The sequence below is a fragment of the Phaseolus vulgaris genome, chromosome 1 (assembly GCF_051622355.1).
Source record: "Phaseolus vulgaris cultivar YP4 chromosome 1, ASM5162235v1, whole genome shotgun sequence".
Lineage (NCBI taxonomy): Eukaryota > Viridiplantae > Streptophyta > Magnoliopsida > Fabales > Fabaceae > Phaseolus > Phaseolus vulgaris.
In genome coordinates this window covers 3935262-4079440 of record NC_143498.1, presented here as the reverse complement: position 1 = coordinate 4079440, position 144179 = coordinate 3935262, and the positions used below count along the sequence as shown (strand labels likewise).

At 31.2% G+C, this 144179-nt stretch overlaps 11 protein-coding genes and 1 long non-coding RNA gene across 18 annotated transcripts; 6 read left to right on the top strand and 6 right to left on the bottom strand.

Moving 5' to 3' along the window:
• Positions 1-5741: 5741 nt before the first annotated feature.
• Positions 5742-8317, bottom strand: LOC137816586 (uncharacterized). The gene is made up of 5 exons (XM_068619784.1): positions 7913-8317; positions 7692-7819; positions 7495-7607; positions 6491-6676; positions 5742-5960 (listed from the first exon to the last, which is right to left on the bottom strand). The coding sequence occupies exons 1-5, from the start codon at positions 8203-8205 to the stop codon at positions 5931-5933; spliced, it is 750 nt and encodes a 249-aa protein (XP_068475885.1). The 5' UTR covers positions 8206-8317; the 3' UTR covers positions 5742-5930.
• Positions 8318-34776: 26459 nt separating this feature from the next.
• Positions 34777-39836, top strand: LOC137816585 (growth-regulating factor 1). The gene is made up of 4 exons (XM_068619783.1): positions 34777-35948; positions 36659-36877; positions 37548-37899; positions 38609-39836. Exons 1-4 carry the CDS (start codon positions 35549-35551, stop codon positions 39462-39464), a joined length of 1827 nt encoding a protein of 608 aa, XP_068475884.1. The 5' UTR covers positions 34777-35548; the 3' UTR covers positions 39465-39836.
• Positions 39837-45710: 5874 nt separating this feature from the next.
• On the bottom strand, positions 45711-95864 carry LOC137816584 (uncharacterized). 4 transcript variants are annotated; one of them, XR_016518469.1, is made up of 3 exons: positions 95628-95767; positions 95426-95477; positions 45711-45729 (listed from the first exon to the last, which is right to left on the bottom strand). It is a non-coding gene; the product is annotated as an uncharacterized LOC137816584 (long non-coding RNA). The 4 variants fall into 4 exon arrangements; XR_016518468.1 differs by lacking the exon at positions 45711-45729 and adding an exon at positions 86937-87461; XR_011081828.1 differs by lacking the exon at positions 45711-45729 and adding an exon at positions 95082-95296 and having other exon boundaries at positions 95628-95864.
• Positions 52714-53528, top strand: LOC137816583 (uncharacterized). Its single transcript, XM_068619782.1, has one exon. It carries the CDS (start codon positions 52803-52805, stop codon positions 53259-53261), a length of 459 nt encoding a protein of 152 aa, XP_068475883.1. The 5' UTR covers positions 52714-52802; the 3' UTR covers positions 53262-53528.
• Positions 60390-63984, bottom strand: LOC137816578 (protein BUD31 homolog 2). Its single transcript, XM_068619776.1, has 4 exons — positions 63758-63984; positions 63127-63228; positions 62851-63038; positions 60390-60871 (listed from the first exon to the last, which is right to left on the bottom strand). Exons 2-4 carry the CDS (start codon positions 63218-63220, stop codon positions 60716-60718), a joined length of 438 nt encoding a protein of 145 aa, XP_068475877.1. The 5' UTR covers positions 63221-63228; positions 63758-63984; the 3' UTR covers positions 60390-60715.
• LOC137816582 (uncharacterized) lies at positions 66112-70623 on the bottom strand. The gene is made up of 3 exons (XM_068619781.1): positions 70059-70623; positions 69419-69478; positions 66112-66677 (listed from the first exon to the last, which is right to left on the bottom strand). The coding sequence occupies exons 1-3, from the start codon at positions 70302-70304 to the stop codon at positions 66366-66368; spliced, it is 618 nt and encodes a 205-aa protein (XP_068475882.1). The 5' UTR covers positions 70305-70623; the 3' UTR covers positions 66112-66365.
• On the top strand, positions 82339-90877 carry LOC137816581 (calcium uniporter protein 3, mitochondrial). Of its 2 annotated transcripts, none has more exons than XM_068619779.2 (3): positions 82339-82677; positions 83268-83639; positions 84021-84283. In XM_068619779.2, exons 1-3 carry the CDS (start codon positions 82402-82404, stop codon positions 84165-84167), a joined length of 795 nt encoding a protein of 264 aa, XP_068475880.1. In that variant the 5' UTR covers positions 82339-82401; the 3' UTR covers positions 84168-84283. The 2 variants fall into 2 exon arrangements, with proteins under 2 accessions (XP_068475880.1, XP_090154432.1); XM_090298306.1 differs by lacking the exon at positions 84021-84283 and adding an exon at positions 90673-90877 and having other exon boundaries at positions 82355-82677.
• A 6750-nt stretch (positions 95865-102614) lies between the features above and the next one.
• Positions 102615-106393, bottom strand: LOC137816576 (proteasome subunit beta type-7-B). Its single transcript, XM_068619773.1, has 9 exons — positions 106232-106393; positions 105926-106086; positions 104687-104828; positions 104473-104569; positions 104323-104392; positions 104130-104234; positions 103624-103722; positions 103445-103532; positions 102615-102843 (listed from the first exon to the last, which is right to left on the bottom strand). The coding sequence occupies exons 2-9, from the start codon at positions 106064-106066 to the stop codon at positions 102770-102772; spliced, it is 816 nt and encodes a 271-aa protein (XP_068475874.1). The 5' UTR covers positions 106067-106086; positions 106232-106393; the 3' UTR covers positions 102615-102769.
• Positions 106394-108679: 2286 nt separating this feature from the next.
• On the top strand, positions 108680-115243 carry LOC137816579 (GC-rich sequence DNA-binding factor-like protein). The gene is made up of 6 exons (XM_068619777.2): positions 108680-109834; positions 111123-111290; positions 112485-113152; positions 113824-114112; positions 114334-114623; positions 114755-115243. The coding sequence occupies exons 1-6, from the start codon at positions 108785-108787 to the stop codon at positions 114936-114938; spliced, it is 2649 nt and encodes an 882-aa protein (XP_068475878.1). The 5' UTR covers positions 108680-108784; the 3' UTR covers positions 114939-115243.
• Positions 115244-116120: 877 nt separating this feature from the next.
• On the top strand, positions 116121-121988 carry LOC137816580 (aspartate--tRNA ligase 2, cytoplasmic). The gene is made up of 10 exons (XM_068619778.2): positions 116121-116876; positions 118608-118718; positions 118863-118976; positions 119106-119396; positions 119486-119596; positions 119720-119773; positions 121066-121145; positions 121224-121339; positions 121456-121570; positions 121655-121988. The coding sequence occupies exons 1-10, from the start codon at positions 116370-116372 to the stop codon at positions 121779-121781; spliced, it is 1626 nt and encodes a 541-aa protein (XP_068475879.1). The 5' UTR covers positions 116121-116369; the 3' UTR covers positions 121782-121988.
• A 2919-nt stretch (positions 121989-124907) lies between these two features.
• PRP40A (pre-mRNA-processing protein 40A) lies at positions 124908-139472 on the top strand. 2 transcript variants are annotated; one of them, XM_068619770.1, is made up of 28 exons: positions 124908-125087; positions 126014-126062; positions 126438-126773; positions 126880-127065; positions 129064-129131; positions 129293-129362; positions 130202-130254; positions 130352-130409; positions 130511-130875; positions 130976-131039; positions 132846-132944; positions 133047-133115; positions 133198-133275; positions 133404-133490; positions 133602-133636; positions 133738-133843; positions 135191-135271; positions 135367-135459; positions 135521-135574; positions 135654-135770; positions 135842-135940; positions 137123-137170; positions 137269-137361; positions 137921-138028; positions 138117-138181; positions 138294-138396; positions 138641-138940; positions 139030-139472. In XM_068619770.1, exons 2-28 carry the CDS (start codon positions 126030-126032, stop codon positions 139162-139164), a joined length of 3003 nt encoding a protein of 1000 aa, XP_068475871.1. In that variant the 5' UTR covers positions 124908-125087; positions 126014-126029; the 3' UTR covers positions 139165-139472. The 2 variants fall into 2 exon arrangements, with proteins under 2 accessions (XP_068475871.1, XP_068475870.1); XM_068619769.1 differs by having other exon boundaries at positions 138294-138417.
• A 311-nt stretch (positions 139473-139783) lies between these two features.
• Positions 139784-141404, bottom strand: LOC137816575 (uncharacterized). Of its 2 annotated transcripts, none has more exons than XM_068619771.2 (3): positions 140796-141404; positions 140629-140708; positions 139784-140396 (listed from the first exon to the last, which is right to left on the bottom strand). In XM_068619771.2, the coding sequence occupies exons 1-3, from the start codon at positions 141272-141274 to the stop codon at positions 139867-139869; spliced, it is 1089 nt and encodes a 362-aa protein (XP_068475872.1). In that variant the 5' UTR covers positions 141275-141404; the 3' UTR covers positions 139784-139866. The 2 variants fall into 2 exon arrangements, with proteins under 2 accessions (XP_068475872.1, XP_068475873.1); XM_068619772.2 differs by having other exon boundaries at positions 140629-140702.
• Between the last annotated feature and the right edge of the window lie 2775 nt (positions 141405-144179).

The following is a 144179-nucleotide window of genomic DNA, read 5'->3' as shown; positions in this document are numbered from 1 at the left end:
GTTTTCAAAAGATTCGTTCTATTTAACTAATCTTAAAAAAACTTAACCTATCTTACAATAAGGATTATTCATTAAAATGTGGATTATTCCATAAAATAGATGTTTTAAAATATTTATGACACTAATAGAAATATATTTTGCACAAAGTAGTACATATATGTACAAAAATTATTTATTAAAGTGTAAACTAATTAAATATATTATAAAAATAATCAATTATATATTTTTTTTATCAGAACAATAATAATAATAATAAGTAAAAGATATTAGAACTAATTATAAATATTAATAATACAATGATATTTATATATAGATTTTACTTTATTTTTTACATTTTTTTCATCTACATATTTTTTTTATTTTCCTATCAAACACTATGATAAAATATCTGAATTATTAATTTAAGATACTTGAAATATGAATTTAAACTATCTGAAATTTTTTTATAGCAATTAAACATGTTAAATTTTAAAAAAAATGAATAGTTATTAGAAGAGATATGCTAGTGCATTATAGTACTACTAGCTAGCTGCCATATATACCTATCTTAAATATTACTGGATGCATAAGAAAAGCATCTTATCTTAAATATCTATCCATATAAGGCATGTGACAGTCGCAACCACAAACTCCTCTTTATGGTAACGTGAACTTGAAGGTCAACCATTGCTCAATATTAATATGACAGAAGAAATATTCAGAACAAAAATAAAAAAGCAAAATTATTTCTTAAAAACTATTATAAATTAGTAAAATGTGTATGAAAAAATTGTTGATAGATGGGAACGGCATGCAAATTTGAACATTATGTGAAGTGTTGTGTTGGGGATGATTTGACACAGCATGCATGCATTACAGTGAACGAAACAAACAACCTTTAACAACTAGCAGCGGCAGCGTGTAGAGCACAGAGAATACGCAGCCTAATATAGTATAGTACCTAAGAAAAGAAAAACCCTACGCCTATTGTTGTCTATGTTCTATGTCTATGCCTAGGAACCTATTTTCATGGCTATATGTTTTCTTTCTGTCACACTATCACGTCACTTCTATTCTTTCTTATACTTTACACTTTTTTTTGTTGGGCTTTACATCTTCTTCCCTTTTTCGTTTGATAAAAAAAAATGTGTAAGTCTAGGTTATTTTTATTAAAGTGTTTGTTTAAATGTAAGTTTAGTATTTATGCAAATTTAAAGAGATGTATATTAAATATAAGAAGTGTTATAAGATAGGATTTGTAGTTTAAGCAAACACTTGAAACAAAAGAGACTAAGATAATCATTTCTCTTCTAGAACATATAATGTTCAAACAACAACATGATCGCTCATGAATCCTTGATTGTGATGGATGAATTTTGTAACATATATGAGATTATTTAATTACATGTTGCAGGGAACCTTTTCTTCAAATAACTTGTTGTAGGAGATATAATAAGTGAATCACTCAAACATTACAAGAGCTATTAGATATGGAGTGAATATTTAAGTGACAGGAAGACAAAACTAATTCTATATATTATCTAGTATTAGAGCAAAGTCCAACATCCCTAGTTTTGATTATTTGATTTTAACAACAAAGTATAAAATATGAACATGCTTCATCAATAAGATGATATGTTTTACAAATGAGCAGATAATATAAAATGTAAGTGCTTCGTCTAACATATGATATAACACCTTGTAGTCTTTGCTTCGTTTGATAAGTGAAATCTTCATTAAATGATAAGCACATAGTCTTAAACTTAAGGAAAGTATTCTTCAAGCTTTTCTTTGTTGTAAGGAATGTTTTCATCTTCTCGCTACCATTAAGATTCACTAAAGAACACCTAAACATAAAGATCCCTTGATATACGAGTTAAAATTGTTTTGCACCAACAGCTATAAGACACTAGCATATTAGCATATGTCAAATTTGGTTCAACTATCTACCACGTACGATTTCTACTTTTACTTTGATTTGAGTAAATAGTTATCTGTCCTAGATAAACTGTTAGCTACATCTTGCTTGAAGAGAATGTTGGCATTTAATTTGGCATGGAACACATTTATGCACATCTAGCTTTCAGACGCATAAAGATGGCTATTTGAGTTTGAAGTTCCTAATGGTCAGAAAAATGATTTACAATGGTTCTTTCTTTTATGTTCTATATAAACCTACGTTTTTTGTTTTTTAGAACAAGACAAGAGAACAAATTGCAAAGTTTGGAACGTTGTTCAAATCCTTCTATGCTCATGAAAGTTATGTAAGAACATTGTTATATTCATTTACCAATATGAAAGAGTGTTTATCTTTGTATATGTTGAAAGACTTTGATCCTCACTTTAGTGAGCAAACCCTTGATCATTTACATCACATCTCTTTTACAAACCCTGTTTGTTTAGTTAAGAGTGATTGTCTTTCAAATATTACTCTCGATTATTTAGTAAAGAGTGACTATGTTCCAAAAAAATATTGAGGTTATTAAACACTAGTAGTTGAGTTCCAAATAAATAATTTGGTTAGTTTTAATCAAGAGTGATTGAGTTCCAAATAATACTTGTGTTGTAACTTGCAACGATAGTCTATTTAGCAAAATTCAATTGATTGAGAATTAGAAATAATTTTATTTATCATATGAACCAACACAAAATTTCTACCGTAAATATTTGTTTCTTTATCTTGTGTTCATTACATGTTATCACATTGTACTAACGAATGAGAGTTATACGAACTACGTTTAGAATTTTTTTTGACAAATTGTGTGTCATATCAAATTGTCTGAATTTGCAACATAGGAATATATATTATGAAACTTTCAAAAAAATTAAATACACAATCCAACCCTCCCTTTTTATATATTTGGTCAGTTTTTACAATTATATAACTTTAAGTTATGTGATATAGCAAGTGAGAAAATCTTTCTTAATTGCAAGTTGTTCAAACAAGAGAAACACCGTTCAAACAATACTTGAACAATAATATAGTGATGACTTTTATACTCAGTTAGTTCGGCTTATAAGATTCTAAGAGGTGGTCGAGGAGAGGAATGGTCTGGGTTGTTTAATTTCTTTTGCAAGATTAAGGCTTTGTCCTCGGCCCAGTTGACCGCGTGGAGAGTGCTAGGAAATAAGATTGCAACCAAGGTTAATTTAATCAGGCACGGGGTTGCTGTTAGAAACGGTTTTTGCAGTTTTTGCTGGGAAATGGAGGAGGATTGTTTTCATTTGTTTTTTTTACTGTAGATTATCTTGGTTGACTTGGAACATTTGTTTTGCGAGGTTAGGTATTACGACGGTTGTTCCTTTTCATGCTCTTTCACATTTTCCGCAGTTCAGGTTGAGTAATGCTCCGGAGTCGGTAAATCTTGGCTTTGGTAATATTTGGATTGCAATGGTGAATGAGATATGGTGTCATAGAAATAAGATAGTTTTTAACGAGGGAGTTCTAAACTTGTCTGAAATCTTTTATTTGGCTCAGTTGAAGGTTTGGGATTGGCTCACTTCCAAATTTCCCTCGGCTAGTTTTTTGTTTTCTGATTGGTGTCTTGCTCCTTTGGTTTGTTTGTATTCGCTTTAGTGGGATTTTAGATAGTTCAAAGGTGTTTTGCATGTAGGCTGCTCATACCTTTTTGTATAAGGGTTGAATCACCCCTAAGTGGTTCTTGTGTATATATTTTCTTAATTGCTGATAAAAAAAATATGGTTATAAGTAATATGTATACATTGCATTAATTGTATATTGTGATATCTCTTGTACTTTTTAAAAAATCTATATAAAAATATTTTACAAATTATTACATATATATAAATTAATTTTAACTTATATTTTTTGCTGTTATTTTTTTCTTAAAAAATCTTATAAAAAATCCTACAAACATACATGTAACAAATACACACAACAGTAAGGTAAATGTACCAAAATACATAATCTTACCAAAACAAGCCTCAGTTTCCTTAGCAGACTATAAGTGGCCCATAAAAAAAAACAGAGAGGTCTATTTAGAATGTCTCTTACTTTAAAAATGAAATACATTATTAAATTGTTATCTTGGGAATAATGAGTAAACTATTAAAAACAATGATTTTTCCATTTCTTCATTCTAAAGTGATTAAATTATTTTTTATTACAAATCATTGAGTTGTGTAAACTAAGTTAAATCCTTTTGAATAAGGTCCAAGTTAAAAATTATCATTAAAAAATAATTATTTTTAATTATTAAGAAGTATTCTTTCAAGATGTGATAAAATAATGAATACATAGATTTTTTTTTATTCCAACTTAAGGATACCAAATCATGTTGGAACCTATCAACTCCACTTATATAGTTGTAAGTTGAATAGGTTTGAGTTAAATTTTCAATGTATAAAGTTTCACAGCACCCATGTTATTGTCAAAAGTTAGGAATCAAATCTCAACCACTTTGATTAAATAATACATAGATCATTTATTTTATTGTCAATCCAATTATGATTAAATAAAATGGATCATTTATTGCTAATGACAATCCAAGTTGGTTAGAAAATTGAGCTTAAAAGAAAATATTGTTACTACAATTTTCATTGCTTTCAATAAAGAGTGATTGATACTTAATTGCTCATAAAAGTTATATTTGATCCAAGTAAATTTATGTTCATAAGATCTCAATATAAAAGCATAAGGTAACATTTAATTATGGACATGATCTCTTAAAATAATTAGAAACTGCAAAAACCTCTTTATAATAGAGTTATTACAAATAGTTTCTTGTAAAATCAATTACTTCTAAATTACTTAAAAAATAACCACTAAATATTTAATAATAGAGACCTTTTTCTAATCTTAAAAAAAATAACTTATATTTAAATTAAAAAAAATCACTCCGATTCCTACATTATAATCAAAGTAGCATTTGTCACCCTTGGAGATAAAACTGAATAGTCATCTCATTGGAATCCAATCAACATGCAACATCTTAATCAACATTGTTTAAGATACAAAAAAAAAATAACTTTAAACCTATTACAATTTAACAAAACCAACTTATAACAATTTATAAGATAAAATTTAGATAAACTTATATACTATGAATGATTTTATCTTATCTCTAGTTAACTCTAGTTGTTGATGTGAGATCTAATATAATACATTGATAATATAAGAAGTCTAAAATTTTACCTTCAAAATTCAGAAAGGCTAGTAAGAAAACCTTAAATTCTCAATCTGTAACCTTATTAAACATCATTAAGAAAACATTAAGTTCTCAATCATGATAGCTACTGCTAAGTGAAAGGAAAACTTCTAACCTTAAGTCTTAAAGTCAGAATTTAAATAAACAAGAGGGACTAAATTTAATATTTGAATTTAATTTTAAAATTGACTTTAATTCTAAAAGGACTAGTAAACATAAATAGTGCAATAAGTTCTTCATCAGTATCACCCAAGGTAAAGCAGTAAAAAAGCTGTCACAAATCCATGTGGATTAAGATTTTAGATCTAAAGTATTGTCATAATCTCTCATATATGAATTATAACTTATTGATAAGTTATTAGTATATGAATTATAACTTATTGATAAGTTATTAGTATATGAATTATAACTTATTGATAACTTATTAGTGTCGAATCTTCGCAATATATCTGTCTCCAAAGATCCAACATTAACAATACAACCAATTTATTCACACCTCCAACAGTCTCTATTAACATGAATGGTAAACTAATTAGGAAAATCTGGAAGTTCTCAGAATATAGTGCAAATGGGATTATGGGACCAGACCAGAGATGGTTCAAATTACTTAATAGTTAATAATGCCCTTTAAATTGATCAAATGTGTAACAATAGTATACACATTTAGTATGATAAAAATCAACTGTAGTAAATCCACTCTTACTTGCTTCACAAGGAGATTACCCATGGAAACTAATGTTCTGATGTGTACACATTATGGTGCCTTGAACATACAACCCATTGCTACCACCGCCGTACTAAAGATGTGAGCAGCTACAAAAGTAAAGAACAAATCTTGAATCAGAATATAGATGCTACAAAATTATTGTTACATGAAGATAAAGAAAGGACTGGTTTGACTTCAAATTTAAAATATTTGCACAATCAGTTCAAAGTATTTGGAAATTGTGCTGCTGAAGTAGACTCTAACAGAAGAAGTTATAGGCTGTGTAAATCTCAATTTTCATTGTAAAAGCCTTCATTGATAGTTTTGGCAACCACCAGCTAATCTGGATTAGAATTGTTGTTGCTGTGCAGATCAAAAGTCACACTTCTATTTTGTTCTCAATTACAGCTTTTAATTCAACATTTTCCCATTAACTCAGTTTACTCTGTATGGTAACAAATACAAATTCATAGATACAGCAGATGTAGCAGAGATGTAATACAAGTTCAGGCTTATATAAATGCAATTCTATGGGAAGACTTTTAAGCAGTTTCCATGTAATTCTATGTAATTCCCTTTGAACTGGAATTACAACAATTATACCTGAAGATCTAACAAAGATGAAAAGCTTATGTACCTCGAAGAGTTCAAAGGGACTACCACGGCGGTAGTCATCACTCTTTTTGCTGTTGTCAACTGGAATAATAGTATACAGTAATGCTCTGAATGTAATAAGTAGAACAGCAGTGCTTCCCAGAGTCACAAATACAAAACTATAATTTGGTAGATGACCTGATCCTGCTGCCCTTATTGCTATTCCTATCTGCCAAGAAGTCAAAAAAAGATGAATGGTTTCTGTTTTGTGGAAGATAATTAACTATCACTAAAATAAAAGTTTCGCCTATAAATAACCTTTAATTATAGTTTTACTTCAAATGAGAGAGCTACAAACATCTATAGCTAACACTTTATTGACATTAGTTTACAGATTCAACTCGATTTACTTACATTACAAATCATTTTGTGCTTTGTAAATCTTTTCATTTCAATGGAATGCTCTCCAATTGGAAAAGTGTTCCAACAACACATTAAAGTTTCACCTATAAAAAGGACACTAAAACAAAAATGCCAATTATGAAGCTTGATACTGCCATTGCTCATACCAAGTCACAACTAGATTAATTTTGATTTATGAAAAATATTGATTATAAGAATTAATATTGTTATTTAGACTTATATCATTATATGTATTTGAACCTATGATGGTTTAGACTCTCACTTTAATGCCAAAATGAAGAAACAACTATGCATTTACAAAAATATCTCACATCACACAGTTGTGTTTACACAATTGGTGTGAAAATCCTAGCCACCTTACAAAGAATAATTTGCCCTCATTCTTTTTGTTAGTATGATTTAAATCAAGACTACAAATATTGAACCAAGGTTAATTCAAGATTGTGGACATAGATTCAAGCTTCCCTCCAAGTATACAAAACTTTCCTTATCAAATTTGTGTGATGTGAGCATGTTATATTAAGCATCTAAATGTAACAATCCAAAATTTACTTGCTAAGACTCTATTAAGATGGTTGCAAGTGAACCAACAAGCTTCACACAAGAACCAAACATTCAACTCACAGGGATCCCAACAGCCCATGACTTAGCAGTAGCAATGACACCCTTGGATAGACCATTCATCCCACGCCCATCTTCTCCGAAACCACCAAGAAAGTAAGCACCCAAAAACCACCCTGCAAAACATTGAAGCACCCAATATTTTCAAACCTCAAACTCTCCAAAAACACAAATTCCTCAATCACAAAAAAAAAACTCACCTGCTATGAAAGGGTCAGCAGTGCGCAGAGTCTCTAGGTCCAAAACAGAAAGTCCATGACTATATCTTCCAATTGTGGCAAATAAAAACAAAGCTAACACATCTGCACCAGCTAACAGAGCCACACGTCTGCAAGACATGCATGATGACCCACTTGAAATTTTTGCAACAAGATTTCAACTTTATGAAGAAAACCAATAACTTTGATGGAAAAAAAATTACCCCCATTTTTCAAACTGAGGAGAAGAGTTGGGTTTCTCGAACTGGATGACACCCTCCAATGGAACATCCTCACCAGTCAAGAAAACCGGTTGGTCATTGACAAAAGAGGAGGGAGAAGAAGAAGCTGGAGTAGAGGCTGAATCTGAGTCTTTGGCGAGTGTTAGATGCAAGGGTCTTGTTATGGAATTTCTTCTGGAGATGAATTTTGGTGCAGGATTTGAGAATTGTAGAGGGTTTGTTACAGTGATGATGAATTTGGATGGGGATGAGAGAGAAGAACACTTGGAAAACATGGTTACTTGCAAAGAGTTCGGATATGACTAACCAGAGTGTTTCTTCTTTCTCATCCACACAACATCATTTCATGGATTTCATTGTGCTGTAAATATAACATCAGTGCATTTTTGGACAAAAATTTGCAAATTTTGATCATTATTTATGCAAAATTTTGAAAAACTAAAAATTAAAATAAATGTTAAAATTTATTACAATAATATTCTGAGAATTTAGAATAAAAAATATGTATTATTGAACATAATAACTTCAATTAAACTGACACTAACCATCACCAAGAAATGCAGACCTGTAAAATGCTCCAAACCAACACATTGGCACTTAAACATTTATTTTCACAAGTGCAAAATGGTAGTTTAAAATTATATGGGAGTGGAGGTAGAAATTCTTGGAGGTGCAGAAGGCAAAACCCAAATAGAGTTAGAAAGGAATTATAGAAATTGGGCATTTTCAAATCCACTAATAAAAAAAAATACTATAAATTATAGGAATTATTTGAATTGGACCATTCAAATTGGAAGAAAATATGACTAGGCATACTGGATCCTTTCAACAGTACCTGTGTTATATGATACTGGTTTTGAAATTACTTTGTGTGAAAAAAAAATACATAGAGTAAGAGTGTGGAAGAAACAAAAATTAAGAAAATGATACATTAAATATTTTGAAACGAAAATTTAAGATCACCACCAAAATAAGTAATAAGAATAAATAAATGAAATAAAAAAAATTAAGAAAGTAAATAACTTAAGCTAATAATCACTTATAGTACTACAAACCAAAATTAAAAATAAAATAAAATTGGGTGGCCTAATGTAGCTTACTCGTGTTAAAAATATTTAATGTTAACATCTTATACAATGATTTATATATATATATATATATATATATATATATATATATATTCTAAGAAAATACATGTAATGACAACACAAATACCATAAAAATATTGAGAAAAACAATATTAGACAACCCATGTTGAATTTGAATTATGCAGAATAAAATACATTAAATTGAAATAAAACATATGCATATACATTTAACATCATCTGACATTGAAATAAAATAAAAACCCTAATAAGTATAAATACTAATTACTTTTATCTATCAATACTAATTACTTTTATCTATCTTAATTTTTATATTTTTTTCAACATCTTTAAAGAAAGATTCAACGAATTCTGTCAAGAAAAAAAAAACAAATATAACGAATACATATAATAAATTCATGCTCGTAATTGAAAATATCACTAAAGTAGTTGAATTTATTTCATCAATGACTCGTAATTTAATTTTATACTTGAAAATATAGAATTGTTAAGTAAGATTATTTGAATACATCCTTTACATAAACGAAAACAAAATACTTTCATCACATATTTATTTTATTTTTTTCACGAAAAAACATTGTGGGCACACTTTATCGCATATACAAGCAATTTACCAAATAAGTAGCACAATATAAAAATACAGATATATATTAAAGTTATTTATTATACCTATACAATTTTTTAGACCTTTTATAATTTTTATAAGTGTTACCTAAATTTACAACAAAGTTAACTTAATTGTAAAAGTGATTTCATACTGCCTGATTGTGTGGTTTTCAGCAATGAAATTGTATCATTGTAAATAACATTTAATATAATCATAAATTATAAAAACATTATATGATTTTGAAATAACCATTTTGTAAGTTGAAATATTTTTTTCAGCATTGTAAATCATTCGGTGTTTCTTCACATTTTTCATTGAGCTAGATTTGCATGAAAAGTTTTCCAAGAATTTCTAAATGTTTTTTATGGAGTTATTCTCTATAAACGTATTTTGGAACTTTGAACCCTAATTCATCATGGCATAGAAAATTACATTTTGTTTTTTTCTGCTATATCCAACTTCCATTTTATCTCTTGATTTTTAAAAGCTTGAAAATAGTTTCCACACGAATTGATGCTTTTAAACAAATGGATGTTTTATAATTTATGAGTTTTAGGAGCCCAAAACGATTATTTGGATTCAGAATATTGTCTCAAAATCAGCACATCAATTTTCCTTGGAACTTTGGAATCCAACATATTGTTAATGGCACAAATCTTGTTCAAATCTCTTGAATTAAAAAATGCATTTATAGAGTTGTGCATAGCAAGTAACTTTTATTCTAACGACAAATTTATATTTATTATGTTTCAACACAAAATTGAATACATTTTCAAGGATTCAAATAAAAAACCTACATATTTTACATAAACTACGATATCTTTCATTCATAATTTTATTATTATTATTATTAAAAAATATATTTGATGAGAAGCGGGTGTTGTTTTATATGCATCGGGCCTTATATTGTCTTTGACTCACTGGGCCTTATCTATGTAGCAAATTATTAATTTTTATAATGTATATTTATTCATAAATTATATCTAAATATTTTTAATTAATTAATATAAAAATATTTACCCTAACAATGTACCAAACTTAATAATCTCATAAAAAAAGCAAGCTTTAGTAACGTTTTTCTGAGTGTAATCATTGTTTGACATACCATTTTCCACAAACAGCAAGCCCAGTTAAAATTGGGCCAGGGATTCAATTTGAAGAAAAAAATAATGTATTTTTTTTTTAATCTTTTCCATGAATGAACATCTCTTTCTCTTCTTGATGTTTCAAACCAAAACACTATTACTTTGTGATTAACTTAACTAAGGGGATTGCTGAGTAACGTGGTTTAGAATAAAATATAATTGTTTGGCACGAGAAACAATTTTTAGGGTATAAAAAATATGAAAGAACTAAGATCCATTTGTTCTTGGTTTTAGCAATACTTTTGTTGAAGAAGATGCCTTCTCATTTTGTTCTTCCATAAACAATCCACGTACATAATACTCAGACCTCTGCTCCATCACCATAATCAAACATTTCCTCTGCCTAGGATGTTGTGTTCTTTAAAAAATATAATAAAAAAAAACATAGTTAATGGATGTGATGAGTAGAACTACAACTAGAACTTTATTTTTCTTCCCTGATGGATGGAAATGAAGGCACAGTGTTGAAGGTGGAATATTTGAAAAATGCTTTTGGATTTAAAAATAAAAGTTAGTTTGGAAAGCAAAAAAAAGGTAATTGAAAGTAGTGCAAGGGTTGTTGTTGTATCAAAACTTGAGCTGAATGTATGTAGTGGAATGTGACATGCATCCACATGCTTCTTCTTCATTCAATCATTTTGTAATCTTAGTAACAAGTTTTCACAAGAATAATAAGTGTGCCATTAACGAAGATATACTCTTACTTTCGGTGGAAAACTTTATATATATAATTTGTACAATATTTTCATAACATTTTTTTTAATTTTTTTCATAATTATTAGTACTCTTGTTATTGTGGGACAATCCATATTATTTTTCTAAAAAAATATTTATTTATATTTGATTAGGATAAAGTTTATTTCTCATCTCCATTAAATTATACTATGTTTGAACCTATTAAAATATTTATTAAATAACTTTTTTTTATAAAATATAAAAATTAAAAGAAAAGAAACATGTTTCAAAAATTTCTTTTTCAACCTTCAACATTCACTATTTTTCTATCAAAATGATCGATCGTGTTTTAATGTCTTATTTATCCTCTTAGTGAATATATGATTATACAATAATATCATTTTTGAAAATGATAACAAACTTGTCTAAAAGTGAATTAAAAATCGCGTTAAAGTGATTTATTAACATTATTAAATCATTTATCACATTGAAGGATATCGTTGTTGAAGATGGGAAACTTTGATGTGCCAAATCCAAGTGAAGCCTGAAGCTGTGTGATGTTTTAGGTTTAGGTTTTGGTTTGGGGTTTAGAATCTTTGCAAGATCAGTTTTGAATCTCAGACAAAGCTCATTTCAATCAGTTTTAAAGATTAAATTGTTTTTTCATGCAAAGAGAAAAACAACTGATTAAAATGTCGAGATAATCGGTTGTTTGTAACTTAGCTGGCAAAGAAGGTTTTAAAAATGTTTTATAACTGACAAGAGCATTCAACCGGTTAATTTGTGGTTTTAACCGATTAAATGTATGTGCTTGCAACAATTTTTTGAAAATATGTTTTTAACTGATTTGCTCCAACGTTAGCATTTCAAGTATTATAAATATGCTTAATTCAAACGTTTAACAATAGATTTTGATTTTGAAGTTGATTAACTAGAGAGTTGATGAAACAGAAACCTTTTGATACTCTGAGTTGAGATTGATTTGAGAGATTACCAAAACTAATTGTGAAAAGGTTTTTCATCAAGTTTTAGCAAGATTTGTAACTTAGCTGGCAAAGAAGGTTTTAAAAATGTTTTATAACTGACAAGAGCATTCAACCGGTTAATTTGTGGTTTTAACCGATTAAATGTATGTGCTTGCAACAGTTTTTTGAAAATATGTTTTTAACTGATTTGCTCCAACGTTAGCATTTCAAGTATTATAAATATGCTTAATTCAAACGTTTAACAATAGATTTTGATTTTGAAGTTGATTAACTAGAGAGTTGATGAAACAGAAACCTTTTGATACTCTGAGTTGAGATTGATTTGAGAGATTACCAAAACTAATTGTGAAAAGGTTTTTCATCAAGTTTTAGCAAGATTGTCTTGTGTTTTGTTGTCTTTCAAAGAATTGATCAATAGGGTGCTGGTGTATTGCGTTTTACCAAGTGTTTTCTAATCCTGTTCAAGTTCTTGTAATTGTTCATATAACATTTTGTATATCTGTGTAAAGTCCTGTAAAATCAGTGGGATTCTGGCTTGAGGTGGTTGTTGTGTGCAAGGAGGGTGAGTAGGCTTTGTGGGATTCAAAGTCACCTCTTTGTGTGTGGTGTTTGTGTAATCTGTGATTGATTGTATAGTGAAAACTCAGTGGTTTGACTGAGGACTGGATGTAGCTCTGTGATTGAGTGAACCAGTATAATCTCTGTGTGTAATTCTCGCTATCTCATCTCTTATTAAACTGTTTGTAATTTTGTTGTCATAAACAACCGGTTAAATCGCAACTTTAACCAATTGAATTTCTGATTCCATGTTCTGTTTGACTATTGAATTGGTTTTCTGAATTGATTTTCTGAGTTGTTTGTTAAAGCTTCATTCTAAGCAAAGTATTTGTGAAAATAGTTTGAAAAAATTCACCCCCCCTCTTATTGTAGTCATCAAACCTAACAATCGTCACATATTCATGATGGTCATATTTAGATTTGAAAGTCATTTTCTGAACAACTTCAACTTTCACCTAGATTTAATCGTATTTGAATTTTAGAGAATACTAATACTTTGTGCAATTGATCCCTCAGTTATCGATCCTAAACAACAAACACTTATTTTTTTATGTTGAGTTTTTTCAATTGTATGTAGTCCACACACAAGTTAGATCATTCATCCTTCTTTTTCACTAGCAACACTTGAACTCTCCAAGGTGAGACATTTGGTCCTATAAATTGTTTCTTCAACACTTCATCCACTTGCTTCTCAACTCCACTAACTTAGTTGAAGTGATCATGTATGAAGCATTAACATGACGTTGTTTAGTTGATCAACACAATACTCAATTTCCCACTTTAGAGGTAATTTCGATACATCATTAGAAAAATATTAATGTATTCCTACACCACTGGTATACTAATCAATTCACTTTCATTCTTGTCAATGACACTGAGAATTATAAAATAATTAACTTCATCTTTTACATTACTCAAAACAAATGGTGTTGAAACCACTTCTATCTTCCTTAGATCCAAAGGAATAAAGTTCTTTTTTCGACAATCTATAAGAGTGTGATTGATAGAGAACCAATTCATTCTTAAGATAACATCCAATTTTTTCAGAGACAAAGATGTCAGAAGCACATTGAATTTGAAACTACCCACTACAACTGAACATCCACAACAAACTGAATATACAACTACAAGGTTTGATGTTGGTGTTGAAACCAACAAGTTAAAAGATAACTCTTTTGTAGACAACTTCAAAACCTACACAAAATCACTTAACACAAAGGAGTATGTCGCTTTAAAATCAAATATAACATTGTCGTAAATAGAACACATATCTTAGACTATATTGTTAACTTCTTTCTCCGATTAGAACAAACACATTAAAACTCATTAGACCCTCTTGATCACTTCCTAATTATATTATACAATCTCTAGTCGTGTCTCTTGATTTCTTGAACAATAAAAAATGTTAATAAAAGATGGTTGTTGATAATCGCTAATTAATTGTGATTCACCACAATTAAAATACTAAATGAGCAATTGGTGATGAGGAGTAGATACATCACACATCTAATTTAGATCTAATATATGAATTTGTTTTCTTTAATTATTTCACTTTTTCATTTGAAGATCCTTCGTTTTGTTTCTGCACCATTCTATTATACCTTTACAAACTTCCCATTGTCTTTTGCTTTCTCAATAAACAAAGAACAATCTTTCACATACACATGATCTTGTATCTAAGGATGTTCTTAAACTTCTTATACATCCATATCTTTTATGTATACGACATAGTAAATATTCAAACATAATCACATATTTAAAAGAGTCAAAATCACCATAAACAATATTAAAAACTTTGACTCTATCAAACTTAGCACGAAAAGTAGTTCTCTATAAAACTCTCTTCCAAAATTCCCATTAAATATTTGATATTAAATAAAACAAGCAACTTAACATAATACATAATCACATATACAACATTGCAAACTCATCATGTCACATCTCTCTGACCGATTTATATCTCTATTTATTTATCTATATCTATATGTCCATGATTGCCTCAAATTTGGAATAAACTAAAAATGTAAAAAATGTGAAGATATGTCACAGTTTTTGCACATATAATGGAATCAATCAATATGAATATGATTGAATAATTTACTTTAAATTTAAATAAATAATTTCTCTTCTTCAAATTATTAAACAAACGAAATAAGAATTAAATGAGTAAAATTAAAAGTTGGAGAAGATAACAATTATTGAGGCAAATATCCTTATCCTGCAACAATTATTCAAACTTTTCTGTCGGGAAGGAGGGAGAAACTCTCTTCATTCGATTTATTTATAAAATCAGAAAAATAACATCTACTTAAAATCCATTAATATATATATATATATAAGAAAAAATACACATAAAAATTAAAAGGCTAAGATTACACAAAATGTAGATCTGCATTATCTATTATAGTTTATTTATATACAAAAATATAATATTCTCAAATTATACTACACAATTCATAATTTATAGATTATAGCTATCACATAATTCATATTTCATACATAATTCATCATCTACTGTTGATTTTATCTCTATAATTATTATTATATACTCTCTCATCTTATTTTAATTATTACGAATATTATTATTAGCACCCATATTAATTACGTAGGATTGTGTCTAAGAAATCTAGACTTCTCGACATTTTTAAATGGAGTATGGTTTAATATATATTTTTAATCTTCATTTTTAATTATTCCAATAATTTTAAAAAGGTATAATCAAAATTTTACATTCCAATCATTTTAGCGTTTTAATTTCTAGACACAATATGAGTAACTTGTTTAATGTATCTTACAATATAATTGATTGTGAATAAAATTTAAATTTGTGACGAGAAAAAAATTATTTAATTATATTTTAAAATGAATATATGTATTTATAAAATGAACAAACATTACAAGATAATTAACCTAAAAAATTCAGGCCTTCCAAAATTTAAAATCTTAGACCTAAAACTTTGACATTTTACATTACTAATTTTTTTTCTCTCGTTATTACAGCATTATCATTACTATTAAAGATGCTAAAAATATGTCTAAATATATCATTCACTCACTCATCCTTTCCATACCAAATTCCAAATACATTTGTTAAAAAAATAACTAAATAAAAATTAATTAATTATTATATTAACTAAATTAGATCATAATTAGATAACAATTTAAAAATTAATTTATTCTGTAAAATTGTATCAAAGTTAGTTACTATAATAATTAATTATCTTAAAATTGATTTCTATTTAATATTTTTTATAATAATTTAAAAATAAAGATAAATAAACTTATAATTCACATTCAGTTTAGAATTCACGTTTTTTTAAAGATGCGAAAGTAACTTTGAGAAGCAGAACAAAAAACCGAAATGAAATTAGTGAGTGAAAAGAGTGATGGATGTGGACTTACAGTTTTACCCTTTTGAGAAAGCAATTAATTTGTACTAATTTTTGGTTAAAAAGAGATAGAAAGAGAGGAAAATGGGAGAAGTGGTTGTGTTGTGTCTGGGGGAGTGAGGCAGAGAGAGAGAGAGAGTGGGGCCCACAGGCATTAAAGGGGTGTTAGATGTACGAAAAAGGGTGAGACGAATAGGACAACCATAAATTACAAGTGGGCCCCAGCCCAAACCTGTCGCCCGAGGGGAGGCGAACCTCTTCCTTCTCTTTAAGCCCAACACCACCTCACTCTCTCTTATCCATTTTTTTCCATTCTTTTTCTTTTCTTTTCTTTTCCCCATACCTCCCACTTTCCCTACCTTCTTCTTTTATACATATACAATGAAAATAATACAATTCTACTTATAAACAATATATCATATCATATCATATATTTACATCAATCATGCAAATTCAAAATCATTCTCAATAATTTAAATTCGTATTTGGATAAACACCCTCATGTTAGACCTATATATGTGGATAAGTTTTGGATAATTTTTAATATAAAAAATTTATATTTGTGGGTTAAACAAATTTTACTAGTTAATTTTGGTTATAATTTATATCATGAAGCTTAATTTAACTTTACAAAAATCGCTTTATTTTGCATTGTCTCTGCTTTAAGTAAATTAATTTCTCATGAATAAATGTTAAAAAAAGCAGTATATCTTTATCGATGACCGTCCATTTAATTCGCACGTTTTATAAGATGGATATGATTTATGAAAATTAAAATTTATTTACAATATAATAATACGAATTTAAAGAAATGCAAGTTTAAATTGACACACCCATCCATCCCCATATAATTTCTATATGCAATCCATTATTACCATTATTATAACTTATCTTGATATATCTTTCATTGTTTTTACTTTAATGATCATCTTTATTTTTTTATATAATATTTAGTGGAAGTGGAATTTAAGAAAAATATTAAATGATAGAATTGATTTTTCTTAATTATAAACTCTGAAATCAGTGTGATTTAATTATTTTTAGCTTGTATTCAATATTAGAGGGAGTAATTAGGGATTTCATATTATGTTGAAGGAAGTTAGGGTTATAGATAAATCTTAATAGTCTGGGAGATTACTTCTTAACATTCTACTTAAAATACCTGAAAAAAACTACACTATCTTGATTTTTTTTTACAATATAAATAAATAAAAAATTTAAAATTTTAAGCCTTTTTTTGCCACAAAAGTGCGTAAGGATATGCAAAAAAAAAAAAAAAAAAGTTGTTGGAGAAAAAAATTATTAACTCTATTATTATTGTTGTAATTATTATAAGAAGTAGAATTGATGAGAGAATACGTAAAAGTTAATTTAAAGAAGAGAAGAGGGTACATACATAGAAAAATGGGCTTATTACGTTTGAGGACACGTGGCGAAATAAGGACCGCAGTGACTGTGTTTGATGAAGCGTCAATGTCACTGTACCACACCCTCTCCATCCTCCATCCCTCTGTACCCAACTTCATCACGTTTTACCACAACCCCACATCATTATGCCCACAACTAAACAAACCTAATTATCAATACAAATTCCAACTTAACTTTTTATTTTTTAATTTATTTTAAACAAATCATTTAAATGGCTTATTTTTAAATTTGACAAAACAATTTTTACTTTAGATTAAAATGTTAAAATATTTAGTATTAATTTATTAATAAAGTAGATTTTATTTTATATGAAAAAAAATTATTATTATTTTTTTCTTAAAATAATTTTCGTTGGAGATCCCAAGTCGACTAGAGATCAGAGTATTTCATTGTGTATAAGTGAGTGCAAACCTCACCTCATGAATCGGTTTTATGGGAGTAAAGTTAGGCTTAAAGTCCACTTCTTAATATGATATCAGAGTCATTTAAAGTCTATCCTATCAAATGTTTGTTTGGAGATTCCACATCGACCTCACCTCATGAGTGGAAAGATTAAAAATGATTTAATTTAATTTATAATATAAAATAAATAAATTATAAAAAGAGCTACTAATTATTTATAAACTATCTTAAATACGTTTTTTTTTACTAACTTTTACACAATATATAAATTTTATTGTGATAAGAATTCAGAAGTTGCTGTTGTTGTTGTTTTGTTCTTGTAGCTTGATGTAACAAGAATCACTTTGTGAGTTGCAACCCTTTTTTCCAATAGAGAATCAATCATCACAGAGACTTGATTTCAGTGACTGCACGAGTGGTTCCAGTTCCAGCCTTAAGGAAACAGCAACCAAATGAGAGAAGAAGTTTCAGTTGAGTGATTACAGTCCCATGGAAATTGAAGTGTGTCTAAAGCTTAATGTGGATACATTGGGAAACAGATTCCTTTTTTACTCACATCAATTGTGGGGAGTACAAAATCTCCAATAATATATACCCTTTTTTTTCATTTCACTCAAAATAAATAATCATACCCTAATGTTTTCTTAAAACACACATATAATAAAATATATATTATCTTTTTCACAAAGTCTCTTTATTCACCCTGTCACAAATCTAACATGTTTCAAGAATTAGATAAATTACATTGAAATTATTTATGCTTTGTTATTATAGAAAAACTTTTTTCAAATTCATAATGTGGTAAAATATACTCTCCAATTTGTTGGAGATTTATTTATGTTGATATAAAAACACTGTACAAGGTGTAAATATTTGTTTAACATTTTTTATTTTTTATTATGACTAATTTAAAAGACATACATTTCCTCAATTCTACACATGGAAATTTAAAAAATAATTTACTTATTGTTCAAATTTTTAAGTAAACATATTGAGAAGAGTTGCAAATATAAATGAGAAGATTTAGATCTCATAAATCATGAGTTAACCCATACACAAAATTTCTCATTATCTTTAATTTAAAGTTTCAAGGATATATACTGTAATTTGATTAAAAAAACCTATGTTATAGTATTTTTTAAAAAATTTAAGACTTAATTTTATTTTATAAAGATCATGTTAAATATTGTTGGAGCTCCGCAGTATATTAGGACATTTCATAATATATGAATGAGTACAAATTTCATCTTATAAATTAGTTTTATGAAGTTGAGCTAAACTTAAAGTTCACTTCTTAATATGGTACGAGAGTCATTTTGAACCTATTCTAACAATTATTTATTAAATTTATTAGGTCATCCGCTATTAGACCGTTATCCGTTATCGGACCACTCATAATATATATCATTCACTATTTGACTGTTTATCGGACCATCCATAATATATGATGTTGAATTAGAGTTGAAGTTTATTTTTTAATAAATATAATTATGAAACTTCACATTTCAACTAAATTAATATTTTATAAATCTATTTTAGTGTAAAGAATTAAAGAATGAAATGTTGGTGGAATAATGGGTAGCCTTACAAGGAGATCCCCACAGAGCAATTGTTGAAACAGATTCCTTGCGTGGTGTCAGAAGGTTATCCTACACACACAGTGTGGCCCTTTGGATGAACGTTGTTGCATTGCATGCTCTCATTTAATGACAGAATTTTTTTCCCTTATTTCCCTTACATTCCACACCAGCCAGACCAAGTTGGTGATGGATGCCCAACATTTGCAGTGAGCCACAGAACAAAACAAACAAAGAAAAAAAAGAAATGTTGATGATCAAGTTCCCACAAACTCCAACCTTTCTTCATTTGCTTCATCAATTATTTGGTTTTCATGCCACCCCAATTCAAATTCCTACCTAATAATAAGAATGTCGCATAACAAACAACAAAACTAAAGATGCTCCTACCAACAGTACAGAAAGTGCAGATGCACAACTACTACTTTTTTTCACTATTTTTTTATATCAAGTGCAATATCAATGTCCATTATTTAGAATGAAAAACATTTTGAAAGAGAGCATATATATTAAGTTTAGAGTCTCTGATTCATTATGGAAATTTAAAGAAGTTTCAGTGTAAGGTAGATTATGGATTCATGTTTCATTTAGACATATCTACTAAAATAAATTCTTAGTTAGGTAAACCAAATATATAAAGAGGGTGTTCGAATTAGAGTTTTAAGAACACAATACACTACACTGTGTGTCTAAACTGCAATAATATATCTTGTTCCAGTGCCATGAAATAAATATAAAATTTTAATACGTGATCATAGTTCAATGTTTTTAATTTTGTTTAACCAATTTCAATGTTATAGAAGAACAACCAATTATTTTGGTGTAACTTAACATCATTACAAGGAGAGAAGAAATGAAATATATAAGGAGTCAATGTTTAGGACTAGAAGTGATTTAAATGAGACGAACTACCAATATTTTATTATTTAGGTTAAAAAAATTATAAATAGAAAATTAACTATTTAAATTTTATTTTACAAAAAATACAATTTTTTAAAAATATTTTTTGTTTACTTTCTCTCAAGAATTTTGAAGAATATGTTTGAGATATTAAAGAGTTTTTTATTGACAAATAATAAATAAAATAATATAGAATACTTGAGTGTGTATCAACCTATTACAAAGGGAAGGTCCAACCTCCAAACCTTAAAGAGCTAAAAGTGTTTGAGATAAAAAATTTATAGTTTGAATGGATAGATTTTAAATAAGTTGTGTTGTATATTTTAGTAGTGAAAAGTTATAATGTTTCAATTGAGTCAAATTGGTTTAAGTTATTGTTATTTTGGAAACAATATTTCATGCAAGGCGTAAGAAATGAAAAAGAAAAAACTTGGTTTGAACGTATTGAATCACCTATTATATTTTGCAGAACTTTTAAATTATGCAGCAAAATTTACTTAATTGAAAATCTTTGAGTTTTGGTCATTGGGCGAGTCGAATTCATTTGGGGCTCTTTGAATAAAAACTCATAGTGCTAGGGTCAGTAGGCAAATATCAGTTAATTGAAAACCTAAGAGTTTTTTGTTCTTTGGGGAAGTAAATTCTCACTTAGCGAGTTGTTTAAATGAAATTTCTAGTGGTTTAGTCGTTGGGTGAATAACATAGTTGGGAGATGAGAGTTTTCACTTGGCAACTAAGATTTGATGGACAAACTGATCCTTTGATTGGGTAAACAAAATGTTGGCTGAGAGAGTGAGAATGTTTTATAAACATTAAAAAATCATGTTTTTATAAATAAAATATAAATATAACTAAATCTATTGTATTGATAATCATTACAATTTTTTATTTTATTTAATTTATAATTTAAAAAATATTTTTTTCTTGTATTCAAAGAAGTATTTTTATAATTATTATTATCATTACCCGAGACTGTTTTCCATTAGTTTGGTTAAAGATGCAAATGTGGCTGAGTTTGAGAATTGGATTGATGGTGTTTGGGTGTGGCACTTTGTTTGGCGTAGATCCTTTTTCGAATGGGAGAAGCCTCTGGAGGAGCAGTTGGTTCAGTTGTTGCAAGGGGCGAAATTGGAACTGGGGAAGGAAGATTGTTGAATTTGGAAGGCTGGGGGGTTCCAAACTTTTACAGTTAACTCAACCTATGTTCAAGTTAGGAAGGATACAGTTGGGGAGGTCACTCCAGTTTACAGTAAGTTGTGGAGGTGCAAAGTCTTGCCTTCTGCTTTGTTTACAGTTTGGAAGGTGATAGAGAATAAGGTTGCTACTAGGGTAAATCTGGGAAGATGCGGGGTGGTGATTGAGAATCCCTTGTGTTGTCTGTGTGAGATGGTGGAAGAGTCGTCCAATCATTTGTGTTCCGTCTGTGACTTCGCTTGGCGTGTCTGGTGTCTTTGTTTTAAGTGGCTAAGTGTGTCCTTCGTTATTCATAAGGATCATTTGGCAAACTTTTTACAATTCAAGTTAAGTCAGGCTTCATTTTGATTAATGACGTTTGGGGTGTAAGTTGGATTGGAGTTGTGAGTGGTATTTGGAATCATAGAAACTGCGTGTCCTTCGATAGGGGGGTGGTAGATGCGCTCGAAGTATTCGCCTTAGTACAGGTAAATGTTTGGTCGTGGATTTACGCAAAATCCCGTTGTGCTTCCTTTTGGTACTCTAATTGGGTTTTGAACCCAGAGGATTGTATGAGGATGGTAATTTAATATTTTCCTATGGTTAGTTTGGTTGTTCCTTAGATAATCAGGTAGGTGTTTCGTGGTAAGAGTATGTTAAGGTGTTTTGCTCTTTATGTATAATGGTTGAACCACCCCTAAAGTGGTTCCCATTTATTTATTTATTTTATTACCGATAAAAAAAAATTATTACACAAATATAACCCTAACGAAGGATGATATTGTCACTATCTCTAATATTGTCATTATAAAAAATATATATCAGGTCAAATTTACTTTAAAATTGATCTTTGTGTTAATTATCTTTTTTATTTCAATTATTTTTTTTTTCTCAATCGTGTCCACGCATCTTGTTAAACACATACATATCTGAATAAGAAAAAAAATAGATTTTTTTTTTTATGTTTTCAAATTGCTTTAAATTTTTCCTTTTCTATTTGGTGTTAAGAAAAATAAAGAAAATAAAAAAAAGTATCATTTTTTTTTCTACATCCATATTCCCAAACACAAAAATCATGACACAAATAAGTAAAGAGTTTTTTTTTTTTAATATATAGATAGATAGATAAAGAATTTCATAATGGTAACACTTAAATAACTTCAAATAGGAATAAAAAAATATGTTATTATGTATTGGTTCTCTTCCCTCCATTCCCTCTCAAAGCTTGAGATTTTATTCAAAGTGAATAAATGCCAGCATTAATTCCAAAGAAACAGAATCCCATTTAAATGAGAAATTAAAAACAGAATAGAGAGGTACATAGTTAATATTTTTTAAACAAAAAATAATGAAAAAAAAATATAAAAATTATAGGTGAGGGTAGTAGGGGAGTATTGATTTTTAGTGTCGGAGTGGTTGAAAAATTTGTATGATCCCACTCATAACTCATCTCAGCACATTGAAAGAAGAATGAATAATAGGAAATATTATGCAGATAAGCATGTAAAAGGTAGCCACAGCTTCTAACCATGACCCACTGCTTAACTGTCTTTGTTGCTTTCTCCTATTTTGTTTTGAGTTTTGAAATTTAGTAGCATGCATCACAATCACATCACTCTCACATTTTTCTCTCACTTTTCTCTGTCGGTTCAAACACTACCAAATACTATGACATAATTGTCTTTTAAGGAAAGTAAGGTCTCTCTATTCTCACATGTACTAAAACCTAGTTCCCTTTCTCTAGACACACCAAGATTCATCATTACAATACCCTACACTTAATCCCTGTGTCTTAAACATGATTAGTTAATATCTCTAATGAGACCCTTTTCTTTGTTCTTCAATGCAAAAACATTCATTAGGTAAAGGGTGAGTTGAAAGGTACAAGTGATAGTTAATACTCCTAATCAAGACATGAACAATTTTCTCTCCAAGAAAAAAAGTAGATGATTATCATAATTGATTGCACCTAATGAGTAATGGTGGCTGGGCCTGTAAATGGGGTGGTGTGGTTGCTTTGGATGACAACATTGGCTAAAACCCCATCCCAAGGAGACAATGGTAGTACACACAAATTAATGGACCCTTTAAAAAGCACTTCAATGGTATATATGGCGTGTTCTTAGAGCCACCTACATTCACATTTTTGCTTAATTAAATACCAAGTAACAATGAGAATGCTCTCTCAAAAGTGACATTCACCTGTGTATGTACTCCACCCAACATTCCTATACACTACCTCTACCCTTTCCCACAATGTAACAACTCTAACTATATATACCTAATAATTACAATATCAATACTTTATTCTTATTCTACCATATACCCAATTAAATTATTCTTTCTCTACATTCAAACAGTAACTATTTTCTTCTTTATTTTTACTCCAAATCAATCATATTTGCATTAGATAAAAAAAAAACATATTGAAAGTGTGAGATTGTTTTAATAAATTTGTTTTGATTAGTGACACATTTATTGTTATTCTTTTTTTTTTATCAGCATTGTTATTCTTAATCTATGTGAAAAAGACTCTTGAACCAATATTTGAACAATGTAATAATTAAAAGAAAGCAATGTCATGGTAGTTATATTCAAAAGAAGAGACACGATAAGAATTAAAAAGTTGAGGTTTAAATTTACATCGATTAGATATTTCCTAATTGGTATGTCGCGGTCTTAAAGACTACCATTTTAAGAATTGGGAGAGTATTTTTGGCTTAACTGTAATTATTCCTTAATTAGCTATCACAAATGTTAGTTCATAGTTACAATTATTCAAATCGAGTAATCTTATTAAAAATTGGTTAGTTTTTTAAGAAATGATATTATGACTTGATATTAGTGTCTACCACATAATATTTTTCTTTCATTAACATTTTTCACCAATGTTTCACCTCAGATTAATCTGTTTTGACTGAAAAATAAAAAAAGCCTGGTTAATCATTATTATTCTTTTTCAAGATTAAATGTAAACAGTTACTAAAAAATCATTAAATAAAAACTAATTTTAAAAATAAAAAATAATTAATTATTATATTAATTAAATTAAATAATATTTTTAAAATTACAAAATTATTGATATTTAGAGTTGTTTCTATTAATAAAAAAATTAAAATTATTATCTAATTAGGTAACAAGTTTTAACTATTCCTTCACACGTATTCTAAAATTGAATTAATTAAATATTAGTTTAAAAATTAATTTATAAATTTTTTTAATAATAAAAATTACTCGATATATTAATATTTTTTTTAATTTATTAAATATCTAATTTAGTCAATATAATAATTAATTAAATATCTAATTTAGTCGATATAATAATTAATTATTTTTTATCTTTAGAATTAATTTTTAGTTAATAATTTTTTTGTCGTAATGAATGTCCATAAACAAGCCTTTGAATTTACAAATTAACCAGCAATATCCAACTTCTGGATTTGAAACTTCATATACGAAGGTGAGCAAATTAAAGCACATGATAGTATCACAATAATATCTAAAGAAGTTGAGATGGAGAAAAAAAGTGAAAATGGTATAAGGAAGGAAAAAATATTGTGAAAGGAAGTACATAAGAGAGTATTAATTTGAGGGCAAGCGTTGTGTGATTGTACAAAAGTATTTTCAACCCAATAGGTCCATGGCAATGAATGCGGATCTAATTTTGGGGTCTGAGAATCAAAGGAAATAAATCTGTGTTCCCTGCACATTTCAACAATGGACCATCGTGGGGTCTCACAGTCAAATGCCAAGAAGATTGGTCAGTATCAGAATGGTAGCTCTCTCTCTCTCTCTTTCCTTCACGTTAGGGAAAACATTCATGAATCATGGGAATGCCATGTTGCAGCAATGCTGGTAGCTACACACAGTTATTGTAAATTAGATACATATGCTATGTTCCTTCTGTCTTTCGAATCTCATATGAGAGAAATTAAAATGGCGTGTGAAACTCAACAAATGAATGAGTATTATGGTCAACTCCACACACTCTCTCTGCATCTTTCTTAATCTTAATTATTTTCATCTTTGATTGCTACGTAAAGTTTGTAAATGTGTTCCCTGTGTGTCAATAGATATGGTTGCAGTTTTATTATCTTCTTTAATTTCATCATTCCATGCTCATCACTTGGCTTTAGGGTTTAACCAAAGGTAACTATTGTTTCTGCAACAAGTTTGGTGTGTTTAGATAATCTCAGAACATTTTTTCTATTCACATAACAATTGTTACATTAGAAAATTATTAAATAAAAAGATAAAAAACAATTAGTTTATTCTTTTAAAAATTTAAAAATATTATTGATATTTAAATTAATTTTTATTATTTAGTTAGTTTAAATTAAATATTCTTTTAAAAATTTAAAATTATTATTAATATTTAAATTAATTTTTATTATTAATAAATAGTTTATAAATTTGGTATTTAACTTGTTTCTAAGATTTTAAGATTTCAGCATGTGGTAGCAAGTTAGATATTAATTGAGAAACTATTTATCAATCATAGAAATTAATTTAGATACTAATAATTTTTTTTAGTCTCTAAAATAGTATATAATCTAGTAATATAATAACTAGTTATTTTTTTTTCTATAAAATTAGTTTTTATTTAATAATTTTCTAGTAGTAGTATTATCTCATATTACCATAAAAAAATTAAAGTAAGCATTTGTTGTTTTAGTTTATTATAAAAAATTGTTTGACAATTTTCATTTATAATATTAATGTAAACTCATCACCACTACAAGAAAATCATGGAATAAAAACCAATTTTTAGAGACAAAAAATAATAAGTTGTTATAGTAACTAAATTATAAATCATTTTAGAGATTAAAAAAAAATTGGTTTCTAAATAAGTTTCTATTATTGTTAAATGGTTTCTAAATTAGTGTCTAATTAGCCACCAAGATTTTTGTTAGTTATTATTTAGATTCTCTAAAATGGTTTCTAATTTAGTCACTATAGCAACTAATTATTTTTTGTCTCTAAAAATGAGTTTCTATTTCATGATTTTCTTGTAGTGTACCATTGATGAGCTTGAATATAAAGTATATGCAACAAATAATATAACCAAGAGATAAAGAGAAAAAACAAATTGTGATGTTTTATATATAAAATGGGATGGGGAGAGAGCTAAAGATAAAAAAAAAATTGTTATATGATTATATAAATTGTTATATGAATAATAAAATTTTAACAGTAATGTTGTTATATAATTTAAATATTTGGTGAGGTACAATGCAACCCACAACTGACAGATTTAAGAAGTGCATCATGCATTGACATTATGTGGATGATTTGGAAGGTGTACAACAATGGTAGATATGATAACTCTATTTTGTTTGACTATTCTCTAGCTACTGTGAAAACTAAGGGATTATAGGAAACAACATTCGGGGAATTTGGTGCCTTAAAACATTTTAACATCAATATCTATCCCACAAAGGTAAATAAGGTCATAAATGTTAGTTGAAGACATCCACCATTGAGATGATCAAAAGTAACATTGATTGAGATGATCAAATGTAACATTGATGGAGAAATACATTGTGTGTTAGCTAGTATTTAGCATGGCAAGAGTGGGGAATACATTGGAGAATCCTTGTCATGAATAAGCTATCAATGTAGAGGTTGGTTTTATCTTTGGATTTAAACAACTCTACATTAGTCACTCAAACTTTTAAGCATCACAACATTGTGTCTTGAGATATTAGGAAAAATTATAGGGATACATCTTACGATTACACACATACACAAGGAAAGAAATAAATGTGCAAATAGATTGGTTGATATTAATGATAACATGGTCTCTTTTTTTTGAGTCATTTAGTTAGTATTGAAACCAAACCAGATTAACCTAGACCCATTATGCATTTTTTTAGGTTTCTTAGTCAGACAACAAAACATTTTTTCTTAGTCAGACAACAAAACATTTTTTCTTATATTTGACAGAATAAACATATGGATACATTTTTTGTTAACTAGGCTGAGATTGAACTATGAGTTTTGGGAATAAAAAGACTTTTGGTGTAACTACTATTTTTAGAGTCTAAGTACAGTACCATTTTTGTGAAAGGTGTTTAGCTTGTATAATTATTTTGAGAATATTATTAGTTTTTGTATAAAGCTTGAAACATTTCTTAAATATCATAAATAATTCATTTTTATTTGTTGAAAAAGAATACTCAAGTGGAGTTGAGTTTTTTTTTCCCTGTTTACCTCTTTGTGTGGAGTTGATTTTTGTAGAAATTAGTTTACTCGAGTTTAGATTTTCTTAAATTATTGTTGTTTGTGTTATGTGTTTATGGACTTTTAGTCCTCCCATGATTTTTTTTTTATCCAATTTATCATCATCTTCTAAGCATTAAGCTCAAAGATGAAATCTTAATAAAAAAATTATAAGAGATTAGTTAATTAAGAAAATAAAAATATCACTACTAGAAAATCATTAAATAGAAATCAATTTTAGAGAAAAAAAAATTAGTTAATATATGACTAAATTAGATATTATTTATAGACTAAACAATTTTTGGTATCTAAAGTAGTTTTTAACTTTATAAACTAGTTTCTAAATAGGTATCTAATTAGATACCAATTTATAAATTAATTTATAAATTTTATTAATAATAGAAAATACTTTAGATAACAATAATTTTTTTTATTCTCTAAAATAATATCTAATTTAGTCAATATAATATAATGATTAATTATTTTTTGTCTAAAATTAGTTTCTATTTAATGATTTTCTTGTAGTGTATTTATTATATTAATATGGGTATAACTATTTAATAAGGTTAACAAATTCTAGTTACAATATACTTTAAATGACTTTAATACCATATTAAGAGATAGACTTTAAGTTTAACTCAAACTTACAAAACTGACTCATAAGGTAATATTTGAGCCCACCTATATACTATGAAATGTCATTATCTCTAGCCGATACGAGATATCCAATACTAGTTGAAGTATACTTTTGGTTTTCAAGTAAATCTCGTTGATATTCCTAACACTTTAACTTTCCCACAATTAAGTAAAAGAATTTATAATTGAACTTCATGTGATATATAACTATTATGGTTCAAAGTTTAAAAGATTTCAAACTACAACATTATTTTTAGTTTTGTTTTTCATAGTAAGAGATTTACTTTATAAGCCCTAATTAGTTGTATGTTATCTTTTAAATCTTAACTAATATACTATCTAATATTTACAACTTGTATCTTTTTCAACTAATTTCAAATACCACAAATATATATCTCTTTGTTTTTTCTAAGATCTTGGATAATTTTATTTAATCTTAATCTTTTTGTTAGTGATTAATAACCCTATAATCAATTTTATAAAAGTTATATTACCTCTTAATAGGAAATCAAATTACTAATTAGTGATACACAATCTCCAACCTCAAGTTAATGAGGCGAAGAGGTTTATCCAACGAAAATTAATACAATGAAAGTATTTTACTTCTCACAAAATTTTGACATTGTCATTTTTGTTGAGAGCATTGATCTTGCAACATTTGACATACCATTTTCAAATAAAAGTTATCTCGTTCACTCTATTACTAACCTTAACTTTGAGATTTTTTTTGAAAAAAAACAAGAAAAGGAAAAAATAATTACAATTTTTAAAATCATATATAATTTAATATACTTAATTGTTAATCCTTAAAATATAGAAATACTTTTGTTTTAGAGATGAAATGTATGTTTGTTTTGATGTATTAGAAAACAAATTATTTAACTGTATCTATTTTTATTTAACATAAACAAAAGAATTATATACATTAATTTTTATTTTCTTCAAAACATGGTTTGTATTTTTTATTTTATATTTTTTTCCAACAATTTTTTTTTGCATGATGCAGGTGATTGGTATAACGATGCATTATATGTTAATTTCTAAAAAACTATTCTAGTTTAATGAATTAAACTTGTCCATTTACATAATATTTTTATAGAGTATTTAAGAGATTGTAAAATTAAATGATCACTCCTAAAATTTAGTCTATAAAAAATTCTATCTTAGATTTTATACTAGTTTTTAATAATTTAAACTTATGTTTTACATGATATTTTTATAAAGTATTTATGGTTTTATCAAAGTAGTAGGTACCAACACTTAAAAAAAATTAGGATCGACGAATTAATGAATACTACAAGATTTTAGTACAAAGTATTTTCCATATAAATATAAAAAATTAATCTAACAATATTTTTAAACTATTTTTTACTGTTATATAAAGAAATATATATCAATTTTATTCATAATCAATATATAGAAACACATCACTAATAATCTTTAAAATAAATTTTGTTTAAAATAAAATAATTTAAACAAATTTAAATATTAAATTTAAAAACAATAGAACTTAAAGACACAATTAAAACCCACTGTAATAAAAATAAAAACTATATAAAAAGTTGCATTTAATACTCTTCTTCACCTATATTTTATAGGTAGACAGATAGGTGCTATAACACTGATAAGATACGTGTTTGGTCAATTTGACTAAAAGTTAGTTGAAGAATTAGCATTTGCTTTTGAACAAAAAAAATTATATATGAAAAGATCTTACCAAATAAAAAAATGCAAGATGACAAAAACACTATATTTTCCATATAGGAGCATCATGTGCTTCTAAAATAAAAAATAATAAGGTAGCTTAGGATGTCATGTGCTCATTTTTTTTATTATTTCTATTGTTATTATTAATATGATGGTCATGTGCTTTTGATTTCCATTATATTAATATTCCTAAATCATACAACACATGCACTACTATCCTAAGTATATATATAATACATGTTACAAAAGTATACTTATACAATAAACATGTAAAGTTTACCAAGGGTGAGTGAAAGTCTCATGATCATCTCTCATCAATTTTATATTTTTTTAAATAATTATATTGTTAATATAAACATGGATTCACTTTGTTAATAACAAAAATATGTTAGAAAAACAATTCAATTGATTGATATAATGTTTAGACATTCCACAAAAAAATCTTAAACCACTCTCCTTGCTTATGTGTCTTATTAATTATACTTTTTTATTCACAAAATTTAAATAACAAGATATTATTTTAATCCAATGAGATGATGCATTAGTTAAATACTATGCGTGAGAATTCTTATTTAATATAAAATTTTGTATTAAATTTTTACCACGTAGAAAAAAAAATTAAACTAATAATAATTATCACATTAGAAAAAAAAAACCTAGTTTCATTTGTACCATAATTTTTTATAGGGTTAAATATATTTTTCTTTCTTATTCTATAATATGAATTTGTTTTTTTTTCAAATTTTAAACTATCCAATTATTTGTATTATGAAAATGATTGAAACATATTATTTTGTACGTGAAATTGACTACTAAGAATTTTATCAACTCATTAATAGTAGTTACAGTGAATAGCAGTCTCCAATTAAAACAACAATAAATTTTGGTAAAAAACTAACAATTATTTCATAATGATTTATTCTAACCATTTTTATACTACATGTATCTGTATAGTCTAAAGTTTAAACCAAAAACGAAAACAAATTTTGTGTTTAATATAATAATAAAAACATATTTAATCAATCCTTAATATAATAATTAATGTGAATGGAACTCAAGTGTGAATTTGACATCCTAAGCAATTAGGTAGCATAATCAAGTGGGTAATTAAAATAATTAAGCTGAGTTTAATAACAAAAAGTAACATTTTATTTAGTACCCTCTTTTTCCCTTGGGATGAAGTACCTTTATAATAAATATACAAGGTTTTAGCATTTTTCTCACTCACCCATTACATTTGACTATTTAGCAAAACCAATTGGCTTGACCAAAGTGGTGTTGTTGATTCATAATTATGATGTTGGGAATGCTTTAGGACAGATACAAACTGTAGCCCTTTAATAGGGTTAACACTTTGGGAGACTATCTTAATGGAAGGGGTTATTTACTGTGTTAAAGGAGAAGTTGATGGAGATGGCTTTCACTTATAAAACTCACCATAAATTCACATGAATACATATGTACTATGTATAAATTTTCTTATTCTTCAATCAATTTCGAACTTTTCTTTTGTACTAAATAAAACTATATCACTTTGGTTTCTTAAAAACATATGGATTTTATAAAATAAAAGGGGGAAAATTGTATTCAAGTTCCTAAATCTTACCTTTTTCACAAATATAGGTTTTAAAATTTAATATTATTCTATTGGTCCTTAATCTTTTCGAACACTACAAGAAAATCATCAAATAAAAATTAATTTTTTAGATAAAAAAATAATTAATTGTTATAGTGACTAAATTAGAAACCCTTTTAGAGACTAAAACAATTAGTAATTTCTAAATTAATTTTTATTATTGATAAATAGTTTTAAAATTAGTATCTAACTAGCTAACAAGATTTTTGCTATCAAATTTGGAATCTAAATAATGGGTAGTTAAAACCTTTGTAGCTAATTAGATATCAATTTAAAAATTATTTATCAATATTAGAAACTCATTTAGAAATTAATAATTTTTTAATATCTAAAATGGTCTCTAATTTAGTCAAATACAACAACTAATTATTTTTTGTCTCTAAAATTGGTTTCTATTTAATATTTTTTTTTGGAAGTACATAAATATTAAAATTTAATTTTGTTTCAATTAACCTTATCTTTTTTTATATTGTTTTTATGCATATTTTAATTATTTCTTAAAATTTCAATAGTTTAACAAATAATTATTTCTGTCAAACTAGAGTTAATTTACTGGTCTTAAATTTCATTCATGAATATTCTTCTTTCATTGTTACAATTCCATTTTAATCTTAAAGTATAAAAAAACAGAAAATGTATTAATTTATGTTCTTAATTATAAAATTATTACATTTCGATGTTTGGAAACGTGATTTGTAAACTCAAAACTAATGATTTGTTAGGATTTGAGAAAAAATAATAATTAAATTTCTTCTTTATAAGTTTAATCCCAATTTACTACAAGACTATTAAAAAAACAAAACCAAATTAAAGATGGTGTCTATTTATAAATAAAATAAAATTTTCAAATTTAATTATAATAAAATTAAAGTATAAACCATCTATCAATATAGAAGGTAAAGTTTAAGGCAGTTAAATACTTTAAAAAAAAAACACTCTGAATAAGTTTTAATGTTAATTACAAGAAATTTTAATTGAAAAAAGTATTCTTAAATGATTATATGATGTTACCTAATGACAAAAGGATGCAATAACTCTTGCAATAATGTTGATAAATCATACCACATATATTTTTTTTATACAGATCAGAAATCTGATTTACAAGAGATAAATATTGAATTAATGTAAACTGCAAAACCTTCTCTCTCAATGTTTATTAATTACATAACATATATATGTACATGTAATTAAAATTTGAAACCAAACAAAAATTTAGGTTTGTGAAGGAATAAAGATGAAACAACCATCTTTTGCTCTCCTTAAAAGCAGAACAAAACTGTGATCTATCACTGTATTATTATATAGCAATGTGGGAACACTAGCCAAGCATGTGTATACCTTTGCCCTCGAGTTATGTCATTACCCAATGAAGGACACCCCATAAAAGGAGATATATTCATAGATCTACTCTACATATGCACATCCTAGTATACCTATAACATTTATTTATTATTATTACTCATTATATTTTTATTTTTACAATAAACAAATTTAGTTGAAAATTGATTACAAATAAAATCTAATTATAATATGTAAATAAAATATATAAGTGGATGTTTTTGAAGATCTCTGATCGATCAGTGATGACATCAATTTACACGATACAAGTGATTGCAAACCTCATCTTATAAATCGGTATTGTAAGAATGAATTAGGTTAAAATTCACTTATTTAAAGTATATTGTTGGAGATCTCACATCGACTAGAGATTATGACATTTCATTGTATATAAGTGGGAGCAAACCTCAACCTCATAAGCTGATTTTATGAGTTGAGTTAGACTTAAAATTCACTTTGTAATATCTATATTTTTTTTTATAGTAAATGTAAAATTAAAGTTAAACTAGGATTAAAAGTTTAGTTTTGAATAAATTTTGGATGCATAGGAAGAGAAAGAATTTGAAGAAATATAGAAATGTGTGATGGTATATATGGACATGGGCAAAAGAAGTGAGTGAGGATTGGAAGGAGAATAAGACAGAGATGAGGTAGAATTTTTTGAGTGACGATTGTGTCACACTGTCACGTGCCAATGCATCTTTGTTCATGCAACCCACCACTTATTTGCTTTATTACCCTTTTAACTTAAAGAAAAGTGAAGCCAAACCAGAACCATAATTGTTGCTTATAAAAATAATAACTGCACTCTCTCTTTCTCTCTCTTCTTTTATGTCTATTCCCATCCAACATTAACTACTATTATCCTTTCATCTTATGGTAATAGCCCTATTGCTTTCAACATTTTTAGACTTCAACACGTTCACATTGAGTTGTTTTACTAGGTAATGGGGTATCCAAAACAAAACTTTGTAACAGCTGTTGTGCAAAGTTTATCATGAAAGAAGAACTTGGGGTTTAGATTAAACAACAACAAAGGTTGTGGAACCAAACATGTTCACATAAAAAGACACTCACATCCTTCTCAGTACAGCTACATCCCATGGTTTGCTGTGTAGGTTTCCATAAATGCCCTCTCCCAGGACAGTCTAGAGTAGAGTAGACCGTGACTCAAAACAAAACCAGTATACCATACTATAATAATAACATTAAATATTATCTTACTACAATATCAAAAATAATAAATATCACTCACTTATTTTGTCATCAAATTTGGTATATGGTACCATACAAATACACGTTGTTGGATTAGGATGTCCTTCACAAACTCCTTTTAAAATCCACAAAATCTTTAGTGACAAATACTCTAACAGAAGAACCAAGTAAGACAACTACACCAGTCAATTTTTTATGTATTAAATACAGTGTAAACTCGAGACTAAATTTTTTTAGTGTTGGATGTTTAAAATCTAAGCTTGAAAATACTTGAGGAATCCCGTGACATAAAGTTAAGAATAAGTTCGTGTGTAAGAATAAAGTTTGTGTTGTGTTTAGTATTTGGTATTTAGAGTGTTTGAAAGAAAATTTTGACAGTTTTGATAATGTTTTTGATTTGATTAAGATTGTTTTGAGAAGAAGATAAATGTGATTTTGTAAGAGAAAGAAAAAATGATGATATTTTGATAAACCATGTCGAGTCAGTTTCTTGCTCCCCACCAGTTCCTCTCTATCTCTCCAATTATTTTATCTTTGGCAAGACATCAACTCCCAAAAAAACAAAACCAGTGTGGTTTCCGGTTTCCAGATTCAGCTTAGCTTAGCTTTAAGGTGTCAAGCATATCTTCTATTTCTACTTCACCCCTCTTCCACAGTTACCTCTCTCTCTCTCTCTCTTTCTCACACATTTTCTCTCTCCACCCACATGAGATGTGCCTTACTTTTCCAAAGGGAGCAGCAACAACTTGTGTACTCTACTTCTTGTTGTTGTCCACAACCTCTCAGGAAGAGATGCCCCATGGCCAACACTTCCCTTGTTCCTTGAAGCCTAGTCTTGTTAATGCTATTATCAGTGTCTAGTTCTAGTTATCTGTGTGCTCTTTTATTGTATTTGTTTTTGGTTCCTTCTTTGTCTTGATGGATCTTGGGGTGGTGGGTTTGGAGGGGTTGGTGGGTTCAGACAGTAGTTGCGCCTTTGGTTCTTCTCTTGCTTCAGATCCTGAGACAAAACACAAGTGGTACGGATCTGGGGTGCTCAAGCAAGAGAGATCTGGCGCAGCAAGTGAAGATGAGTGGAGGACTTCAAAAGTGCCTAAAACTGATGACAACATGTCTGCTGCATCCAAAGCAATGCTCTTTCACCAGAGGAACTCTCTGCTGAGATCTAATGTCACGCTTTTCTCTGAGGGCCACAACCAACCACAAATGCTGAGCTTCTCTTCACCAAAATCAGAGCCTTTGCTGGTGGACAAGGCCTCCTTAAATGCCACATTGCCTTTTTCTTACCACCAATTGTCTAGTTACAGCAGAAATACAGGTACACCTTGGTCATGGGGGTTATCTCAGGAAAATAATAATCATTAATTGTTAATTAATAAAGGAGTGTTTTTTCTTTAAGGGTGTGTTTGGATTTGGATTTCGAATATGGGATCCCTTGTGGGGAGCCAAAATATTATGTGGGTTGTTACGGTCTGATTCTACAGTACCCGTGGAGGGTCTTTTCATGGAAATACATGAGTGGTCTCTGTTTGTGAGTCATGTCACAAGAAAGTAAAACAAAAATTCTTCCCTAGATGTGAAATCTTCCACTTCTTCCCGTTTTAGGAAGAGGGATTTTGGTAAAAAAAATTGCACGGTAAACTAGAGGGTACCAAATGAGAAAAACATATGAATAGCCTTATATAAAAAAAAAATAAAGTCCAAAATTTGATTGGTCGTGTTAATAGTATAGTCTCTTTCCCTAAAAAAATATCTCTGTTCCACTTTTCATGTCTTCCTCACACGAAAAATAAAGGTTGACTTGACTATTTTTTTTTTTTTTTTGAAATCAAAGGAGGTAAAGAAAATCAAATCATTGAACGTTTCACGCCATTGATTGAACTTCTGCCACCCCTCTTTTCGCCGTTTTCTTTTAAGCTAGGAAGTGACTTTTTTTTGTGTGTGTGTGTGTTCTGTTTTTTAAAGTGGTCAATTTTGTTAGTGTTTGCATGTTTTTTTGACCTTCTATGTGTTTATGTGTGTGCACAGGTTACAGTTCGGGAAGCATAAGCATGCATGGGGCTTTGTCTGGTATGAGAGGGCCATTCACGCCTTCACAGTGGATGGAACTTGAACACCAAGCTTTGATCTACAAGTACATCACAGCAAACGTCCCTGTACCAACTCATCTTCTCATACCCATCAGAAAAGCACTCGATTCTGCTGCCTTCTGCAACTTTTCAACCGGACTCCTCAGACCCAACACATGTATGTAATGTAACACTTTTATTACCCATCACAAAAAGAATCAGATAACCCTTTAGTCACAAGTGAGTTAATTAACTGTGGCCTTTAAAATAGCTCTATTTTAGTATAATTTAAAGGACTAATTTATATATTGTAGTTATGTTTGTGAAGATATTGTATAAAAGAATCACAAAACTTTATTTTTCTTTGAATGTTTTGGTGGTGGTTTTTAATCAAGGGTAGATTGTTAAATTGCATTTTCTATTCTAATTGGAGCAACAAAAGTAAGAATTGAGTCTAAGTTTTCTTCTTAAAACCAATATGAATGTGGTACAATTGAGAGGTGTCTGTGTCTCTTAAACATGTAGTAAAGAGATTCATTCCTGATCATATGTATGGAAGAACATTTGCCAGGAGATGAAACTCCAAGCAACACCTACTATGAATAAATTCGCGAGTTTAATAGCCATGAATCATGATAATGTAAAACAGTTTTATGCTCTTATCTGGGCACAATTCATCAATGTGAGTATAACTTTAAGTTAATTATTGTAAAAGTTACAGTTATCAGAGGTTTTTGTTGAATAACAGTATCAATTCATAGTCTTTCTCCTCACTAAAAGAAAAAAAAATGAGATTTATTTGTCTGGTGTGATGATGTTGATGATGATGTTGTTGTTTTGTGTGGCAGTGGGATGGGGAGGTTTCCATCTGGGATTCTCGAACAACACAGACCCTGAGCCAGGGAGGTGTAGGAGAACAGATGGGAAGAAATGGCGGTGCTCGAGAGATGCCGTAGTTGATCAGAAATATTGCGAGCGGCACATGAACAGAGGACGCCATCGTTCAAGAAAGCCTGTGGAAGGCCAATCAGGCCATGCCCTCACCACCACTACCACCACAACAACCACCACTACTCCTCCTAATGCTTCCTCAAACTCCATTGTGGTGCCCGGCAACAACAACAATAACAACACCTTTGCACACAACAATGTGCACCACCCTCTCCCATCTCATTCCTCTTCAGCCAACACCATCAACAGGTGAGTCACTCACAAACTTTGACTAATTACAATTCTTGTTATGTATGACTTTTAAGGTGTTTGTTGTAAAAGTTTAGAAATTTATCATGTGTGATTGAATAACAGTGTAAACATCCTTTACTCTATCAGTGCATTTAAATTAAATTCAAAGTTCAATTTGAGTGTGGTCCTACAAAATATTTTCAAATACTCTTCAAAGTTATGGGAACATATTGTGGAAGTATTGAAAGTTTGGTTGTAGTGTTGATATAAGTCACTTTAATACTTGAATTTATAGGATTCTAACTTTAGTCCCATGTTTTGTATAACTGTCATTCATTTTAGTGCTTTTCTACTGTGTTTTCCAACATGGGGGGTTATTATTTTCCTAAAGTTATGGGTAAAGTGAAGGAAGTTTTAAAGTTGGAACTTGGGGACTAAAGTAGGAGTTTCCTCGTTGTGGTTTGTTTAGGTAGTGTATGCAGATCTATGTGATAGACTTTTGCTTGGTGTAGGGATTTAGGACTTTGCACAAAATAGAATCAAAGAATCTAGCATTTCATCATCCTTTTGGGCAGAAAGGGACTGGTCAATGTAAATAGTGGTTGATTTAAGATTCGTGTCAGGGAGAGAAAAAAAGATGGTTCAAATTCTGTTACTTTATCTGTGTTTTAAAGATTGCTTTTGATTCTTTATGGAGTTTTTTTGGTGTGTTTTTGTTTGCACGCAGGATGTTTATGAGTAACAAAGAGAACAATAACAACGCTAGTGAGAGGATGCAGGATGGCCCTGCACTTCCCATGGTGCCTCCAACTCTTGAGCTGAAACCAAAGGACCCTTTCATGATTCATAAACACCAACTCCCATATGATGAATCATCCTCAAGGAACAACAATGAGTTTGGGCTTGTCACTTCTGATTCCTTGCTCAACCCTTCACAGAAGAGAAGCTTTGGTTCATCATCTTCACAAAAGGATGATTCTGAGTCCCAACAACAACATCATCCCCTCAGGCACTTCATTGACGACTCTCCCAAACCACAGTCTCATCATCACCATCATCGTTCTTCTGTGTGGCCTGAACTTGACAACATGCAGTCAGATAGGACTCAGTTATCAATCTCCATACCCATATCTTCCTCAGATTTCATGTCATTCGCTACCTCCTCACCCTCTAATGAGAAACTCACATTGTCACCACTAAGGCTTTCAAGGGAATTAGACCCCATTCAAATGGGGTTGGGAGTGGGAAGTGGTGCTCCCAATGAATCAAACACTAGGCAAGCCAATTGGATTCCAATCACTTGGGAGAGTTCTATGGGTGGTCCTCTTGGTGAGGTTTTGAACCTGAGTAGCAGTAATAACAACAGCAATGGAAGTGATCACTGTGGCAAGAACACTTCTGCTCTCAACCTCATGAAAGATGGGTGGGACAATAGTCCTCCCCTAGGCTCATCCCCTAACGGGGTGTTGCAAAAAACAGCATTTGGATCACTTTCCAATAGCAGTGCTGGAAGCAGTCCAAGGGCAGACAACAACAATAACAAAGAAAGTGCCAGTGCCACCACACTGTGCAATGCCTTGTGAAGTCCATTCCATACCAGAACAACAACAACTTTTATGACGGCATGATGGAAAGAAGAAGAAGGAGAAGGAGAAGAAAAGAACTTTGTTCTTTTGACTTTAATGATTAGTGAAGTTTATATATATTATAATATATAAATACATATGGTAATCTTAGAATTTGGAAATATGTGTTCTTGTTTATTAATACCTTGCCCTCATCATAATTTGGATATGTAGGTAGGTTTTTGGTTTGCTTGACTTTAATTTGTTTCTTCTTTTCATGCATTTTGGCAAAGTTTGTATTCTACTGTAAGTGATGTTGGTTGGAGTGTGTGGACTTGGTTGTTTTTTAAGGAGATGATGATGATGATGATGGACATGTTTTGGGGTCAAGTTGAGACCATGATTTTGCATGACTATAGTATATATATGTGTGTGTGAGTGAATGATATGACTAATTTGGTAGGGGTCACCACCCATGCACTTAGAAAAAGTTAATGCAAGTTTTGTCGTGGTCTTAAATGGAATAGAGATTTCTGATTCCTGGTTTTGGAGTTTGAAGTGGCTTTTGTTGTTCTTCTTCTTTAAGTTTGTTTGGGAATGGATTGGCGTTTGTGGAATGTGGACCACTCACTTGTGGTTCCCTTGCTTCTGTCCCTTTCACTCTAAGGTCTTTCAAAACCTTTTGGTTTCTACTACTCTGCATATTTTAGCATGAAACATAGGTATTTCTAGCGTGCTTAATTTAAATGGGTTAAGATTTTTACTAGAAATATATTCAAAAGAAAATAGAATTTAAACTCTTTTAAACTAATTTTATCTCATGAAAAATTCCTTTTTAATAGATTCTCGTGGATAAATTTCTTAAATATAAAGTCCAATAACTCGGCTATTTTTTTTACTATATGTCTTTTTATTATTGGGTTACAATAACACCATAATATTTAATAAAATTATATCATTAACAAAAAAAATAAATCCACAAAGGTCTATATTAAAATTCATTCAATATTGATGTCAACATACTCTAAACATCATAATTTATTTTTCTTATTATTTTCTCACAATAAGAACATCATTTTTAAGTAGATCCTATTTGATATTGTGGTATTAGATCATAAGACTTAATATAAGTATATCATTAATTAAATGATTTGACTATAGAAGTTTACACAACACACTCATTGTGAGAAAACTTATGTCTCAACTCCCTTTCTTTCTTAATATTCATAATTATTTTTTATTTTCTTTTATTTATTGACTTAACTTAATGTAATAATTAATAAATCTCTATTTAATATTGTGATATTTTTTTCATAGGAAAAAACTTACAAAAATAATGTAATTTTACATCAATATTATAAGAATGAACAATTTCAAAAAAATATAATAAATTTGAAAAAATTGTGTTCAAGCATCACAATTTCATTCCTCTAAAGTCATACTAAATCTATATAATTTTATTTCAAATTAAATTATGTAAAAGTTGTATTATGTTAATACCACTTTGATTTTATTATAAATTTAATGTTTAGGTAATGTTATTATAGGATATGACAATTTTAATATAAAAAAATACACAAAAGTCAACCTTAAACTCTATAATATTTTCTGAAATTGTCCATTTTTGTAACATTGGTGTAAAATTACACCATTTTTATATAAATTTTCCTTTCATACGTGTTAACTTCATTCGTTTTTATATTCACAGTTTCAATAATAATTCAATAGATCATATGTTTCCTCTCATTAAAGAAGTTGATCCAAGGACATTGAATCTGGTCTAAGAAAGATAACAATAATTAGAATTATAATGAAAATAATACAAAATGAAATGTAAAATTAAACTACAAAGTATTAGAGATGCCTGAAGCCTCTAGAAATCAATCTGGCATAAGTTGGGTGAAAATAGACACCAAAATTTTCTTCCTAAAGAGAACACTTTTTGCATATTGTCATTTTCGAACATTACAGCCACACCCTAAAATCCAAAGAAACACCATCATGTTCCAATGTTTAGTATAATATAATATCTTATGTTATGGGTTACTTGATATGTGTCCATACTCCATGTCCATTTTTTGTTTCTTTGTAGGGAGTAACTTGCCATTTGGTCACAGTTGAGCAAAAGTAAAATGAAGTGGAAATTGGGTACACAGAAACTGGACCATAAAACCTTTTCTTCTTCCCATCCCTCTGTCACTAAAACCATACATACTCTGCATTTGGATATAAAGAATTTTTATACAAACAGTTATCAGATAAGGAGCACACTGTTCTTATTCTTCTTTATCTTTAACATTTAAATTATCTCCTTGAATTCAAAGAGAGACAAGGAATCAAAGCCATGCATTTGTTCATATATTCTCAGATTAATTCCTTTCATTTCTTAAGTTTTCCATTCAAATTTCCTCTTACACTCTCAAATCTTTCAAATAATTTGTTTCTATCTAATATCCCTTGAAAAAGAAGATGTCTTTTCTAATTTATCTTATTTCAAGTTCTATATTGTAATTTTAATCAAGCTTAAGCTTTTTTATAATTTTACTTTTTTTTTATCTATCATCAATGATATTTTTTTACTTTAAATAACTAACCTATATGAAAGAGTTACTAACATATATAAAACTTCAGCAACTTGCAGTTGCATATTTGTTTTTTATATATTACATTTTCTAAAAAAGTTGTCTTTTAAGAAAAAAAACTTCTTCACTACTTTAAATTTTTAAAAACAGTAACTGCAAATTATTGTTTCTACTTATTAAATACATAAACTGATAAAAAAAAACCCTAATGAAATGCATGCGTTTCTAACATGCCATGGACAACAAACTAATCAATTTGACTTGCATTTGTTCCCTCTAACTTCTGATAAAAATTACAGATAGAAATTAGAATTACAATTCAATCTAACTTTTAAAGTTCATCAATTTCTGAAAAGAGAATGAAAAGGGGAAGGAAGAAAAAGAAAATAATGGTGATTTTGCAAGTAGCTCATAGCATGTTGTCTTCTATTGTTCTATGGTTTTGAAACCATGTTGTATCCGAGGGAACCAACAAGGAAAATGTCGGAATAGTTGTGTACTAAAAGTTATGTGTTTGGCATGTTTCTATGCAACAATCCTTTTTCAAAGTCATGTATCACAAAAAAGAAAGGTACTTCATTTTTCCATTTTTAGTACACTTTGAATGGTTTGGCCTTTTGTACTCAAATTGGCCACCATGTATAGATTACCCTGTGAATTCAATTATTGATTCATTGAGCTATTTAAAGTCAAAATTAATTGCTTTTATTGAGTGCTAGGGATTCATTTTTGTCAATGGTTTTTAGATTCAATAAATAAGTATATTTGGTTTTATTCAAATGCCTTGAAACTTTCTCTTATCATCTACACAAATTTCAAGTAGCATGTAAATAATTAGGAGGGATGGAAAATATTTTTTTTTTATCTTTCCATTGTTTCATTTATTTTATAAAATAGGAGGATAGAGGGTTTAATGTGGTGTTTATAGAAGAAAAAAGTCAACAAATTAAAGAAGAAGAAAAATAAGTTTTTCATTATAAAATAATTTAATTAACCTTGTTTTTTCATGTATCTCTTTCTTGCCATTGATATTTGTGTTTATATGCATGTTTTTCATTTTTTTTTTAAATAATTTTTTTTTGTCAAATAACTTTAGAAACATGTATTGTTTTTCTTTCCCTTATTTCTCTAGATCAAACGTACACATACACTAACTTTTTTTAGTGCGTATTTGCTGTTTGGTTCAACTTATTTTAAGAAATAATGATTTTCTAGTTTATACCAAAATTAGAAGAATGAGTATTTCTTTAAAAATAATCAAACCCAAATCAGCAAGATTTTTAAAATAGCGTGGATAATAACTTCTAAAATGTGTTAAAATATCAATTTAAAACTAATCAATTTCTAAAAATAGCAATTTGTTTGATTTTGATCTTTAGTTATATTTTTTACTTACATCAAGTATACGCCTTTAATTTAGTCATGTTCCTGCATGCAGATATTCGAATGGCCGCAAAACCCAAATAGCAGCTAAACAGGCTTCTTAATAGGCCATTGTTGTAGCCTTGGTCTTCAACTTGAGGCTTCTTCTTCCTGCACCCAACGTTTTTCTTTCTGCACCCCCACAATTTTAATATCCCAAAATTAACCTTGACCTATAATTTGAAAAGGGCACCGTGATAGACTTTCTTTGTCACTGTTCATCTTCATCATTGAATATCAATTGTTGGTGGAGGGTTTTTGTAATTGTTCAGAGCAAGATGGAGGAGTACGCAACGTTGCTAAAGTGTTGTTTGGGTTGTACAGGTAAGAGTTAAGTTTTTTTTTTAGGAGCATGGCGGTTATGGAAATTTTGGGGTTACCGGATATCAGGATCTGGTAATTTATTAAATTGTGTTTTCCAGAACCATAAATCTGGAACACTCCCGAATCCACGAATCCGAAACACTCCCAGAAGCATACATATGAAATTTTACCGGATTTCAAAAGTCGAAATTCTACCGGATCCTATGATATGGAATGTGAAAAAGGATTTACAGAAACAAAAATCCATAAAGAAAACTGATGTACAAATCCAAAAATATGAAGTTTTACTTATCTTTGTTAACAACACTCTAAATCACAAGAAAAATATCTGAAATTTGAAAGGAGGATGAGTTTTTGATTGAAAGTGTCGCGTCACTAGTGCCAAGAACCAAACGAAGACGTGCCTGCACGCACGACCGACACCCATCTACACTTTTTAAGGTTTTATTAGGTTAAGGGTAATTTTATCTTTGCATAAGAGTGTGGAGGTGCAGGAAAAAAACGTGGGGTGCAGGAAGAAACTGCTTCAACTTGATCCCAATACTCTATTCTCTTCATTCCACATGCATTTCTTCCTACACCGCTATATTTTTCTTTCTGCACCCTAAATTATTTCGAAATATCTAAATTATCCTTGACAATTTTAGGTGGCTCTAAATAGGAATGTTCCGTAAGCAAAAGGTGTTTTCATAATAGGAAATCTGAAATTTTTTTTTCTAGAATATCCTTTCCATAACACATTTTTTTTATTTTTAAAATGATAAATTCAGAATTCATAAAATGTGTTATGGAAAGAGTATTCCAAAATGATTACCCTTTTCCTTTTTGGGTACAGCTTAGAATTTATCCTTTTTATAATGTAATATGCATCCTGTGGATTTTTCATTTTCACAAATATTATGGATTACTAATTTCAAAAACAAAAAAATGTCCATTACTTTTTTATCTGACAAACAATGCTTCCAAAACCACAACAATATCACAAAAAAGCACACATATCACATATTTGTTTATGTTCATTAAGAGCGCAATAAAATCACAAAAACTAAAAATTTCCCAAAATACTCAGTGTCACTTTGCTCTGGAGTGACAATGAAAAGACTGTTTCTTCCTACACCTCCATGCTTTTTTCTCTCACCTCCATAAGTTTTCAAATTTTCAAAAATGTCCCTTTATAATATTTCAGATTACGTAATTCGGAAGTCATTTTTTAAATTTGTAATTAGCTATCAGATTACATAATCCAGAAGCCATTTTTCAGATGCATGATTATTCTCCGGATTACATAATCCGGAAATCTTATTTAACTTCCGAAGTATGTAATCCGGAAGTCTTTTTTTAAATGAGTTTCCGAATTAAATAATCTGGAAACTACTCTATGAGGGTGACACAAGAAGGACAAAAATATATTTTCATGTTGTGTATGGAGGTGGCAGAAGAAGATATGGAGGTGCAGGAAGAAACAGTCCAATGAAAATGTAACCTCTCAAAAGTTAATTTTGTCAATCCATTTTTCCGATGGGGGTGCAGGAAGCAAAGTGTAAATAGATGCAGTTTCAAATTATGCGGAAGTTGCCCAACACCCTTGAACAAAACTATAAGTGAGAACCTCAACGCCCTTTATTAACCACCTGACCTATCAAAAACTAAAAAGAAGGAAAAAACTATATTATTTGTTTTATAAAATTGGTTTAGATAAATAAATTTATTTAAAATATATAAAAATGTAGTCTAATTTTAATTTGAACATTAATCTATCTACACATGTATATATTTGTAAAAAAAAATCTTTTAGAGGGATTGAATACAAAATTATCTAGTAAATACATTTTTTTAGGAATCTATATTAAGCCTAGTTTTTCCTTTGCGAGTGGCTAGGAACTCATGAGCTTGCAAGCATCAATAATGGCGAAGAGATTCTTGACCTAAGCACCATGAAAACACCCTCTCAACATCTATAGCAATGATTTCAATGCCACCACAAGCATTCTCCTCCATTAACAAGGTTGCATTCAAAATTAATATCAGAATTCAAATAGTATTTTGTAGAAACTATTTATTTGTATGAATGATCCACATGCATGCCCTAGTTAGTGACCACTTTCCCCACCAGTGGGTAGAATATTATTATGTCATGTAGAAGACAAGCACACATGGTGGATTATTTACTGTTTCATCATAGCTTCTCTACCTAAATATTGCAATTCTGTCTCTGCACTATCTGATTAATTAGTCACATGCATCATTTCTCTTCATTTTGATTTTTAAAATTATTTAATAAGTATGAAAATGAAACTTGAATTTCATATCCTTCATATATTAACATGCTATGTCTGCAATATTATGGAGTTTTTAAAAAATATGGTATCTGTGAGGTCCAGAGATTTGATGTAGACCTAAGTCCATATACTTAGTTAAGAATAAATTTTATATTTAAATTATCATACAAGTTTATATGAATAAAATTGATTACTTTATTGTCTGTAAAATTTTATACCCTTACTAAAATTTTGAAGAACAAACATATCATTATTAAGAGAATCTAATGTGATATCCTAATTTAAATTATTAGTGAAACAAGAGAATCTTATTTTTTTTCTTTGTGATTCTTGTATCCAATACTACGATCATCATCATTTGATCTTGAACATAACATATTTCAATCACCATATTATTCAATTTTCTCAATAAATCATATTAGCCAAACAAATCAGTTCATAATTATTATCCTAGTTAGTAAGTTCCTAAATCTTAATATCTAATAAACATCTTACAGTTCATCATGCCCTATTTCCTATTCTTTATTAATCAAATAACTACATAGTAATGATGGACATGCAAGTAAGATAAAAAAAAAAAACTAGAAACATATGACAAGACAATGTTTTTACTCGATAGAAAAAGGTCTTTATTTTTCTTTATTTTCTATCTTTTAGAATTGTATTTCTTAGGATTTAATTTTTGTAAATAGTAAGTTTAAAATAGGTTTCAGTTGGCTCTTCTCAAGCCTAAATGGATGGAAGGAAATAAGGTGCATCATTCAAATTCAAATTGAAGCTACAAACTTTAAATAAGAGATGAGTTAAGAAAGACATGGAAACATGTTCATATGAAAAGCAAAGAAGAACGATTACAAGGAATATTTAAACTATTTTTAAAATTTAAATTTCCTCTAATTTTTTATTTGAGATATTTGGACATGTATTTGAATGGTTTTAGAATTAGAATTTACATTTTTAGTTGAAAATCATTCTAAAGTAATTAGGCTAACATTTTTGGATTATATATATATATAGTTATATGAGAATTTGATATTTTTAAAATTGATTTTCTACTTTGAAATCTTATATATTTGAACTTTTAGGATTCAAATAATGTTTCATTGTTGGAGGTTATCTTGGAGATGAAAATACTTTTTTAAACTCAAATGACACATCTATATATAGTCATCTCGTACATTTGATTTGATATATATGAGAATTTGATATTTAAGCCCTTTTTAAAATTGATTTTCTACTTTGGAATCTTATATTTGAACTTTTAGGATTCAAATAATGTTTTATTTTTGGAGGTTATCTTGAAGATGAAAATACTTTTTTAAACTCAAATGACATCTCTATATGTAGTCATCTAGTACATTTGAGATATATGAGAATTTGATATTTAAGTCATTTTTAAAATTGATTTTCTACTTTGGAATCTTATATTTGAACTTTTAGGATTCAAATAATGTTTCATTCTGGTAGGTTATCTTGAAAATTCAAATGACACATCTATATATAGTCATTTCGTACATTTGAGATATATCAGACTTTGATATTTAAGTCCTCCTTTTTAAAATTGATTTTCTACTTTGGAATTATATTTGAACTTTTAGGATTCAAATAACGTTTCATTCTTGGAGGTTATATTGAAGATGAAAATACTTTTTAAACTCAAATGACACATCTATATATAGTCATCTCGTACATTTGAGATATATGAGAATTTGATATTTAAGCACTTTTTAAAATTGATTGTCTACTTTGGAATCAACTTTTAGGATTCAAATAATGTTTCATTCTTATCTTGAAGATGAAAATACTTTTTTAAACTCAAATGACACATTTATATATAGTCATCTCGTACATTTGAGATATATGAGAATTTGATATTTAAATCCTTTTTAAAATTGATTTTCTACTTTGGAATCTTATATTTGAACTTTTAGTATTAAAATAATGTTTCATTCTTTGAGGTTATGTTGAGGATGAAAATACTTTTTTAAACTCAAATGAGACATCTATATATAGTCATCTCGTACATTTGAAATATATGAGAATTTGATATTTAAGTCCTTTTTAAAATTGATTTTTTACTTTGGAATCTTATATTCGAACTTTTAGGATTCAAGTAATGTTTCATCCGTTATCTTGAAGATGAAAATACTTTTTTAAACTCAAATGATACACCACTTGATGAGTGTATAATTATTTGAGATCATCCCTATGCATACACTCATCATCATCTCACTTTCATCTAGTTAAGTTTTTTCCATTTTTTCTCTTTTAATTTTTGTCTTGAATCTTATTTTATCTTATTCATGTGTTGATTTGTCTATCTTTTTATTTCTTTTCGGTCATACAATGTTAAATTTCATTCCTAGCTTTTTATAATCGATTGTTATGTTCTTATTATTGTCTTGATATTTTCCATTGAATAAAATCTTTTATTCAAGCTTATTGTAACATTACTTTCACAATAAGAAGTGAAGGTCTGTACTAAAATTTTAGTATGATTATGCTTCTTGTATTTTAAGCTTAATGTATAATTGAACTCTATCATAACCACTTTAAGATTTGCATTTGAAATTAGGGTGAGTGAATCGATCTCATTTGATCAACTTATCTCCTATCTTGAGTACATCATCTCACTTGAGTAAACTTGTGTTGGTTGAGTAAGTAGAGCTTTAGTGAAGATATAATTGATCTAATCACTTCATTGCTTGAGCATCCATACAATATTTGAACATCCAAACAATTTTTGAGCGTCCAACATTCAATGGAAAAAGAGTCAACATTAACTTTTGTTGCTGAAGCGTTACACTGTTGATTTCTTGCATTAAACCATAACCTTGCAAAATTCACCTCAAGTTTTTGACTTTTTATCACTAGAACAACCAAGTATAGCTTGAGTTATAAGAGTTTTAGAGGTGAGAGAATTAATTTTCCATCTATCTTGCTTAAAATTAAAGTTATGACTTAAGGGAAAAATATTGTGTCACTTAAATGACAAATGTGGCTATTGAGCAATAGTACTTTATATATGTGCAATAATTATTATAGCTTGAGCAACTCTCAGATGAAAAAAAAAAATATCATAAACAGACAAGATTTATATCATCTAATAATTTTGATACAAAATAATAAATCTATTTTCAATTTTACTTGGGTAGAGAATACCTCATACTATGTTATTACTATTCAACGCCTATAATTAAGCCCATAGTATAAGTTGTAGCTCAATACAAGTTTAAATAGTAACACTTTGACAATTAGGGCATAACATAGGTGAGCTAGTTTTTATGAGCATTTATATAATACAAAGCCATAAAAGGAAAGTAAATTGAATTGAATTTAAAACCATTTTCACAATTTTCCTTGATGAAGCAAATTACCTACTACACATGCAACATAGCTTACTCCAAATTAATCAACATCTTTCAATCTCATTCAATTTGAAAATTACTTTTTAACCAACCTTGCACGCGTTTAAACAAAACTTACTATTAATTCAAGAAATTTTGCTCCTCCCCATTTGCGTCTATTAGTTAAAATAATACTATACATAACTAGGGTTTCAATTTAATCTAATACAATTATTTTATAATGTTAAATTAAGTTTAAATATAAAAGTTAAGAGCAAATTTACTTTTTTTTTTATCAATTTTATCAAAATCCAAATTAAACAACTTGATGATAATGATTATTACTTATTAATTGACCTTTAATTTCAAGTTCGAACGTACTATTCTGCTTTTCTTCGACACAAGTAATATTAGTGCACTTGATTATTTATTCTTTTGGTACCCCAAAGGAAAACAACAATTTTGGTACCCATTGGAGAAATTCAGAATCTAATCATTTTGGAATCCATTGAACGTGATATATTTTCGAAGTGTTCATGGTACTTCTGCTATTGATAGTTTGCATCGTAACGAAGCAAAACAAGGAGAGAAAAAACAGAGAAGATCCTAGATAATGATTACATATCCACAGCATAATATATAGATGCAAATGTTGGAGCAACCAAGAAAATAAAATCTATTGAATTATGATTTTAGTGTCATTTTATTTTTTAATCAGAATTTTTAACTTTTCCGAAGTTAAAAGATTATAATTTTATTCAATTTTTTATTTTATGTTCGTTTTGTTTTATTTTATTTTAATTCCATTGAACTTATATCTAACATTCATTTAAGATAATATCAAGAAATAATTTAATTAATTATACATATTTGCTAAAATTTGAAAATACAATTTAAAAAACAAATAATAATAAAATAATCGAAAGGGCAGACAAAAACATCAAAAAATTATAATTTACTCTATGAAATATAATAGAAGAGATCCTAAGTAGAAAATATAGTTTTATATTCTCTTATAAAGTGTTTCTAACATTATGTTATTAAAAGAATCAAATAAAAACACATCAGTAAAATACAATATAAAAAATAAGTTTAAAAATAGATAAAATGGATAACACATTCACAGTGTATAAATGCTATCCTAAAATCATACTTTGTAGTATGTTTGTAATTTTTTAGGATAATAACTACCTTTAAACTTATATTAAAAGTGAATTTTGATTAATTCTTTTAAATATTTTTTAAAAAAAGTCATGATTTTTTTTAAAATCTTATAAATTTAAATTAAAGAATCTTAAGAATAAGGTTCCTTAAAAAAATTTGATACATCACAACATTCCCACTTGATTTTGAAAAGTCCATAACACTAAATAGTCTTTTTCAGAATTCCAATCCATTTCACTGGGAAGTGGGTGGTAAATTTAGAATTATTGTTGACGAAAACGAAGTGTTTTTTGGGGTATGATTTTTGAAACCAAAATCTGAAAATGTGACACATAATGGTCACGGTTAATTAACAAGAAAACTCTTTTTCTACGCTTCCTAGTTCCAAGTTCCAATCATGATTCATGACGGGAACCTGTGCTGTGTGAAGTGCATACTGAATCTTTTGTCTTCTCTCTGTAGATTAATCTACAAGCTATAACCCCTCTTCACCAGAATTTAGATTAGCCCTTATTATTAATCACAAATCACGTGATATAGCAACATAGCATAGCCCCTTTATTAATTAAGATCCTACATAGAGTACTACTACTTCTACATTGCAACCTAAACAACTCCATCATCATCATCAATTCATCACCATGAAACAACACACCGATTACAACAGCAGCAGCAGCTATGGTTGCAATGATGAAGAGAACATGGTAAATGTTCCTTTCTCTTGGGAACACAAGCCTGGTCTCTCTAAAGTCACTACTCATGGCCTCAATGGCTCTAGCTTGGTGCTCCAGCCTCCTCCCTGTTCATCATCAGATCATAGACACAAAGTGGAGGAATCTCAGATTCTGTGTGCAGTGCAGACCTCCCTCAGAATCAGCTCTTTTAGGATGGAGACTCAGAAGGAAGAAGACCCTTTTGTTGAAGCTTACAAGAAATGCACTCAAAGCCCCTTTATACATCAACAGAGCAGTAGGGTCCAAAAGAACATTAGATCTTGGCCTACCATAAGGAAGTATGTGAACATTCTTTCTTGCAAGCACTCCAATGATGTTTTGTAGTCACAAGGCTGTCTATACAATGATGTTTACAAAGCTTTATCATACCTAGTCAGACAAGATCGGCTACATGAATCACATGATGTCAGGAATGTTATATGCTATGATATCTCTCTGACAGAACTTTCTCCAAAGTCTTTCTTGATGCCATTTAGGCTTTTATTGTTTTGTTTATTGTAATTTTTTTTTTCTGGAGGAGGGGGGTCTTTTTGTAAGTATCATATATGACAATTGGAAGTGTCCTAGTTTTTTTGTATAGAAAAGGATTGCTGGAAATGAAACAAGGAAGCAAGAGCATAGTCCCTTATTAGTTTATAATTTTCTGCAACCTGATTCACACGACACGACTCAAAACAGATTGTCTTTGTCAACCGTGGCCTGCTATGAGCATTTTTATGCATTTGATTCCAACAGAGCGTGCACATATTAGTGGCTGAGTTCTTGTAAACGGTCCAAACCAAAGTCATTAGCCACTGTAGATTTAGAAATTCCACTGTAGCTCTTATTACCCCCAACATGTGATCTTACAGAAATATAATAAAACTATCTCGGTTCAGTGTTGCCTTTTACAACTTTTTGAAGTCTGAAACCATGTATATAGTTTATGGAGACAATTCTGTTCTAGTTAGATAAGCTTGTGTTGTGAGTGATGCAACTCTATAACCACGATTTGAATTTAAAATCATTGATTAATTGGTTCAGCTTTGCGTCTGCTAATCTACACACTCATTGGTCTAGTAGTCTTGTGCAATTTGATGCCTTTTGAAAACAATGTTTTGAGCTAGTCTAGTACATAACAAGTGAGGGATGAGGACAGAGGAGGAACAAGTCAACCATCATGAGTTTGTCTTATACTCTTCTATCTTCTTGCTATTGTCTTCTTCTGAGTGATGTAAAACCCGTGTGAACTTGGTCTTCTTTGCCCAACTCATGTGTCATTATTTTCCAAGTTAATTTCAAACCACAAAACTAAAATTGTCTATGCTTACGTTTTATGTGCTTGTCCATTGTCCATTGAGACTGTGCCATTAGACACTATGTAATGGAAGTGGACCAAAAAAATCTATATATAAATTATGATGGCCTCATCATAGGATAACACTTCCCCTCCACCTCAGGTCCTCAAGCCACATACAAATATATAAGGGTCTTGTCATTATTCCATTAACAAAAAACTGAGAGAATGAGTCAACCAAAGGATCATTCAGCAAGAAAGGTAACCTTCTCATGGGAAAAGAAGCCTGGTGTGTCCAAAGTAACAAGTAAACCTCCTTGTGAAACTCTCATCCCAAAAGAGCAAGAGATTTTGGCCAAGTTGCCACCCCCTCCTTGTACACCAGAAGAAGCCACTCACAAAAACCATGTTCTTAATTTCCAAATTCCACTTCCTCCATGTGCTTTTCAGCCTCCTTACTATAGAACTTCCTCCAAGAGGGGTCTCTGGGTTCAGGACAAAGACCCTTTCCTTGCAGCTTTCAAAGAGTGCACCAAGAATCAGAAAAGTGCCAAGGTGAACAAAAAGTTGATCAAAGATGGAATTGAGTCTAGGGTAAGGAAGAGCATGTCCTTTTTCTCATGTACCCGATCTTGCACTGTTCATGACACCAATTTGCTCAGGATCTCTCATCTAGATGATGATTGATATGTTATAACATCTTTATTTGGTGTTATATCGGGGTGATTCCTGCACAACTTACAAGTCAAAGTATAGTATAATAGATGTGTGAAGAATAATCAAAGTAAGAATATTTCTGCTGCTGTTATGTATGTTTTCTGTTTATGATATGGAGTGTATGATGGTCTGCTGAATCTTGTGCTATTGATAGCCATTGTTGACTAGAAAATCAAAGGAAGTAAATGTATGACTTTGCAAAAAGGCTAGTTATTTTTAAATACTATGTTGTAGGCATACCTTATTTTAAAAATTTATTTAAGAAACTTGTATAGGTGTATTTAATAACCTGCTATGGTTGATTTCACAATTCATATAATTTTGCTTCCGTCTACATAGGAATTGAACAAGTTAGAGAACTTCATTAAAATTGAGGGCTAATCGCTAATCTTAATTACTTCGGAAAAGGTTAGAGAACGTCATAGTGGGCTAATTTTATTTTATGAGAGATATTTCGTTAATTCACTAATAGGTTATTTCTTAAAAGTGGGATAGAACTAAAAATATATAAAGGCATGGTAGAATAACACTTGGCACTAGTAACATGAGTTGATTCTTGAGTGACCAGCATTGTAGATAAACTAAGATTATTGATATATTGATCAAAAGAAGTTATTGGAATGAAAGACCAATTCAGGATAAGAAAAGAAATGTAAAAATTCAAATCATAATTTTTTTTTATAAGTTAGTAACATGAGTTGATTCTTGGAAAGTATTGTAGATGAAGTACAATTACTTATATATTGACCTAAGGAAGTTATTGAAATGAATGAGAAAAACACATGCTAATTCAATGAAAGATCCAAAACTTAACCTATTAGCACAAGTTCTTCTGCAACGTTTTCTGCAACTTCTTCAGCCTCTGCAACATATACTTTCGCGTTCGATTTACAACAATGAATAGACAGAGTTTGAAATTAGGATTGGAAATGAGTGAGGAAGTGTGGTTTGTAGAGAGGGGGTGCGATAAGGAAAAATGGAATGGGTTGCAGGGGTACGTGAAATAAGAACAGGTGGGAAAAGAAAGACAGTGAGATGGGCCGTAAGGATAAAAGAAAAAATGGGCATGTAAAAAGGTGTGTTTGTGCAAAAAAGTATTAGAGAATTATTATGTTTTATTTTTTTTTTCTTTTTCTTTTTTCATACTAAATAATCTTTTTGACTTAATGAACAAATTTGAAGGAATATTTATTTTTTATTTTTCATTTATTATTTTTATTTTTTCACTAAAGTCAGATTTTAAATACTTCTAGAAAATTGGATATTGAGAAGTATCCTTTCCCACTTGGAGAAAGAAGTATCATACATTCAGTTCAGATCAGAAAATTAGAGAAAAATAATGCTAATTTATTATAAAAATTAATAATAAAAAATATTGTAGATAAATTACAATTTAAGCTATTCTAATTTGCTAGACCATATGAAGTTGTTTGAGTCATTCCATATATTGCAATACTATTATAATTCCTTTTACTTTTTAGTCTCATTTTATTTTTTAATCAGAATTTTGAATTTTTCGGAAGGTAAAAAATTCTAATTTTATTCAATTTTTTATTTATTTTATGTTTGTTTTATTTTATTTTATTTTAATTCCATTGAGATCTAACATGTAATATCAAGATAAATTTAATTAGTTAACATTTAAAAATAATACATATTTGCTATTTAAAAATAATACTACACAATTTTTTAGGTTAAAAGATTCTAATTGAACTTATATCTAACCGATAATATCAAAAAATAATTTAGTTAATTAATGTATAAAAATAATACACGAGCATAGAAAATAATATGCTTTGCCTATATATACATTAAAATGAGATTTCTAATAGTGTCTGATTTTCTTCTTCACGTTTTGAAAAGAAAGATGGTGCGTATCTTATTTAGGGTTATAAGTATCTCTATTTTGATGGTTGTTGATTTTTGTGGACGGGTGGATTGGTATTTGGGTTGGTGGATAATGGCGGTTTTTCTTTTTACTACTTGTTGTGGTTGCAGAAAGACGGTAATGAATTGTTTTGAGTTTATACGGGTTTGTACGGGTTAGTTTTGAGTTTGTACGAGTTTGTACGGGTTGTATGGGTTTTTTAGTGGTAGATTTTTTTGTCTCTTTCATTTTATTGATTTGAAAAACTAGATAAATTGATTCATATTATTTAGCTATATATAAGGATTGATAAAAAAAAATAACAACACAGATAAAAAATGAGTTTTCTTTTTTCCTTCGTTTCCTTGCCAATGGCGTTGCAGTTTGAATTTACAATAACTAAGTTTTAATAATTTAGATTTGGTTAATAAAGATTCTATACGGTTTAAAGTAAACCTGCGAATAATTCGTTACATTATTTTTTATAATTTTAATGTTTTTAGATTAAAATTTGAATAATGATATTAATAATTAATAATAATTTATAATTTATTTATTTTATGGGTAAGTTTTATTAAAAATTCATTTTGTCATTGTCTCTCAAAATAGTAATTATGGATAAGGAATGAATTAATGAGTTTATTTAAGTTACTTAAACTTTAATTGTATGAAGCTGAAACATTTTAAATTGTTGTAATAAGTGAGAGAGAGACATTTTCTACTTAGTACATCATGACCCTTTATGTTTTTAAAAAATGTGGGGTCAAAATATTACTATAAAGTATAAAATCTAAAAATATTTGTAGTGTTTAAAAAATTAAATTAAATTTTAAATTTTAGACAAATATTCAACAAAATACAATTATATTTATTTATATAAAACTAATATTTATCTAGTCGAACCTAGAAGCTAAACTACAGGTTAAAAGGTTAAAGTAGGTTACAATAAAAAAAAGTAATTCTAGTATATAAAACAATTTCAGGTTAATACTCCACATTAAATTTAACGACAAAGAATTCATAGCATAATAAAAACTTAATTTAGAAACATTTTTTATTGTAATGAAAAAATAGATACAAAATTATAGAAAATATATACTCTCCAAATTACAATATAAATAGGAAGGGATTCACTAATAATAAATTCTATCATTATTAAATTAATTGCATATAATTGCGTACAATATCATACAATAATTGCGTATAATTTAATTTAATAATTATTATTTCCTTAATAATAGTAACGAACGTGCAGTTTTCTATTCCTATTTTTTTCACAAATGCATTTAAATTTGTAAGAATTAAGAATTAAGAAGAAGGAACAAATCTAGCTAAAATGTTGAAAGAGTCGACAAATGTGATGGTTCTTGGTAAGAGTTTCTATTTGAAGATTTGAAGGAGCAACATGATTTTAATTTTTAATTATATTTCATTGGTATGTCTTTTTGTTAAGATTTAATATATATTCTTTCTCCGTGTATCCAAACCTCTCTTTCTAGGTCCTATACTGTTTCTTTCGGATGCATTTACCTCTCTCCTTGGTTATTCTTTCTTGCTTATTGTCGGGAAAAACCCTCCATGCACAACTTGCGTCTTTACAAATTGGTGATTAAGATGGATCAACTTATGAAGAAGTACAATTTTGATAAGAATAGATTTCAAGAATTGAAGGAGCAACATTTAATTTTTAATTATATTTCATCTGTATGTCTTTTTGGTAAGATTTAATATATATTCTTCCTTCGTGTATCGAAAATTATAGACACTTTCACTCTCCAAATTGCGTACAATATCGTACAATAATTGCATAAAATAATTGTGTATAATTTGATAATTATTATTTCTTAATACTCCCCTCAAGGAATAGATTTCAAGGATGGAAGGAGCAACATGATTTTAATTTTTAATTATATTTCATCTGTATGTCTTTTTGGTAAGATTTAATATATATTCTTCCTCCGTGTATCGAAAATTATAGACACTTTCGCTCTCCAAATTACAGGTAAAGATCCACTTATCATTATTAAATTAATTGCATATAATTTTCTCCGTGTATCGAAAATTATAGACATTTTCACTCTCCAAATTACAGGTAAGGATCCACTAATCATGGATTCTATCATTATTAAATTGACATGGGAACTTTAGCTCTGTAATTATCTTTTTTTATTCTAAATCCTTATATATTCTTAGTTCCCTGCTGTTAGTTGGCGTTGAAGGATTTGTTTTGATCTTCGTGGTTCCTTAAACTTAGAAAGTTGTTGAAGGATTTGTTTTGATCTTTGTGGTTCCTGTCAAGGCACCGGGTATGATTTTAGTATGAAAAAAATGAGTTTGTGGCTTTTATTCATGCAACTGGAAATTTAAGTTAGGAAGTTATATTGTATTTATAGAGTTAGGCTGGATTATATCATTATTAAATTAATTGCATATAATTATTATTTTCTTAATAATAGTGACGAACATGCAGTTTCCTATTCACATTTTTTGGGGAAATGCAGAGAAATTTGTAACACCTCGAAGGAACACATTTAGCCAAAATGTTAGAAGAGTGGAGAAAGGTGATAATTCTTGGTAATAAAGTTTCTTTCTCTACTAAATGAGACTTAATCAAGTGTAGCATTTATTTTCTAGTAATGTATAATGTTGTTGCTTTGTTTTTTATTTATAGGTGATAAGAGCAATTTAAGCAATAGTAAACTCAGTTTCCATACCAAGGATCCTGTTTTTTTATTTATACGTGATAAGAGCAATTTAAGCCATAGTAAATTCAGCCATCAGTTTCCATACAAAAGACCCTAAAATGATGGAATGGTCCCTAAAGATGGAGGAGTTTAAGAAGATGATATAACAAATAAATAAAGCAAAGTCCCATATCCAAAATGGGATGCGTTTTATACTAAATTTTTTGCTAGTGTAGCAAATAATAGTGACGAACATTATAATATTAAACCATTTTACAGGATAGAATAAAATATACTTAAGTTAAGAGATTCATAAAAGAAAAAATTATAGAAAATATGTATAGATAAGATCCACTAATCTATGTATTCTATCTTTATTAAATTAATTGCATATAATTGCGTATAATATCGTAAATATTATATAATAATTACGTATAATAATTACATATAATTTAAATATCAATTTCAAACTTAATCCTATCAAATTTATATTTCTTCATTCACTTGGTAAAGAAGAATTTGAGAAAAAGGAATACATTTAGCTAAAATATTGGAAGAGTCAGGAAAGGTGATCCGTAAAATATGCGTATTTGAAATATGTTAAGGATAAAGGTCAAAAAAAACAAAAGTAAAAAAAAGACATATAATATTAAGTTATTTAATAGGATAGGATGAAATATATTTCAGATTTCTCATTATCATTTTCTCTCTGATTCATTTTTGGTTCACTCTTCGTTCATTGTAATAATGTTTTGTTTTTATGTTTGATAACAATATATTCTTCAGTGTTTGGGTGTATGACAATGAATTTCATATTGCTTTCTCTACGCATCAGGTTTGGTATTTTTTTTTCCCTTGGTTTTTTTTGCAGTTAAGACATGGAACCTCTGTAATTATCTTTTCTTTCCTTCTAAATCTTTATATATTCTTAGTTTCCTTGGTTAAACTTTGTGTTGAAGGATTTGTTTTTATCTTCGCGTCACCAGTCAGTAGGTCCTCCAGTCTCACTACTGCTTTTTTTTAAATATGATTTTAGTATGAAAAAAATAGTTTGCGGCTTTTATTCATGCAGCTGGAAATTTAAGTTAGGAAGTTATATTACATTTCTAAGGTTAGTACTCTGCCAGTTGAGAAGGCTAGTAGAGATGTTTGATAGGAAACACGGAGACCGGATCAAAAACAAATCCTTCAACATCAATATTACATTCGCGGCTGAGGGAGACAGAGAACTTCAACATCTGCGGCTCACCGTGTCGGCCAACGCCCCACTAGATACTGAACTTGCATCTTATGAAACTTCCTAAAAGAGGTTTACATTCCTTTCACAGAGAGCATTCCTTGTCACAAAACTACTATCCTCCCTCCCATCTACCACATAAGAAAAGAATATATAATAAACTCTCCACACTCTCTAATCATTCCCATTTCTATCAAATTGTTTACTAATAGTCCGAGTGATATTGTTCAATATATTAGGATAGTGGAGGAAGTGTGGAATGTGCGAATTTGAAATCAAGATTTATATGGTACATATTTAGCTAAAAAAGTGCATATTGTTGGTTTAACTGTCACATTGCATCTTCAAATGAGTTGGTCAATTCTTTATATGGTAGTGGTTTAATCTCGACATTCCAGCAAGAAAAAATTCTTTATATTAGTTATTGTATTTGTAAATGTTCACATGTGGTAAATTTGTAGTCTGCCTGTGGGTTTAAGGGAATTTAGGCAGAAGCATGGATGGTGATTGATGCAAGAGGCCCGTATCAACCCATCAGTGATTCCCATTGCTTTTCGGTGTATTTGAAGAGCTCTGAACAAACTTAGTCTTGAAGAAAGGGACCATCGAGTATGGAAGCGAGTTCAAGAGTGGCGTAATCTACAAGAGTGTGTAAAAAAGTTTTATGATAAGCCTATGTCTAATCTTCCTGATCTTAGATTAATAAGGTAGTCTTCACCAATAGATGATGCAGTTGCTTTTAGTGTTGACTGAAGTGTGGACATAGTGATCCTAAACAAGCTTGCTGTGGAACCAAGGAAATCTGTTATTTTATGGAATGGTGCACATATTATATATGTGAAATTGTTGCATTGTCCAGGGTGTGAAACTGTGTTGAGGAGCTTGTTAGAAACAACAGTGAAATTGGTAAATAATAGAGGAAAACTCATCATAATAGAGTAAAACTCTTCATTACTGTAATAAGATACAAGATTTTTATGGTTACTTTGTTTCCATAGGAAACAGACTAATTTTGTTCCTTTAATATCTTAGGTGCTTTAAATAAGAAAGAGTGTCACCAAACCTGTGCTAGAAAGTTACAAAAAAAATGTATAAAGAAACATATTGTTAATATTTTCTACTCTCAAATAGTTCAAATATATATCACCAATTTTTTTATCTATTAGATTTAAAGATTATATTATCCAATAAGTTGACCGTAGATGGATGGCAACAAAAACTATTTATCTCATGATAATGCTTCAACTTTGTGTTTTTTTCTCGCAAAATAGTTTACTTTGAAACAATAATAATAAAATAAGATTTTGGAGTTCGTACCGAGCAGTTTAAATCCAATATTACCACAAGAAACGGCATTAGATCCCACAGTATCAATACAATATTACCCTCTGTTCGATTCTTCTAAGCCAATCGTCTAAGTTGTGAAGTATCGAGCAAGAGTACACCATGCTAATCTAATAAAGATGAAGAGGTACAAAATTGAGTCAGACTTTGAACTAGACATGACTAATATTCCCAATACATAACATTCATGTGCCTGGAGAAATTGTCTCCCGTCTGAGGGTTTAGGACAACAGAAAATAAAGGCTCTACTAAGAAACCCTCCAATGACACAAATACAAGAATTGATGTCCAATCAGTCTCCACTTGCACAACCCTTGCATCCACAATGAACACACTCTATCACCTTTTCCTCCCTTAGTTGCTTGGGAACTCTACAAACACAAGTGGTGGCAAAATTGTGATCGCGTGGCTGCATGCACCTCAGGCAGCACAGACGTTCATAACCAGGCTGCAATGCGGATCAAAAACATAATGATTTAGGTACTCAACGTCCAACACAGATGAAATAAAATCTAAGTAACAGTAATACGATAATATTGTTTTTAACACTTTTGGCTGAGTATCAAATCCCTTAAAACAATTAACATCTTCAGGAAGGCACAAATTAGTACAACATTAACATATTTTCTCATTTCACAAGTACTCAATTTCAGACTCAAAATGAGTTCAAACTTAATTTTGGACAATCTTGACTTTATGAAGTTGATTTTGATTATAAACGAGTTAGTGTGATTTATGTCTAAATTTAACCCATCTGAACAAAAGCTGCATGTATCTTACATTAGAATCATGTTTAATCACAAATTTCAGTTTGAAACAGACACCAGATGTTTTTCAAAATAAGTTTACAAATGGTTAAAAGTTTGAGAGAAATGCAACCATGCAACCTAAAACAGTGTAGCAGTATGGTTGCTATGCCAGTGAATGTTATGCATACAAGATAAACTATTTCTACTATACAAATAAATGCAAAAAAAGCATAAAATTAAAGAGATGATTAAGCCTTCAATAACAATCAATGCCAGGGATATAATGAATCTAGGCATAGTAAACAAGTTCGTAAATATTGATTGGTTTTAGATCATAAGACAGCATGAAGAATGGTCATTGGTGTTTCTAATTTCACAATCAGAATCTTTTAAAAATGAGAATGGACATTACGAAAATCAGATATTTTATTGCAAGAAGAAATATCGCAGATTTTTTATTGCTTAAGAGGTGCTTAAGAGGTGTTTCACGATGCCAGAAAAATGAGGGAGTTTGGTTATCAAGATGGATTTGGATAGTTTAAGAAAGAGTAGGGCTAGACAAGGTTCTTGTATGAAAAGTTTCTGTATAGATGGAGAATATGGATTTGTAGATGCATCTCAATTGCTACTTAAGTTGTTGTAAATTTCGAGCCTAAATCACAGTTCAAAGAACAGTGGGGAGTCAACTGGGTAGTAGTGATCTCCAATCTTCAGTTTAACGACTGATTGTTTGGTTTTGCTAGCCTCCAAAGAGTTTCTTTGCATGGTAATCAATCAATTTTTTCTGTAGTCACTGGTTGAACTTGATTGTCCTTGTCCAGATCTGTTTGGCTACTTTCCCTTGCTATCTCTTGCTTAATCAAAACACAGTCAAAGTGACCCAAAGACACATTAAAGCAGGACGCATTTTCACAAGCAAGTGAGCAACACAGCTTGGTAAATGTTGGAACTGGAAATTTATTTTCCAGGAAATATTTATATTGTTTGGGTGAGGGTATCCTTATTAAAGTTTTGAGAGGAACTTGAGATAGGGAGTGCTCCTTTTTCAGAGGCTCTTGCATGTTTCATCTATCTGATTGCAAAGTTTTCCTAGTAGCCACTTCTAATCAAAATAAGAATATAAGATTACTATTTACAAAGGGACTTTAATTAACTATGGATAATATAGAGAACTACAATTCTGTTTCGTTTCACTATTACTTGATTCTATTTCTCCCTCAACCAAGTTAGATAGAAGAGTTTGAATAATATCTCCTCCAGTACTTTTCTCCTACAAAGCTTTCTTTCAATTTCATACTCACATACCTGACCTTCAAAAGTTTCTACCTAATAAATCCCTTTTAAATTCCAAACCTCTTAAAAAGGACAAGACCTTTCATAGAACAGTGGTTAACATGATTAGTGGTAAATTCATAGACCTTACACCCTTCTTTTGGCCCTATTTGAGTGCACTTAGTCTAATCTGTTTGGGAGAATTTATTTTTATTTTTAATCCTTGTGGACAACATTAATATTTTCCCAACAACATGCATTTGACAGAGTTACACCCATGATTTCTCTTCCTCCTTCTAGTTAAATTTCTTCTCTTTTCACTTAGATGAACTTTCTTCTCCTATGAAAAAAGAAATAGAAAAACAAAAGCTTTTTTCAAAATAGAATAAAAACATATTTTAGGTACCTTCTTCCATTTAGCAATTAGATTGCGGTCAGCATATCCTTGATCCAGACAGAATTCATACAGTTCTTTAGAAATTTCCTTCCTCCGATGGTAGAGGTCAAAGATGTAGCGGCTCTTCTGGTGTGCAATCTTAAAAATTGGCCATAATGTCTCACATTTTCTTTTGCCATCATGCGGATCATTCTCAGCTGCCACATAAATAAAGGATATAAAACTATTAATCTCATAGAACATAATAAAATCTTGTAAGGCAAGCATATGATGTAAATTTCTAACCTTCCCTCATCTTTGCTTGAAGTTCACGGAGTGTAGGCTCAATTAGCTCCCAACCCTCTGGGTATTTAACACGATTTGTCTTTACTTTTGGCATTTTTATATCTGTTTAAGGAAAACGTGGAACCAAAGAGTCAATTTCCATACATTCTACTGAGAAATATTCAGGATACACATTAATAAATAGATACAACTTATCAATTAAGCGTAGTTATAAATCTCGGATAGCATTGCATGGAGACTGAACCCTAATGGCGGTGTAGCATATAGCATATACAGAAAAGTATGGAAGGTGTGTTGCATAAATTATAATGTCTTTGTCTTTGTGATATATGGTAAGGAAACCTTGTGGACAACATTAATATTTTCCCAACAACATGCATTTGACAGAGTTACACCATGGTTGTCAAACTCGCGAGTCAATTCGCTGACTCGTCCGAGTTCACGTTTCCACCCACCCAAACCAAGTTAACTCGGTAGTAAACTCGGTTTTTGAGTAAACTCGACTCGGAATAAACTTGGCAGACTCGGTTAAACTCGCGAATCCGCTCCGAGTTGGCGAGTTCAGCTGGGTTTTCGTTTTAACCCAAAACGGTCTCTTTCTGAAGTGGGAAATTAAATGAAATAAACTCACCTGTTTAGGGTTCGCGTTTCGTTTTGAATTCACGTTCGTTTTTGTGTTGCTGCGTCTTCTCTGAACGAGTGTGGAGGTCGTGCGGTGGTGGCGATCGTGCAGAGGAGGTCGCGCGGCGGTAGCGATTCGACGGTGGTCGCGGGGTGCGGGTCGACGGTGGTGCGGTTTTGGTAGTTATTGATGTTGCGGTTGCTGTCTTTTGAGTGCGCATTGGTGACTGTGGTGTTATATAGGGAATTAGGTTGTTATTAATCTTTATCTTACTATATTTTTAATCTTTATCTTACTATACTTTTAATCTTTATCTTACTATATTTTTTAAGTTGTTATTATTTTTGTTTTTAAGAAATCTATTCTTATAATTATTTTAGTATAATGGAAGTGAATTAAAAACGTGTCAACATAAAAAAAAAATTAAGGTGGTTTGTAATGTTATATTGGTTGTTATATACTCAAATGTGTTTACATATATTAGTGGAATAAATTAACTCTTATTCATAGAGTGTAATTAGTGTAATTTTACAAATGTGATTTTGCTAACCATGAAAATAATTAGTAAGATGTTGAATCTCTAATGCATTTTTCTCATGTCGAGACCTATCAACTCGTGCGTAAATCAATAATAGTAGGTGGTCTGATAAGTCTAACAAATATGTATTGAAATATACTCTAAATGACTTTGATATCATACTAAAAAGTGAATTTCAAGTATAAATCAATATCATCAAACCAGCTTATAAAGTGACCTACTTATATATTATAAAATGGATTTATCTCTAGTCGAGGTGAAATCTCCAACAATAACTATCAACCTTAAAAACTTGAAGGTTATAAACATTAGAGTATAGTATATATTAATCTTGAAATTTGCTCTCCAACATAAGTTAAGGTTTTTAATGAATCTGCAAAAGAAATGGTAATCATCTAACAAGTGGAAAGGAAGTTGAAAGGATTATGAATTTGCTAAAGCAATTAAGTTGGTTTAGAAAATGCTTTAAGAATGTGTTCTTTCACGTTATGAAATAAATGAAAAAGACTAAGTTTTTTTTTTAATAAATAAAGAACTAAACTATTTTTTTCAAAAGCTAGGAAAAAAATGATAAAATAAGTAGATAAATAACCAACCATATCCTTTAGCCAAAAAAAATTAAAAAAAAAACTCACATTTTTCATTTGTGGAATTTAATTAATATTTACATTAAGTATCACTAACACCATCATAATAGAATATAGTTTTGTCCTTTATCTACTTAAAAAATAATTTGTTGAGACTATGTTAAGGTTTTTTTTTTAAATCACTGAACTTAAAGAATTTGATAGACTAGAAAAATTAATTTGTTTAAATATATTATTATTAAAAATAGAAAGTAAAATTAGAAGTTAAAATATTATATGTTCTTAATTTGACATAATAACTCTAAAATCACAACTTAGAAGTCGGTGAGAAATTGTCAATAAAATGAAATTAAAATGACAGAAAAACGAAAATACAATGATGAAACAAAAACAAAACATGTTTTTTATGCTAAAAATAAAACGATACTAAGCGAAAACAATGCGTGAATATAAATGCGAACGGAAAGTAAAATTATGAATCAAAAAGACCAAGTACAACCATTAGACATATGTCTAATGGACAATCGTCTAACAGACTATCTAATTATGTCTAATGGACAATCGTCTAACAGACTATCTAATTAGATTGTCTAGCGAGACTAGTATCTCATATTTGAAACACCGCAAACAGAGTTACAAAAAAACTCAGATCACAAACATCACATCTCATTCAAACTCACAGGCTTAAAAAAACTAAACAGAAAATTTAATATATGAAAAATAGAGTACAAAATAAAACTAATGCACTACACCTTAAGCACAAACAAAAAACGAACATAAATTTTAAACGAACACACTAAAAGGTTTAAGCGGAACACACTAAAAGGTTTAAGCGGAACACACTAGATGGTTTAAGCTAACCTAAGACTAGATAGTCTTAGCATCCTTACACTAAGACTAGATGGTCTTAGCATCCTTACACTATACAGTCTAAGCGCAACACGCTAAACTCTGTCTAGATAGAACACACTAGACAGTGTAAGCGAACCTGAGGCTAGACTGTGTAAGCGTCCCTTAATTATTTGTGACACTAGACAATCTAAAATGAAAGCAAGGGAACATTTGCTTAATTATTTGTGAAAATAGTTAACAGGTAAAGGTTCTCTCAATTTAAACACACCACCAACCATTTCGTTCCTTAATTAAAATTTACAAGAACGACATCTTATTCAACTTTGAAATCAATCAAAAGAAAAAAATCCTAAGCATAACTTAACAAGAAAAGTAAAACATTGTGATGGGTCATATCAAAATTACATAACATTGAATATGATATACAAATATTTGTGCAAGAACATGACATCACGGATAGACAAAATGAAAACCTTGTTGAAGACAAAAGGTGAAGCAAACAAAAGGATTTTGTGCATCGTGCACACAAGTCAAGTTTGGGTAGTGAAATACATGATATATGCTAATGTACTTGGCTATTGATAACAAGTTGAACCTCCCTCAAAATCAAGATGGTTAGCAACCTAAGAAGAAAATACCTCTAGAGCTTGACCTCCACATCAACACCAGCAGGAAGATCTAGTTGCATCAGAGAATCTATTGTTTGAGCAGTAGGATACATAATATCAATGAGACGCTGGTGAGTTCTGATCTCGAAATGGAACCGAGCATCCTTGTGTACGTGAGGGGATTTAAGAACACAGTAGACTCGCCTCTTGGTTGGCAATGGCACAGGTCCCATCGTTTTTGCATTGGTAGTTCTTGCTGCATCTAATATCTGCTTGCAGGAATCCTCTATCAAGGGCACCCAGTAAGATCTAAGCTTGATTCTAATCTTCTGCTTTGGTGCCATCTAAGAATAGGAACAATAAATATTATCAGATGATTTAACTTTTATGGGAATACACCAAAAAAGAAAGGCACTTCATGCAATGCTTATTCTAATTTCTGGTTAGATAAAAGAAAAACAAATCAATGGTTTAATATTCAAAATCTCGTACCATTGAGTTGCTTTTGGAACTTTCAACTGAACTTACAGAAAACTTCAGAAAGGAACTTTGAAAAATAAGCCAACAGCATGCTTAATTCCACAATTCAAAGCCCAAATAATAGAATTACCATGAATACAACCCCACTCATCCATGAAGAACTAGAAAATATCATTGGAAATATTAATAATCTAACAGTTATGAGCAGCCTATGCTATACTACTTACCTCAAAAAGTAAAAAAGAAATTAGGTTTTTACTACATGAAAAGTGTACTACAAAATTAAATTATTCATAAACTATGGAAGATTGCTAAACACATCGTTAAGAAGAGAGATTAGAGCATTAGTTTCTAATGCAGTGACCATCTAATTCCATAATGCTCAACCATAAATATTATCAAAGTGATTACAGCAAAGAAAGAATCACAAAGTATGTTTTACAATGTTAAAATGCAGTTAGATATGCTGGTTGAGAACTTAATTTATTTTTTATTATAAAAATACATGATTACGGTATCATTCATGAAATAAAAAATCATAATACCTGGTTTTGACTACTAAAACAGTTCAAAACAGATAATTGAAAAGAGTAATTTTTATGGAAACTGAATTTACTGTGGACAAATGAGAATTAACTCAGGGATTAGTGCTCAGATTAGAACATTAGGAACAAAGTATAAAAATTAAGAATGAAACAAAACCAATCGGAGAAGAAATTTCTCAGCACTGGCAACAGCCATCACAAAATTACCCCAAATGATTGCCAACCTCACTCATTTCCTTCTTTTTTTCTGTGAAAATATCCACACAGCCACTAACACTACCACAATTTTAATATCCAAAGTAAGACCCTCTTTTTCAGTTATCCATACAGGGGTACCAAACAGGTTCGAATGTTGCCTTTACTTTTCTCAACATTCAACAACCAACTGTCCAACAAAAGCAACTACAACAAATTTGTAGAGCACATCCGGTATTTGACAAACAACCAACATGTTTAGCCAAATTCTTCATAAAGGAAACATTTGCACCAGTTGGTATAGTCTAAGGACACTACTGTTAGATTACATCTAAAACCAGCAGACATTAAAGGAAGTTGTCTAACAGATATATTAGCTGCAACCCATTGAGATAGGCAAAATGGGATCCCAATAGTTACCAGGCCCTCTTTGAACTTGATTGCCATTTTACAAGCTAAAGTTGTTGAAGAATCTATATCATGCAGAGCTAGGCCCACTTTTGATGAATTAAGGGCAAGAGATACAACACTAATAGGTCATCAAAATCATGGAACACGAAATGGCGCTGTCAAACCATGAACTATATAGAGAGTGCTTGGTTTTTGAAACGTGACTAGGAACTTTTTCTCAATTTAGAAAAAGTACACATGATTCACCAAAACTTAAAATGCTAAAAAACTTCATATATCACTGGGGGAAAGTAAATTGCAACAGTACTAGAGCACATAAGCCAAAAATTAATAATTGAAAACTAATTAGTGTTGATTCTTTTAGTTCCTGCAAAATGATAGTTCATCCTAGGTGAACTACTCCACATTGTTTGTGGATATTGAATGTGGTGGAAATCTCACACCAACTAGTATTATAATTAAATCATGGTATATAAGTTAGTGCAAACATCATCTAACAAACCAGTTTTGTAAGGTAGAGTTAAACTTAAAATACACTTTCTAGAAAATGATAATTATAATTTTTGTAACTTATTTAAAGAACAGAATATGTTTTCATGAAACGTCATTCTATCCCTTTTTCTAAGCCTTAGGGCCACATAAGTGATTGAATGAAGATTATGTTTTGAAAGAAAAAAAAGAAGCAATGATATAGCTAAATAAATAGTGTGGAGTGTGAGAGCAACTGTATGAAGCCTCTGTTTCTAAATGATGAAAACAGAACAATTTGATAGCAAGATAGGATGTTTAGAGCAATTGAATGACAGTATGAAGTCACTGTTTCAGAAGAACAACAGAAGAATGGAATAGTAAAACAGGGTGCTTTAAGAATAACTCCTTTGTTTCAATTTTTTTTAATAATTTATACCTTACTTTCGTTTCTCTGATGAGAATTTGTAAAAAATAAAAAAGCAACAACAACAAAATATAAAAAATTGCTAAGACATGGTTCATCCTGGTGATACAGAATCCCACCAATTTAAGCATTATCACACTATTCAATGCAATAAACATGCTATAAATTTCCAGATGGCTGAATTGTAACAAATTATTCCTAAAACAGATTTAACCCAAAAATTATAACTACAAAAATGTCTATTACAGGCATAACTGGACACCAATAATATTGAGAGCCATGTCACCTCGTCAGGGAACAATGCTATATGACTATGAGGAGGCATATTCACTCCTGGCTAACTGGTGAGCATCAAATACAACTCATTTAATCTCTTACCTGATTTACCAAACACTATTCACAGATTAAAATGTCCAATTTCTTATTGTAATTCTTCAACTAGTTTTACTGGATATAATTCACATTTGAAATTTGAGTCTCGCATGTAAAAGATAAAGCAAAACCCCAAAATGCAACAAATATTAAATAGCAACTGAAAATGGGGCATTGATCAACATACTGCATCTGCATCACCACCAATGCTAATTGCCGAAGTGCTAGGAGTTCCCAAGTCACCAACCTAAAACACCAAAATATTGCATTAACAAGGATACTAACTGCACCATGCCACCCAACTTTGCTAATGAGCTCAAAACAGCAATGATATGTTTGAATGGGAGAAAAGACAGTACAGCAGAAATGAAACACAGATGACAATGTAGTTTCCTTTGTTGAGTTAAAGGGAAAGTGGAAATCAAGGGGAGAAAAAAAAAATCAAACTTAAACAAAAATTCAATTTTTTCCCCCACCCATTTTCTCTTCAATTTAAATTTTAAACTTTCCTCCCTTGTTTTCTTTCCGCACTACTCAACATGTGTAAGGAAAATCACAACACAAACTATACTTCCTAAATCTCCAAACAACAAGTGATGACATTGCAAAAGACAAAAATAATAACTTTGTCATAATTTTCATTCTTCATTTCATCTTATCTCCACATATCTTACATTGTCAACAAACACAATGACCATTGCTTTACAGATCAATAACACACATGCTGAATTAGTACATTCTAGAAACACAATTAATCAAGCAATTGGAAAATTCCTAGCAATACATCACCCAATGAAGAAATACCAAACCTCACCCACAACACAGACCTGATAAGTGGTGGATTCAGAGTCATCATCAAGGGTTTCTGGAGGTGGGTCCAAGGGATCAGGGGAAGAATCCAACACTTCCGGAGCAACATGAACCACAGTTGATGAGTGCAGAGGTTTGGGGCATGTGACCCTCAAGGAGTTACCCGAGAAAAGGCACAAAAATGGAGACTTTAGCTTGGAAGATAGAGAGGGAGAAGAATTGGAGAGAGAAAGAGGAGTAACAGAGAGAGAAGAAACCGCCATTGAAGCTCTTCAACGAATCTCACTCTGAATGAACAAACTCGTGTAAAAGCTATGGAAGGTTGTGTTCCCACTTAGCATAGAATTATCCAGAATTTATTTTCTTTTCTGATATTCTTTTTTATGGCAATTGCTTCCTGCACAATATTTTTAAACATACACCCAGTTAATTTCAAACTTTTCATTCCAGAATTCAAATAGAAAAAGAAATCCAAAAAGATGAAAAAGAATTCTGGATTCTAAAAAAGTATTTCAGAAACCAAAATCCAAAAATTTATTCTAAAATATCAAACTTAGAATACATTTTTACATGTACTCTCATTTCAATTTAAAAATTAAAAATATATTTTTATCAGTTCAGGTTACTGATAGAGTGTAGGTTTAAATTTATTGGGTGTAGGAAGCAATTACCTTTTTTTTTATTCTGGATCATAGCCCCCAAAGCTCATTAAAAATTGGGCTTTCAATACAAGGAATTTTCTTCCTAGACCCATGGTTAGGGTGAAAAGACAACTTTACTCTTAATTTAAAAAATACCAAATCCTACTTCCGTAGAATGAAATAAACATCAATTATATTAGAGTTTTTTTATATAATCAAATTCCTCTGTACACGTCTTCTTAATTTGTTAATTTTGATACGTGTATATGTTTTTAATTAGTGATTAAATTAGGCAATAAAAAAATAAATTAAATATGAGATATTATTATTATTATTATTATTATAGAGAATAATTTGGTAATATCTAAATACTATATAGGGATCAGATATTTAGGTTATATTTAAAAGATAAAAATAAATTATATGATTAACCAAATTAATTATAAAAAAATAAGTTTTTTCCTTTATATATATATAAATTTCCAGGAAATCCTTCCCATTCAGTGGAAAAACTAACTTTCTTTTATTAATTTCCACAAAATCCTCCACTTTTCGCGATTTTTAGAACAATTAACTTTTTTTTGTGAACTTTCATCTTATTTATATATATATATATATATATATATAAAAACTTCCACGAAATCTCCCCTTTCACTACTATTAGAAAAACTAACTTTCTTTTGTGAAATTTAATCTATTGAAGACACTTTCTCCATAGCGCTTCAGATTTCCAAATTCTCCAATCGTTTTCTTAACAATTTCAAGACAAAACTGTCGAACGCACCATCGTTTCAAAAGCCATGTCGCCTCCTGTTAGCAGAGAAATTCTCCGTTTTCTGAACAATATTGATACGGCCGGATTAATGGAGGAGGTGATGACGAAATTGAGGAATGTTGCTGCAAGTACGATTCAATACTCTGAATTGTTGCGGATATGCAGGGAGACGTATGAGAGTTGCGATAAAGATGTAGCAGAGATGGCAAAACTCTTGGATCACTCCGGAAACGTCGTGGTTTTGGGAAACTCTGTTCTCCTCTATCTAGAACAGGTATCTTTCATCTTATTTATCACTGTTTTAATTCTTCACTGTATTTTTTTTTTCATTAATGGTCTGATTATAAAAAATGTTCGGTTTAAGGAGCGTGAGAAAGTTATCTACTCCCGCAGAATGAAATGAACATGGATTTATATTAGAGTTTTTCTATATAATCAAATTTTCTCACCTCTAACACGTCTTCTTAATTTGTTAATTTTGATACGTGTACATGTTTTCAATTAGTGATTAAATTAGGCAAAAAAAATAAATTAAATTATAATATATGAGATATTATTATTATTATTATTATTATTATTATTATTATTATGATGATAGAGAATAATTTGGTAATATCTAAATACTGTATAGGGATAGGATATTTAGGTTATTTTTTTAAAAAAAAAATATGATTAACCAAATTAATTAAAAAAAAGTTTTTTCCTTTATATATATATATATATATAAATTTCCATAAAATCCTCCACTTTTACGATTTCTAGAAAAATTAATTTCTTTTGTGAACTTTCATCTTTTATATATATATATGTAAAAATTTGCACGAAATCTCCACTTTCACGACTTTTAGAAAAACTAACTTTCTTTTGTGAACTTTCATCTATTGAACAAAGTTTCTCCATGGAACTTTAGATCTCCAAACGTTTTCTTAACGATTTCAAGACAAAGATGTCGTTAGAAGGCGCTTCTAAAGTCATGTCGCCTCCTGTTGTGCCGCATGAGAGTTCCGAAGATTTTCTCCGACGAATGATGTATCATTCTCGGGAGCTCCCAGAGGCGTTCAATTTCGCTCATGAGGAGAAGATTCGGAGGGTCGTATTAATGAAGGAGGTGATGAAGAAATTGAGAAATGTTACTGCAATTATGATTGAATACTTTGAATTCTTGCGGATCTGCATCGAGACGTGTGAGAATTCCGATAAAGGTGCAGAGCTTGCAAAACTCTTGGATCACTCCAGAAACGTTGTGTTTTTTGGAAACCATGTTATCCTTCGTCCAGAAGAGGTATATTTCATCTTATTTATCACTGTTTTGGCTTTTCACTGTATTTTTTTTTTTTGCATTAATGGTCTTATTATAAATTTAATCCCTAAGAGTCTTAGTCTTGCATATAAGAAATTGACATTGAATTGTATGTGACTGCATTTTCAGTTGAGTGGTGTTTACTGCAATCTTAACTATGATAACTGTGATGATAAAGAGAAATGCTTGTCCTAATTTGGGAGTAACGGGGATTTGCTTGGTCTTGATGATCTTGTAAGCTTGTGGAATGTTTAATTACATTTTTTGGTAGAATATGAGGTGTCTAATATACCATGATCACTTTGTTCATTTTGCGTGACGAGAGCTTGTTTTTTTCTCCTACTATCATTCATTACTGCATCCATTTTGATGTTTATGGCATTTTGATTATGATTTATAGGTGGCAAAATTAAAAATGATGAGATCATCCAATCAATCAATAGTTAATCTGGTGAAGCAAAAGGCTATGATGGGAGGGTTTGGATTCGTACTTTTGACTTTTGGGTTTGGGATCATTTGTTGTGAGCTAATTTATTAGGATGTGATGGGACATATATGTTTGTTTGTTACCTTTTATGGATTTGCTCTTCGCTATCTTTTCTTCCTCAAGACCTCCACATAACCTTCCTTTCAAGCTTTATACATTCACCGACTCAGGGTCAAACACAGAACGTCTCATGAAGACATACAACTACATGAATAAATACAAGGAGTTATGCAAGACATTATCCCAGTTTTCATGCCTAATCGCCTGTCTCCTCTCCCCGTTGAACTTTCTTCTTCTCTGTTGTACTGGCCTGACCTGTGTGTCCATTGCTAGGTGGTGACATAAGAAATCGGGGTCGATTCCTGGCATGTCTGATGCAGACCATGCAAAAGCATCCAAATGCTTTTCTATCACCTTGGCGATCTGGTCTTGTAGCTCATCTTCCAAAGATCTTCCCAACTTGAAGATCTTGCCCCCGATCTCCCTCTCGAGCCACTCCTCGACGGGTTTGGGCCTTGTTTCACTGGCGATTACCGCCCTGGCGATTCCCGACTCTCTAGCCTCCTCAGGGCGGTTTCTCGCTTCTCCTTTCCGACCGACGTTCTTTCCCTCGACCTCAGCGTCTACCATGACAACATCGCCTCCGGCGGTCACTTCCATCGTCGCATCAACAACCCGCCCCTCTGTTGGCCTGGGCTCCACACCGGGAGGCAGCGTCGTGGTGATGTAGCTCACCGACCTCTTATTCTTGAGGCTATTTTCGTAGCACTTCTTGGCCTCTTTTTGGTCAGACCTTATGGTGATCACCACTCCCTCCATCGACGGTAATTTAACCTTCATGTGCCTAATTGAGGGCACATCACCTATTCTGTTGAGGGTCGGTCTTCCCAGCAGAATGTTATACGCCGAGGGGGCATTCACGACAAGGTACTTGATCTTCTCCGTCTTCGAGGTCGCCTCGTCTGTGAACGTAGTTCTTAACTCAATGTACCCCCTGACCTCCACCTGGTCGCCAGCGAACCCATACAAGCATCCTCCGTAGGGCCTTAACTGGTCAAGGGGTAGTTACAGCTGGGTGAAAGTCGGTCAGAACATGACATCTGCCGAGCTTCCTTGATCCGCTAATACCCGGTGGACCTTCCTTCCCGCTGTGACCAGCGAGATAACTATGGGATCGTTGTCATGAAGCACAACGTCCCTGAGATCCTCCTTTGTGAATGTAATGTCCACGTCTGGCGAGTGATCTTCGAACACATCCACTGCCATCACAGACCTTGCATACTTCTTTCTCTGTGATGCAGTACATCCACCGCCTGAGAAACCTCCAACGATGGTGTGGATCTCGCCGTGCGTGGGCATTTCATGCTGCTGGCCCTCACCGCTCGCCGGCTGGGAACTCGACGCTTGCTCCGTTCTCTTGTCCAGCAGGTAGTCATTCAAGAAACCGCTCTTGACCAAGTCGTCGAGCTGGTAACCCAGGGCCAAACACGAGTCAAGGGTGTGGCCAAAACTCTGGTGGAATTCGCACCATGTGTTTGGGTTTGGTCCTAACACCTTGTCCGAGACTTTCTCAGGCGCCTTAAACCTGACAGCTATGTTGGGAATGGCGATCAGGTCCGCCAACCCCATGATAAACTTGTACCTTGGTGGGCGATTCAACTACCTAGGGCGTCCCTTCCCTTGTTTTTCTTTGGATCGTAAGGATGGCGAGTCCTTTGATCCTTCTTAGCCGCCATTGTCTCCAGCACTCTCTGCGGCTGAATTCTAGTCTGGGCCCGCGGCCTAGCAGGAACCACGCTCCCTCTCTTTTCGGCGACCTCGCTCTCGTCGACGATGGGCCACAGCAAGTCGCCGAACTTCAGCAAACGTGGCGTGGTGGGCCCTAATTAGCGCCTCACAGAAAGGTCCAGGCAGCACGCCCTTTTTGAAGGCGTATTCCAACATCTCCTCGTCTTTGGCAGGCAAGCGGACCATCTGTGCTCCAAAACGATTCAGATAGTTCATGAGGGACTCTCCCTGAAACTGTCTTACGTCGAACAAGTGGTAAGACACCCTAGATGGCGCCTTGTTCACGATGTACTAGTCGACGAAAAGCTTTGAGAACTGCTGGAAATTGGTTGTGACCCGTGGGCAGGCTAACAAACCATTCCAGTGCTGTTCCCTGGAGTGTGCTCATAAACATCTTGCAATAGACTGCATATGAGCCTCCTGACAGCATCATCTGCGTGTGGAACGCAGTGAGATGTGCTTCAGGATCCTCCACGTCGGTGAAAGAAGCTTATACGGCCACTGCGCTCGCAGGAATCGGCGTGTCCGTGATCGCCTAAGCAAACGACATCGGAAAAACGCGCGGTGGCGATGACGGCGCAACTTCTTCAACGGTTGTGCGTCCTCTCTGCTCGTGAAAAGCTTGACGCAATTCCTCAGTGACCTTGCTGAGCTCCTCATTTCTGGCTTGAGAGGCGACCAGGTCTTCGTGCATCTTTGCTTGCTCTGCGCGCGATGCCTCCACATTTTCCTGCAACGCGCGCATGATCTCCATCATTTGCGCTATGGTCATGGCGTCTTCACCAGCAGTTGGCACAACGGGACTTGAACGCGTACTTCTCATCTTTCTCATGAAATATCAACAGATCAAACTTCAGCGACCAAAACCTTCACCAGCGGAACGATCGATCCAGCAATCAATCGGTCAAACCTCTACAGAACCTCGCAATCTCAACACAAACCTCCTATTTCTCCTCTAAAAACTCCCGATTCACCAATCGAAGACTCAAACGAACGGCAACACCTCGATTCACTGATTGAAACCTCGCACAAACGGTGGAAAACTTCAATTCACCGAACGAAAACTCAAACAAACGGTGAAAAACGTCGAAAATGGTTGCACCAGCGCACAACCACACAAGAACCACATAAACTTCAAGAAACTCGCGCTGTGGATGGGAAACACGTTTTACACAGCCCCACGGTAGGCGCCATTGTTAGACAGCATCGCTAGGGTCAATCACCGCATCCGAGGTATTGTCCACTTTGGAGGTCGATGCTCCGTCACGGTTTTGTCCTTAAAAGGCGCCTCAAAGGGTGAAGGGAGGAGGGAGTATATAAACTGCCCTTGGCCTCGATTCCTGAGCGATGTAGGACTGTATTGGCATACGGGAACAAGCCCCCCAGTCGAGGTCTAAGGGGAGTGGATCCCCCTAATTGAGGGGCGAAGGAGCCTCTTCGGCCCCACGGTGGGCACCATTGTTCCGACCTCAAGTCGTTAGACAGCATCGCTAGGGTCAATCACCGCATCCGAGGTATTGTCCGCTTTGGAGGTTGGTGCTCCGTCACGGTTTTGTCCTTAAAAGGCGCCTCGAAGGATGAAGGGAGGAGGGAGTATATAAACTGCCCTTGGCCTCGATTCCTGAGCGATGTGGGACTGTATTGGCATACGGGAAGTCGAAAATCTTCTGAAATTCCTCGTCTTTGGTACTGGAGCTTTGCTTGCTGGTATATCGCATTCTTGAAGTCGAACATCTTCTGAAATTCCTCTTGCGGATTGATCATCGGTTTAGGGGCTACTACCTCCAGTATCTTTCCGAACGTCTATAAATAAAAAAAAAAAACCAACACCTTAATAACCAGACAATAAATATTAATTAATTTTTATTAACTAACCTCATTGGGTATGAGAAAAACTTTTCCCTCAAAAACTGTGACGTCATTTGAATCTTGGAACTTTCCCGCTAGTCGTGTGCCTTCTTTGAAATCATCATTACAAATTTCAGAACATTTCATCAAAAAATGGAAATAGAAAATGCTACTTCTCTCAGTATTCTGAAGCTTCATTAACGATTCTTCCATGCAAAGTTGATTCATTTGTTCTCCTATCAAAGGAGAAGGACCCTCTGGGGATTACAATAACTCTTCCGAAAATGTGGTACAGTTATTGGGAAAATCACCCTCTTTCTTTTGAAAACATGAAGAACAGAATCGGACAGCAAGAGAAATTTCATTTTGGCTAGGATAGTTAACATATATTGTTTAATGTATATATAGGCATTTTATACGTTAATATTGTTACTATATATTAAAAAAATATTAAAAACTGAAAATATTGTATGTTTTTTCCGTACGATTTAATATAAGACAAATATTCAACAAAATTTTAGGCACCTGCAAAAGCGGTTACGTGAACCACGACCTCTGAGCAACGCACAGGTACGGGATAATGAAATTATTATTTTCTAATTTGAATTTAATTTTTTTGTTATATTCAAGTGTATAACTTGTAAAAGAAGTTATTTTACGTATCATAATATGTAAGTCGGTAAAGGCGCCAGTTGGTGATAGATATTTTTTTTTTTAGTCCTAAAGGAGAATAAAAAAAACAGGAGAAACAAATAAACATCCGAAAAAAACAGTATAGGACCTAATATTTTCACAATAGGTGGATTAGGATAAAACCATTCAAGAGTGGCATAGCCAGTATGCAAGTATAGGAAATATATCAGTCCAAAATTTTTCTCAAGTTGATACTGGAAATTTGCTTGCTAGTATATCGCATTCTTGAAGGCGAACATCTTCTGAAATTCCTCTTGCGGATTGATCATCGATTTAGGGGCTGCTACCTCCAGTATCTTTCCGAACGTCTATAAATAAAAAAAAAACCAACACATTAATAACCAGACAATAAATACTAATTAATTTTAATAACTAACCTCATTGGGTTTGAGAAAAACTTTTCCCTCAAAAACTGTAACGTCATATGAATCTTGGAACTTTCTAGCTAGTCGTGTGCCTTCTTTGGAATCACCATTACAAATTTCAGAACATTTCATCAAAAATTGGAAATAGAGAATGTTACTTCTCTCAGTATTCTTCTGAAGCTTCTTTAACGATTCTTCCATGCAAAGTCGATGCATTTGTTCTGCTATCAAAGGAGAAGGACCCTCTGGGGGATTACAGTAACTCTTCCGAAAATGTGGTACAGTTATTGGGAAAATCACCCTCTTTCTTTTGAAAACATGAAGAACAGAATCGGACAGCAAGAGAAATTTCATTTTGGCGGATAGTTATCATATACTATTTAATGTATATATAGGCATTTTATACGTTAATATTGTTACTATATATTAAAAAAATATTAAAAACTGAAAATATTATATGTTTTTTCCGTACGATTTAATATAAGACAAATATTCAACAAAATTTTAGACACCTGCAAAAGCGGTTACGTGAACCGCGACCTCTGAGCAGCGCACAGGTACGGGTGAGCAGCGCACAGGTACGGGATAATGAAATTATTATTTTCTAATTTGAATTTAACTTTTTTGTTATATTCAAGTGTATAACTTGTAAAAGAAGTTATTTTAATCCTTGAAACCACTAAATTGTTTCATTTGATAAATGACTAGAATGATACCAGTATGGGTCACACTTGCCTTGAATAGTGTATACAAATTTATTTTTAGGGGATTGATATGTTTTCTTAATTTCTAAAAAATATGCTATTTAGAAAAAGAAAAAAATAATAAAGCTAGAAATATGAAACCTATATATTCCAGTTAAAACCCTAACAATTATATTACATTGCACAAACTCTCTCAGAATTTTGAACGCCAAAAACAATGTTTAAGTATGTTATCATATTATTCTGAAAATAAAATATAAAGAGATATTTTATCTGTTGTGATATTATTTTGAAGATAAAAGATATGATTGTTATTGTTTAAGATAAAGAGATATTTTATCTCTTATGATAATATGCATGTTAGTTGCATACTAATTAATAGTTGATGAGAATAAAAGAGAAAGACATGAGAATAATCATGCACACGTGAAACATAATGTTAGCCTGTGGTTAGCACCTGAAAGATAATTGGTGCCCGTGACAGGTAATTTTTCTATTAAGATAAAAGATTAAATATTTTCAGTAGAAGACAGATCAGGAGCGAAGCTCTCTGTCAAATCCAACTGAGGTCAACCAGCAAGAACAGTTGTTACTATTAATTTTTTTAAGAAAACTATTCTTATAATTATTTTAGTTTATTGGGAGTGAATTAAAAACGTGTGAACATAAAAAAAAAAAACGGGTTCATTTTAAAAAGAAATTAGGGTTCATTTCCAAACTAAGAGATTAAGGTGGTTCGTTATGTTCCATTGGTGGTTATATACTCAAATGTGTTTACATATAGTAGTGGAGTAAACTAACTCATTCATAGTGTGATTTTACAAATGTGGTTTTGTTAACAATGTGAATAAGTTGGATCTCCAATACACTTCTCTCACGCCGAGACTTACCAACTTGTGTGTGGTCCGATAATGGCTCAACAGTGGATAGTTTGATAAGTCCAACAAATATTCACTACAATAGACTGTATATGACTTTGATGTGATATTAAGAATTGAATATTAAATTTAACTCAACCATATAAAACCGGCTTATATTCACTTACATATTATGATACGTGTTTATCTCTAATCGAGGTAGAATAATTATTAAAATAATTTTTTATTAAATATTATGACCTTGAATTTCATTTTATGCATTCCACAAAATTATTTTACACTGTCAATTAATTCTTAAATAAAATATTTTATAAATTGTTGGAATTGAAGACTCCTTTATAAAGATAACTTAACTTGAAAAATTTTATACGTGCAACTTTGCACTAAATTTACCAAAATGAACATATTTGGAAAAACTTATGTAAAAGAGTAAGTCGTGCTCGGGTAGCACAACTTCATTCTTAAGAAGTCATTATGAGCAAACACGACTTTGGTTCAATGAAAAAACCTTGTTAATTGGGCACGACTTTGTTTAACGTTAATCAATATTGTTAAGTTTTTATTATGTAAAAGGTGAATTTGTTAGGGGTATAACGACTTTAGTGAAAATGACATGAAACATAAAATATTTAACAAATGAAACAGAAAACAAAGTATAAGAGGAACACAAGATGGGAATAGAAAAAACTGAAATTAAGTAAATGACCAAACGAGAACTTAAAAATTGGAATTCAAAACTAATGACAATAAAAAATGGAATTAAAATGACAGAAAAACGAAAATACAATGATGAAACAAAAAAACAAAACATGTTCTTTATGCTAAAAATAAAACTATATTAAGTGAAAAACAATGCGTGAATATAGAAGCAAATTGAAAGTACAATTATGATTTTAAAACAACACGTAGAATGCAGATGAATTTGTGAATCAAAAAGACTAAATGCAACTATTAGATCATCTAATGGACAATCGTCTAACCGATTATCTAATTAGACTCTCTAGCAAGACTAGTATTTCATATTTGAAACACCACAAAAATCAGAGTTACAAAAGAAAACTCATATCACAAACATCACATCTCATACAAACTTATGCTTAAAAAATCTAAACAGAAAATTTAATATATGAAAAATAGAGTACCAGATAAAACTAATGCACCAAGGAAACACTCTAATCCTATATATAAAAAAATCAAGAGCACCTTAAGTGCAAAAAAAAAACGAACATAAATTTCAAACAAACACTCTAAAAGGTTTAAGCAGAACACACTAAATAGTTTAAGCAAACCTAAGACTAGATGGTCTTAGCATCCTTACACTCTACAATATAAGCGCAACACGCTAAACGGTCTATATAGAATACACTAGACAGTCTAAACGATCAATATATATAGTTATATAAAGTAACAAATGAATATAATAATAAATATTATTTTCATAAGTTTTAATGTATTTAATAAATTTATTTCAATTTAACACAAAAATATTTTCATTATATTTTTTAATTTTTTTATTAAAAAATATAAATAATTATGAATATTATATATTAAAAATATTTAATTAATTCAAACTTTAAAAAAATCATAATTCATTATTTAAATATTTTTTAATAACAAGGATAAATTTGGAAATTTACAATAAACTATCCTCACAAATTCATCCTATCATCCCTCAATCCAAACAACCTCACACATCCTCACACATCCTCTCTAATCCTCACAAATCCACTCCCTCTCCTCCTCACAAATTCCCACCTTGATCCAAACAGGGCCTTAATTCAAGTCCATCTTATTCAACTTTGAAATCAATCAAAAAAAATTCCTAAGCATACCTTAGCGTAGAATTATCCAGATTTTTTATTTTTTTTTCTGATTTTTTATGGCAATTGCTTCCTGCACAATATTTTTAAACATACACACCCAGTTAATTTCAAACTTTTCATTCCAGAATTCAAATATAAAAAGAAATCCAAAAACATGAAAAAGAATTCTGGATTCTAAAAAAGTATTTCAGAAACCAAAATCCAAAAATTGATTCTAAAATATCAAACTTAGAATACATTTTTACATGTACTCTCATTTCAATTTAAAAATTAAAAAATGATATTTTTATCAGTTCACGTTACTGATAGAGTATAGGTTTAAATTTGTTGGGTGTAGGAAGCAATTACCTTTTTTTATTCTGGATCATAGCCCCGAAGCTCATTAAAAAATGTGCTTTCAATACCAGAAATTTTCTTCCTACACCCCCATGGTTAGGGTGAAAAGACAACTTTACTCTTAATTTAAAAATACCAAATCCTACTTCCGTATAATGAAATAAACATCAATTATATTAGAGTTTTTCTATATAATCAAATTCCTCTGTACACGTCTTCTTAATTTGTTAATTTTGATACGTGTATATGTTTTTAATTAGTGATTAAATTAGGCAATAAAAATAAATTAAATATGAGATATTATTATTATTATAGAGATTAATTTGGTAATATCTAAATACTATATAGGATCAGATATTTAGCTTATAATTAAAAGATAAAAATAAATTATATGATTAACAATATTAATTATAAAAAAAATAAGTTTTTTCCTTTTTATATATATATAAATCTCCAGGAAATCCTCCACATTCAATGGAAAAACTAACTTTCTTTTATTAATTTCCACAAAATCCTCCACTTTTCGCGATTTTTAGAAAAATTAACTTTCTTTTGTGAACTTTCATCTTATTTATATATATATATATATATAAATTTCCACCAAATCTCCACTTTCACTACTATTAGAAAAACTAACTTTTTTTTTTAAATTTAATCTATTGAAGAGACTTTCTCCATGTTCCAAATTCTCCAATCGTTTTCTTAACAATTTCAAGACAAAGATGTCGTTCACCATCGTTTCTAAAGCCATGTCGCCTCCTCTTAACAGAGAAATTCTCCGTTTTCTGAACAATATTGATACGGCCGGATTAATGGAGGAGGTGATGACGAAATTGAGGAATGTTGCTGCAAGTACGATTCAATATTCTGAATTGTTGCGGATCTGCAGGGAGACGTATGAGAGTTCCGATAAAGATGTAGCAGAGATGGCAAAACTCTTGGATCACTCCGGAAACGTCGTGGTTTTGGGAAACTCTGTTCTCCTCCATCCAGAACAGGTATCTTTCATCTTATTTAACACTGTTTTGGCTCTTCACTGTATTTTTTTTTTTGCATAATGGGCTGATTATAAAAGATGTTCGTTTTAAGGAGCGTGAGAAAGTTATCTACTTCCGCAGAATGAAATGAACATGGATTTATATTAGATTTTTTCTATATAATCAAATTTTCTCACCTCTAACACGTATTCTTAATTTGTTAATTTTGATACGTGTACATGTTTTCAATTAGTGATTAAATTAGGCAATAAAAATAAATTAAATTATAATATATGAGATATTATTATTATTATTATTATTATTATTATTATTATTATGATAGAGAATAATTTCGTAATATCTAAATATTGTATAGGGATAAGATATTTAGGTTATTTTTAAAAGATAAAAATAAATTATATGATTAACCAAATTAACTAAAAAAAAAGTTTTTTCCTTTATATATATATATATAAATTTCCAGGAAATTCTTATATGTAAAAATTTTCACAATCTCTACTTTCACGACATTTAGAAAAACTAACTTTCTTCTATGAACTTTCTTCTATGAACTTTCATCTATTGAACAAAGTTTCTCCCTGGAACTTTAGATCTCCAAACGTTTTCTTACCGATTTCAAGACAAAGATGTCGTTAGAAGGCGCTTCTAAAGCCATGTCGCCTCCTGTTGTGCCGCATGAGAGTTCCGAAGACTTTCTCCGACGAATGATGTATCATTCTCAGGAGCTCCCAGAGGCGTTCAATTTCGCTCATGAGGAGAAGATTCGAAGGGCCGTATTAATGAAGGAGGTGATGACGAAATTGAGAAATGTTACTGCAATTATGATTGAATACTCTGAATTCTTGCGGATCTGCATCGAGACGTGTGAGAATTCCGATAAAGGTGCAGAGCTTGCAAAACTCTTGGATCACTCCAGAAACGTTGTGTTTTTTGGAAACCATGTTATCCTTCGTCCAGAAGAGGTATATTTCATCTTATTTATCACTGTTTTGGCTCTTCACTGTATTTTTTTTTTTTGCATTAATGGTCTTATTATAAATTTAATCCCTAAGAGTCTTAGTCTTGCATATAAGAAATTGACATTGAATTGTATGTGACTGCATTTTCAGTTGAGTGGTGTTTAGTGCAATCTTAACTATGATAACTGTGATGATAAAGAGAAATGCTTGTCCTAATTTGGGAGTAACGGGGATTTGCTTTGTCTTGATGATCTTGTAAGCTTGTGGAATGTTTAATTATATTTTTTGGTAGAATACGAGGTGTCTAATATACCATGATCACTTTGTTCATTCATTACTACATCCATTTTTGATGTGTTATGCCATTTTGATTATGATTTATAGGTGGCAAAATTAACAATGATGGGATCATCCAATCAATCAATAGTTAATCCAATAGAGCAGATGGGGAACCAAGGATTTTATTTTGCACTCGGATTTTTTACTCTTTGGTTTGGAATCATTTGTAGAGATCTAATTGTTAGGATGTGATGGGATATATATATGCTTGTTTGTTAGCTTGTATGGATTTGCTCTTCGCTATCTTTTCTTCCTCAAGACCTCCACAGAACCTTCCTTTCAATAAAAACTATTGAATATTACTCTCTTTATAGAAATTTGTCTATAAAATACCTAAATAAAGAGTAAGACTTTTTTAAGGGAGATAATATATTATAGTTTCATAAGATTTTCCTTTACATCAATATGAATAGATCCTAAGATAAAAAAAAAATTAAAAACTAAATAATGAGACATTTAAAAATAGTTGTAGGTGATACTAAGAAAAATTGACGTCAAGAAATTTATTTATACTACCATCATAAAATTATAAATCACTATGTTTTTTAATCTCTAATATAATAGAACACTAATTAATGTCTTAAGTGAAAAGTTAAATAATCATCACAAAATATATATATATATATCATCGTTGTAATTTAATGCTGAATTTTGTTGCTTCAAGATTCATACAATAAATGTTGTTACTATATATTAAAAAAGTATTAGAAACTGTAAAAAGTTATTTAAAATTTTAAAAAAATACAAATTAAAGAAAATATTTTATACAAACTAAAATCAAAATTGATATATTTTGTAAGATTTATAAATAATGATTTTAAATTTTATACGATAAAAAAAAGAAAAATAAAAAACTGAAATCGAAACTCACTAATTTAGAGACTAAAAATATATTTAAATATGTTATTGATATTAGTTTTTAAACTTAGGTATCAATTATGTCAGAATTAAAGCATTGGTCAAACTCTTTAATTTGTCATCGACTCCGGATAAAGGGTAGAAGAGTACAACCTAATATGGAACATACAATGTATTACAGACGTATGATCATTACGTTTCAATCGGATTATAGAAATCAGCCACATTAAAATTACCTTATAAGAAGGTTTACTTGATATCCAAAAACTGTTTGGCAACAATTGGACAAGAGGGAAATATTGGGGTAAACAAGAAAACATCCACATGGAGGTGGTGAAGGGAGGACCCCAATTGATAGAAAAACCACAACTTCTTTATAGTTTTTCTGCACTTGAAAAGAAGTAAAAAAAGAAAAAAATATAGTGATAATTTGATTATTCGTCATCATACTAAATAGTAGAGAATGTTTTGCGAATAGGAAAACAAAGTTCAGAAATATGAAAAAAGAATTCTGAAATCTGAAAAAGTGTTTCAGAAGTCTAAATCGAAAAATATATTGTAGAATATCAATTTTAGAGTGTAGGTTTAAATTTGGGGAGTTTCTTTCTTTATTCTTCCATATTTCTTTCCGCACCCCTATATTTTTGAAATATCAAAATTATCCTTTCAGAGTTTTAACTGATTCTGGAATAGGGATTTTATCAACAAAAAATGTTTTTAGAATAGAAATTTCGTAAACAGAGATATTTCCGAAATAAGAAATTAAAAATACAAAAAATCATTCTAAAATATCTATTCCAAAACATATTTTTTTTATTTTCAAATTGGTAAATTCAAAATTAATAAAACGTGTTATAAAAAATATGTTCTGAAAATATTCTGGAAAGAAGAATCTGAAAATCATTTTAAAAGAGGTAAAACAATCTTCTTTGAAAATGATGAGCTGGAGGAAGACATTTGTTAGGTGCGGGAAGAAACAGCCTTAAATTTGTTGGGTGGAGGAAGCAATTACCTTGTTTTATTCTAGATCATAGCCCCCAAAGCCCATTAATAAATGTGCTTTTAATACCAGGGTTTTTCTTCCTACACCCCTATGCTTATTTTGAAAAGACAATTTTACTCTTAATTGAAAAAGTACCAAACCCTACTTTCGTACACCCTTCATCGAATAGAAAAAAATATGAAAACTATACTAAAAACAAAAGGTGGAAATGAGTATTGAAACATATTGATCTCATGATCAACAACTCTCTTAGTCTTAATAAACATATGTATTGAGCATGTTTTCCATGAAATATAGCAGGTTCATATCAGGGTAGCACCAAAATCAGCATGTGTTTCACGAACATATATGACAGCAGCTTCACTGTGAGTATCATCAATTTGTTTGACAGAAGCTGGATGTAGCAGCTGCTGTAATAAAGCAGTTTTCACAGTAGAAATTCCAAAAGCATCAGCATGAGCATCATCATTATCACTAAAATCAGCACACGTAGCAGCAACATATTTTTCAATAAGAGGTTTAACAAAAGTAGTCAGAGCATTGTCCTTACTCTGAACAAAATTAGTGCATACATTAGCGGTTTTATGATCAAGAAATTTTTCTTATTAAAAAAACGAAAATCTCAATGCAAAAAGGATGAAGGAAGGATCGAGAAGCTCGCTCACATTTCTCGAACGGTTTGATCGAAGACCTTCATGAAATCCATGGTGGTGGATCCGCGAAACGAGACGCTGTGGATCTGATCTTTTCCGATCTGAAGAGAAAGGTTGGAAAACGGTTAAATTAATTGCAGCGATTTGGATTAATGCAGTTTCCGATTTCCGGTAGCAACTATTTCAGATCTAATAAATTCAGAGAGAATTTTTGTTCATTTGTTTTCCAAAATTTCTTCATAACCCTGCTTCTTTTCACTCTTCAGAATAAATAAGTTTTTTTATTTACGTGAATATAATAAGTTTTATTTTAGTTTTTAATTCTTTTGCTTAATTATCATTCTTGTTCTCATAGTTAAAAGATCATTTGCATTTTGTACGTGTCTCTGACTTAAAATAAATAAATTATAATTTTAATCGCTAAATACATTAAAATTATAAAAAATAAAATTCAAACGGCAACGTAATATATATTAAATCGTACCAAAAACACATACAATATTAAACCTGGAATGAAATACACTTAAAATTGGGTATCAAATTGATCCTTCAATAGTTTCAAGACCTTCCTAAATTCGTAATCATGTTGCTTCTTCAAATCTTCAAACTTAATCTTGTCAAAATTAAGTTCTTTCATCAGCTCATTCTGCATAATGACCGGTAAAGGCGCCATTTGGTAATAGATAAAAATTTTTTAGTCCTAAAGGAGAATAAAAAAAAGGAGAAGCACATAAACATCCGAAAGAAACAATAAACCTAAGATTTCCACCCATTCAAGAGTGGCATAGCCAGTATGCAAGTACAGGAAATATATCAGTCCATAATTTTATATTAGTCCATATTTTTTTCAAGTTGATACTGGAGATTTGCTTGCTGGTATATTGTATTCATCAAGGTCAACATCTTCTGAAATTCCTTTTGTGGATTGATCATCGGTTTAGGGGCTAAAACCTCCAGTATCTTTCCGAACGTCTACAAATAAAAAAAAACCAACACATTAATAACCAGACAATAAATACTAATTAATTTTAATAACTAACCTCATTGGGTTTGAGAAAATTTTTTCCTATTACCGGACAAAATCATTATTAGACTTAATTACAGGAATATAATCACTATTAATGAGTCTATAATTAGACTTAATTATAGGAATATAATCACTATTAATGGGTCTATAATTAGTCTTAATTACAGATGTTATGGGAGAAAAAGAATCTGTACGGTTCTTTACGGTTCTAATGCTATGGTTATATATATGTATCATTGCTATAGATGAAGGACAGATTGAATAAAACAGAGAGTATCAGAGCACAAAACTCTGATACTCGACAAACACAAAGCAAAGGCAACGGTACACAACCATGGCAGATGCACCAGAAAGGAATAATGCCAACAAAGCAGCACGAAGGAGGAGGTGCTAAGAAGACCTACTCGTCATATGATCTCAACGCGAGTGACAATCCCGAAAACATAATCACGCAAGTCCAATTGCGCGGAGAAAATTACGACGAATGGGCAAGAGCAGTAAAGATCTCGCTTCGTGCCCGGAGAAAATGGGGCTTCATTGATGGAACGCATATCCAACCAGAGGATGAGGCACCCAACCTTGAAGATTGGTGGACCGTGCAGTCCATGATTGTATCTTGGATTCTAAACACCATTGAACCAAGCTTACGATCCACAGTAGCATATGCTGAGACTGCACATAACTTGTGGGAAGACATTAAAGAAAGATTATTGGTCGTGAATGGACCTAGAATTCAACAACTAAGGTCGGACTTGTCAAGATGCAAGCAGGAGGGAATGGTGGTGGCAACTTACTTTGGAAAATTGAAGGTCCTTTGGGATGAGCTTGCTAACAGTGACAAAATTTCTTGTACGTGTGGTGGATGCAAGTGTGGGATTGGTGCTCAGTTGAAAAAACGAAGGGAGGAGGAGAAGGTTCATCAACTCCTTATGGGGTTGGATGACGCAAGCTACGGGACAGTAAGATCAAACATTCTGGCCTCAGATCCATTGCCGTCTCTGAACCGCGTATATGCTATGTTGGTACAAGAAGAAAGACTGAGAATGATGGCCAAATCAACGGAAGAAAGGGGGTTGGTCGTGGGTCTCGCGATGCAGGCCAACTACAAAGAAAAAGGGCGTGGAGATATGGTAGAAAAATTAATGACGTGCAGTCATTGCGGTAAAAATGGTCATGACATGAAGGGATGCTTCCAATTGATCGGATATCCCGAATGGTGGGGTGACAGACCAAAAAGTGAAGGCAAATGGAACGGCAGGGGACGCCAAAGGATGCGAAACAAAGGTAACCCGACACGTGCAAATGTGGCACACGCTAGTGGAAGCAACAGTCAAGCCAACAATGACGACAAGAAACTTGAGATGGCAGGTCTGACCAATGAACAATGGAAGGTACTGGTTGATATGATCAGCAAACAAAAATCAAATGAATCAGAGAAAATGACTGGTAAGAGCATTTGGGATTTGTGGATTATTGACAGTGGGGCATCAAACCATATGACCGGGTCACTGGAAAATTTGAGTGAAAAGGAAACTATACAAAGGTGCCCCGTAGGGTTACCCGATGGTGAACGTGTTCTAGCTTGCGAATAGGGAACAGTGACTCTTGAAGAAGGACTTGAATTGAAAAATGTCCTTTATGTTCCCAAATTAAAATGCAATTTACTTTCAGTACCTCAATTGACGGATGAAGAAAATTGTGTTCACTGATAAATTGTGTATTATACAAGACCGCACTTCGAGGACGCTGATTGGAGCAGGTGAACGGAAAGATGGGCTTTATTGGTATCGTGGGGGTAAGGAAGACTCAAGCATGTCATGTCAAGATGGAAAATCAACTAGCACTTTGGCACCAAAGATTAGGACATCCGTCATTTCAGATTGTGCAAATGCTTCCTGATATAAGTGGGAAATGTACTCGTGATGAGTTGAATACAGTTTGTGAAGTTTGTGAAAAATCGAAACAAACGAGAGATAAGTTTTTCTTAAGTGCGCATCAAGCTTTGAATATTTTTGATTTAATTCATTGTGACTTATGGGGTCCTTATAAAACTCCTTTATCCTGTGGTGCTTCATATTTTTTGACAATTGTGGATGATTGTTCACGGGCAGTTTGGATCTATTTGTTAAAAGAAAAAACAGAGGTATCAGTGACTTTGAAAAAAAATTTCACACTCGTTGAGAGGCAATACAACAAATGTGTTAAAATGGTTCGCTCTGACAATGGAACCGAATTCATGTGTCTAAAACACTATTTCATGCAACAAGGTATCATTCACTAAACTTCCTGTGTCGGGACCCCGCAACAAAATGGACGCGTCGAACGCAAGCATCGGCATATTTTGAATGTTGCTCGGTCATTACGGTTTCAAGGCAATCTTCCCATTAAATTTTGGGGGAATGCGTTTTGACTGCAGGCTACTTAATCAATCTCACACCATCCTCCATTCTAAAAGGAAAAACCCCTTATGAAGTGATCCATGGATGTGTACCCAGCTACGCGCACTTACGAGTATTTGGTTCATTATGTTATGCTCATAATCAAAATAGACAGCGGGATAAATTTGATAGTCGTAGCCGAAAATGTGTGTTTGTCGGGTATCCATATGGCCAAAAAGGATGGAAATTATTTGATTTGGAAACAGAAATTTTCTTTGTCTCTCGTGATGTACATTTTTTCAAAAATAAATTTCCATATTTTGAAGCCAAAAAGATGGACACTGCACCACCATTGCAAAACCCAATTATTGCCAACTCTTTAGAAACTGGAACGGACCCACATTTTCTTCATGAAGTTGCCTCCTCAAACCTAGATGAATGCATCGTCAACCAACCCACATTGATTGATAAGAAATTGACATTGAATTGTATGTGACTGCATTTTCAGTTGAGTGGTGTTTAGTGCAATCTTAACTATGATAACTGTGATGATAAAGAGAAATGCTTGTCCTAATTTGGGAGTAACGGGGATTTGCTTTGTCTTGATGATCTTGTAAGCTTGTGGAATGTTTAATTATATTTTTTGGCAGAATATGAGGTGTCTAATATACCATGATCACTTTGTTCATTTGCGTGACGGGAGCTTGTTTTTTTCTCCTACTATCATTCATTACTACATCCATTTTGATGTTTATGCCATTTTGATTATGATTTATAGATGGCAAAATTAACAATGATGGGATCATCCAATCAATCAATAGTTAATCCAATACAGCAGATGGTGAAGCAAAAGGCTATGATGGGAGGGTTTGGATACGAATTTTTGACTCTTGGGTTTGGGATCATTTGTTGTGAGCTAATTTATTAGATGTGATGGGACATATATGCTTGTTTGTTACCTTTTATGGATTTGCTCTTCTCTATCTTTTCTTCCTCAATACATTTGAAAATAGTTGTAGGTGATACTAAGAAAAATTGACGTCAGGAAATTTATTTATACTACCATCATAAAATTATAAATCACTATGTTTTTTAATCTCTAATATAATAGAACACTAATTAATCTCTAATATATATATATATATATATATATATATATATATATATCATCGTTGTAATTTAATGCTGAATTTTGTTGCTTCAAGATTCATACAATAAATGTTGTTACTATATATTAAAAAAATATTAGAAACTGTAAAAAAATTATTTTAAATTTTAAAAAATACAAATTAAAGAAAATATTTTATGCAAACTAAAATCAAAATTCATATATTTTGTATAAATAATTATTTTAAATTTTATACGATGAAAAAAAGAAAAATAAAAAACTGAAATTAAAACTCACTAATTTAAAGAGACTAAAAATATATTTAAATATGTTATTGATATTAGTTTTTAAACTTAGGTATCAATTATGTCAGAATTAAAGCATTGGTCAAACTCTTTAATTTGTCATTGACTCCTGATAAGGGTTGAAGAGTACAACCTAATATGAAACATATGTATTATATACGTATGATCATTACGTTTCAACCGGATTATTCTGTTCCACCCACCTTTTATAATCAAATTTTCTATATAATCAAATTTTCTCACCTCTAACACGTCTTCTTAATTTGTTAATTTTGATACGTGTACATGTTTTCAATTAGTGATTAAATTAGACAATAAAAATAAATTAAATTATAATATATGAGATATTATTATTATTATTATTATGATAGAGAATAATTTGGTAATATCTAAATACGGTATAGAGATCATATATTTAGGTTATTTTTAAAAGATAAAAATAAATTATATGATTAACTAAATTAATTAAAAAAAATGTGTATCCGTATTTCTTATTTTTTAATTTATATATATTTATGTTTAATATTAAAATCCAAATAAATAATATTATATTAATAATATAAATTTATACTACATTATAAATAAAAAAAATTACATTATCATCATTATTATGTAAAATTATTATACTTTGTGTGAATTGACTTAACCAATGCGAGTAATTGATCATCATTGTAAGTGTTTTATTTTTTACAAATTTTCTTTTCTAGAAAAGAATGTCACATATATATATATATATATATATATATATATATATATATTGGTAATTACCTGTTTGTGTAGATAAATGTGTGAATGCTTTGTGTTGATATCTTCATTTAACTATAAGGGCTCCATATTATGTTACTTTTAATATATAATAACAAATAGTGTAAGGAGAATATTCACATATAATGAATGTGTCATTCTTTAATAAGAATTTTGGTTGAAAAACACCTATTGATAGCAACATATAATTGACCATGACAAAAACGTATCGTAGGAGATAGTTTGGTTTCTTTGATTTATTTATAATAATTACAAAACTTAAGTTTACAAAAAATTGTTTTCTAATAATAACGGGAACATAGACATTTATTTATTTATTTATCTATATTTATGTTTAATATTAAAATTCAAATAAACGATGTTAGAATAATTTTACTTGTAAATTTAAAATATATAACTGTTGTCAATAAGTGTACTTATATAATTTAAATGTTTATATATATTTATATTTATGTTTACAAATTTATAATGTAAGTGTGTGAATACATATATTTATAAATTATTTAAATAAATTTAGATACGCTTATATGATAATATTATAAATAGAAAATCAGATATATGTAGTACTGATGCATTGATTGATTTTTTTTTATATGTGATCCCAGGTAAACAAATAATCGTTTCTTTTAATTATTAACCATTTTAAAAATGAACACCTGTTAATTTAAGCATTCAATAAATGTACAATTTCAGAGGTTTCTGTAAAAAAAAAAGAGAAAAAGAAATTATATGTTCTCATTTATTTTCCTCATATAATAATGATATCAGCTTCAAAGAGACTTTTCTTTCTTCTTTTTTCTTTTCTTTTCTCCAAATGGTGATAAAAAAAAAAACCCTAATGAAATGCATGCGTTTCTAACATGCCATGGACAACAAACTAATCAATTTGACTCGCATTTGTTCCCTCTAACTTCTGATAAAAATTACATATAGAAATTAGAATTACAATTCAATCTAACTTTTAAAGTTCATCAATTTCTGAAAAGAGAATGAAAAGGGGAAGGAAGAAAAAGAAAATAATGGTGATTTTGCAAGTAGCTCATAGCATGTTGTCTTCTATTGTTCTATGGTTTTGAAACCATGTTGTATCCGAGGGAACCAACAAGGAAAATGTCGGAATAGTTGTGTACTAAAAGTTATGTGTTTGGCATGTTTCTATGCAACAATCCTTTTTCAAAGTCATGTATCACAAAAAAGAAAGGTACTTCATTTTTCCATTTTTAGTACACTTTGAATGGTTTGGCCTTTTGTACTCAAATTGGCCACCATGTATAGATTACCCTGTGAATTCAAATATTGATTCATTGAGCTATTTAAAATCAAAATTAATTGCTTTTATTAAGTGCTAGGGATTCATTTTTGTCAATGGTTTTTAGATTGAATAAATAAGTATATTTGGTTTTATTCAAATGCCTTTAAACTTTCTCTTATCATCTACACAAATTTCAAGTAGCATGTAAATAATTAGGAGGGATGGAAAATATTTTTTTTTTATCTTTCCATTGTTTCATTTATTTTATAAAATAGGAGGATGGAGGGCTTAATGTGGTGTTTATAGAAGAAAAAAGTCCAAAAATTAAAGAAGAAAAATAAGTTTTTCATTATAAAATAATTTAATTAACCTTGGTTTTTCATGTATCTCTTTCTTGTCACTGATATTTGTGTTTCTTTATATGCATGTTTTTCATTTTTATTTTTTTAAACCAATTTAATTTTTTGTTAAATAACTTAAGAAACATGTATTGTTTTTCTTTCCCTTATTTCCCTAGATCAAACGTACAATACACTAACTTTTTTTAGTGCGTATTTGCTGTTTGGTTCGATTTATTTTAAGAAATAATGATTTTCTAGTTTATACCAAAATTAGAAGAATGAGTATTTCTTTAAAAATAATCAAACCCAAATCAGCAAGATTTTTAAAATAGCGTGGATAGTAACTTCTAAAATGTGTTAAAATATCAATTTAAAACTAGTCAATGTATAAAAATAGCAATTTGTTTGATTTTGATCTTTAGTTATATTTTTTACTTACATCAAGTATACGCCTTTAATTTATTGTCATGTTCCTGCATGCAGATATTCGAATGGGCGCAAAACCCAAATAACAGCTAAACGGGCTTCTTAATGGGCCATTGTTGTAGCCTTGGGCTTCAACTTGATCCCAATATTCTATTCTCTTCGTTCCACGAGTGTTTCTTCTTACACCCCTATACTTTTCTTTCTGCATCCCAAAATATTTCGAAATACCCAAACTACCCTTGACAGTTTTGGGTGACTCTAAATAGGAGGTGTTCGGTAAGCAAAATGTATTTCAGAATAGGAAATCCGGAAGACAATTTTTTTTTTCCAAAACACATTTTTTTGACTTCTAAAATGGTAAATCCAAAATTCATAAATGTGTTATGGAAAGAGTATTCTAAAATGGTTATGGATTTTCCTTTTATGGTACACGTTAGAGACTATCATTTCCAGAATGTAATATGCATACATTGTCGTGTTTCATTTTGGATTTGTCATTTTTACAAATATTACGGACTACTAATTTCATAAGAAAAAAAAATTGTCCTTTCCTTATTTGACGCTTCAAAAACCATCCACTAACCACAACAATGCTGACACAAAACACACACATATTTGTTTATGTCCATTAGAAACACATATTTAATTTGAACATTAAGGTTTTATTAGTATTAGAAAAATCAAATTTATAAAAATAAACTAACAATACTAATATAAATACGTTTTATATTAAAATATTAAAAATTACGTGATAAAATTTTAAACATAACTTTTTTTATAATCTTTATTTTTTATTTTAAAAAAATATTGTTTAAAGTTTATTATTTAGAATGAGGCATAATATTCAACTCATCACACCGATTATCAATCAGTGTTTTTAATCCTTGAGTTTTTCTTAACACAATTTTTTTTATTTATATATATAATAAATAAAGATTTAACATTAAAAAAAAATTAATGTGAGAGATTACGATGTCTTAATTAGAGGGATTGAATACAAAATTATCAAGTAAATTGATTTATTTAGGAAAATCCAATTTTAGAGTATAATTATAAATATTTATAATAGGTAGTGTTGTATGTAGCAGAATCTATATTAAGTCTAGTTTTCCCTTTGCGAGTGGCTAGGAACTCATGAGCTTGCAAGCATCAATAATGGCGAAGAGATTCTTGACTTAAGCACCATGAAAACACCCTCCCAACATCTATAGCAATGATTTCAATGCCACAATCATTCTCTAACAACGGAGTTTCAAATCGAAATAGCACGAATTGTAACATTTTCAATGAACTCCACACAAAGAAAACAAAAATAACAACAGTCAGAGTGTTACCTTCTGTTCGATTTCCGGAACCTTAAGCACCTTCAGATTCACCTCTCTCTTTCTGTTTTCGCATAAACAAACATCGTAATCGTAAGAACAGGGCGCACTAACATTTTCGAATAGAATATTGAAATAGATTTTGATTTTCTCATTAAAAAAACGAAAATCTCAATGCAAAAAGGATGAAGGAAGGATCGAGAAGCTCGCTCACATTTCTCGAACGGTTTGATCGAAGACCTTCATGAAATCCATGGCGGTGGATCCGCGAAACGAGACGCTGTGGATCTGATCTGTTCCGATCTGAGGAGAAAGGTTGGAAAACGGTTAAATTAATTGCAGCGATTTGGATTAATGCAGTTTCCGATTTCCGGTAGCAACTATTTCAGATCTAATAAATTCAGAGAGAATTTTTGTTCATTTGTTTTCCAAAATTTCTTCATAACCCTGCTTCTTTTCACTCTTCAGAATAAATAAGTTTTTTTATTCACGTGAATATAATAAGTTTTATTTTAGTTTTTAATTCTTTTGCTTAATTATCATTTTTGTTCTCATAGTTAAAACGGTTTGTTTTAATCTACACAATTTAAAATGTTTGATTTTATCGGTGCAAAAAATTGATTTTATAATCAGTATAGATAAAAAAAATTATATTTTTTTATCTTTCTCTTCTAAATTGTTTAATACCATCATAACTCGAAACGTCACAATAATTTATAATTTTAAATGGCATTATTCAACGCATAAAAAATTGAAAAATGATAACTACAAAAACAGATTTTCAAATTGGGTATCAAATTGATCCTTCAATTGTTTCAACATCTCCTTAAATTCTTAATCATGTTGTTCCTTCACATCTTCAAACTTAATCTTGTCAAAATTAAGTTTTTTCATCAGCTCATTCTGCATAATGACCGGTCGGTAAAGGCGCCAGTTGGTGATAGATAATTTTTTTTTAGAAGATACTGGAGATTTGCTTATTGGTACATCGCATTCTTGAAGGCGAACATCTTCTGAAATTCCTCTTGCGGATTGTTTAGGGAATGCTACCTCCAGTAGCTTTCCGAACGTCTATAAGTAAAAAAAAAAAACACATTAATAACCAGACAATAAATACTAATTAATTTTAATAACTAACCTCATTAGGTTTGAAAAAAACTTTTCCCTCAAAGACTGTGACGTCATTTGAATCTTGGAACTTTCTAGCTAGTCGTATCATTACAAATTTCAGAACATTTCTTCAAAAATTGGACATAGAGAATGTTACTTCTCTTAGTATTCTTCTGAAGCTTCTTTAACGATTCTCCATACAATAATTGTTAACATATTTAATTTTCTATTTTAAATTAGATCTAATCTTTCTCTTATATATACATAATGTATTTTACTCTTTAATATACACGTGAATAAAAGTTTATTTTATATTTAGTTTTCTCTACAAGTAGGGTTTTATCAAAACATTTTTTTCTCCGTTACGATTACGTACAATTACGTATAATTACGTACGCAAAACTTTATACTTTTCTTTTATCAAATAGTACTCTATCTCGGTTGCTGACCACCTTCTTTTTCTTAAATATAATAATGATAAACTCACTGTTATTCTTGTTTACGTTGATGACTTTGTCTTAACTAGTGATGACACGAAGGAAATCAATACAATTACTGCATCCCTTCACCATCACTTCAAGATAAAAAAGATTTAGGTAATCTCACTTACTTTTTGAGACTGGAAATTGCTCGCAAGAGTACGGGTCTTCATTTAAGTCAACGCAATTTTTTAGAAGATACTGGAGATTTGCTTGCTGGTACATCGCATTCTTGAAGGCGAACATCTTCTGAAATTCCTCTTGCGGATTGATCATCGGTTTAGGGAATGCTACCTCCAGTAGCTTTCCGAGCGTCTATAAATAAATAAATAAAAAACACACATTAATAACCAGACAATAAATACTAATTAATTTTAATAACTAACCTCATTAGGTTTGAAAAAAACTTTTCCCTCAAAGACTATGACGTCATTTGAATCTTGGAACTTTCTAGCTAGTCGTACCATTGCAAATTTCAGAATATTTCTTCAAAAATTGGACATAGAGAATGTTACTTCTCTTAGTATTCTTCTGAAGCTTCTTTAACGATTCTTCATACAATAATTGTTAACATATTTAATTTTCTATTTTAAATTAGATCTAATCTTTCTCTTATATATACATAATGTATTTTACTCTTTAATATACACGTGAATAAAAGTTTATTTTATATTTAGTTTTCTCTACAAGTAGGGTTTTATCAAAACCTTTTTTTCTCCATTACGATTACGTACAATTACGTATAATTACGTACGCAAAACTTTATACTTTTCTTTTATCAAATAAGTACTCTATCTCGGTTGCTGACCACCTTCTTTTTCTTAAATATAATAATGATAAACTCACTGTTATTTTTGTTTACGTTGATGACTTGGTCTTAACTGGTGATGACACGAAGGAAATCAATACAATTACTGCATACCTTCACCATCACTTCAAGATAAAAAAAAATTTAGGTAATCTCACTTACTTTTTGGGACTGGAAATTGCTCGCAAGAGTACTGGTCTTCATTTAAGTCAACGCAAGTATACTCTTATCTCCTTCAAGAAACTGGCATGCTTGACTCTGCACCTGTGGCCACTCCTATGACTCACACCTCCCGTCTCTCACCCGACCAAGGCTCACCTCTCGATGTTGATGCCACTTCCCAATACAGAAGATTCATTGGACGTCTAATTTACTTAACAACACGCGACCAGACATCGCCTTCGCTGTCCACAATTTAAGCCAATTCATATCTGCACCCACAACTCATCATCAGCAAGCTGTCTCCCGTCTTTTGCGTTACCTCAAAGGCACTCTGGTGAAGGACTATATTTTTCTCACACTAGTTCACCTTTGTGGTTTTAGTGACTCTGACTGGGCAACATGCCCTACCACACGCAAATTTGTCACTGGATATTCCATCTACTTAGAAGACTCCCTAATATCATGGAAATCAAAAAAGCAGCCAACTATCTCCCGCAGCTCCTCTGACACTTGCCACCACCACATGTGAGCTACAATGGTTGTCTTACCTCCTTCAGAATTTACATCTTCCTCTCTCCCAGCATGCAACCCGGCATTGTGACAACAAATCTGCCCTTCAAATAGCTTCCAATCAAGTTTTTCATGAACGAACCAAGCACATCGAAATTGATTGTCACCTAGTTCGTGAAAAACTTGGTCTCCTCAAACTGTTGTCCATTACCTCTGCAATGCAAGTTGCTGACATATTCACCAAACCCCTTGCTTCCGCACAGTTCTCTACTCTCAAATCCAAGCTGTCTTAAGTCTTAATCTTTCTCTTATATATACACCATGTATTTTACTCTTTAATATACAAGTGAATAAAAGTTTATTATATTTAGTTTTCTCTACAAGTAGGGTTTTATCAAAACCTTTTTTTCTCCATTACGATTACGTACAATTACGTACAATTACGTAGTTACATTAAAGCATCTCATCAAGCCAGGAATATTCATCATCTTCATTTAATGTAATAATAATTCTTCCGAAATTGTGGTACAGTTGCAGGAAACTCACCTCTTTCTTTTTTAAAAGATGAAGAACATAATCGGTAGTTAAAACCTTAGTTGCTAATTAGATACCAATTTAGAAACTATTTAACAATAATAGAAAATAATAGAAACTAATCTAGAAACCAATTTTTTTTTAGTTTCTAAAATGGTCTCTATTTTAGTTCCTATTGTAACTAATTATTTTGGTCTCTAAAAAAAATTGGTTTCTATTTCATGATTTTCTTATAGTGAATGTATTACAGCGTTTCAACTGGGTTATTATATTCCACCTCTTAGAAATCAACCACATTAAAATTACCTTTTGGGGAGGTCTGTTTGATATATTTCCAAAAACTGCTTGACAACAATTGGACAAGTGAGAAATGTTGGGTAAACCAGAAAAATTTAGCTAGAGTCGAATCTAAATATTGGTTAGGTAAACGTCCTGTAGTGAGAGGAGTAGTTGCGAATCCTATATAGACCATCCAAATGGAGGTGGTGAAGGGAGGGCCCCAATTGGTAGAAAACACCCACAATTCCTTGGGGTTTTACTGCGCTTCGAAGAAGTAGAAAAAGAAAGAAATATAGTGATAATTTGATTCTTCGTCATCATACTAGTAGAGAAAATGGAAATTGTTTCTTCGTCTTAGGAAAAAAAAGTAATTAACTGTGATGCATTAACTACAAAAAAATCTTTTGTAATGAATCATTTATTAAGAAAAATAAATAAGTTTAACACAAAAGAGAAAAAATATATAATATTAACATCCGAGGACATGCGAAAAATGATAATAGATATAGTTGTTAACTTTCATTTTAACATCAATTTTTAAATAATAATACATAAATATATAAATATTAAAAAATTGAATTATTAGGAAAATAAAATTCAACTCATTTATTTTAGAATTCATGAAATAATAAATAATAATAAAATTATTTTTTAATTCATAATTAAATCAATTCAATATTTTATATTGAATTGATTTGTCAGTATATAGAAAAACCTCAATACAGAAGAACCTGTATATTTTGGTCAAATAAAAATAAAAGTTCATGTCTAAACTGAATTGTGTGAATAAAAACTAAATATTACTATGATAAAAGTGACAAATGCTAATAAACATTCTCATATTCTTTTGCAAAATGTATAGTTGAACAATTAAATAATAGAGTTTTATTTCGTAAAACAATGAAAAAAATATATTGAATTAACTGAACAAACATGTATTGATGGCAAAGGAATTGCCGAGAGTAGAATGGATCAAAGAAGGTAGGTTTCTCAACAAACCATTTGAGCTAAAATTGAATGTTTTTGTTATACAGTTTGAACTATTTATGGAATTTTAGGAATAAAAATTTAGATATTTTTTAAATATAGAAAAAGATATTACATTTTTTATTAAATTATTCAATGTCCTATATTGATTTTGTATAAAAAAATTATTCGATTTTATTTTCCAAAATTTATATATTTTATAAGATTAAATCCATTAAAAATTTAAATTATAATATTTTATATAGTATTGTCATGCTTAGTCTGCAACAAGGGAGGCTCAATGGGCAAAATGTACGAAGATTAATGAATTCATGTGTCAAATAGCTATTGAAGAAGAACCTTTTATTAATGTTAAAAGTTGCTATAATGATGATTGGGAAAGCTCTTCTAATGATGATGAGTTTGGAAGTAATTTAGGAAGGGAATCGGAAGGCTCAGAGATTGAAAGGAATTTAAAATTCCATGGCAGCTTTAGGGAGGAGACGACGGTGGAGGAGCTTCTCCGTAGTGAGTCACGGAGGTCAAACGTTACTGCGGAAGTTAAGGGTGATGACATGGAAGGCCAACAACTTAGTGGGCTACAAAACACTAGGCGTTTTAATGAGGCAATTGATGGGTTAGGTGGACAATCTGAACGATTTAATGAGGTTAAGGAGGAGCCTAGGCAGTTTAACGTTGCAATTAAAGAAGCTGGTCAGATGCAAACCCTAATAGAAATAAAAGCTTATATGTTGATATTTGGCATGTTGAGTGTGATTAGGTCCAATTCCAAATGCTAGAGAGTGGGGTGCGCTTAGTTGGAACAAGACTAATTAATTACAATTTTTTGTTAGCTCACTTAGTTCTAATCAGTCTCTCGCTTAATTCATAAGGTAGAAGAAAAACATCATGAATAGACGCTTGGAGACGAGTGAGATACTAAATACATCCGTAGATGCTTGCTTTACTTATGAGATTCTGTTGGATTTGATTAATGTTTGTTTGATTAAGTTTGACATTTATGTGAGAATGAAAAGATGATAATCTTGGGATAGCCAACAAGAAATTTGTGGTAAATAAACCTGAGAGTCAATCTACTTTACTTTTCTGCATAACAAATTAAAAACTCATTTTAGAAACGCAATTCACTGTATCGTTTAATCAATTAATGTAATAGAAAAATGCAGAAACCAAGAATGAGAACGTAAAATATGGCAAAATAGAGTACGAAAATCACATACAACAATTTATGTTGTTCTACTATAATCACTCTTCATCTTCACTATGATAATTTTAGAGATTTACAACTCAAAGTTTCTCTCTTAATCCTCACACTAATTGCTGATAAAAAAAAGAGTTCAAGTTCTTAAGTATAAGACAAAAAAATAATTGTCTTACAACTTCACACTAAGGATTTTTCTTATACAAACCAAACACGTGTACAATGATTCAGTTTCAAAATAACATGATATGTCGATAACTAAAGGAAAATTAAATAGAAGGACTAGACGATTCAAACCAATACTTCTTCAACAGACGTGAATACTCATCTGACAATGGTACCAAACAGTCTTGAATCACTAGATGATGACAAATCACTTGGTATTAAACCACTGGATAATCTAACACGCATAGGCTGTCTACAAAAACTTAAACTTAGATTTTATCTGAATCAATATTCACAAATCTCAACTTTGATTCTGTATATATCTCTCGAGTGATAAAATGTCCAAAAAAAAACCACATCCAAAACACTACCAACACGACCAGAAATCACTAAATCAGAAATGCAAGCACCTAAAAAACCCTCGAAATATAAACACAAAACGTATCATACTTAATATTATTTGAAAAACTTAATGTTGTTTAAATAAATTGAAAAAATAATAACATATTTCGAATGAATAATTTAAAAAATTATTATTATTTTGAATAAATTGAATTATAATGTTATTGGCATCATCACTTGTATCATTCAAATTATCTTAATGTTATTGGACGTGTATATCAATATTAGACACAATATTAAAATTTTAATTAATATAAAAGAAAGTTGTATTATTTTTTGTTTACACGTAGGAAACCAATAAATGTATAGATAAAAAAGTTTTGAATAATGTTAAAGAATAGTTTAACTCTTTCAAGACCAAAATTTTGTATAGTATAATATCTCACTAGAGCCACGCCCTCTAAAAGCCCTTTCATTCTTTATTTCTTAAGCAAACTGCCCTATTAAATTTTATTTAATATATTAATTAGTGTAGGGATTTAGTATATGATAATAAAATGTTGATATTAACACATATACTAATTGGTATATAAATGTAATACACTTTTCATTCACAACCCAAAGTTTAGACGAAAGGGTTCAACTTTATAAATGTTTACCGTAACCAACTGGAGATTTGACGAAATAATTTGCAACAATCTAATTAAATTCAAATCATTTTTTGGTAATAAAAGTTGAAGTTCAGTACAATAAACACCAACTATTTTGTGGGAAGATCGTTACTCTTCCATGGCATCCCCTTCAATCACTTCAACCTTCTCCTTCAACGGGGTAATTTTTGTTGAGAGAACCTCTGCAATGAAGAATTTATATTTAGTACACTAAAGAATATACTCCATGTTTTCTAATATGATAGAAGAAAAAAAAGGAAGCAGAAAAAAGATAAATGCCAGGCTATTCACTGTTTTAATATCTTTTCAACCCTCACTAGGAATCCTAACTGATTCTCTTCTCTTCTTGGTTACTTTCCTAACCATCCCATTTTTCCCCCTAACCTCCACATACCTGTTACCATCCCATCCTAATATATGCCCAGCTATTGGGTATTGGGTACCTTACATCCTTCCATTCAAAAACCATGAACATCAAATTCACAACTCATCAAGTGCCCGTTATTAAAGATATGGCAACAAAAGATGTTATTTACACAATGTTAACTCATTCAAGAGTATAGTTCAATTTGAAATTACGAGACAAGATGGAAATGCCTATAAATAGGAAATTGTAAAATTTCAGCTATTATCTAACTTCGAATACTTCAGAACACCAAATTCCCAAAATCATAAATTTTCACAAGGTGAGACACATACACTACAAAGTTCAGACAATACTATGCAAAACCATAGGGTTATTGCAGTCTCAAGTATAATAAATTGGCAAAGTTAGCAACACACCTATCTTTTTGGGGAATTCAAAGCCTTTTGGATTGACATAGGTACGTGGATTTGGTAGAAGGTGGTTCCTGAGATATTCCTTGTGTCCCTGTGAAGCATTAAAAGAAATTGTGTAGAAAATTATGTTAGACGGCCCTCCTCAAAGAAAAGAATGTAGAATTGGGCATGAAGACACTAACCTTAGTTATCACACAAACGTCCACATTACTTCCACTTCCCAAGTCATTAAATATACCAGCACATATTGCCTCAACAACTATCTTTATGCCTTCATCCCTCTACACCACATCAAAATGTTTTATATCAAATTAAAATTTCTACCAAATTTCAGCATTTTATCGTGATAAGTTAAAACATATCAATTATAACAAATATAATGAGCAAGTTTACATTTAGAATTGAAATAGACATATTTGCTTTATATCATTCCATTGACATGATTATATGATTATAAATTGAGCAATTGACAGAATGCAATCAAACCAGTGTTATCAATGGCAGAAAGCCCAAAATATGAATTACAAACATGTTATTGTGATCTACGGAACTGAGGCCTCCCTTCACAAATTGCATATGGCAGTTCGCAACCATTTAACAGAAATGTATCAAATGCACTCCTCTAACAAAAGTTGTCATTTATCTAAAAATACGATAACTAAGTCTGTTCCGCAATATGCATACTTACACTTAAACTTTCCTTGTACTTGGACTCAAATACAGACATTGCAGCAAGTGAACCTGATCCCATTGTTGCAAATGGAAGAGTGTCAGTAGACCCATGAGGATAAATCTGTAAAGCAAGTCATTAAAAATAATGAGAAATTGAACTATAGGCATTCGAAAAATGAAACTTTAGTATAATTAATCAATGAACTAACTGTATGCAAATGAGGTCCAGTGATATCAACCCCACCAAGCACTAAAGCAGCTGAGACGTGACCTTGATAACTGCACAATAGTTCAAAAGTGTCAGATCCAGTGGTCGACACAGAGAGAAATTGACCTGATGAGAAGTTCCGAAACTCAACTTGAATAGGTGTTTTTTAAGAAGGGTCAGCGCTGTAACAACACGGGATTCTCTACCAGTGTGATAACGATGTAGTTGCAGCTGTGAACTAACCATGTCTACAGTAAATAACAAACTTCTCATTTTCAAGTGAAAAGAAAGATGGCCCATATGCAACTATCCATAAGGCATAACGTAACAAATGTGTAAAAGAAATGTGCATTTAAAACAAATACCTGTTACAGCCTCTGTATCAGCAGCAGTGCCAGCTCCACAGCAATATATGTTAGGTGCCATATAATGAATTTTCTCACAGTTTTTATCAGCCACTATAGGCCCTTCAGTTGCTCTAGTATCAGCTCCAAGAATGACACCATCCTGACGCAAATTGATTATATGGGAAAATTTAACTTTAGATTACAATACACCTCAAACATTAAAATATAAGTATGCAATCAGCATATGAAGTCACAAAATTAAACTTTAGATTATAAAGTACACATCAAACATTAAAATATAAGCATGCAATCAACATATGAAGTCACAAAACACTATTGTCATTAGATGCCAGTGAGTCGGTTGGCATTAGATGACACTGAGTTAGTTAATGGACCTTTACACAAAAGAAGGACCAACTTAGTTTCAAATTTATAACACAAAATGTGCATATTAAACCTCGGCTGTAACATTAAAATCAAAGTCTCATTCAAGAACAAAATTAAACATTTTACGATAAGATATTTTTAGCATCAATCATCAAATTTCTCAGAGGACTGGAATAATAGTCCCACTCAATAGAAGATTTCCGAAAATAACAAATAAGATATCCATAGGCAGTCTAGGCTTACCATATTCTATCCCTACAAAACAATGCACGATTTCATAACCAATCCCTAACAACAACAAAAACCTTAAACACCTCACAGCCTAAGCAAATCCTCCAACCATTAACACTCAATTCAACCAAACTAGTACACAAGCTGAATAAATGAATTAATTCATACAACATTCCCAAGCCAAACAATGATTTCACATCCTGTGTCTGGATCCATGATTCTATCTGAACCCACTCGCAATCTCAGTTACAAACTGATAAGTGTGAGTTGTCGGTCACGTGTATATGTTTAGTTGAGGCACGTGTATATGTCAGTTGGATATAAAAGGGAAACTTCCTATTCTCTGTATACTAATAACATTCTTTCAATTGTGTAAACACTCTTCCCTGTTGCTCTGAATCAATAAAAATCTCTTCTTCTTCAAGATTCCCTAATACGTTTAGTTCTTCAAGTTTCTACAATTCCTAGGACTAATTCTTTCATATCACAAAATCACAATAAATAAAGAAGCAAAGAAAAAATTAAACACAAACCCTTCTAAAGAACAAGTAAACCTCAACAAACAAATAAAACCCAGCAATGAAGAAATGCACCATAACAGTATTACGACACCAGATAGAAGAGTGGGGGATTCCAAACCTGAAAAACTAAACCGACTATAGTGGTCCCAGTTTTCAAAAAGGTTGGGGCTTTGAGACCCTTGTTTTCAAGCATGGCATTTCTTCGACATAGATCAAAATTGAAGCCACCCTTGGGAGGAAGATCCACCGATGAAGACATATTCCAAACGCGAATCAACCCTGCAAAAGCAAGTCAGCAGAACATGAAGTAACTGCTCCCAATTCAACAAAAGAGAACATAAAAACACCAAATTCTGAAAACCTATAACTTTGAAAACTGAGAAAGAGAGAAAGGGAAAAAAGAAGAAGATGAAATGATACTCACAGTAAGGAATTTCAGTTTCAGAGGCTTTTCAGAGATGAATGCGGTGATTATCAGAAAAGCCCTTTGGAAATTTATGCAAAGAGTGTAGTGTTTAACAAGGCAGTTCATGCTCCCTCTTCATCTCTACCGTAGATTTCATCTGAAATTATTAATGGTTAAGATTAATCTAAATACTTTGTACAGTGGGTTACTTTATATTTTGATATCTTTTATATTAATTTTCATTTTAAGGTTTAGAATTACTATTTTTTAAGAAAATAAATATTACTATGAAATGTTTTGTTTGTTATACGAATACTTTAAATTGAATTAAATTTAAAAGTATAAATTAAAATTTATTCAACATATAAAATTATGAATAAAGGATCATTTGCAATTCATGTACAATTTTTTAAACATACGTAAAAAAATGAAAAACTATAAATGGTATAAAAAAAATTAAAATATATTTATTGACACAAAATTACGAGTATTTTTTTAAAGAGTATGTAGAAAAGGACTAAATTAGTAATCAATTGGAGAAGAGTATAAAACTTACACATACTGTAATTAATTTAAGAATACAAGTAAAGGAAAGAAAAAATATATTTTAGTGTAAAGCATATACATTGTATTTTTTTTTTATTAATTATTTATCTTAAATTTATGGTCATACACATTTTATATACAAATTTATTTAAATCTTTAGTTTAATAAGATTAGTGTTTAAATGAATTTTTTAAGTTTTAAAAATATTTTACACATTTTTTTTTATTTTCAACTATTAAAATAATACAAAAACACCTAAATGGGTCATTTTGCTACTAAAACGGTCAACAATGACCATCTAACCTACACAACAAGGTCATATAGAGAAACAAAACTCAAAACAAAAGATTTTACAAGATGAAAACAACAACAAAAAAAATTTAAAAATTTATACTAACTAGACCGTCTAGTCTATACACATGAAACTGCTTACTATATAAAAAAGCATAAACATACAAAATTTCAGTTCTCCCATCATGCTCATTTCAAATTCTTTCTGCATAAGTTTTGAATTTTTTTTTGCAAAAGAGATTGTTAGTAACCCCCGAAAGTTATACCATCTACATAAACTTGTCATAAGATAAAATTAGTTAGATGATGGTGATCTTCCGAGTCAATTAACATTTTATTGACAAAATGACATTTTGTGAATAGTATTCTACTCATCATCTCATGTGTTTCCTCAAACACCTTATATTCAATGATAGACACACTACTGTTAACAACATCCTTGAAAGAGTCTTTTATTTATGATTCACTAATGTCATTTAGTAAGACGTTTGTAGCTTGTAGCTCGTTCATTTTAAATTATTTTTTGATATCTTTTGAAAATTCTTTACACAAGAGATTGTTAGACTTAAATTTATTGTTACATTTTGTTAGAATGAAAGTCCAACATCCTATGATTTTGATAAAGTGTTCAACAAAAAAGTATAAAATATGATCATACTTAGTTTAATAACGTATCATATAAAACTCAAATGTTTTGTTTGACATACGAAATAACATTATGTAGTATTTATTTACATTTGATCAAAATTTCACAAGATAAAATAACATGCATATATTTGGGCTAAAGGTATACAAGATTTAAACTAACCTCTCATAATATAGAATATATAGAATGTCTCTTACTTTCATTAATTATTTATAAATTATATGTTTCACTAGAGAATAATTTATGTAATTTTTTTCTTAATTCTTATATATATATATATATATATATATAAAAGTTGAACTATTATTTATTATATAAGTTGAAGAATTCAAAAAGTACTTCATCTATATTATATTTTGTTATATATAAAAAGTAGAGGTATTTATGTTGTAAATTCAATTGGATATACTTCTTCATATAAAATGTTAGAAAAATATTAAGTTTTAGACAAATTCTCCTTTTACTATATCACTTCAAACAAGCATCCAATTTGTTATTGAAAATAACAAAAATATTCCTTTAAAATGTTGAAAATAACAAAGATGTAAATAAAAATTACTTTCAAAACCTTTTATCTAAAAATATTTTGGATTTGGATTTCTAGAACATCTTTTAAACTTCGGAAATTTTTATCTAAAATACATTGTCAATTTTATGTTCCAGATTTTTCTCTAGAATATATTTATTTAATTTTGAATTATATTTATTATTTTAGATTTTCAAATCCAAAAATAAAACTAATTTTGGAAATTTAAAAAAATATAAGATTCAGGTTAAAATTGATATATTACAGAAAGAAATAGTCAAAGTTTTATTTGAAAAATATTATTGCACTACAAACAAAAATTTCCTCTTTCAAAATGTAAAACAAGTTTTGACACGAGAATTTATAAAAATTAATTTACTCAATTTCTCTGAAATAATAATTAAAATATATCACAGGTGACATTATCTTTATCTTTTATCAAGGAAAATTTGAGCATTTGGAAATCATTATATTAGATCTTATTGCTACTTTCATATCAAACTTTTTTTTATCCGTTAATTCACTTCAACCGTTGCTTTCACCGGAACCCTCGCTCTCCCCTATGTCCACCGCCAAATCGCGCAACTTCCGCCGCCGAGGTGGCGGCGACACCGAAGGCAACGACGAAGACGGCGATACTTCCACCCTCTCTTCCAAGCCTCCTTCCTCCGCCAAGCCCAAGAAGCCCCAAGCCCCCAAACTCCTCAGCTTCGCCGACGACGAAGAGAACGAAAACCCTCGTCCACGATCCGCAAAACCTCAACGTTCGTCAAAACCCTCTTCCGCTCACAAAATCACCACTCTCAAAGACCGAATCGCGTCCTCTTCCCCTTCAGTTCCATCCAATGTCCAACCGCAAGCCGGAACCTACACAAAAGAAACCCTTCGCGAGCTTCAGAAGAACACCCGAACCTTGGTCACCAGCTCCTCGCGTTCCGAGCCCAAACCCCCCGGGGAACCTGTCATCGTCCTCAAGGGCCTCGTCAAACCCGTAGCTTCGGAGCCCCAGGGTCGGGAATCGGACTCCGAAGGAGATCACAAAGAGGTTGAAGGAAAATTGGGTGGCTTGGGCCTTCATAACGGGAAGGACTCGTTCTTCCCCGATGAAGAAACCATCAAGGCTATTCGGGCGAAGCGGGAGCGCCTCCGGCAGGCGCGCCCTGCTGCACAGGATTACATCTCGTTGGATGGTGGCAGCAATCATGGTGCTGCTGAGGGGCTGAGTGATGAGGAGCCGGAGTTTCGGGGCCGTATTGCGATGTTTGGTGAGAAGGTTGAAGGTGGGAAGAAGGGGGTTTTTGAGGAGGTGGAGGAGAGGAGAGTGGATGTGAGGTTTAAGGAAGAAGAGGAGGATGACGATGAGGAGGAGAAGATGTGGGAAGAAGAACAGTTCAGGAAAGGGTTGGGGAAGAGAATGGATGAAGGGTCTGCTAGAGTTGATGTTCCTGTTGTGCAAGGTGCTCAACAGCACAAGTATGTTGTTCCCTCTGCAGCTGTTCCAAATGCTGGCTTTGGAACAATTGAATCGATGCCAGCTTTGGATGTCTTGTCACTATCGCAGCAAGCCGAGAGTGCGAAGAAAGCCTTGGTCGAGAATGTGAGGAGGCTTAAGGTATGTCCCTAGGTTTGAATTGTTACTTGTCGAATTTGCGAGTTTGCTTATATTTACGCCTTAAACCCAAATTCTAATATGGTATTGGAATTCGAATCTAGATTTGTTTTTGGATCACTGGTCTTTGTTAATCAAACTTTAAGTACTAGGACTGGTGCTGGGAGGTAGAGTTATCCCGACTAGACTTCACTAATATCACTGGCCGGCTGTGAGTGAATTTTAGGTAGAGTTAGGTGATGAACTACCTAATGACATGCACTTCTGTTTTAATCTCCTCAGAGAGAATATGAACTTCATCGGATTGGAATGATGTAAAATTGCGTCCATAGAGAGGAGTTATCTTGAAAATTTCCTTGTTTTATTTAAAATTTTACATGAAAATGATTCTATTTGGTTGCAGTTCTATGCTTTGTTATGATGAAACATTGTTTAAATGAATTTATTGCTCATTAAATCTGATGTAAAATTGTATTAACTTTGGTATATCTACAGTTTAAACATTTATGTTAACATCTAGAAAAATTTACTTACTGTATATATAGAGACTGTTTGAACTTTGAATGAGTTCTCACTCCTATGATCTCGTGCTATTGTTTGGTATGAATATGTTTAGTAAGTTTGACCTCACTTTAGGAGATTTTGGTGTATGAAATCACCAATAGACTGCTAGCATAAATGAGCGTACGGGAAATTGACCTGGCCAAAGAGTATATTGACTTCTGTATAGGTAGTTTTCTCTATGATTTTTTTTACTAGATATGTGTATGGGCAACGGTGGGTCTAGGACAGGACCCTGAGTTAGTGGAGCAATAAAGCTAGATAGTAGCCGCTGTTATTGGAGAAAAAAAATGAATTTTACTTTCTCAATAAATGCTTGAAGATGAGATAGATATCAGAGAGTAGTGGGTTCAGAGATTCAGATGTAAAATAATAGAGGGCATACTACAAAACTGGAGAAAGTTACATTCGAATAGTGAATTTGTACACCGTGAGTTGTACATAGGTCTTCCACTGTGTATGGGAATCTCATTTCTTTCATGTATAATTTCCCTTGGTTTAAGACGTATGAAGGACAGCAATTCGAATGTGTTATATTCAAGTCTATATTATAATTTGTGAAAGAAATTGTTTTAATCCTTGAAACCAATAAATTGTTTCTTTTGATAAATGTCTAGAATGATACCAGTATGGGTCACAGTTGCCTTGAATATTCCTCTGGCGTGTATACAAATTTATCTTTTAGTAGATTGATATGTTTTATTAATTTCTCTTTTTTTTTTCATGACAGGAATCTCATGGAAGAACTATGTCATCATTGAGTAAAACTGACGAAAATTTGTCTGCCTCCCTTTTGAACATCACTGCACTTGAAAATTCTTTAGTAGTAGCTGATGACAAGTACAGATTTATGCAAAAGCTCCGAAATTATGTCACAAATATATGTGACTTTTTACAGGTAATTGTATTTCTTGTATTCTTTTGTTTTTCTAGATCCTTCATAATTAACTATAAAACGAGACTGGGTTCCACTATAATATTCCTTTAAGTTCTCTCTTTTCACCCTCATATTATTTGCTTCCTTCTTTTTCTGGTACATCGTTTCGTGTTTTTTTTTTATCAACAAGAAAGAATTATATATAAAAGAACTTGGGATGCTCCAACCCAGATACAAACCAAAACTCTGTACAAGCGGTGGATATTCTGTATAGATAAAGAGTATAAATACTTATTAACCACCTATAATGCTCCAAAAAGACCTAACATTGCTTACTTAACAGTCAATCAAAGCAAGAGCAAAATTTAGAACCTTCAAAATTTCAATATCAGATTCTACCTGCTTCTACTGCATAGCTCATCATTCTATCTTCTGCAGTCTAAGATTATAAACGTGCTGAGATATTTGTTGAGTAGCTCCACTTGTGCCTTCGTCATGTGTTCCCTCCTCAGTCTTACTTTTTTCTTTTATATATATGTATGTGTACCTGCAAAAAATTCTGATACACGAGCTCTGCTACTGAACCAGTATCACTCTATTCTTTGTTATGTTTCCATAATCAATTTGTAAGCCTCAATCACCAACAGCACATCCTCCCTCCTGGTTTCCCAGCATTTACTTTGTGCCTTAGTCTTGTGCTTCCTCCACCATTCTTAACTTCTTTCTTTTATATGTATGCATGTTTGTTAGGAAGTATCTGAGATGCCAGTAGTTTCTTCAATGTATCCATCTGTTTTTCTGCCAACTGACATCCAAAAGGGTTGTCTTCCCATCATCACTAACACCCATAATATATAGGTAGAGACATCCACAACTTTTCTTTATAGTTACTATGATAGGGTTTCTGATTGGATAGAACAATGGCTGTGATATGATATCACACAAAAGTGGTGACAAAACTGCTCTGCAGCAGTGGGTCACAATGCTATACAACTATAGTGGCACCACCATGTGGGATTGACTACTATGCTCTAAACCACTTTGAAAACATGAGAGTGATCTCTTCTAATAATGTTGAAAAAGTGTATATGTTTTCTCACTGCTGGGTATTTAAAAGTTGACACTTAATTATCTTCGTATCATTTGTGAATGCTTTTATGTATGGTATCATTCATTGAGGCTGTAACTAAAGTTATCCTATGACTTCTACTTCAGCACAAAGCTTTTTACATTGAGGAACTTGAAGAGCAGATAAAGAAACTTCACGGAGATCGTGCAACAGCCATTTTTGAAAAAAGAACCACTAACAATGATGATGAAATTGTCGAGGTAGAAGCAGCTGTAAAAGCTGCAATGTCAGTATTAAACAAGAAAGGTAACAATATGGAAGCTGCCAAATCTGCTGCTCAGGAAGCATATACTGCTGTAAGAAAACAAAAAGATCTACCAGTTAAATTAGATGAATTTGGTAGAGATTTGAATCTTGAGAAACGGATGCAAATGAAAATGAGGGCTGTGGCTCGTCAACGGAAGAGGTCGCAACTATTTGATTCTAATAAGCTGACATCCATGGAATTGGATGATCATAAAATAGAGGGTGAATCAAGTACTGATGAGAGTGATAGTGAGAGCCAAGCATATGAGTCACAACGTGATTTGGTGCTGCAGGCTGCTGATGAGATTTTTGGTGATGCTTCTGAGGAATATGGTCAATTATCTTTGGTCAAAAGAAGAATGGAAGAATGGAAAAGAGATTATTCATCAAGCTATAAAGATGCTTATATGTCATTGAGTCTTCCACTGGTCTTCTCTCCATATGTGAGATTGGAACTTCTGAGGTGGGACCCACTTCACAAGGGTATAGATTTTCAAGAGATGAAATGGTATTGAACTATTCCCCCTCATGTTACTATTCTTTCTTGAAACTTTTGAGAGGCATTATGGGGGTCACGGGCTTGTTTTTATAAACCACTTAATTGCATTAATGGTTATCAGAATCTTATGATTTGGTAAATTTTGGCTATCTACTAATTCGTATATTTTAATCACCGCTGATATGATTCAGTGATTCATGTTTGTCATTTTTCATCAATTCTTATGAAAACAATAAAAAAACCACGTGAGCTTAAATTTTAAAATGAAAAGGAATTTGAAAGAATACTTGTGAACTTCCTATTTGATTATTCCACCTTCTTTTGTCACTCATTCAATGCATGTACTCTATGTAGCTATTTAATTGTCTTGTTTTCATTCTTTTGAAAAATAGACCTCAAACTTATATAACTAATTGTTGTGTTGTTTTATCTATTTGTAGTTTTATATTGTTTACATCGAGCATTACATATCAGCTATATGATATATTTGAAGTAATTTTTCCTGGAACCTAAATCTTAGGATTTGATACAACGATTCAAACAATAACTTAACAACTCATCATTCGGATCCCAATTTTCGATAACCTTGATATATATGCATATTACAGGAGTATCTTTTACCTTTCATGTTTCATCAATTTATAATATGTATTGAGTTCTTTTTCTTTATTAATATTCAGGTATAAATTATTGTTCACTTATGGTTTGCCTGAAGATGGAAAAGATTTTGTTCATGATGATGGAGATGCTGACCTTGAACTTGTCCCAAACTTGGTGGAAAAGGTTGCACTTCCTATTCTGCAGTATGAAATTTCCCATTGTTGGGACATGCTTAGTCAACGGGAAACAATGAATGCTATTGCTGCAACAAAATTAATTGTGCAACATGTGTCTCGTAAAAGTGAAGCTCTTACTGATTTGCTAGTTTCCATTCGAACACGCCTGGCTGATGCTGTTGCAAATCTTAAGGTATGCTCCCAAGAACAGCATTTACACTTACTAAATTACTAGTTAGAAGTACGTATTCATGCATTTTATTATGTTTAGAAAGTTAGAAAACTCTGTTCATATAGGTATCTTCTTTGTGCATTTTATGTTGATCTGCATTGCTAACTATAATTGGATTTATTGTAGGTATTTGGAATTCTTTATCGTTTTTGGATAAATTTATCATCTTGTCTACTTTGTAGGTCCCCACATGGAGCCCAGTGGTACTAGTTGCTGTTCCAGATGCTGCACGGGTTGCAGCATATAGGTTTGGTGTATCTGTTCGATTGTTGAGAAACATTTGCTTGTGGAAGGACGTATTTTCAACGTCAGTGTTAGAAAAGCTTGCTCTAGATGAGCTTTTGTTTGGTAAAGTTCTACCTCACTTAAGAATCATATCAGAAAATGTTCAAGACGCGATAACAAGAACAGAACGGGTTATTGCTTCCCTCTCTGGGGTCTGGGCTGGCCCAAGTGTCATCGGAGACAAGAAGTATGTTGGTGATACTTTGTTAAATTGTTGATTACATTTGTTTCTTTTGGAACGACATTTGTTGATTATATTCATTTATTATGAGTTTTGGTCAGCAGTCTAATACTTTCCCTGTCTTCCTCACATTGTAGACACAAATTGCAGCCTCTGCTGACTTATGTGCTGTCACTTGGAAGGATTCTGGAGAGAAGAAATGTACCAGAGAGTGACACGAGTTATCTAGCTCGTCGATTAAAGAAAATACTTGTTGACCTCAATGAATATGATCATGCTAGGACCATGGCTAGAACCTTCCATCTCAAGGAGGCATTATGAGCTCACTGGGAAACAGGAATTCATGTTTCATTAAACCTGTTTTCAATTCAGGTGCGATAATAGAAGTGCATCCCTCTAGAAAAGCTGTATCACCTCCATCCACCTGTTAGGAGTTTTGATGAGCATAAAATTAGAATGTACGAACAGGAATTGAACTTGCCTGGACCGTGGCATGGTACTTTTCAACCACCAGACCACTGGGGCCTTGTGACAACCCCTAAAAGAAAATATATTATTCATTAAAACTCAAATGAACCATATACAAAAGTTAACGATGAATATGATCAAAGCTTTTCTGCTTCAAAGATTGCGTGAATATATTCTTCTGTAGATTTTGTTCACAGTTTTCAACTTTTTACCCTGCAGAATTTTTTGATTTTGTTTCCTATTTAATTGTGAATGCTATATTTCGTATCTCACGGATGATTTGCTTTAATTTTGTTTGAGATAAACTTAGATTTTGTTTTTCGTTTTTAGAGAAGTAACTTGGATTTTTGTGTTATTTCCAGTGGTAGCTTAGTATAGACTGTCTAATCAGGCCTTCTCATTGAACCATCATGCATGCATTAGACTGTTCAATTTAGTTAGAAACACATAATTAACAAAAATAATACTTAATATCAAAATAAATCAAATCAGATTAATTTAATTAAAGTATTGAATTTATGTAAATTTATTTATGATTAAAACTTTAACATTCAATCTTAAAATTACGCAAGTAACATATAATCTTAAAATTTTAATTCAAGTCCTCTCAGTACATCAGAATTGTTTCTTTCTTAAAGTAGACGGTACACCCCTATATTTTTGTTCAAGAATCTATTCCCAAGCAAGTCTCCTTTATCATCTAATGGTACATACAAACATGGTTTTTCTGTTTTAGGACTTTTAGTTTTCCTTTTATATTATATATATAAATTTATCAAGGTTGCTTTATTAACCTTTTGTAAATATGGTAAGTTTAATTGGAATATAAATATATAAATATTTGATATACAGATTTAAATAAATAAAAACTGAGAGTTTAAGATTTGAAATTCACAATTATTACTTTTTTTCTATATCTTTATAGTTTAATCTTTAGTTGTAGGATATTGATAGTGATGTTTTTCAACATATTTTTTATTTAAATATATAGATGTAGACATATGAGTATATAAATCTTAAAAAGGAAAAAAATAATAATAGTAGTATTATGGTCAGAAAAAAATTAATGTAGTTTTCAGGTTACTAGTTTTCATAAATGAAAAAAATAGACAAACAAGGATTGACTAAAAAAGCTATTTAGGAAAAGAAAAAAAAAATAGTGCAGAGACATTGTCTTAGAAACCCTAACAAGTCTGAAGCGTATATATTCCATTCCTCAGCTGAAACCCTATCAATTTTACTTCATTTCCTAATCCCAAAATCCGAATTCCGAACGCCAAAACGATGTCTTCATCGGAGTCTCAAGACCCGGCTGCTGCATCGGAGGTCCAGCTTAGCAAAAAGGCCGCCAAGAAGGAGGCCGCCAAGGCGGACAAACTCCGCCGCCGCCAGGAAATCGCCGCCGCGTCCGCCGCCACTGCAAATCTGTCCGTCGACGAGGATGACCCCCTCGCCGCAAACTACGGCGACGTGCCGCTTGTCGAGCTGCAGTCCAAGACGCCCGCCAACGTTGACGACTGGACGCCCGTGGAGGCGCTCGGAGTCGCGCTCGAGAACAAGACGGTGCTGATCCGAGGTACGGCGCAGACTATTCGGCCGGTCGGGAAGAAGATGGCGTTCTTAGTCATAAGAGATGACTACTTCACGGTTCAGTGCCTGGTGCAGGCTCAGCCCGACACGGTGAGCCCGCAGATGGTGAAGTTCGCCGCCTCTCTCAACCGCGAATCCATTGTGGATGTCGAAGGTGTTGTTACGATCCCCACAGCTCCCATCAAAGGTGCCACCCAGCAGGTTCGTTCCTCTTCCTTTTTAGTTATCAGTGTTTGTGAATTTCTCTTTGATTCAATGTCAATGGTCTCTGTAGTTCGATTGATTCAATGGTATCTGTAGTAATAGTTGTACATAGATTCTGAAGACACTCGTTTTTTTTAGTATTTTCGGTATCTCCAAGATCATTATAAGTATTGTATTTCTTAAAAAGAATAGATTTATTAGTCGAAATGACTACACGTTTGGCTTTTCTAGAACGAATTTGAGAATTATCTGCTTCCATTTTTCCACTTAGTTGTTCTAATTCGTCCATAAATTTGTAGACCACCTAGGTACTTTTTTACATATGTCTATTTTAACAGACTTAGTGTTATTTTGATTTCCTTTTGTTTTTTCGTTCAAATCAGTAGTAATTGCATCGAATAATATTTTGATTATTAGTTTATTTTCTTCTTCAATATTAGAGTTGTTCATGTTCAGGAAATAAATATAGTACTTCATAATTTAAGCTTGGCACTGATTTTTTTGAAAAATTAGTGATTAGATTAAAAAGAAATGTAGTTACTAATAATTTTTTATTAAAAGCTTTTTATATTTTCCTCTAATTTTGGATAATTCCTATTGTTTTTTTTTTTAATCTTAATATAATTATAAAGAAAATTTTATTGAATTTGATTGATCAAAATGTGATTTTTTTTATGTTTTTTCTTGTATTGAGGTTGAAAAACCTTTTTTGATTCGTCCACGAAGGGTCTATTTAAGAAAGGATCTTTAATTTTAGTTAAATAGTATTTTTTAGTTTCATCATTACATAATTGAATTCTAGTTTCAAATATATCGAGAGAAATTAATTCCTTATCTATCAGTTTTGTTCCATCTATATGTTCAATTTTTTTCATTTTTCTTCATTGCCATAGCTCGAATGATTGGATAAATCATCATAGAAAATTTTATTTAGTGTGAAGATATCTATTTTTGTTCCATTATTTTTTGAAAAGTTGATAAATTTTGTGCATACTTAAAATAGATTTTTTTTCTCTTCCATCACGTTGATATGCATGAAAAAAAAATCTGAAATTTCATTTTTTACTATGTTTTCAAATTGATTATATTTTATATATTGAAATGGACGATTCCATGTTTTATAATTGAAAAAAATATTTATAAGAGGTTTTTGTAACTTTTTTTTTTCTGTTTATCCAGTTTATACAAATTCTTTAAAAAAGGGGTATTCTTCCTGAATAATATAAACAGAGAAAACAACAAAAATTTAAACAAAATTTCTAAATTCTGATAGAATGTATTTATTTGATTGAATACGGACATTAGATTTAATCAAAATATTTTGCAGTATACAGATTAATAAAAATTCAATCCATTTCATAAGATGACCTATTATCCAACCAATAAAACTACTTGTTAAAATAACAATTTATTGTTACATCTAAATAAATAAATATTGGCGAATCTCATGAGTATTGAACTTAGTAAGGAAAGGGAATGTGATTGCCAATAGAAAATATTGCAATTTTCGTAACTTTTCTCTTCTATGCAATGGAATTTTGATGAAACGTTTTTTTTTCTAATGCATTGCCAATTAGAATACTGTAAAAACTATACTTATTGAGTTGTGTTTTGTGTAGAGGATATTGTATGGTTTACTTGAAGATGCTTATTTGCATGTTTGATTTTTTGGTAGGTTTAAGTGGTTGAATTTGGAGTTTGTGGTGTTTATGTGGTTTGCTTTTGCAGGTGGAAATTCAAGTGAGGAAGTTACATTGCATCAGTAGGGCTATGCCTACTCTGCCTATTAATCTTGATGATGCTGCTCGGAGTGAGATTGAAATTGAGAAGGCTATTCAGGTTCTTTTAGTAAAGATGTTTGGTTGGTTTTTGTTTGATGTTTCGTATTTATTTTTCTCTGTTTTTGTTTGAGGAATGACATTTGTTTGAGGAATGAGTTGTCACTGTTTTCATCTTGCTTTATGGGCTTGTTAATGGGTGCAGGCTGGTGAACAACTGGTTCGTGTTAATCAGGACACACGATTGAACTTCAGAGTGCTTGACCTGCGAACACCAGCTAATCAAGGAATTTTCAGTGTTCAGTCTCACGTTTCCAATGTATTCATTTAGTTTTTTGTATCTTGTGAATACTCTCGCTTACTTAGTGATACTCTCACTTAATTATGCAATTGCAGTTGGACTCTGAACTGAATGGTTTGATTAACTTTTAATTGCTTTATTGTGCAGGCATTTAGACAGTTCTTATTATCTGAAGGTTTTCGTGAAATCCACACTCCAAAGTTGATTGCTGGATCTAGTGAGGGTGGAGCTTCTGTTTTCAGACTGGACTACAAAGGCCAACCTGCATGCCTGGCCCAGTCACCTCAGCTTCACAAGCAAATGTGCATATGTGCACGTTTTGGTCGTGTTTTTGAGATTGGTCCTGTATTTAGAGCAGAAGATTCCTACACTCACAGGCATCTGTGTGAGTTTACAGGTCTTGATCTTGAAATGGAGATTAAGAAGCATTATTTTGAGGTAAATTTGGCTTGTTGGAATGTTTGTTCTTGCATTTGAATCCATTGAGAGACATGAATGATTCATTGATGATTTGAGTTTTTTGGCAGGTCATGGATGTAGTTGATAGATTATTTGTCGCAATGTTTGACAGTTTGAACCAACATTGTAAGAAAGATCTGGAAGCTATTGGGTCCCAGTACCCCTTTGAACCTTTAAAGGTGATTATTTTGTATTATCATAAATATCTTATGTAGTCAATAATTATGTGGTGTGCACTGTGAGATGTAAATAGATATTGTGCTACTTGTTTCTGATCTGACAATAGCAATGTGAATGTGCAGTATCTGCGGAATACACTACGGCTAACATATGAAGAAGGGATTCAGATGCTCAAGGTATGGTTAGAATTTCTAAATTAATTTACTAACAAGTGGTAGATAAAAGAAGTAGATAGGATGATGGTGATGCCGGAATCTTACATCTTTATTTTATTGTCTCTTTAATACACCAAGAGAAGAAGGGAAGGGGTAATTGGAGTATTCTTGCGCATGGTAGTAGAATCGAGATACAAGTAGTGAATCGGAGAGCTGATATTATGAATCGTAAATTGTTTCGTATCGTGAATCGTAAGATTCATAAACATTAAAAAATTTAATATATACTTAAATATATAAGATATGTATACATGCAAGATACAATAAATTATATATATGTATATATATACCACACAATTTCACCAAAACAACCTCTATGGTGCATATATGTTATTAAACAAATTATGTCTATCTTTTTTTATTTACTCATTTTTTAAATTCCACACTGATTCACACAATACGGAATCGTTTCGTTTCGGGATTCAGCGATTCTTTGTGCGAATCTTATGATACAACTAAGATTCAGGGACAAAAAAGATTCTTCACACGATTCATATCGTGGGAGGGTGAAACTGTATCGTTTCGTAAGATACGTATCGTGAATCGTAAGATACTAACTACTATGCTTGCGCAGTTTAATCTGTAGATTAGCATACCGACAATGCTCAAAAGTCATGCAAGTCAATATTTAAAAATTAAAAAAAAAATGTTTTAACTTCAATTCTCAAATTATACTATAAATAAATGTTAAAAGAGAAACTATGGTAATGTAAACTGAAATAGTTAAAGCTATTTTAATTTTTGTGTTCTAACTCATCATTTTCTATTTAGTTCAAGAGAACTGCTAGGCACACTCTCTACTATTGGCAAAATTGGTTGAATATTACAAGTTTTGAGGGGTCTTACTTCCCATTGATTGACTCCTCTTAATTTAGAAGTGAGATCCACTAAAATTTATTTCCAATAGGGTTTAGGCTCTCAATGATTAGCCCCACAAATTCACCACGTCTTTTTTCTAGATTCACAGAACACAAGGCTTATCTGGATTATCTGGTCGGTGAGCCGGTTCTTATCCCTTTAGGTTCCTGTTGTACTGTTCTTGAGGTTGTGACTGATGCTATGAGGCCTTACTGTCTAGATGTTACTTATATATTCGTTTGCAGTGTTAAATCATAGTGTGGCCTATTGACCACAGTAGTCCATTGTGTGCAATCACGGGGCATTGGAGCGGTGGTGCTGCCCCTTGTTGTGGATTGCATGGATGTCGCAATGATTACTGAAGTTTTCAGTATGCTTGTTTTTGCTATGTGTAGGATGTTGGAGTAGAAATTGAACCTTTTGGTGACTTGAATACTGAAGCGGAAAGGAAATTGGGTCAACTAGTGTTGGAGAAGTAAGTCCTTCTTTACCGCAAAATATTATCTTTTAATGTGACCTGTTATTTAAGCTAGTTTGCTCCCATTGTATTTAGGTATGGCACTGAGTTCTACATGCTTCATCGATATCCTTTGGCTGTAAGGCCATTTTATACCATGCCTTGCTATGACAATCCAGCATACAGCAACTCGTTTGATGTCTTTATTCGAGGTAGGCAAGAAGTTGTTTTGTCATAAATTGCATTGACATGACAATCGTCTCCAACTGACTTGGATATGGTTGTGGTTTCTGTTTCTGTTCTGATTTTGAATTACCTTGTTCCTTAGGTGAGGAGATAATTTCAGGAGCTCAGCGTGTTCATGTGCCAGAACTTTTGGAACAACGTGCAGCAGCTTGCGGCATTGATGTGAAGACAATATCTACCTACATTGATGCTTTCAGGTATTATTTTTCTCCTCCACACTCTTTTCTCATATCATGTAAAAAGTTGTTTATCAAAAACTAATTGATTTTGATAATTTCCAGATATGGTGCACCGCTACATGGTGGTTTTGGAGTAGGGTTGGAACGTGTTGTGATGCTCTTCTGTGGCCTCAATAACATTCGCAAAACATCGCTCTTCCCTCGTGACCCACTTAGGATTGCGCCATGAAATACATTGAGTATGCAGTCTCTCAGTTTTTTCTTTTGTACTTTTGTTTATATTCAGATGAACAAATTTTCGTTTCTCAAAGCAAGAGCATTGAATTTATAAAGCTGACTGCAATTGTGGTCAAAACATGGTTTATATTTCTGTAGATATTTCTTAAACTTCTGACAGGGAGGTAGTTAAAATTGAGTACCAAAATTTTATATTTTCTGACAGGTCTCTAAATTTGAAGCATTCAGTGCATAAGTTCAGATAATATACTAAGTGAAACAAAATTGCAAAATTATATCTCCACGTACACTACCATTTATGATAATATTCATGTCACTCAAAAGTAGTGCAACCATTATTGATTATTACTCAAAAGTAGTACAACTATTATTGACGATTTTTTACTTTCCCTTGAACTTTGTATATATTTTTAACGCGTTCTTTGTTAGTTAAAGTTCATAAAAAATATATAATGAGTTAATTTACTAATAAATTAAGATTTAATAATTTTTAGGAAAGAATGGAGTTCGTTAAAAAGTATTTAAATAATTATGCGAATTAGTGTTTTTCATGAGATGACCTTTTGAAAAAAAAACCTTAAATGATAGACAAACAAAGCATGATGGGCCTTGTTTTTTTATTCAATTACACATTTAAAATTTTCACTTTTTGTGATATTTTTTGCGATAATAGATGGTTGTACAACAATTTGTTAATTAAATTTAAGAAATGATAAAGTTGTATTTGTGAGAATATCTTAGAATATTTAAAGTGATTCATTGGAAAAAAATAGTCAAAACATTTATTCGTTGTAGACTTACAAAAAGTGACTCAAAATCAATCTTCTATTTATTTATTAAAATTATTCCTTAAAAGAAATTTGAAGTGAATCTTATAAAATGAAAAAAATAATAAACAGGATAAATTAAAACTCACATGCTACATTTATTACTATTTTAATCTTAAATAATATCTTGAGTTATCTCAATCTTTCATTCATTGTGACTTTCTCCGTAATTTGGCATTATATTTTTAAATATAGATTTTCTTTTTTCTTATTTTAATTGAAATATTTTTTATGGTAAATGAAAAATATTGTGAAAGTATTAAAAATTGTAAAAATTTTGGAAGAGATAAAAATTATAGATGAATTTAAGTTTTTAGAGTGCGGTTGTACTAACATTAAATACTTACCTTCACTCAATAAAACTTATTTATGGACAATTCATTATTTATAAAGTGGTTTTATAAATTATGTTTAAACTTATTTTTTAATATTGTATCAATATTTATTCTAATTATGTTTATTGGATCTATTGTAACGAGACATCTTTCTCTTCATAAGTCATATGGATCAGTTAAGTAATAAAAAATGAAGAAGTTAAGGGATTTAAATATCATGAATTCATGGATTGAGATGTCATCAAGTGCAAAGAAGATCATGGAGAAAATATGTTGTAAATACTTATGGCTATTGTCATGAAATCAAGGTTGTATGGATATAAGTTTTTAAAGCATTAATCTCAAAATGGTTTACATGCATGGCGGCAACACTAGATGACTTTGTAGATCCAAATTATGTTTGGCATATAGAGGATCTAAGTGGACGTACTTTGAATACCAATCTTAAGAGATATTATATGAATGCTCCAACTTTGGTGGAACTCTATGTGAATGGTGGAGCTCTTGTTCCCGATCATGTTGAGAGGTAATTCACACCACTTAGTGGAGGAAGCTTTAAGAGTGAGGGCTACTTGCAACCATCTTTACAAGAATAAGACTCATAAGAATTTAGAACACTTAAGACTCACTTAAGTAAAGTTTCTTTATTGTTCATTCAATGTGATTTATAAAAGGTAAGACACATGTAGAAAAGCTTATAAATCTAAGTTTAGCCAAGGTTGTCCATTTCATAGAAACTAGGTCAAAAAGTGAGCACATGTGGAAAAGGTGACACATGAGGATGTATTATAGAAGTTAGGTTAAAATGTGGGTAAGCCTAATTTATGTTAATTAAATCACAATTACTGAAATAAAAAATAGGAAAAATAGTTGGTGTTTAGGTCCAATCATGTGAGCTTTGCTCATGGTAATCCTCTGAGGTATAAGAAGCTTTGAAGCACTGTTTATTAATTGAATTTGACATAGCCCAAAGTTTTGTGTCATGCTCCTGGTCATCCTTGTAGAAAATTGAGTTAACTCAGTGGGTGCCTTGTCAATTCAGGTTTCATCAATTTATTACCACAATTATATGAAAAATAATAATTAGGTTGTTACTTGTAAGCAAATTGTTAAAATAAATAATAAAATTATTAATCAATAATATCATATTTATGAATATTATTTGAGATACTCAAATCAAAATAAGTACAAACAACTAAAATATTAAATATATAAATTTTGTTAAGTAAATGTACAATTATTGAGGGTTTGTAGAAATAGTTGGCTATGTGAAAGGGTTGAATGGAGCCTGCAACTCAAATCGCGAATTGATAAATAATACAAAAGTAGCGTCTAAAAAAAAAAAAAGAAGAGAAAAGCAAGACAAAAATTTATAATCACTTTTATTTCTTTTCCGTTTGTCTTCTTCGTTTCTTATATTTTGTAATGAAGCAATCATATGAAACATTATAGAAATAGGAACAAGTAGAAAATATGGAGAGAAGTAGAGAAATTGAAGATATATGACGATAAAGACATGTAAATATTAAAAATTTGGCTCTAAACTTCTAATTTCAAATTGGTATGCACACTCTTCACTTTGTCATGGAAAGAAAAAATCAACATTCCTAACACACATAAAATTTGCGTTAAACAGTTGTCAATTAATAAATATTTTTTTTCAAAATCTTTTAATAAAAGTTTTTTATTACCACCCGTGGCAAAAGTTTTCTTTATACTCCCTTCAATTATTGTATATATCATAGATAGATAGATTGAGTATATAAATAATTAATTAAAATTTTTAAAAAGCTATAAAATATAAAAAAGTACAAAAATAAAATAAAATATATTAATAAGAATATAATTAGTAACTAATGTATACACTACAAAGAGAAAATATAAATTAAGCCGATATAAAAATTAGCAAAGTGAATATAAATTAACAGATATAAAAATAATGTTTTTATTTATTTTATTACATTCGCCTTCCTCATGATTGTTTACTCTTACTGTGGTTTTTCCAGTTATATTGTTCAGTAGTTGCAATTCCTCCTAAACCCTAATCCATAGGGTTTCGATTCGAAACGACAACAAAATCTCTGCAAACTCAGCCAGACGAATAGCTTCGACCTTTGATTCCTATCCGCAACACCTGTGAGTTTTTCATCCCTATTCGCTCTCTATCCCGTCGTATTCTTGCGAATTTTGTGATTGCTCGCAAAAGCGATCTCTCCAGTTGCAATGAATCTTGATAAGTTTCGTTGCTATCTTCTAAGGTTGCAATGGCTAACCTAGGTTAAGGTTTTCCATTAGACTTTGATAGAATTGAACATTTCTGATTCTTTTATTTTCCTTTGAATGAATGTTATTATTGGCTATCTTCGATTAGGCTTTGATAGGATTGAAGTTACAAAACTAATTGCCTAGCGTGATTGATCTGTGTGAAGTGTTTATGGACATTGTAACAATCGAGAGTTTGTTTCGTTTTTGAAATTTCAGTGTCAGTTGAGAGTTCGAGATGATTTTGCATGATGAAAGTTCCTGGAGATATACATGATATTTTGCATGATGAAAAGTTCCTGTAGATATACATGAGCAGCGATTCTACATGTGTTATTCTTTTTACTGTTATTATTGTTACTTGCCGACCCTGCATGTTTTTTTTTATACAATGAGGAAAATGAGGGCTTTTAGTTTATGTGTAGCATTATGTTCGAAATGGAAACTTAAGCTGGAGAGTGCACAGTTACAGTAAATGAGTAGAGGTTAAAGGATAAAATGTGTCCAAAAATATGAATAATTAATTTTGCTTAGTGGCTTCCTTCAATCATTTTTTTTTTCTTCCTGACATTGCATCGAAACAGTTAGAATGCTAGCTTTTCTTGATGATCATCAGCCTGTAATAGAACTAGGAAGTGAAGGTATAACTCTGTCAAATGCTATGTTGTTGGGAAAATATTCTTGTTGTCTACAAGGTTTTCTTACCATGTATCACAAAGGCATTATAATTTAGCAATGTAATACGCCTTCAAGATTCAATTGTTTTTGTGCTGATTGATGATTCCATTTCTTCTTTGCAGGGTCTGTTTGTGTTAAATGGCCAATAATTCTCAGCCCTCCAGCATGCAGGTAGTGTATTCCTCTCTCAGTACCTACCATGAATCTTATCACGATGAAATATTTGTTTGGTTGTGCTGATTGTGTCTAGTGACATACATGCTTTGATTATGGGAATGTCAAATGGTGATACAAGCAATAGCTGGAGTCTTAATGTTTGACATCCTTTTTAGTATTTACTCTCTTTGTCTTTATTTTTGCTGAAAATGATGTTTTTTAATTTTTAAGTTTTTCTGTGACTCTCTCTGGCAGTGTTTTTGATGGTTGGGTCCTCAAAGTTTTGGTTCATCCTTATTTATGCAAATTCTCTTTTATTCTTTGTGAGATTAACTACAATTAAGAATCTATCATAATTTTGCGATCACTCTTGTGTCTTATCGTCTGCAGTTTCGGCCAGTCATTCAAGCTCAGCAAGGGCAACCATTTGTTCCAATGAATTCACAACAATTTGGACCTGCAGGACATGCTATTCCTTCTTCAAATGCGGGAATGCCTGTCATTCAAGGTCAACAGTTGCAATATTCTCAACCAATGCAGCAGTTGACTCCAAGGCCAATGCAGCCTGGTCATCTTGCTCCTTCATCACAACCTATACCCATGCCATATATCCAGACAAACAGACCAATGTCATCCATTCCACCTCATTCACAATCTGTTCCCCCCTTAAGCAATCATATGCCTGGCTTACCTGTTTCTGGAGCAGCTCCGCATTCTTCATATACTGTATGTGCTGCCTTAGTTTTTAAAGCTTTACTGTTGTAGTTGATTGCTAGGTTTCTCTTGAGTTACTTAGTACCTTCTACACATTAACATCATTGTACATTTTCAGTTCACACCATCCTATGGTCAGCAGCATGATAATGCAAATGCATTGGCCCAATACCAGCATCCACCTCAAATGCTTGCTCCTCCTGGTGGTCAACCTTGGCTGTCGTCTGCATCTCAGAGTGTTGCACCTTCTACATCTGTGCAGCCGGCTGGGTTGCAATCATCTGGAGCGACATTGACTGATGCGGTAAGTGTTTTATTGATACTTATTTTTTAATGCATAGTACTACTAACTTTGTGTTCATTGTTTAGAAATTTCCACTAGAGTTCAATGCTTTTGTTTATACAAGCTTACATATATATGACCAAGCTTGTTTGGAATTACATTGGTGGAGTTCCCTTTCCTTATGGTTTTTTGTATTTTAGTTGTTATTTATATGCCATGGCCCCAATTCTTTCCCATTAGATGGTAATTTTTCTATTGTTACAGTGTTATATTATGTTTCCCTCTAAAGATATGTGCTATAAGTTGTTATTCCTACACCAGTGCGGACAGGCCACCACCAAAAAGCTAGGGGGATGGTTGCTGTTGCGAAGCCTAGAAAACAATACATACAATTTATAGTTTTGTATCATATACATATAATGTTGTAAAACAGAAAAATATGCAAAATTAAAGAGTAAATAAAGAAATAAGAGGTGTGGGAGAGATTGAGAACATAATTGTGAAAATATCTGACGAGAAGAAATAGGAGTAGAAAGGTTAAAACTGATAGAGAAGTGGGAGCTAAAAAGAGGAAAAGGTAAGGGGGGCTGAATGTTCATGTAAGAAAGGGAAGTTATTGCGGGGGGGCAAAAGACTTAATGGCGGCACTTTGGTAAAACAGGGGAACATTTTGTGGGAAAACAAAAGACTTAATAGGGGTGATTTGGTGAAAGGCTTAAATGTGAAAGTAAAGATGTCATCAATAATTAATAGGGGAGAGAAAAAAATGAAAAGTTTAAAAATTTATAAACCCAAAATAAAAAACAAAGTTATTTTAAGGAAAGAGAAAAGCAAAAGAAAACGTTAAAACGGGCAAATTCATCTGCTGAGGTATGGGCAAGGTTTAACCCAGAAGTTGAAACTGTGGCTTGTGTCCATCGATTTTGCCACAAAACAAAGTTGCACCTGCTGCAATAGCAAGGCCACCCCACTCAATGAAATGATTCACTTGTGTTCCAAACGGTTTCTTGCTTCTGTAGCCACCGTCGATTTTGCCACAAAACACAGTCACACCTGCTGCAATAGCAAAGCCACCCCACACTAATGAAATGATTCACGTGTGTTCCAAATGGCTGACCTTACATACAATGTGTGTGGGACTCCAACTTTTAAAGAAAGCATTAGGAATTTTTTTATTCAGTTCATTATATCTGTATGTTCCTTAATTTTACGGAGGTTAAGCAAATCTGCTAATGTGATCCTTATATTTCATGCCTCTGGATTTTGGATTGTCCAAATACAGTTGCATGAATTATATGCTATTGGTAATTAGTAATCTGACCCGAGGAAATTTACTAAGTCACATTACATAAATTTGGTGGTATGAAAGGATCCCACAACTGTAATACTTATTTTATTTTATTCAGTAAATACTGAACCAAGGTTCATCCAGAGCACAAAGCTCCTACTGGAGTGGAGACTTTCTGCCTGAAACATCAGAAAGTTGCATGCACAAATATCTATCTCCCTATATCCTAACTCTATTGTACTGTACAATCTGCCATATTCCCTAACAATAACTGTCTCATAGCAGTTATTGTACTGTACTCTATACATTCTAAAAATTACTATAAAAAATTCACTTACTCATGACAGTTATGGCACTCTACATTCTGAGAATCATTGTCATATTGACTGCCATACTCCTAACAATAACTATCTCATGGAAGTTATGGGTCTTTGTTCATACCTGGAGTAAACTCTCCAAATTGGTGGTCTGGTTGAACTAGCATTCTCGCTTGCTTCATTTTCTGATGTGTCTGGGTCTAGGTATCCATCATGGGATATGTTGTAAAAGAATTGTGACTTCCTGTTATGATATCATTTGAGGCCAATTTCTTTTGAGATTAGCCAATTGAATCTCAGTAGCCCAAGATGCTTTTGATGAGATTAGCCAGTTATTCTTCTGTTATATTATGATTTCTGAGAAATTTGAGCTTATTATTGCAATTCTCAGTGTTTTACTCTGACAAACTTTAGGTAACTAATGCTACTAACCAGCACTCCTTATCTGATTGGCAAGAGCACACTTCTGGAGATGGGAGAAGGTATTGGTGAACATAATCATCTTCTGCTTCGCTAGCAAACATTAAGTATCTTGTATATTTGTTATTAACTATTTTTGAAAATAATCTATTTTTCTTGTGTTTTTGTGATTTACAATTTTTAAAATCATAATTAGAAGTTCTTGTTTTCTATAATTATCCAGATATTACTACAACAAGAGGACAAGGCAATCAAGTTGGGAGAAACCTTTGGAATTGATGTCACCTATTGAGGTGAGTGGTTTTAATAATTTGTCAACGTTCTTGTGAATGTCACTTTTTAATACTGTGGAACATGCTTTGAAAGTGTCATGTGGTCAATCAAACCAGTATCTTATATGGATGTTGATCATTTCTACAATGTTTTCAATGATCATAGAAGGTTTATGGTGCGAATATCCTTTTATGTGCATGTGCTTCCACTGATTTGTAGATGTCATGGCAAGTCAGGAGAAATTTTAACGACTGCTCTATATGGTCACTGTGAAGGCGGATTAGCACTTTCTCAAGGCAGGCAACAGTTTGCTATTTACAATCTTATTTTTTCTTAAAACATAAAATGTGAGATTGGTGTATAGCTGTGGTTCTGCAAAACCATTAATTGATGGTTGACAGCACCCTTCCCACCCCCTTCCTCCAGCAATTTTGTAGGGTTTTCTTTGTGGTGTTTTTTATCAATTGTATATTTTGCAAGTTTATTTTCTGTCCTTTCATACACACTCACAAGAAGAGATACAAGTTTTTGCTTTCCTTTTCTTTGTCCATCTCTCTCTTTCTTTTCCCTCTTCCCTTTTTACAATCTTGTGGTGGCCTCTGCATTGTACTTCGGTCTGCTTACATATTTATGTGTAGGAGTATGCAAATTCTGTTTTCTTGTATTATTTATTGTAATTTGTTGTGGCAATAATATTATTAAAAAATTTTCAGGGATGTTTCCTTTCCTTTATTTGTTTTCCCACCTATAGTTTCTTGTCGCTGCATGTGGTTAATTATCATAACCTTTATACGTGATCTTTCTTGGGTGGTATACTTTTAGCATTTTCATATCCCACTAATTCTGCTGGATGTGACAGAGGGCTGATGCATCGACTGTTTGGAAAGAATTCACTTCTTCAGATGGAAAAAAGTTTGTTTTCTCTCCTATTGTTTGACACCGTTTTTATGTGTGTCTTTCTTTGTCATTAATATATAATGAGTTATGTTTTGGCTTTGATTTCTTTCAGGTATTATTACAATAAGGTTACACAACAATCAACGTGGTCGATACCAGAGGAACTTCAGGTTTGTGAATAATGTTTACGTGCTTATATTTGTATTTGTTTTTAATTTTCTTCACTTCCACTTTTTTTTTTCTTACCTCAAATTGATTTTTTTTCTTTCAGTTGGCTCGTGAGCAGGCACAAAAAGCTGCAAACCAGGGAATGCAGTCAGAAACAAGTGATACACCCAATGCTGCTGTCTCATCAATAGCCACATCAACGGCAACTAATGCAGCTAGCTTGAACCCTTCTTTGACGTCAAATGGGCTTGCTTCCAGCCCATCTTCTGTCACACCAATTGCATCAACCGATTCTCCGCAGTTGGTTTCTGGATTATTTGGCACCTCTGTTTCACAATCTACAGTTACCTCAAGCACAACAGGTGTTGAACCAAGCAGTGTGGGAACTACAAGTGCTGCACCTATACTAGTCGCAGGAGGCTCAGGACTATCCGAGAACTCACCTCAACTATCCAAAATGCCACCCATGTATAAAACTCTATTCTGCATGTTCATTGTTTTTGTCCCTCTTGTGTAGCTGAGTTGTAGTTTTCCAATAATGACTTGTGTATTGAAAATTTACCTGCAGTGTTGAAAATCAAGCATCTCAAGATTTTGCTTCTGCGAATGGATCTTCTCCTCAAGATATTGAGGTAATTATTGTAATTGTTGTTTTTATCATTAATTAACATGTACATATTCTTATGCTCTGCTTGGTGGAGAGAAATGAAATGGACTGGAAGAGAAAAGAAAGGAGAAAAAGAGAGTAGAAAAGAGTGAAAGTAGATGTTGTTTGCCAGTAAAGCAGGAAATAGGTGAAAGAGAACGGACATGGAGATTTCTTTATCGAATGTTTGGCAGTAGAGGAGGAAATAGGTGAAAGAGAATGGACATATAGATTTCTTTATCGAAGAAAAGTAAAATAAATAAATAAAAAGATTTTAGAATATTTAATTTTGAAAATTTTACTTTTAATTAATATTGTTTAATTATTGTTCTTCTTATTCATTCATTGGTAATATTTCTTTATTATTCATTATTAATATTTCTTTATTATTATTCTAAAATGTTATGTTATTTTTTATTAATACTATTTATTATTTATCCCTTATTAATATTTATTTATTTATATTCCTGGTTAATATTTATTTATTATTATTTTTATTTACAAGAATATTAATACTTAAAAAAAAACTATATAAAAATGCGTCTATAATCAATTATCTACGTGGAGCCTAAAAATTCAGCCTTTACTTAATTTGCAACATAATTGATTATGTTGTCTTGTGAGATAGTTTCCACATTTTTCTACTCTTCTTTTTTGTATGGAAACGTATCTTGCGGCCCTGGCTACCTTCTTTTTACATGTTTTCACTATTTTCTTCCCAGCCAAACCCCACCCACTTCCCTCCCTTTCTGTCTTCAATACCAAACTCAGAATGTTGAAAATTGTTTGATTTCCTTCTCATTTATTTGTTTCAAAAGCATTTTCCTAAATTAATTTTATGCTACTCTACAATTAATTTGTCATAATTTTTTTATTACATTTGAAAATTGTTTTCAAAACCAAAAGAAATAAACACCGGATAGATGTTATCTCATTCTCTTATTTTGTGGTTCTAGCTCCAGGATGTGCGTTGTATAGAGTGATACTGAAAACAGTTTTTGAAAATAGAAATCAAACCTAGCTCAGTTCCTTAAAATTTCATAATGAATGTAAAGGAATTTGTGTGTATTCCATGGTCTGTTTCTTTCCTATATTTGTAGAATATTTGATGTTTTTTAAAACAAAAAAAAAAATTGGTTGACAAGAGTAATGTTGAAAACTGTTTACAAAACTAATGTCTCTTTGTAAGTTTTCATAAACTGGAAAACTGAAAAATTTCTGTTTTGGTTTTCTACTTTCAGTTTTCTATTGCTCATCTTCCCTGCTATTTCACGTCAGTTTTCTATTACCCCCTGTTCTTCCTTGCACTTTCACATCTTACTACCTCACTCACTATTGTTTTAAACTTAGTTTTTTTATAAACTAAAACCAAAGCACAGTCAAACATACTCTGAATCTCTTCCTTTCAAATAGTTTTCGAGTTGGTATGAAGGCTCCTGTTCTTGGTGTTCCGCTTTTGCATCTGAAATCCATGCATCCTTTTTGTATTTCTAATCACTCCAAAGGTTTAGCCTGTCTGGAAACACAGCAACTACTGTGAATTGAAATTTTGAGAATGAAAAATACAACGCCATGGCTCCTAATAACAGTATGGTGACTGCCATGGCCCACCACATGAAACCTGTTAAGTAACTGCAGTGAAGTTGTGGCTTATCAGTTTTGCCATGGCTGCAGTTTAACACTGATCATCATTGATAATAGAAAACTCGTAGGAGACAATCTCATTAATTTTGTTGTCCAATTAAGAATCTGTATTTAGTCTATAAATTATTTTTTCTTGTGACTCTTGCAGGAAGCTAAAAAAGCATTGGCTGAGGTTGGGAAAAATAATGTGATTCCACCTGAGGAGAAAACCAATGATGATGAAACCTTGGTATATGCAAATAAGCTGGTAAGAATTCATATCATGGAAATTCTCTTATTAATAATCTTTGAAGATATATTCTTTTTTTCTCATTATATTTATTGCCACATAAATTATATACTCTTTTAGGAAGCAAAAAATGCATTTAAAGCGCTTCTGGAATCTGTGAATGTTCAGTCTGATTGGACCTGGGAACAGGTAGATGGCCTTCCTTTTATTTTTCTACTTTTTTTTTGTCTGTGATGCAAATGCTAATTTTTAGTTTTTAATTGTAATTCAGGCAATGAGAGAAATCATCAATGACAAAAGATATAATGCCCTGAAAACGCTTGGTGAGCGAAAACAAGCTTTTAATGAGGTGAGAAACAAGCCTCACAAGCAAATTTTATGCACTATCTTGAAGTTGATGTTTAAGTTTGCATCATTTTCAATGGATTTGTAACGGTTCTGTCTTGATTTGTGACATTGAATCAATTTAATCTTCAGTATTTGGGCCAAAGGAAGAAGCTGGAGGCTGAAGAGAGACGCATGAAGCAGAAAAGAGCCCGCGAAGAATTCACAAAGATGTTGGAAGTATGTTGAATATAATACCTGATTAATTTGTTCTTTATTAGTTTTTTTTATCAGCAATTGTTCTTTATTAGCTAACTACTTACATATAATTTCTGCATATTATCCTTTCAGGAATGCAAGGAACTTACATCCTCCATGAGATGGAGGTATGTCTCTGCATGTTTGGGTAACAAGTTGTTTTTAGTTGGTCTCCTTAGGTTGAAATAATCCATCTTAAATTTTCTAATTAATTATTTACTGTAATCAGCAAAGCCATTAGTATGTTTGAAAATGATGAACGATTTAATGCTGTTGAAAGACCAAGAGACCGAGAAGATTTATTTGAAAGCTACATGGTGGAACTTGAGAGGAAGGTGAGAATATGTTTACTTTTTGCTTCCTTATGAACCTTTGCATTCATGAATCTTGTGCCCAATAAAGCTGCATAAGAATTTTGCTTAGAGTTGTGAATTTTCTTTACATGTAAATTTGAGGAAGAATCTTGTTTTATTTGGTGGGTAGTGGCAGCTAAGTGGATTTTATGGTCATTTGATCAGATTGTAGCTCTTTAAATTTTTGTTCGTGTATTTATTTCATAATACAGGGAATAATTTGAACTGTATTATTTGATTGAGTTAATATATATTGAAAAGCTTAACTTAGTTCAGCACCGATCAAGTTTGCATCTTTCCATCTTATTCAAAAGCCATTTTTTTGGTTGTAAATGCAATTTAAGGGGACTTGTGGTTTTGTAATTTGTTTACCTGTTTTTCAGTGCATTGTAGCTTGTTTTTTACCACCTTTTTTCAGGAACTTTGACTTTGTGTGCAGTTTATGGCTGTTTTTTTTTTTCTTGTCTGTTACATGGCATGGATGGCAAGTATATTAAGTATGTATCATTATTGTAATTAAAATTATGGTTGAAGTTGAACCACTTTATGTAATTCATGTGAGAAGAAACTAAAAATGGAATGAAGTGAACACATGGATTGTAGAGACTAATAATCAGAACTGAAAATCACTCGTTAGTTCTCCACTGTTCAATATGGATTCAAGTAACCGAGGAAATGGATTTATTACATAAATAGAGCTTTACCCTGTTCTTTTTACAACTTTAATTTCTTATACCTCAATCACTAAACTCTAATCCCTTTCCCTCTTTATTGCCTTCCTCCTTATTGTACTCTTCCTTGCTTTCCATTTCCCTTTCTGTAAGTTAGGTTGTTGCAGCCCAAAGCTACATCTTCCCTTCCTCACCAGTTCCCACTTGCCCAGGGCTTATGTTATTTTGTTACCCCCCTGCATGTCCTAAACCTCATGATGGGAAAAATAATAGCTATTTTAATGTGGAATGTTGTCATAGGCTTGGTTGTTTTCTTTGATGGAGATTATAATTCTGTGTAGGATGGGCAAGATACTACTAATATGGTGTTCAAGTACATTGTGTGTGGGGCGGATGCTTATAATGTTGACTAGTGGTTTGCTTATTCTGGAATACTGTTTTCTATTTGTTCCAAAGAGTGCACAGCAGGCAATTGGCACCTGGCACTGGGGAGAATGAATTCTTGTCTAGAATAAAATATAGCAATGAGACTGTGGCTGTCAACTCCTGATTTTAATTCAAGTTGCTCTTTAAAATTGAAAGGCTAAAATTTGCATAGTTGTATGCCAAATTTTATTTCATGACATTCTTAATGTTATATTTTCTGTGGAAAATTTAGGAGAAGGAAAATGCGGCGGAGGAGCACAGGCGGAATATAGCTGAATATAGAAAATTTCTAGAGTCTTGTGATTATGTGAAGGTGCATTTTTTAAATATGAAGTTCATTTTGGTTGTTATGAACTTATGATTGCTCTATCCTTAAATCATTTCCTTGCTTTTTGTATCTCATTTTAGGTGAATAGTCATTGGCGTAAAATCCAAGATCGGCTAGAGGACGACGATAGATACTTGCGACTTGAAAAAATTGATCGCTTGCTAGTTTTTCAGGTATATTTTCTTTTAGTTGGTCATCTATGATGGATCTATGAACTGAGATTGGCTTTGGCAGGACTATATTCGGGACTTGGAGAAAGAAGAGGAGGAACAAAGAAGAATACAGAAGGTACAGCCTAAGTGTATGATTAGTGGTTATTATTTAGTCAATATGCTTGTATGTATATGCACTAATGGTTGTGATATAGGATCGAGTCCGACGGGGTGAAAGGAAAAACCGTGATGCTTTTCGCAAGTTGCTTGAAGAACATGTTGCTACTGGAATTCTTACTGCTAAAACTCAATGGCGAGAATATTGCTTGAAGGTAATTGGATTGTTACAATGAAAGATGGAATAGCATTGAAAGAAAAATAAGGTATGTTTTCCTCTGTGTAGGTCAGGGATTTACCTCAATATCAAGCCGTTGCATCAAATACATTGGGTTCCACCCCGAAGGATTTGTTTGAGCTTGTTGCAGAGGATCTTGAGAAACAGGTTCTCAAATTTGTTTTAGTAATTTCTTTTAAATGTTGTTGATGCATTTGTTATTGATGTGTTTTACTCAAGGGTTTAAGTGGTCTGGGTAGGGTTGAATTTAGTGTAGTTTTTAACCCAACCTAATTAAATTTTATTGAGTTGGGTTGAGTTTGTCTTCTTATTTAGCAACCGAATCCAAATATAATTGGGTTGAATAATTAAAAAAATATGATCACTTCTATAACTTCTAACAAAAAGAAAAACCTTAGAATCAATAATTTTATTACTTTTAATCTTTGTAAGGTATTCACAATAATACTTAAAACATAAATATAAACTATAATTCTTAAAATACCAAGATATCAAAACAATAATCACAAATCTATTTACAACTCATTTAAAGTGGTCCCAAGAAAGGATATAAGGAATAAAATATTTACTAACATGTGTGATATGAAAATTTACTTAGTACTCTTAAAAGAATATTTCATATGATCAACTACAGAATTATTTACTCTATAGTAAATTATTAGACAAATAGTACTTTTTGTTATATATTTATTACGTAATTGGGTCGAGTTCATTGGATTTGAAACTTATAAACCCATTACCCAAATCAAATATGATGCACTAAATGAAACTCAACCCAACCTAATGATCTAATCCAACCCTCAAAAAATGTAATTGAGTTGGGTTGAGCAAGTTTGTAGGTTGGGTGCAACCTGCTTATACATCGGGTTTTGATGTTGGAAACTAGAAGGATATTGTTATGGTCTATGCTATTGTGCTGCTGGATTACTGTTATTTGAGTGAGTCATTGATTGGGTAATATCTTTATCTGGGGTGAAATTCGGTTTTGACTAAATCCTACCATGTTTAGTTGATTACCTCTGAGGATTGCAGCAAGACAATAGGAAGAAAGTAAATTCTCTCCATTTGTATTTAGAGTATTTTTTGCTGACTTCATGTAATTTAAAATAAATTCAAGGAGCTGAGAGAGTGCTTATTTTAACTTTAGTGTCATTATTGAAGATTTCTGGGATGACCTGAATTTAGGTTATGAAGTACTCAATTGTTAGTATTATGATATCTATTCAGTAATGCCTAGTTGTCAACCTAGAGGATTATAGGAAGTCTTTACGTGTATGTGTGGAGAAAGTGGTTTCTGAATTATCTATTTTTGACATGATTTTTTTGCAGTATCATGAAGACAAGACACTCATAAAAGATACAATTAAGTCAGGCAAGGTAGGCATCACAAAGATCTTCATTGCGTTTTATCTGTATTCTGTAGCATGTTTGATGACAAACCATGCTTACCCAAGTCTCCTGTCTCATTCAAGTAGATAATTGTAGTGACTACATCAGTATTTGAGGAGTTTAAGGCTGCTGTGTTGGAAGATGTTGCATGCCAAACAATATCTGACATCAATTTAAAGGTTGATTTCAATTGTAATCTTTCATTTGATTTGATTTCTTGCTTTTAAAATATAAATTATGTGATGTGTGGGAGTTAGTAAGTATCCAAATGGATAACAATATCTGTTATCACAGTGCAACTCAATATCAGGACCTCATTATTTGCTTTGACATCTATTATTAACTTTTGTTGCTATAGACAATTTTTCAAGCTCTATTATATATCAACAATGGTAGAGTTTTTATGCTGTAGTTTGACCTTCTCTTGGTTCATTTTGCATGAAATTTTAAGGCCCTTTTTTGCATGGTAGTGATATGAAATTAAATCTATTGTGAAATATAAAATCTTTAGTTATAGTTGTTGAGTTTGTAAATTCAAGTTAAAATTTGTTTTTTCATTCTATCAATTGTTATTTAAATCTCCTTATGATGCTTAAGATTAACTTCAATAGTACGGGGCCCTTTGTTCATGTTGTAAAAAATCTCAATTAATAGTTTGCTGTTAACCAGATGTTTAATGTTGTTTATGCCTTCGCAACATGGATTATCAGAATTAGGAAATTTGCTTCACTTTTGCAGCTTATATTTGAGGAGTTGTTAGAGAGAGCTAAAGAGAAGGAAGAGAAAGAAGCCAAGAAGCGCCAACGCCTTGCTGATGAGTTTACTAACCTGTTATACACATTCAAGGTAAACTAAGATTCTACCAGTGCTCATTTATGTTTTACATTGTTTGGATAAAAAAATTAATATTAAGCATCATATTTTACTTTTTAAGGATATTACTACTTCCTCAAAATGGGAGGATTGCAAGTCACTTTTTGAGGAGACTCAAGAGTACAGGTATATTTAGTTTTTATTGTTTCATGTATCCCTAGAAATTGTTTCTAGTACAGCGTGTCCATGATGGAGGGATTTTTGTTTTGATGTTTTACCATCGTGTTCTTCACTATAGGTCAATTGGGGACGAAAGCTATAGCAGAGAAATTTTTGAGGAATACATCACATACTTGAAGGAAAAAGCTAAAGAGAAGGAACGTAAGCGTGAAGAGGAGAAGGTGCATGATTTTATGTCACAGGTTTTCGTTTTGTTGTTTTTTAGAAAATATCTTTTTGTGAATAAGATTCTACTGATCCTAAGATTGCAGTTTTAGACAATCGTGTGAATATCTTTTTGTGAAGATTTTATATTTCCTTGAACCTTATAACAATTCGAGTTTGGCGGGGAACTGCATTGATATTCATTATTATTTGTAGGGTTTAGACTGGAGTGATATTTGGCATTATAAATAATTGTTGCAGGTCAAAAAGGAGAAAGAAAGGGAAGAGAAACGGAAGGAGAAGGAGAAAAAAGAAAAAGACCGAGAACGCGAAAAGGATAAGTCAAAGGAACGCCATAGGAAGGATGAAACCGATAGTGATAACCAAGACATGACTGAAGTCCATGGTTACAAAGAGGAGAAGAAAAAAGAAAAGGATAAGGAAAGGAAGCATCGGAAAAGGCATCAGAGCAGCTTAGATGACGTGGATTCTGAAAAGGAAGACAAGGAAGAATCTAAAAAATCACGAAGGCATGGCAGTGAACGCAAGAAGTCTAGGAAGGTATGAAATGATTTTCAATCTTCATCATATAATGTTTTATGCTTCAGGAATAGGCATCTCATCTGAAATGCGTGAGCATATTCTTGCAGCATGCAAACTCTCCTGAATCAGACACTGAAAACCGGCACAGACGACACAAGAGGGAGCACTGGGATGTATCTAGGAAAACTGGGGGGCATGAGGAACTTGAAGACGGAGAGCTCGGCGACGATGTTGAAAACTAATTGTTCTTTCCTAACCTTTTTGTGGTTATGACATGAAGAACTTCACCTCCATCTTTAGGGAATATTCACTTTCTTTGTCAAAACCTTCACCTTCTTACTTATCTGTGAATTTAGCACCCTCGATTGTAAAGAGATCTTTTAGTACTTGTTATAGTTTCGACAATTTTATAGCCGCGGAATTTGTACCAAGAGTGCTGAGTACTACTGCAAATGCAAATTTAAATTAAATGTATCATAAACTCTCCTTTGTTTGTATGCTCAGTGTCTGCAGATGATTTGTGAATAAATGTTGAATCTTCTTCTGATAAGAGCATCTCAAGTCTTTTTTACCACAAGAATTAAAGTCTGCAGACATCAAAGGTGGTATGTTTATAATGCAAGCTTTTAACTTGCATAATAACGCGTGTTAGTATCAGATTAAAGTTTGGCTTTATCACTATACTTGTGTTCCATAATTGAGGGCGAAAGGATCATTATTCATTTACTGACGGTTTAGCTACCTTTAAAAACTTCTTTCGATTCATTGAGATTTTAGTTTCAATACATATTTCACCATTGATGCCAAGTTCTGATCAAAAGTGTTTTAATAAATTAATTAATAAAACTAAGTGATATTAGATAGGAAATATCGTGCAATATTACCATTCCAGCCGATAAATAGGAAATTAGCCAAGTTTCAGGTGCAAGACATTTGAAGAAGTGTTACGTATTTGGTGTGGAAGTTCCAATAATTTCTATTACAATTTCATTGAGGATGTTATCTAAAATTGCATCGGTGATCTCAATGCTAATGTCCCTGACGTGGGGTTCGAACTTTTTCCATTCCACGAGTGAATTCAAGTAATCCAAAGTCAATAAGTAAGTGAGGTTTGCTCCACCTACAGCTACACCTTGTTGGTCCCATTTGTTTGTTCTCTGACGAATGAGCTTTCCAATCTGTAGAGGCCCCATAAATTGTCTGTAACCTCTCTTTCTGTCGTCTTCTGTTGGAAGGCTTATGGCAATATCTTTCACACAATCAAACAGCATCTTCTTTATCCTATGCAATACCCTTTTAGATTTCAACATCTGAGAAACATCATTCGTCCCTGGAAGAACAACCTCTTCTTTCTTCTTTGTCTCTTCAAGTAAACCACCCCACCTACCAGCTGCTGATAACAACGACTCCCCTCTCATTTTCTTTGGCACAAGAATACCATTTCTCTGTTGCATTCTCCTAATATTCTCAATCACTGTTCCATCAGAAGATACAAGAATCTTATCTTATTCATACAAACTCATTAAACCATTGTATAATCTAAGACCAACATATGTCCATGATTCTCACTAATCTTGACACATTATCTCGGAAAAGAGTTAATTAAATTTGGTTAGGTGTCACGTAAAGATTGATGGAAACCATGAACAAGTGATTTTCAACCATGTTGAACTTGGTTTTTGAAAAGGCCAAAGAAAACAACGTACCATTAGGAGCTCTTGGTACATGAATCCTTCTCAGTAATTCATGACCACCTTCTATGAATCTCTGCCGCTGCCTTCTGTTTCTAGTAAGACCAACCAAACCAGTTAATAATTTTTTTTCTAACGTGAGAAATTGAGGTTACTAAAATATTTAAGAATTTGAGTCCTACCTCTGCTGTGGTACCATGTTGTATAAAGTGTGGGAATAAAACAAGTGCTGCTGTTTATGCGACAACATGGAGGTTCCCTCTTCATCAATATCTTGGCATGAACTGAACATGGTAAACCTGCTATCTGATGAAAACTGAAGAATATGATCGAGCTGGGTATGTTCAAGGACAGCTTCATGTTTGTTTCTCTGGTCATACTCATAAACCTTGGTTAGAAGAACACTCTTGCTTTCTTTGGGGAAAGAAAGCTTCTTATATAGGGCTTTTAGCATATGGAAAAATGGGAGAAGACCCTTTTTCCTTTTGCTTAAGCCAGATGTGGTTGGTTTCTCTGAAGTGTTGGTTGAATCTCCATCATTGGAGCTCCACCTGTTGGAATACTCTCTTTCTGAAAGGTAAACCTCTAGGATGAAAGGTTCTTGTTCCTCATGGAGAAACTCTCCTAGTTTTTTGTGTGGTTTGAGTGTTGGTGAGGCCATTTGAGGTGACTGTGTTGAAGGGTTTGAAAGTGTAATGGTTTAGTAAAGGAGTATGGAAGGAGTAGAAGATTTTGCAGTGAAAATGAGGATAGAGAACAGAGCCATATAAGGAAGCTTTGGCAGTTTTTGACCTCTGAGCCTCTGGTACCACACAGATAGATAGGATACAAATTCTAAATGAGACAAAACTTACCTCTTAAATTACATTTTTTTTATGAACAAATTTCTTAATCATAATCTTAATCCAACCATATAGGATTATTGAAACTCTCCATACACTTACAATGTTTAACTCCAATTTCAGACTTTTAAATTAACATATAATAATTGTCGAAACTTTGAATCATTACAAACAAACAATTCTCTCACACCGAGTGTGGTCACTTGCATAATATGAAATATATATAAAATTTACTTTTGTATATTATTCATGTAAAACAAAAAAAATTACAGCATCGCTTACTTAAAAATTATGAAAAATATAATAAATAGATTTATTATATATAAAACTGTAAGTGAATAATAATATAAAATTATTTTATTCATAAAGGTTTGGCTTCTGATTGTTCTGTCCTTTTCTGCCTCAAGTATAGGATATGAATAATAATATATATCTTATCAGTAACCTTGGTTAAAGTTTTTCATAAAATTCTTAACTTATTTACATGTCACATTAACTTTTATAAATTTAACATTTTGTTTCTTCAATAAAAAATTCATTAAGAACTTAAACTTTATCTCGCATGTTTTTTAAATATTTTTATTTTTTTCTCAAAATTATATATATATATATATATTTTAATTTCAATTAACAGATATAATAAACAAATTCTCAAAGTATAATTTATTTGACTAACTTTTAAAAAGAGAAAGAAAATCATTACATTAATTTTGGATTCACGATAAATTTAAAAATAATAAAATTAGATAATAAGAAATATTTAATATGTATTTGAATTTATTTTTTCTTCATGACCCAAAACATGCCTAAATATGTTTCACTAAATTTGGTTGAAATTGTGGATGAATTTAAATTTGTTGTATATATGGTCTTTTATCAAGTATATTTTAAAGTCATACTAAAGTGGTTATTACGTGCGTTGTGTAAACTATAATAAAATGGTCACAGTTATGACATATATTAGTCGCATATTTTCAACAATCAGTGCAAGATTATGTATGAATTCACTATATTTCTCATTGTATTAACTAACTAATTACATGTCAAATAATATAGTTGTTAATAAGATTGAAGGGATTTAAAAGTCCACTTGATATCCTTTTTAGCTTATTATTGTTATTGAACAAATAATTATATATATTTTTTCAAACCATATTAAAATAACATTTACATTCCATTTGTTAGATAGTTTCTCAAATTATATAAGATTTCACTCGGCACCAAGTACATATTTGGAGATTTTTCTTTCTACAAATAGATTTAAGGTGTTAAAAGTTATTTCTTTTCACATATAACACCAAAATATGCTTATCAATTTGAAGTAACACAGTTTCCTGTATTTGAAACTTTTATCAAATTGATAATTATGATATTTAGGTGCAGTAGACAAAGAATAGTGGATCATGTTCTTCTTCTTGTCTTCAATTTATCATTTTTTTATTAGTTTGTCTACTAGAGTTTATAATTTCATATTGTTTTTACTTTTATTGAGAAATGAACTTTAAACATAACTTAACCTTTTAGAGTTAGTTCATAAAGTGAGATTTACATTTATATATATATATATATATATTATAAAATGTTTTTATTTTTATGTGAGGTCTCCAGCAACCTTTCAATTGGTTTCAAGGTATTATTCTTCATCTTCCATCAATTATCATTCTGACTCATTAATGTATTTTAGGTTGTTTGCTTTGATACTTTGTATAATTTGGCTTTGAATATACTATGGTTACTAGAGAACGCGATTACAAGAATGAGAGATAAGATTTAACTATATATGCACAACATAAATAGCAACCAATTAAATGATTATTTTTTAATATAAACTACTTTGAATAACACTACTTTGAATAATAAAATCTTTAATTACTTCAACTTGCTTTGTTAATTTCTAGAGTTCAAAATATTATCCATTTTCCTTATCCTTCCTTATATTACTCCTCTAATTCATTTAATTTTGTATAAAGGAAGAAGTTTGGCCAAGTTTTTATTCTTCCTTTCTCCTTCCTCTTTTTCAATTAGGTGAAACATATTTTTTTTTTTAAATTTCTTGGTAATTTGCTTTTTTTATTTGTCTTCTATAAAAAAAATCTTTGTATCAAGGTTGATCCTCATATAACACAATGGATATTCATATTTAAATTCTTTCTAGTTTCTTGATGATAAATACCATATACTTCAAACTCATGGCACTCTCATACAAGTTTTTATTTTTCTTCTTTTGTGAGTGATATCCAACAAACTTCCCAGCAATATTATGAGTTCTAGTCCATCTAACTTTTAATTAAGTGACTTAATAATTATGAAGAATGGTGCACCACACTTATAGAAGATCATATTCTTCTTCAAAATAAACTTCAAGTGTTGAATCATCAGTTTACTCCTAACAAGACTCTAAAAAACTCTTCACACATTCAATTACTCAAAATTATTCTCAATTTCATATACTTCAAGAATGTCTTTAGAGAGGTTAAGCATGACTATTTATTGGACTAATTATCTCAAATATTAAAGGTAATACAATTAAATAAAAAAAAAACTATTAAGGTGTTGGCCGAAAATCTAAGGGAAAATTTTGAAATTGAAATTGAAATCCCTAATGAAACACAAATTACCAAAACTCTCAAGTGGGGTGGTGCTTGATTATGTTTTCCTTACCCTCTTTTTGTATCCTTAAAGCTTTAAATGCACTTCCTCCTCTTAACCGTACTACTAGCTAGC

Coding starts and splice junctions, on each gene's coding strand:
- LOC137816586 (XM_068619784.1), bottom strand. CDS start 8,205: ATGTTTTCCAAGTGTTCTTCTCTCTCATCCCCATCCAAATTCATCATC. Junction 7,820..7,912: donor CCTCAGTTTGAAAAATGGGG/GTAATTTTTTTT, acceptor CATGTCTTGCAG/ACGTGTGGCTCTGTTAGCTG. Junction 5,961..6,490: donor GTCCCTTTGAACTCTTCGAG/GTACATAAGCTT, acceptor TTACTTTTGTAG/CTGCTCACATCTTTAGTACG.
- LOC137816582 (XM_068619781.1), bottom strand. CDS start 70,304: ATGGCGGTTTCTTCTCTCTCTGTTACTCCTCTTTCTCTCTCCAATTCT. Junction 69,479..70,058: donor CTGAATCCACCACTTATCAG/GTCTGTGTTGTG, acceptor TTGGTGTTTTAG/GTTGGTGACTTGGGAACTCC. Junction 66,678..69,418: donor TTGGTGGTGATGCAGATGCA/GTATGTTGATCA, acceptor TCCTATTCTTAG/ATGGCACCAAAGCAGAAGAT.
- PRP40A (XM_068619769.1), top strand. CDS start 126,030: ATGGCCAATAATTCTCAGCCCTCCAGCATGCAG. Junction 129,132..129,292: donor ACTTCTGGAGATGGGAGAAG/GTATTGGTGAAC, acceptor ATAATTATCCAG/ATATTACTACAACAAGAGGA. Junction 138,418..138,640: donor TGCATGATTTTATGTCACAG/GTTTTCGTTTTG, acceptor TAATTGTTGCAG/GTCAAAAAGGAGAAAGAAAG.
- LOC137816585 (XM_068619783.1), top strand. CDS start 35,549: ATGGATCTTGGGGTGGTGGGTTTGGAGGGGTTGGTGGGTTCAGACAGT. Junction 36,878..37,547: donor ACTCCTCAGACCCAACACAT/GTATGTAATGTA, acceptor TTTGTGTGGCAG/TGGGATGGGGAGGTTTCCAT. Junction 37,900..38,608: donor TCAGCCAACACCATCAACAG/GTGAGTCACTCA, acceptor GTTTGCACGCAG/GATGTTTATGAGTAACAAAG.
- LOC137816575 (XM_068619771.2), bottom strand. CDS start 141,274: ATGGCCTCACCAACACTCAAACCACACAAAAAACTAGGAGAGTTTCTC. Junction 140,709..140,795: donor AACATGGTACCACAGCAGAG/GTAGGACTCAAA, acceptor TGGTCTTACTAG/AAACAGAAGGCAGCGGCAGA. Junction 140,397..140,628: donor TGTACCAAGAGCTCCTAATG/GTACGTTGTTTT, acceptor CTGATGGAACAG/TGATTGAGAATATTAGGAGA.
- LOC137816583 (XM_068619782.1), top strand. CDS start 52,803: ATGAGTCAACCAAAGGATCATTCAGCAAGAAAGGTAACCTTCTCATGG.
- LOC137816580 (XM_068619778.2), top strand. CDS start 116,370: ATGTCTTCATCGGAGTCTCAAGACCCGGCTGCTGCATCGGAGGTCCAG. Junction 118,977..119,105: donor TTCAGTCTCACGTTTCCAAT/GTATTCATTTAG, acceptor TTTATTGTGCAG/GCATTTAGACAGTTCTTATT. Junction 119,774..121,065: donor AAGGGATTCAGATGCTCAAG/GTATGGTTAGAA, acceptor TGCTATGTGTAG/GATGTTGGAGTAGAAATTGA.
- LOC137816579 (XM_068619777.2), top strand. CDS start 108,785: ATGTCCACCGCCAAATCGCGCAACTTCCGCCGCCGAGGTGGCGGCGAC. Junction 113,153..113,823: donor GATTTTCAAGAGATGAAATG/GTATTGAACTAT, acceptor ATTAATATTCAG/GTATAAATTATTGTTCACTT. Junction 114,624..114,754: donor AGTGTCATCGGAGACAAGAA/GTATGTTGGTGA, acceptor CTCACATTGTAG/ACACAAATTGCAGCCTCTGC.
- LOC137816576 (XM_068619773.1), bottom strand. CDS start 106,066: ATGTCTTCATCGGTGGATCTTCCTCCCAAGGGTGGCTTCAATTTTGAT. Junction 104,829..105,925: donor TAGTCGGTTTAGTTTTTCAG/GTTTGGAATCCC, acceptor AATTTGCGTCAG/GATGGTGTCATTCTTGGAGC. Junction 103,533..103,623: donor ACGTTTGTGTGATAACTAAG/GTTAGTGTCTTC, acceptor AATGCTTCACAG/GGACACAAGGAATATCTCAG.
- LOC137816581 (XM_090298306.1), top strand. CDS start 82,402: ATGTCGTTCACCATCGTTTCTAAAGCCATGTCGCCTCCTCTTAACAGA. Junction 82,678..83,267: donor TTCTCCTCCATCCAGAACAG/GTATCTTTCATC, acceptor CTGGAACTTTAG/ATCTCCAAACGTTTTCTTAC. Junction 83,640..90,672: donor TTATCCTTCGTCCAGAAGAG/GTATATTTCATC, acceptor TATGATTTATAG/ATGGCAAAATTAACAATGAT.
- LOC137816578 (XM_068619776.1), bottom strand. CDS start 63,220: ATGCCAAAAGTAAAGACAAATCGTGTTAAATACCCAGAGGGTTGGGAG. Junction 63,039..63,126: donor TCAAGCAAAGATGAGGGAAG/GTTAGAAATTTA, acceptor TTTATGTGGCAG/CTGAGAATGATCCGCATGAT. Junction 60,872..62,850: donor TAATTGCTAAATGGAAGAAG/GTACCTAAAATA, acceptor TCCGCATTGCAG/CCTGGTTATGAACGTCTGTG.